This window comes from Crassostrea angulata, chromosome 5 (assembly GCF_025612915.1).
Source record: "Crassostrea angulata isolate pt1a10 chromosome 5, ASM2561291v2, whole genome shotgun sequence".
In the NCBI taxonomy this organism is placed as follows: Eukaryota; Metazoa; Mollusca; class Bivalvia; order Ostreida; family Ostreidae; genus Magallana; species Magallana angulata.
In genome coordinates, this window is record NC_069115.1 from 20,767,580 (window position 1) to 20,911,758 (window position 144,179).

At 32.7% G+C, this 144,179-nt stretch overlaps 4 protein-coding genes and 1 pseudogene across 4 annotated transcripts in view; all 5 read right to left on the reverse strand.

Annotated features, from left to right (window-relative positions):
• LOC128185055 (protein lin-41-like) overlaps nt 1-11,410 on the reverse strand; it is a 23,468-nt gene extending 12,058 nt beyond the window's left edge. Inside the window, exon 1 of the mRNA XM_052854727.1 lies at nt 11,341-11,410. The gene's annotated coding sequence lies outside the window, so the exon portion shown is untranslated. The remainder of the gene's footprint in view (nt 1-11,340) is intronic.
• Nucleotides 11,411-13,267: 1,857 nt separating this feature from the next.
• Nucleotides 13,268-14,952, reverse strand: LOC128185058 (uncharacterized). Its single transcript, XM_052854730.1, has one exon. It carries the CDS (start codon nt 14,336-14,338, stop codon nt 13,322-13,324), a length of 1,017 nt encoding a protein of 338 aa, XP_052710690.1. The 5' UTR covers nt 14,339-14,952; the 3' UTR covers nt 13,268-13,321.
• Nucleotides 14,953-20,437: 5,485 nt separating this feature from the next.
• On the reverse strand, nt 20,438-22,917 carry LOC128185920 (uncharacterized; annotated as a pseudogene).
• An 8,651-nt stretch (nt 22,918-31,568) lies between these two features.
• On the reverse strand, nt 31,569-67,928 carry LOC128185921 (uncharacterized). Its single transcript, XM_052855630.1, has 22 exons — nt 67,812-67,928; nt 50,717-50,964; nt 46,006-46,187; nt 44,091-44,197; nt 43,116-43,381; nt 42,580-42,741; nt 42,440-42,480; nt 42,183-42,280; nt 41,770-41,917; nt 40,858-40,905; nt 40,534-40,614; nt 38,684-38,947; nt 38,328-38,585; nt 37,660-37,917; nt 37,183-37,443; nt 36,036-36,293; nt 34,659-34,916; nt 33,999-34,253; nt 32,439-32,554; nt 32,213-32,280; nt 31,825-32,045; nt 31,569-31,689 (listed from the first exon to the last, which is right to left on the reverse strand). The coding sequence occupies exons 1-22, from the start codon at nt 67,926-67,928 to the stop codon at nt 31,589-31,591; spliced, it is 3,816 nt and encodes a 1,271-aa protein (XP_052711590.1). The 3' UTR covers nt 31,569-31,588.
• Nucleotides 67,929-73,644: 5,716 nt separating this feature from the next.
• On the reverse strand, nt 73,645-75,460 carry LOC128185919 (uncharacterized). The gene has a single exon (XM_052855628.1). The coding sequence runs from the start codon at nt 75,428-75,430 to the stop codon at nt 73,742-73,744; it is 1,689 nt and encodes a 562-aa protein (XP_052711588.1). The 5' UTR covers nt 75,431-75,460; the 3' UTR covers nt 73,645-73,741.
• Nucleotides 75,461-144,179: the final 68,719 nt, after the last annotated feature.

Sequence of the window (144,179 nt, forward strand, 5' to 3'; positions counted from 1 at the left end):
TTGTTTATACAGGGTCAATATGGGGTCAACTCAATAGTGCATGCAGTCTGACAAATGAAAAAAATAACTTTTGCAACTAAAATGACAGAAACTTTACAAATGCGATAGGATAGGTAACGATGATAAACTTATTTAAATATTAAAAGATGATGATACAGTATGCTGTCAAAGGCCTAGGGAGATCACATTTAAAAAGTGAAAGTAGAACTTATATATGTATGCTGGCATCTCATTATATTGTGCTACTGCTACTACATGTATTATGCTTACCTAAATTGGTCAACATCATAATGATAATCCAATTAAAACACAATAATGAATTCCTTTAGCTGATCTTAACAAATCCTTTCATGCATACGGAAAACACAGACATGTATGTATGGGTGTTGCTAAAACGCGGAACGGAAAACGGAACGGAATGGAAAATATCATTACGTTTATCGCTTAAAAAGGGTATAGACTGGCCAGAAACGATTTACTTTGTATCTTTTATTTATATCTAATGAATGATTATCAACATGTTGTTATCTTATTAATATTCATAATTATGAATATCTATCAATTATAGCATTGTATTCATTCGGCTTTAGTTGAGTACGAAACGGAAAAATCAAATGTATTCGAATTGTGAAACATTAACATGACTTTAAACGAGCAAATTAGCTATAACTTTTTACTTATTTTTCTTATATGGTATTGCTGGCATATCAGCGTAACGTACGCAGTTAGTGAAAGCGTTTTATGCGTGTTTTGAGTATTTTTATATTTCAAATACTAGTATGATGTACATGTATATACTTACATCAAAATTGAATTTTCGGTGTTCTAGACGATCTTTTATCATACAGACGATACAGTATCATTGAGATGGAAGAGAAAAACCCGTAGGACCGACGACATTAAAAATTAAAATACAGTAAACATTAAAATACCCGGTAATTTGTGAAACTAGTATTTTTAGCAATGCAATTTTGTTTACGTTTGCATTACTAAGCAGTTGTTTATTCCAGCAGCTATATACATATGATCCGAATAGAAAGCTCTAGAGGTTGCCTGGTTTGATTTTCCGATTATATATTGGGACTATAGTCTGTCGATCCCAAAATATTCATGCAGCACATTTGGACGATTTATAATGGAAACTGTCTTTTCTTCATTTGGAAGTCACTCAGAAGACCTTGCACAATTTTTCAACACTATCATCCGGGTCTGTTGAAATGCAAAACCCCGTAGACTTCTTTATTTTTAGCCGTGTATTTATACTAGCTGATAAGCTAGAGGGGACGTTTTAAAGAAAGAATAATGAGAATGTTAAATGCTTCTAAGAGAGAATCGCTTGAACCCTGAGGTATATATAAATTTACAGCAAAAAGTGAATCGAGGATATTTTGGGACAGAATATAGTGGTCAATGCATGTACTGTTAATTTTTAGGAAATAAATATTCTTGAATAAATAATCTAATATTGCTAATCTTTCAAAAAAAATTAAAAAGGTACATAAAGTATATCGTTTTAGCATGATTAACAAATCTATGAGGTAAATAACATTAGATAAGATTTTCCGTTTTCCCTTCCGTTCCGCTTTCCGTTCCGTTTTCCGTACCGCAATTTATCAACACCCATGTATGTATACACGTGAACCCATCTAATCGAAGAGCTGGGTAAAACTAGTACCCGCTAATGAGACATGCAGACCTGTGTTGTGTACGTAACTTCAGACAAAGATCATTCATTTGTAACATGCATGTATTTTTATGACCTATTCTTCAAATCCACTTGCACTATTTTATTAGGTAAATAACAGCTTTAAGGTGGTGCAGGACACCTGCATATTGTGATGTACATGTATAATTTCTATTGAGATAAACAATAAAGTATATCAAATATTGATTAAATATTTACCCCCCAAATAATGTTACCTAACATTGAAGCGCAATGGGTTAGAGCGTTTACATGTCTGTAAGAGCATTAGGGTCCAAGGTGTATTTTTGGTAATTTTACAATTGATATAAATGAATTTTCATGGGGGGGGGGGGGGGAGGTCCGGACCCCTCACTCCCACCCCTTCTCTAAATCTGTGCACACGATGATGTTCATGTAGGCACACAGAAGCAAATCTAAATCCGGCAACCGCCACGGGGAGGGGGCATATAATTTAATTTTTAATTTTGTTTGTAATAATTATATAGACCATTATACTTTCTATGACATAAAATGTTAAGATTATTGATTAACTGAAAATTCACTGCAAACAGTTCAACCCCAAATTGCACATGTCATGTCACGATGTGTATTATCATATGGGAAGGGATCTCATCCTTCAGTTATGAAAATTATGAATTTTAATTGTATTACCGGAGCTTGCATATAGCCTTCATTTTTAATTAAACTGGTACAAAACAGTGTTATTTAGGGGCAAACACATGGTGCGGGTATTACTGTCTAATGACAGCATCTAGTTAGTTATGTTTTCTAACATCGTGCAAAGTGGAATATTTTGTCGTCTTTAAATATTAGTGTATCTAAATCGAATAGGAATTTTACAATCTTAATATTAAAAACATATTTTATTGAAAACTTGCATAATAATAACATTTCAAAACAGTGATATGATTTTCTCTCATCGTCACGTGTCTGACTAAAGACTATCTACATATATATTCTTTAATTAACTTGTATAGACAAGTCATGAATGTACAAGTATGTACGTATTACTAGACATTACAAAAGTTTGAAGAAATTGGACTAGTTAACATATTGAGATACTCAATTTTTGTTTGACCATAAAATACAAAAAGCATCGTTTTTGAAGGGGGGGGGGGGGAGACTCATCCAAATCTTAAAAATCCTAATCCGTGTGTGTGTGTGTGGGGGGGGGGGGGCTGGGTTTGCGTAGTATATATATAATTTCCTTATTTTCATTTCAATTGTTTACATACTCAAAAAAAAGGGGGCAGGATAATTCAATTTTTTACATGTAAATTTAAGAAAATTACTAAAGTAGTTGTTGCGAGAAAAATGGAGGGGGGGGGGGCAGGCTTACTGATGCTACGTGTCACTATAACTATTGTTGCATTGCAAACACCTATCTACAGTTATACAACTACAAGCAATTTCGACACATTCTCCTTTAAATGCATGTGTATTTTGGCCGATTTAAATTTAAATTCTTTTTTTTTATTACTTTTCCTCTCTCATTCTTCCTCTTTTCTTTTCTTTTGCATTTTGAAAGGGAGGTGGGGGCGCAATCCCTTTCTGGATTCGCTTCTGCACAGATATGTAAAACTGATGTTAATTATTTGATGTTTGCTTCAACAGGAAACATATCTCTCTCACAAATCATTTCTGTCTTTGCGGCTTTAACAGGGGTTCTTATTAAAACATTACTTAAATAGTGTGTTGAGGGTCACTTCCCGATATTTCGAAACTGTACGTAGCTAAACTGAAAAAAAAACCAACCCGACGGAAATTGTATTATTTGCTTTATGATAGTTCATATCATTATTATAGTGGTTTTAATGTGTGTTGTTTTAAAGTGTAGAAATTGGAAATGATATTAATACAAGTAATAAGGAATCATTCTTTGAATATTATGAGATGATAATTTCGATGGGAGTGTGTCCGAAAAGTGTCAATCACTAATTGAATAACTTTGATAAGATAAATTGTGAGAAAATATTACAAAGCAGATGTTGAATTTGGTATGTAAGGTCCAAAATAACGTTATTAATGAAAAGGGAATTTTTCAGTGTGATAAATGTCTGATACACTTGTAGGGTAAATCCTTATTTATCCGCGGGTGCGATCATTGTGTACACTCATTTTCGAAATAACTCCAACTGAAGGGAATTGAAAATGCAATAATTTGGGGCTACATTTAAAAGGTTTTGAAAAAAATCTTGTTTGAAAAGTTTATAAAATTGCTGATCTAACAATATATTTCTTCAATTGATAAGGCTACTAAGGCTTGCTAAAGCTACAGTGAGAAATATGGAACAGTGTGTTCACCATGCATATTGCCTCTATAGAGGATAGCGAGCACATTGATCAAATCACACATTATCTAATTATTGTACATGTCATACATGATATTTCCTCTTTGAATTTTGTATTACATGTAATACATGTATATATAGTTTGACTGTACCCTGACAGGTGCTTGTGAAATTTAACAAATTTAACAACAGATTAACGATACGCTGGGATACCCTCTCCCACCACACCCCACCCTATGGTAAAGCATCTCTATTCTCAACATCGGCGCTGGTCGTTCATTTGTTTTACTCAAATACATGTTAAGGTTCCTCGACACACCAAAATTTTATTTTATGGATCGATAGAGAATCTTTTTTGAAACATGATTCCACAAAACAGAGATCAATATCGGCTTTCACTTATTTTATACGAATTTTTTTGTATTTTTTCAGTGAATAGGATAAACTGTTTTGCAGACAAACAGAATATATTAGAGCTTAAAACTTGTTGTCAATTAATGTGTAATATAATTATAAATAAATTCATGCCAAAGATCGTTTGGTCAAGTGTTTAATTTTTTAATTAAAAAAATATTTCTGAAAATCAAAATTGTAATTCTATATTATCTTTTTAATCAATGGATAAAATTTAAAAAATAACATATAGTCACATAAACTATTTACTAAACAATGATATTTTACAAAAAAATTGAAATGAAAATGCGAAATTTTGGAAAAATTGCTATAATTTATCAAATTTGAACCGATCCCGATTGAAAAAAAAACTGATCCCGATCAGAATTATTTTAAAATTGAAATTTTACAAATAAACTGCAGTTTTTTTCTAAGTAGTTGATATAAATTATAAAGTTAGTAAATGACGAAACTATTTTACAGCTAAACAACCTGAAATTTTTGCAAAATTCTGATTCATTCTAACTTTATGTGATTTCGTTCGGGATCAGTTTAATTACAATCGGGATCGGTTCGATTTTAAAATTTTCCATTTATACTTTAGAGCTATACACGCTACAAGTATTAGCTTTCCTAAAAGCTTGCCTGACTAAACAAAATTATTCAATGGAAGCATGCATGTATCAATTAGGCTTTTTTATCAGTAATGAATTTCTTTATTTTCGATTATTTTATTAATTCATTTTTTTAGGAATGTACACATATCATATAAGTGCATGTAAGCTTGAAAGCTGGAGATTAAATAGTCAATCATTTTAAAAAAAAAAATTGTATTTGTTATATTAAGATGCAAAATCAACTAAAAGGCGTTTTTAAAAATTTCCAACCATATAAAATATGAAAGGGTGTACAAACACGTTTTGTTTTTGAATGTGTGTGGGGCAGCTTCATCAAAATCATCTTGACAAGCAATTAAAAAAGGGTGAATTCTCAAATTCATGAAAAAAAACCCTAACTGTAACTTCAATTCCTTATTTGTAGTTTCATTTATTACATGCTTAGAGTCCTACAAAAGTGGAGGGGGATAATCCATGATATTTCAATTTATTATATAAATTTAAGAAAAGTGACTGCTGCAAAAAAAGTGGAGAGGGGGAAGCAGTTCCCCCGTCATCGAAACCCCCGATGCTACGTGCCTGTGATGTTTACAGAGCACGGTGTGCTCTGTGGTATTCGCATGATCCCAACGGACTCGTCCACTAATCGACGCGCTAAAACTATGAATGAAACATTATGGCGCGAAGTCCTGCTTTACCATTCACACAACGGCTGAGGTTTGAATGAACTCATCCATTGGCAGAGATCCATGGGGAGGGGGTCAGATGAATTTTTTTGACATTTGTTTTGTAACAGCTACATACATGTAAATAATCCTTTCGATCGGATGTTTTGGAAGAACTCTATCGAATTCACAAACACACTTGATTAGTAGTTCTTAAATGTAGTAATGTAATTTAAGTAAGACACGCGAGTTATGACCCCTTTTCAAGATAAATGAAATCGCCCAACTGAACGAAAATCGGGTCACAACCCGCTTTGGCGATTTAGTTGCTCCAGTAAACATTCCAGCTGTATAAATATATATTTGTTTTAATCCAAACTGATTACTCTTCTGTAATAATGATAATCCAGCACCAATTATTACTTACATTGTATCGTAATAGGCAATATGCGATGACCCCCTCCCCCCCTTTTTCACCGTTCAAATATGGAATGCTGTTCTATTTTTAAATCAGGATTACACAAGTGCACCCCTTTTACTTGAAAACTCTTGCTCGCTGTTGTTATTACATCCCATATAAGATTTTCATCAATTATTAATGTAAATGCTGACACCTTAAACATGCATCGGTTAATAATCTTTTTTGTGAAATATCATGATATTGTTTGATCCCATTGTCTGCACTGTTTCGGAGAATGCAACTTTTAAACCTTAGATATGCCTGACGTCATGACGTCAGGCAATAATTTGCGTCAATTTTGAATAAAGGGGAAAATGTATGTGTTTGATTACTAATAAAAGTTACCTTTATTCTGTTAATTATAATGCTCAATTCGATCACGTAACAAATATATCAAATAATAAACAATAAAAACTATTTATTTTCCTGCCAGGAAAGTAATGCCTCCTCGTGAATATCAATCTATCACGTGATATCGACAGCTAAATTTAGCCTATCATACCAAAACTGGTAAAGGGTCAACATCTTCATAATTGTGATAGTTTCACAAAGGAAAGGATATTTTCAGTAAAGCATGAATTTGTCCGATACACGAGTACAAACAAAAGAAAAAAATACAAGCCTGTGAGTAAATATCAATACTTCCTTTAAAAAGATGACGTAGACCTGTGTTTTTCCCCTATGTGCTATTTATAGATCCTATAAGTGTTAATGCAGAAGTAAGGGTATCGTGAATGACAAACGTATTTTACTCATTATACATGTATGTATTTCAAATTAACAAATGTTAAGCATATTAAAAATCAAGTTGGATATTTAATTAGGTAAACAATAACGACCACCAAGTTCTCCGCGGACATGCGCAATGAGGTCGGTTTCGCTCTTCCTTCATCAATATTCATGAAAAGGTATATTTTCCTGGCAGGAAAATAAACAATTAACAATCTATATCTTTGTAACGAGATGGAATTCACCATTGTAATTTACAGATTAAGGATAACTTTTATAAGTAGACAAACACATGCGTTTTCACTGTCATTCAAAATTGACGTAAATTATAGCGTGTATAGCTTTAATTTCACTATTTGGTTTCAATTTCTTGTTGAAATATGATTGTACAGCAATTGTTAAATGCGAATAACAGTTTATCTGCAGTTTTTATCCATAGATTTTAAAAATATCTACAATCCTTTTTTTTTCATTTTCATAAATATTTTTTTACAAAATATTTCAAAGTTTATCTGGCCGTTTTTGATATGTATTTATAGATAATTGTATTGTGCATTAATTGATAACAAATTTTTAGCTCTAACATATCTTGTTTGCAGCTAACACGATGTATCCGGTTTCTATAAAAAAAAATACAAAAAAATTCATATAAAATAATCAGAGGCCGATATAGGTGTCATTTTTGAATAATCATTTCTCAAAGAGAACTCTTCATCGATCCATCAAATAATGCATTGGTGTGTCGAGCCACCTTAATGTGATTATAGAATGGCGGACAATATTTATCTTATTTATCGGAAGAGAACTGTCTGTTGTTTTATATATTTTAAACATCATTGGTACTTGAAGATTACAAATTTGTTTTTATTTTATCTCAATTAAGCTTTGCTATTAATATTATTTCCTTATTTTTCATTTCAATTGGGGGGAGGGGGTAACTTAGTATACATATACATGCAATTTTCAATATCCCTCTATATATTTTTTCCGTATTTTCATTTCATTTCTTACACGCTACCAAAAATGTAAGGGCAGGGGCAGCAGTTTCGTGATACTTCCATTTTTTATTTGTAAATTTAAGATATATAATGTTTGCTGCGAGAAAAAGAAAAGTGGGGGGGGGGGGGGGGTTGGCCCCTCCCTGTTAAAAGTATTTACAGTCTCAGAAATGTTTATAAAGATTAATTTGACTGTTATTTTCATTGCAACTTCATTAATTTTCTCTAAAATCGTTTCGGACGATTCTGAAATTTTCTGCTACATTACAAGTACGAGGGTTGTTAGAAAAGTTCGTGGACAAAGTGATTTACGGCAAAATTTCTGTGTACTTTGTAAGATGACGTGTGTTTTATAAAACGACTACCAATTGAGAATAAGTATGCAAAAAATCATATGATTTTGAAGTTGTTTTCAAAAGATACTACAGCAATTTTTATTTAGAATTAGATTTACGGAGCACCATTTCATTTTTCCACGACATCAGATGACGTCAAACCAGTGAAAGTAAAAGTTAAACCTGTCACTCTCTTTCAAAGAAAACACCTTTTAGTTCACACACTTATCACGCCATTAACCCATTTATAAAATGCATGTTCACACCAATGTTTGTCAAATTTTTGTAAAATGTTTTTTGTGTCAGATCATGTCAAAGATCATTTAGGTCCGCAAATCTCTGTCTATGCTGTTTCGACTTTAGATAAGGAAATATAGCGAAATCCATAGGTGCAAGATCCGGTGTAACGATGAAAAGTGACCCCCGTAGAATATTGACCAAGGGTTTACGTACTTGGATTACATCGTAGAAATTATTGACTTAGGGTCATATTTGTCCGCGTGGGTTGTAAGAAAATGACCCCGTAAAATATTGACTAAATTTTATTACATATTCTATGTTTACTAGTTTTGGGTCCATTCCTTTTCCTTAGGATGGATACAGGGATGGTGGTATTGGGATGGGGGAATTACTATCACAATGAGAAATTAATTTTTAACCATTGGTCTGAAAAAGGGACATGATCATCTCATCAAATGCGTGAATTCAGAAAAGAACAATTAGTTCTTTTTAGAAAATATACAAATAGATAATTTTTTGAAGTTGGTAATTCTTATTGTGAAGTAATGTATTTTTTTCTTGTAAATATAAAAAATATTAATATAAAGTAACGAAAATCCAAATATACATGAATTAAAATCTGTTATAATAGAAAGGCTTTTGACCGAGAATATATGCTAATGAAAAATTGTAGATATAAGGAGTATGAAATCTATAGCAAAAATAAGGTTAAGTGCTGTAGTACAGTGTATATATGGATAATTTGTTTCTTTATTGTGTGTTTTTTTCTATTTTGTGTTGAACTGCAATGGTTTTTTTTTAAAATTTCTTTATCCGTTTTCAAGTATCCATGTAGAACAGGGTCCTATCACGTGAATATGGTTTATATATACATATGTAAACAATGCCCAGACCCCCACCCTCTCTCTCTCTCTCTCTCTCTCTCTCTCTCTCTCTCTCTCTCTCAAACTTTACTTTTACTAAACACGGACTGTACAGTATAAAATATTCAAATAGTCAAAAGTTTTCCAAATGATTGTATCAACTAATGTACCAGGTATGTCACGTATGTTCATGTATATGCTGTGAAAGTGGACATCTCAATTAAAGAAAGAGTAAAAAAAAACCCGAAATCATCATCAACATATTGCATACAAAAAGTCGGGAGGGGGGGCTTTACAGTATCTGATTAGTTTATTTTAGGCAAAATGCATCTGCCAGGTGAACAGCATTCGGTCTAATATATATCATTAGTGAATGACTTCAACATTGCATCCTCCAATAACATGATTCAGCGAAGCCATTAAGCATTACCTTTTGATTAAAGTAGAGTTTTATGCATGTGTATATTTAGGAAACAATTTAGGAACTTTAATTTAAGAGCATTGAACAACATAAAACGTTTTGTGATCTTTACTGTAGGTTGGAATAAACACAAATTGGTTCCTGCAATTAATTTTTCTCAAACAAGTATTTGATATCGGTATTGGCCGATATCGGCTGAGAGCAGTCTGAGTTTAATTACAATGTGCATTGAAAAAAACCCACCCATGCCATGTCAATACAATGGCAGTATTATTAACATTTTTAAATTACTTTGTAATTTAAAAGCAGACTTGATCAAAATCTATTAGCATCAATCACTCGTACATATGTACCTGTAGTCATAAATATGTTTCAATACAACTATCACTATACGACACTAAAAGCCATCTAGTGTGATGATTCATGTGTATTGCACTTAAATCAGTAAAATTCATAAAATGCCAACAATTTTTGTACAGGCTACATGTAACTTTGACGCCAGGCCAGAATTTGGGGCCAAGCCAAAAACATTTTTAAATTTACAAGTAAAAAAAATGAATTTATAGGATCCCCCCCCCGTCTTTGGAAGCAGTTAAAAAATTATGGAAAGAAATTCCTCCCCCTTCCATGCATTAGGATTTTGAAAACTGGCGAAAAATGTTTTCCTTTTTTTCTTCTTTTCGCTTGTCCTGATTTCGGATTAGGCTGTCCTACTTCCTTTTAAAAACGGTGCTACGTGCCTGTACTTAACAACATTATTGAGCATATAAAATGTATATTGGCGGCGATGCAGAGTTCAAAATTAAAGTTATCAAACATTTGTGTAACGTTAGCGCAATGGTGATAAATCTAAAATTCCGAATTTACACGCGGGTTGCTCTCTTCTGTGTACCTGTAAGTTGGTGTGACAGTGTTTTGTTTGGTTGTCAGACATTCAGTGTATCCAAATAGAACAGATACTAAAAAATCCGCGCTTTTTGTCGAAAGTTCACAAATAGGGTTTTTTCTTTTAAAAATATGAAATACGTAATCATTAAATTTAGGTTTGTCTGTTAAATCCTCTACTAAAATAATGGGGCCTATTTAGCAAAACGAGCGTAATGCAAAAAGGAAGCGCATGCGAGCACGTCATAATGCATATACCTTGGGGGGACCACAACCCTAAAAAGGCTTAGTGAAGGGGCAAGGCCAAAAGGCAAGCTGACAAGCTTCCACTATTTATATGTAGTTTATAAGTGAGGTCAAAACTCTATGGGGGTCAGTTTTAACGTGTGGGGGGGGGGGGTCGTAGATTTATAGGTCTTCAATGGTTTTCTACTGTAGAAAAAGGATCCTACTTGTCGTCATAGAATACTGCCCCTGGGTCAGTTTTTTCCGTATAAATTTGACCCCCTCCCTGGTCAATATTCTACGGGGGTAACTTTTCGTCGTTACACCGGACCCTAAATTTTAACATTAAAGGTTCGGCCGGATTATTGTACAGGGCGGACCTTAAGTTACACGACACCGACAGATATGTATAAGGGAATAATTTTAATTGTTCATATCACTGATATTTGTTAATTATCATTTCTTGAGCATCAGCCACTAGTACCTATAATTATTATCAAACAATATACAAACCTTCACAATCCAATATGGCTAGGCCCAGGCCCATTTGTTTATTTTTTGTTCCTGGTCTTGTTACCTGTGCGACCATATCACGTGATAAATACAGGTAAACACGGTATGTTAAACTGAATTCGATCAACCAGAACCAGAACAAACCCGAATATTTCGACAAAGAGAATGGTGCAATATGTATAAGATAAGAGATTATTAGCTCTAACAACAAAGCGATATTCACGTTATATTGAACCTTTATGCATATTGAGTGTAGTCTCTCACATGACATTGAGTCGGGCACGTAACATCGTGTTTGAAAGCGGGGGAAGGGGGGGGGGGGGACTCGTCCGAAAAAATCATAACAAGCACGTAAAATATAAAAGGAAATTTGCCAGTCATTAAACTCTTATTCCGTGGAAGGAGGGGGGAAAACTTAATTTTGTTACTTTCACTACAACTTTTTATATGTTTGTAAAACAATTAAAGATACTAATAGAGTTTGCAACAGTTTGCTGGTTTGCTCAATAGGGTCTACACTTTGGTCAGCCAGATGTCACATGAGGTCTAAATCATTATTGATACGAAATCATGTGTGGATTTGGAGGGGTTGGAAGCTCGGACCCACTTCCCCAGTTTAAAGTTATTCAATTTAAATTACCAAAAATTAGACCTCGTAACCCTCCTTGAAAAAATCATCAGTTCGATCCCAATGAAAAAAATTCCTGGCGCGAACCCCCTCCTTCCTTTCCCCCTACCTGCCCCTTGCCAAACTGGTGCTAACCATCCCCTTTCACATACAACCACTGTTGATCACTAAGATAGGACTCGGATCGAAGCGGTGAGAAGCGTGTGCATTATCCATTGCGTTACTTGGACACCCAATTAAAAATAATTTAAAAGACCTAGGACCTGGTGTTCCAAATAATAATATACATAATGAATTCTTTGCTGGACAGGCATCAAACTAGTATACATTGTACCTTAAAGGGAGTAAATAACCAGTATTGATTTTGAAATCACAAAATCAAAAGTCAAGGGTCATACTAACCTGTACATTAATTTAGTCAATGGACTAAGCCTTGTCCATTTAATATATCTATAGAATCCTTTTTGCTACACATCAAGCTTAAACCACTGACTGCTATTAAAGAGAATATGACCCTTATCAATTTTAAGAAAACAAGTTCAAAAGGTCAAGGGTCAAACTACTTCAATACTAAAATCAAGACTATTAGAGATGAAGCAAAGAAAACTGTATAAACATAAGTTTAAAGATCTCCGTCAAGCTGTTAAATGTGAAAAGTGTCATTATGAATTTAAATTTTCAACTTCAAACAGAGTCTACAATGATCTTTTATTAAGAGATTTGCATCCAAAGTACTCGATGTAAAATGTTAATGTGACATCTGTGTCAATTCTCAAATCAATGTCAAGAGGTTTTTAATAAATCTTAAATCTATATTTATATATTCTGAAACATTGATTCAAAGGCACTTGATAATGTAAACATTTCTTCCCAGAAAAAGGTAAAGTTCCTCTATCTATTGAAAATTATATCAATTAAATATACATGCACACTTAATTTCATTTCTGTATATATAGTTTGAGCATTATATATGGTATCCACTAAAGAAATGTTTGTAATGTCAAAAGCCTTTCTTATAATATAAAAGACCACATTACCGAGGTTCTGATAGTTTACATTTATTAAGTATCACATAACTACTTTATATAGTAATACATGTATAACACACAGATACTTAGTAATTATATATATAGTTTTTACATGAACAAAACACAGTCTTTGAATTGTTATAGTCACAACAGTTTGATCAAACATAACATGTAAAATAAACACAGTTTGGTAATATATGTATTTGATATATTCATAGATAGTTTGTTAATGTATTACAACATTTAAACACAATCAGTTTATTTACTAGTACATTGACATTTGATGTTCACTTTGTAGACAGTTAATATTATGATCACAGTTTGTTTACATGTAATACTGGATTTTCTTCACTTTACCTGTTAACTGTTCAACCACAAAGAGTTTGTTTCTGGTGTCCAAACATAAACCCCATGGATATTCTGAATGACAGTTGTCAATGTAGCGAAGGAACTGTCCGTCCTGATCCAGGATGTTGATACGGTGGTTGTTGCAATCTGCTATCAGGATACGTCTCTGGCTGTCTGTAGTGATGCCGACCGGATTAAATGATTTCTTGGTAGTAAAGGGAGTACCCGTGTACGTAAACCGGAGTTTCCCGGCCTGATTGACCACCTTTACTGCAAAAGCTTTACTGTCAGCTACACAGATATCTAGGTTCCTGTTTTCACTGATGTATTTAGAGTAATGTTTAAATGAATAGAGAGGTTGTCCTTTGTCACTGTGTTGAATTGTTTGTTTCTCTGTGGAGCCCGAGGAACGCACAACTTTTGCTTGTTTCTTATCATCAGTGATCATGACAACCAGGCGATCATCAGAGGAGGTACTACAGACATAGAGAGGTATCCACCCCCGTAGTCTGATGACTCTCTGTATCTGTGTATTCTTCACTATGTTCACAGTTCTATCATTGGGATCAATATAAACTAGTTCACCACTCTGTGTCACTGATATGTCCCCTGGTCTCTCCCCTGACTTGGTTTGGATTGACTTTACTAGTTTACCGTGGAGGTTATAGAGTTTCATCATTAAGCCCAAACCACTCGTCCATACTTCATCGTCACTCAGAAAGGACACACTGTATAATTCACTGGATTTTCCATACTCGGTTTCAATATCTGTGATGATCCATGGTATATCAATGAGCAGTCTGATCGGGGGAGAGGACTCAGCACCGGAAGAATCCATTGTGTAGCCATGCTTTTCGGTTTTGATAGACAGAGAACCAATCTGCTGATAAATCTGTTCTTTGTTAATTTTCTGAGGAGTGAATCTTGGTAAGGAAACTGTGAGTTCTGAATTCAGCATTCCTGGACTTGTAGGCAGAGACAAGGCTGACATCATTGGAGTTGAGTAATTTCTTCAGATCAGCAATTTCCTGAGTAATTTGAGAAATGGTGCGCTTTATTTCATTTCCCTGCTTATCAAGGACTAGCAGGTGTATGGATTCCATTTTATCCAAGTCAGATTTCAGTTTCTTGATGGCAATGTCTATTTCTCTGTGCAATTCTTCTTCATGTTTGTCAAGAGCTGTTGTTAATTTCTTGGAATTTTTATTCAGATCAGTTTTCTGAACTGGGATGTTAGATGCAATCTCTTGGTATTTAGGAAAAATTGAATTTTCTAATTCTTGTAGATCTTGTTTTAAGGCTTCCCTATTGATGTCTAGTATTTTTAAAATGCCAAGTTATTTGTGTCCTAGATGTTCATTAGAGGAAACACACTCCACACAAAAAGGAATGTTACATTGTTCACAATGAAGGTCACATAATTGTGTGGAATGTTTGGAACATTTCGGATTTAGTCCCCTCTTCTTAAATGACACTACTTTGTGTTCGTTGGATTAATCAGAAAGATGTTCCCCAACACAGGCTTTGCACAGATGTATGTGACAAATGTCAAAGTACATAGGGGGGCCCGGGGTCTCACAGAGATATGACACCGTAACACATTCTGGGCCCAAGTACGGGGGTCCATGGTCAGACACCTTGATGGGTTTTTTAAATGATTTTTGAAAGAATAAAAGAACAGTTACATGAATGTATTCTATTATTAGCAAACTTGTTTTTACTAATTCTATGTCAGTTTTGTATGTGTAGTCAAGTGTACTCACAAGGATGGGAGGTATGGAGGATCAAAATCCCCCCCCCCCCCCCCGCCCCCTACGATCTACTGACTGAGCTATAGGGTTAACCAGTTTCAAGTTGTGTCCCCTCCAAATCTCATGCAAAGGTCCTGGGGTGGGGAGGGGGGGGGTGATTTTTATTTTTCAAGTTGGGGAGGGGGTGTCCAAGCCCTACTTTTCGGTAATTTTACTTTTGAAATATATATTACGTTTATCTATGAGGGGTAGGTTTCGAGGACTCCTGACACCCTGTGGCCGTCAGGAATCGCTCCACACATTCTCCAAGTTTTATAGGATTTCTTTCTTGGTCTGTACCCCCCCTACCCCCGACACACACACGAAAGGCACTGGTTCACCCTGTTTGTTTGGTAACTGACGATAAATCATTGAAATAATGTGCACAGTGCCCAGTGTACAATTTTGATTATGTTGTTTTTATCATTTCTTAATAATCATGTTACTTATTCATTAACAAACTTCAAATCCATTATGGCGATTCGGGTATTTTTTCTTCTGGGTCTAGTTAGCTATATAATCGTCACGTAATTTCTTTATCTGTATGTCATTGGGTCACCCCTTCCTATTGTCTTTTGAACACATACTCATTTTAAATATCGACAATGGTTTAAAGGTATTTTACAAGACGTCAAGATTTGGAGTAATGTAAAAAGGTTAATACATTTATGTGATTATACAGATAAATGTGAGGCCGGAGGGGGATGTCAACCCAAAGCGGATACAGAAAATTTTCCAAGGTTGGAGTTAACGGGAGATTTTCTAACATGAATTCGTCATTGTCTTCAGCCACGGTCTAGATTCAATGTTTGTGGGAGAAGATATGTAGGCTTGCAGGATTTTTATGGGCGGTCTCCTAGAGACCCCAAGTGTAATCAGGAGGTTAATGGGGCGAAGCCTTCAGAAACTTTATAAGTGTTTGATATATTAAAGAGTAAAACGAAACCACAATATTGGTAATCCCGTGGTATATTACTGCTTAATAATTTTGCATTATTTTGAAGGAAAAATATCTAGAGAAAAATTGCAATAAATTACGACTTTCTGGTAAACAAATCTTGCTAACACAAAATGTTGCCAAGTTTGATACTTTATCTATTAGTAAATTGTAACAGCATAGGAAATTTACAACTTTTATTTAACTATTCAATATTATGGATTGCACACTATTAACAGTGATACGATGTTTAATCGTCATTACTGATATAGCAAAGTGTCTGGAATCTGGAACTACGAAAAAAACTATCTCTTATCTTTGATTTTTAAAAGTACAAACCATCTATGTACTTACTACGAGGCTTTACATAATTTTGAAGAAATGTTTTAAAAATTCCGTTTTTAAGCTTTTTTTAAAGAAGAGAATTCGAGATGTTATACAGGATTTTAATAGACAGTAGTTCTCTTTGGAAAAAAAGCTATAGTTCTCAAAAATAGAAAGATTGGGGACTAGTTTTAATATTTCGATACTACATGTATTTCGTTTCCAGCATAAAAAAAAACAATTTTTGCATAAAATATCTAAAACGAAAGTAGACTTGTTTAATACCGTCATCACTAGTTATGTAAATTCATGGCCGGTGATCATATCAATACAGTTGTTATTCCATTTAGATATTGCACATCAATAAACATTAAATTTTATGGATCAATAGCAGTCATTCATAAGAATCCCCGAGAATAAACATTCAGCATTTTAAATCATTATACTGATAAGTACATGCACAGACACTGCAGAAACACTGTCCTACATAAGACAAGTTTGGCCGATCTTAATTCACATTCAGTGTCTATTCCTCCTTTCTCTCTTCCCTTTCTTTTTTTTTACCAATTTCAAGGAGAGGTTGCAACCCTTGTAAACCCAACCTGTCCTCCTGGTTCTGCCACTGCATCTCTTCCCCTATTTTACCGTCCACCATCAAATCAAAAAGTAAAGAGAAAATCCTCAGATTTTCTAATAAACTTTAATTATATAATTCAAAAAGTTGTCAACCCCTTTTTACTTAAGAGGTATTATTGCAGATAAACGTGAGATTTAAAAAAATCAAATAGGGCTACATTATCGCATTTACTTCATAGGATGTACACGTGTTTCAAAAAACATTCAATTTAAATATACGAGGGGCAATCAAAAAATACGAAGACAATGTGGCTGTCTATCATATATTTTTTATGTAAGTCATACTAAACAGATTAATCTGTGCACCAATACTTATGTTATTGATATGCAAAGTTTTAGTCCATTCCATGAAACGGTATTTTTGTTACCCCTTTTTAAAAACAACATGTTTTGTCACCACGGCGCACGGTAATGTTCAAAACATGACGTCAAGATTAAACACGCACAGTTTATAGATATACCCCTTCTTTATATCACGCTTAGTCTCTTGTGCCTTTCTTCTTACAATTTAAAATGGCACTGAACCACTTAACATCTCATTTGCACACATTTGTTCGAGAATCATAAGTTAGTTCTTCAAAGTTTTTATTTTCTAACCGTGTATCTCTTAGTTTACAGTAAAGATAACCCTGAACGTCGTTTGACATTACTTATTTTATGACCAAATATTTACAGATATTCTACTCTCTTTCGGACTGATTATATTCAAAATACAATTACCACCACCCCCACAAAATTTATTACAGTTTAACGCAAACTTGCAAATAATTGTTGACTTAATTTTTGTACCATTGAGCATTTTCACAGCTTGTATCGGCTTTTTCCTAAGTTAAATCCATTCTGTTTGTACTTCTCGTTGCGCCGTGACGTCCGGTGACGTCGATATTTTTAGTCAATTCTAAAGAGGACTATCTGTCTTTAGTTACTAATATCTGTTAGACAAAACAACATATCCCGTCATTATTTGGTACATAGAATACCATGACTATACTTAATTTGAGGTTTCAATGTTATTTGGTTTTAAGCCCAATTTATAGAGATATTACTTTCAACATTAAATTGTTTATTGTTGACATAACACAAATTTTGACCGTGCGCCGTGACCTCATTTTTGCAGAATTAGATTCTAAATAATTCTTAGAAATAAAGTATTTTATTAACTTTTTTTCTTGCAAATTGTTTGAAACCATTGCTTAATTATGTCTACCAAGTTTAGTAATGATATGACGTTAAGTAACATAGCTATGACAAACGTCTTCGTATTTTTTGACTGACCCTCGTATATAACTGACGAATCTGTTTAAGTAAACTCATGATTTGATTTCAAAATCATTTATTTTTTCAGTCATTTTTTTTTAAATGTTATCTAGCTTTATTTTCCATTTTCATTATAAAGATACATTTCTAAAAATTGCATGGTTAACATGTATCGAGAATAGGCGTCCACGAACAAATCACCCGTCAATCAAAGACAAGTACTTTTGTAAGAGATATAATAAACCCTCATCGAAGGTGCATTTTTAAAATTCACAGCCGTTCCACTGGGTATTAACACAAAAATTGGTTTACTCTATGAAATGTTGAACATTTTTAAAAAGTTCAATCTTAGGTTTAATATATAAAACTAATGTTAACTGTGACATGAATCGTAATAGAGGATGCTACACAATTAAATGTTCCCATTCTCTCTTTATTTCCTCCTTAAGGATATTTCATAAGGCAAATAGGCTCTGAAGAAGAGGGGGTCCTTATCCCACCCCCACTGAAATTGAGATTACAGTGCAGGAACAAAAGTGTACAGTTTTTGATAGTGCTGTTTGTCAAGCTAGTAAACAAATTGAACAGTCACGTACATGAACATGAGGCTCTCCTTACAGTGAAGATACTGTCAGTATAATGAATTTAATAATAGATGAAAAAAGCTTAAATTCTGGACCATTTCAATACGTTATGGTAATAAACTTGCAGAAGAATAGACGTTGTATGTATTCTTTTTGCAATTTGATTTTCAAGTGAACATCTTGACCAAGATAAAACTTCAAGATTTTGTTTTGTTTGCTATTATTTTTTGCTGGTGGTAACACTCAATTAAATTTTACACTCAATTTTTACATACAAATAAAACAACTTTGTAAGTGCTGCCTTAATGGCAAAAGCGCCCTTCCTCTACGTACAAGTGTGAATCACAGGTGCTTGAGGAAAGGACAGACCTCCCCTCTCCATCCCCCAATCCTAACCCCCCTACTACATAAGCTAATGAATACTGAATACTGTATCATCTTCCCACCTATATAATGAACACTTGCAGCGCCAAGAACACATGCATTATTGCAAGCTGATTTACCCTACGGGTGGTTGAAGACAGGACCGACATCATGTCCCCTCATCCCCCATCCCAGAGTATCTTGACTTTGGTCATTTTTTCTTTAAAATATCCTTTTAAGACATATCTAAATCTGTTATCTGTATCTGAAATTTTCATAAGTTTTATTTACATATAACTCACATTTTACTTTACTACATGTATACTAGTCAGATCACTACCTACTTAAGAATAAGAAATGTTTGCAATGTCAAAAGCCTTTTTTATATTATAAGAAACCACATTTACAACGTACCGATAGTATAAATTTATTATCACATAACCACTTTATTTGCATAACAAATTTGTAAGTACTGCCTTAATGACAAAAGCGCCCTTCCTCTACGTACAAGTGTGTATCACAGGTGCTTGAGGAAAGGACAGACCACCCCTCTCCATCCCCCAATCCAAGGTATCTAGACCCCCCAAGGGGGGGGGGTCTAAAAACAAACGTTAAAACAATTTTATCCCATCTATATAGAGGGAATATATATTTTTTATAAAAATGTTTGTTTTAAGTAAATTTGTGCAATGAATGTATACATTCGATTATAGATATGTCTTTAAAGGATATTTTAAAGAAAAAATGACCAAAGTCAAGGTACCCTGGGGTGGGGGATGAGGGGACATGATGTCGATCCTGTCTTCAACCACCCGTAGAATAAATCAGCTTGCAATATGCATTTGTTCTTGGCGCTGCAAGTGTTCATTATATAGGTGGGAAGATGATACAGTATTCAGTATTCATTAGCTGATCTAGTGGGGGGGGGGGTGCACACCCCCTTCATTAATCTGAAATCTAAAATATTAATACATTCTGAAAAATAGATCCTAAGGCATTTGATAATGTAAACATTTCTTTCCAGAGGTAAAAGTACGTCAAGTTCTACATATCGAAAGTTTTATCAATTATATATACATATAACTCGCATTTTACTTTACTATATGTATACTAGTCAGATCACTATCTACTTAAGAATAAGAAATGTTTGTAATGTCAAAAGCCTTTCTTATATTATAAGAAACCACATTTACAACGTACCGATAGTATACATTTATTATCACATAACCACTTTATTTTCATGTAAAATATATAGATAGTAAGTAATTATAAAACATGAAACATACAGTCTCTGAATTGTTGCAGTCACCACAGTTTGATCAAACATAACACGAGGAACAGTTTGGTGATATATGTATTAGATATAACTATAGATAATTTGTTGATGTATTATAACATTTAAACACAATCGGTTTATTTACATTGATGTTCACTTTGTAGACATGTAACATCATCATCACATTTTGTTTATGCATAATACTGGATTTTCTTCACTTTGCCTGTTAACAGTTCAGTCACAAAGAGGTTGTCTCTGGTGTCCACACATAAACCAAATGGATTCTGTAAATGACAATTGTCAATTAAGCGGAGGAACTGTCCGTCCTGATCCAGGATGTGGATATTTTGGTTGTTACCGTCTGTTGTTAGATTCCGACCGTGGTTGTCTGTAGTGATGCCGATTGGACTAAATGGTTTCTTGGTAGTAGAGAAAGAACTGGTGTAGTTAAAACGAAGTTTCCCGGCCTGATCGACCACCACTACTGCACCGGCTGTATAGTCAGCAACACAGATATCTAGGTTCCTGTTCTCACTGATGTATTTTGGGTAATTACCAGATGAATAGAGAGGCTGTCCTTTATATTTGTATTGAATACTTTGTTTTTCTGTGGAGCCAGAATAACGCTTTCGCTTGTTTCATATCATCAGTGATCACGGCAACTAGGAGGTCACCAGAGGAAGTAAAACAGACATAGAGAGGTCTCCATTTTTTTTACTCTGATTACTGTCAGTATCTGTGTATTATTCTTCTTCACTATGTTCACAGTTCTATCATTGGGATCAGTATAAACCAGTTCACCACTCTGTGTCACTGCTAAGCCCATTGGTATGTTCCCGGACTTGGTTTGGATTGACTTAACTACTTTACAGTGGAGACTGTAGAGTATCATTATGGTGTCCCGACCACACGTCCACAATTCATCATCATTCATAAGGGACATGCTGTATAATTCATTAGATTCTCTATACTCTGTGTTTATATCGATCTGTGATGATCCGTGGTAGACCAATGAGTGGTCTGTCCAGGGGAGAGGACTCAACACCGGGAGAATCCATTGTGTAGCCATTTTCTTCTGTTTTGATAGATAATGCTGACAAATAACCAATCTGCTGATAAATCTGTTCTTTATTAATCTTCTGAGGAGTGAATCTTGGTAAGGAAACTGTGAGTTTTGGAGGCAATCTTCTGAATTCAGCATTCCTGGATTTATAAGCAGAGACAAGGTTGACATCACTGGAGTTGAGTAATTTCTTCACATCAGCAATGCACATTGTAATTTCAGAAATACTGTGCTTGATTTCATTTTCCTGCTTTTTAAATGCAACCAGGTGTTTGGACTCTATTTCATCCACGTCAAATTGTAGTTTTTGGATGCCAATATCTATTTCTCTCTTCAACTCCTCTCCATGTTTGTCTAGAGCTATTGTTAATTTCTTAGAGTTTTTATTTAGCTCAGCTTTCTGAACTGGGATGTTCGATGCAATCTCTTGGTATTTAGGAAAAATGGAATTTTCTAATTTTTGTAAATCTTTTTTTAAGGGTTCTCTCTTGGCATCTAGTATTTTTACTATGCCCACTTGCTTGTGGCCTAAATGATCACCAGAGGAGACACACTCCACACAAATAGAAATGTTACATTGTTCACAATGAAGGTCACATAATTGCGTGGAATGTTTTGAACATTTTGGACTAAGTCCCCTCTTTTTAAACGACACTACTTTGTGTTCTTTGGATTCATCAGAAAGGTGTTGTACAACACACGCTACACACATATGTATATGACAAATGTTAGAGTACATAGGGGGACCCGGGGTCTCAAAGAGATGACACCTTAACACATCCTGGGCCCAAGTACGGGGGTCCATGGTCAGACACCCTGATGAGATTTTTAGATGATTTCTGAAAGAATAAAATAACAGTTACATGCATGTATTGTTAGCAAACATGTTTTAACTAAATCTGCGTCATTTCTGTATGTGTAGTCAAAAATGTAGTCACAGGGATAGGAGATAGGCCCAAGGGCCCCCTTCTCCAACTTTTTAAGGATTGCTTGGTCGGTCCATCCCGCCCCTCTCCCCACCACCACCAACACACACCAATGGCACAGATCTACACTATGAGTTCGGTAACTGATGGTAAAACATTAAAATAATGTGCACGGTATCTAGTGTACATTTCTGATTATGTACTTCATAATATTTTCTTTATAATCATTTGGAGAGAGTTAACATATTAGGTTTTTCTGTTGCCCAATCCATTTGATTGCTTGATGAAATATATTTAAGATAAATTATAATCATTTTACTTATTAATAACCAAACTACAAACCTTCACACTCCAACATGGCGATTTTCTTCCGGGTCTGGTTACTTGTACAATCATCACGTGATTCCTTTATTTGTAGGTCAATGGGTCGCTTCCTTCCCGCAATTTTAAAAAAGTAATGTTTATGTAAAACAATTAACAAAATTGAGATCATTAATAACCATAAACATAAATATGGATTCCAATTCAAATCATTATTCAATTTCAAATATAAGTATATACGTACATGAAAACATTATTACGCACCCAATGATACATATGAGAAAACTTATATTATAACACATATTGTTTCGTATTCGAAAACATAATTACACAAACGGCGATAATTTTTAAAAGTGTTACACTTATCGGTTTATGTAAAGAAAGCTGAACCCTTGACTTACCCGGTGGACATATCATCTACATAATTATACTGTTCATCAGTACGTTCCTTGGTAAGGCGCTAATACACATTGACAGTCCCTATGTGTATTGGTGCAAAATTGTTTTGGAAAGACTCACAAAATGGATAATAACAAATGTCAAAGAAGCATTGTCGGAACTGCACAGTGTGCCGTAGAATATTCTTTGAATGAGTATTTAATGATTAAAATTGATTTTAAATTTTTTAAAGTCTACAATACATTTTACATTTGTATGTTTTATATGCAATAAATTGCAAAAAAATAGTTATATAATTTGGTATCTTTTCTTTTTTTCAGGTAGAACCTAACAACATCTTTCAATTTAATATCAAAATTTAAGCACTTGCTTGCCGCTTTCAAATTTGTTCTTCATTACCACATTAAAAAATAAGGTGTTTAGAATTTTCAATTTCGTTACAATGTTTGCATTTAGCAGTGATATTTTTTATTCCATTTGCTCATTAAAAGACTATTTCATAGCAGATTGTTCAGTAGTTTGTAATTAAACTCCGCTAAAACTTTGTCTTATGTATTTTTGATTATTTAATGCATATTGATTTCCATAGATTTTTGCTTTCCAACTTAAATTCTTTCTCTAATTTAATATGTGTACATGGTGCTTGAAATTTACGTTTGATCAATTTTGAATAAAAAGTCTTGGTGTTGTGTTGATTGGTGGTAATATTAGTACTTGTTTTGTTTGTACATGTGGAATTTTTTGGAAAAATTATATTTGAGTTCAAATTCGTTAAATATTTGTTTTATTATGTTGTATTCACATAGCCAGTTTGTTCTTTTTCAATGTATCTAAATATATCAGACGAACTTTTTATAGTTCCACTATCTTAAAAAAAATCCGTACATACAGAATTCCCCTTTTAATCCAATTTTCAAAGCAGATTGTCTTACCTTTAAAAATGAAAATAGGTTGTAATAGAAAGAATTCGGTAGAAATAGCAGTTATGTTGTTTTTGCTTTTATCCCTGCATAAAATGTAACATACAAAAGTTTGCTTGTAGAACACAGGAAAGTTATTATTTATGCCATATTCATTAGCAATCGTCTCATTTGTATTCATCAGATATTCGATATCAATTTTTGCAGACTTATAGAAACTGTTAAAAAATGCTTAATATTGTGTTATGTGCAGAGTAAACATATAATCCACATAGCCTTTATGGCCGTAAATTTAGATTCTATATCAACATGGCCTATTCCTCCCTCATGTACTTTACGTATGATCGCATTTCTTTTGATTCTATCCGTTTTATTTAACATGAAATTAAATATAGGCCTGTTAATATTTTTATGTAATCATTGTTGCATATCTTCAAAATGCTATATAGCTACATACGAGGGTTGTTCGGAAATTATTGAGACAACTCGAATATTTTCTTTCCTAATTGACGAATTTTGGTAAAAATTGGCATAGACACTGAAGCTACGCCAACAAATAATAAAACAAAGTGATATTAAAAGAATATCTAATATTTTGTTTACGACGATAGATAAACAAGTCGGTGGCCGGGGTACCCGGCGCAGCTATGAACTCGGAGATTTAATAACTTAAACATCTACTTTATAAGTGTCCGTAGAATTACAGTTAATGATAAAAGAAATCAAATTAAATATGTTCATTTTGCTACCCTTTACGACTAACTTTTGATTAAGTTTCACTGATGTTTGAGTTGAAATACGGATATGGTACACATATATTTACCAAACAATAGAAATCTGACAACGACTTTACATTGAATTTTGACGTCAAGGCGGCGCATTAAAAACCGTAAAACTGGTGGAAATCTCGGAAGAAGACCTTTTAAGGCCAAGCAATTGCTTAAAAAAACTATACGATGACAAGACAAGGTATAGAGCTTCAGTTCATCATATTTTTTTCACTGATTGTTTAACTAGAATTAGGCCAAAGGGATTAATTATCAAGTACTTTTAACACACTAACTGTTGTCAACAGTTCTAAAATATATAAAAAATAACTGCAGGAGACATTCGCAGTAATTAGACTTTCGGGAAAAATAACTCGATTTTCCCCCTGAAAATAATAAGAAAGACAGAAAATGTAAATAATGACATCTTGAAATGAAAACAAAAGATAACTAGAACTTTTTTTGTCTTCAACAAAAAGTAAGGGCTTTTCGACAGCCCCATTATCCCTTTTTAATTAAATGTTCAAAAAAAAAATATTTTCTAATTTATTTCCAAGTGTTTTAAACGCCTTTGTATCCCCAGTTGCTTAGATAGGAACTTACGAGTAGTGCAATGTGAACAGAAAGATAACTCCAGAATTTTACAGGTAGCTACACTTCGAATTTCCAGAGGAATATTTTCAAAAAATCATATTGAAGTAAGTATTCTTTTCTCGGACACAAAACTTGGTATGCCTATAGTACTTATGCTCTACATTCTAACAGCAAAGCGAGATAACTCTTACTAAAATAAAATTGAAATTTAAACAAGTAATGATCTTTTGCCTTCCAAACCCCTATAAGGAGTCAAAAAGTGGACCATCGGACCATAATTTTAAGATTGTACTCTTTATTGTAAACAATAAACTGAAAAGATTTTTAAAATCAAATGAGAAATAAAAAAGTTACAGCTAAAGGGTTGTTTTATATGCTGGCCCCTTCAGATCCCCAAATTTCTCGAATTATCTACCCAAAAACTTTTCCGGTCTGCGCAATGTGTGTATTATTATGCATCTGAAATATTGTAATGTTAACTAGAAAAGTTTTTGAGAAAACGAACGACGCGTGATTTTAGTTTAACACTGAAACTCCCATAGACAATTTTTCATAGGCTCATAAAACCGGAAGCACTCAATATTTTTTATTCAAACTTGGAATATATGTTAAATAGGTCTATTTAAACAATATTTAGGCGTCTTATAAAATATCTAAGGTTTCTAAAAAAAAATTTTGTTTTTCATCCCCCCTTTTCTCAAGTTTGAGCCCTAATATCTCGAAAAGGGTAAGAAATACAGAAATGCCAACACTAAAGATTTTGTACATCTAGACAAGATGAATCTAATTCTAAAACTTGAATGCTCTATCTAAAAAAATAATGGAGATTTTGAGCTTCAATAAATTTTTAGCATTTCCCTTTTCAAAACCGGAAGTGCCGGAACCGGATGTCCAAAACCTTACATACGCGTGTCATTTAAAAGTCCTAAAAGACTGTTGCATAATTTTTTCAATATGTCTTTCCGTTTTCAAAAAATCTCTGACGGAAATTCTGTCGAGAAAAAGAATAATAAGAAACATCAGAATAACAATAGGTCTTTTCGACCGAAAGTCGAAAAGCCCTAATAAATAAAGAATAATTCTTATTTCCGTTCGTTTGTAAGGTGTTTAAAACACAGGAGCAATAAGAAGCGTTAAAATGACGTTACGAAAAGTTTGCGGTTGCGCCGGGTCACTGGACGAAGGCACATTGGTCAGCTTACCGGGAATGATCTATTCATGCCATGGACAAGAAACTTTTCACATTGATAGTCTCTATCCTGATTTGCGTTTTGGTGAAATTTCAATCGTTAATCTTTTTTGCTAAAAGAATAAGAGGAAATGTCTCAATAATTTCCGAACAACCCTCGTATATAAGTTTAGAGATTGCTAATGTGTTTATAATTGTGCATCTTCCAAATACAGGTAATGTTAGTTTTCTATCTTTCCAAGATTCAATAAACGTTTCCATTTCATGCAAAAATGTCATCCAGTTTTTATTGTAACACTCGATTTTATCGTGACCAATGTGTAAACCTAAGCATTTAACTGATTGGTTCGTTACATGTATTCCTTTGACATTGTTGTATTGGATTTTAAGAGAGCCCAGAAGAACGCATTCTGTTTTAGATAAATTTATTTTCGACCCCGCGAGTTTACAAAAGATATCAATGGTCTTAATGGTTTGTTTTTAAGAGAATCTATATTAGTTTTTAACAGTATATCCGTTTTTTAACTCATTGTTTTGTTTTTATTTTATCGGATAAGATTTCAGCGACTTAAAGATATAATAATGCTGAAAAGGACAGTCTTGTTTATTACGGATATGCATTGAACATGTTTTTGAAATCCATCCATTATTTTTCAATAAAATAACATATTTTTCTAGAAAATTCTAATCCAGTAAAAAAAAACTGATTCCGAAATTAAACGTCTCTAACCGTTTGAATAAAAAGTTCTATTGCACAGAATCGAAAGCTTTTTCAAAATCCAAAAATAGAATAGCCCTTTTTGATTATTGTTTTGCAATATAAACGCAGTGATTTTATAATCCGTGTTTGTCAAGCTGATAGGTCTGTAATCTTTTAATATATATTTTTCACATTGTTTGTCGATAAGACATATAACCGCTAAGCGTTGAGAGATCGACATTACATTTCTTTCAACATATTAAACATAGGGAAGATAGTTGATCCCTAAAACATTGATAAAATTCTACTGGCTGTAACCCGTCAAGTCCGGAAGCTTCATTGTTTTCATACTTAAAACTGTATCTTTCATTCATCTAAGGTTGAAAATTTATCACAATTGTCTAAAGCTGTAGTAGAAAGAGTTTTAATAATACTAGATACAGATAATTTACAATATCTATGTCGCTTAGATTTTTTGCATCGTATAGATTCTCATAGAAATAACACATTTCACCTATTATCTCATTGTGTTTTGTTAAGTCTTCATGTTTTTCATTCTGTAGTTCGTAAATAACGTTTTGTTTATGATTTTTTTCTAGACCTAAAGATATTCTATGTTCTTTTCACATTAATTAATCCATTTCGCGCGCGATCTTTTTGGAGCACCCTTTGATTTTCTATCATAGAGGTAGTTTAGCTGAGTCTTTCAGGTTTTTTTTCTAATTATATCAACTTCATGGTAAGGTAAAAAAATGTATTCTCTGTATTCAATTTTTTTCTATATATAATAATGTCTTCTTAAATTACCATTTTTGTATCAATGCTTTATGCGTATTGAAAATATTTTTTTATGATTTCAGAAATTTTCTCTTCGTATTCTTTATTTTCTAGAAGAGAACATGTTCAAAAGATGATCAAGGATTAAACTACTTGCTACCTTCATATACGGCATGAATCACCAAACAAAATATTTTATTGTTAAAAAAAACCCATTCCCTTTTAGGTACAGTTCTGGAATAAGGGGGTTTACAGAGCCATCTGCAGACTGAGTTTTAAGACTGGTTAAGAAATACTTTTTGGTATATCCCTAATTCAGACTAAAAATACTCCGCCAAAGACCTTTACAAAATTTTGATTATTGTACCTCAATAACATTATAGTCTTTGGGAAGAAGTCCCAATGTATTTATGATACTGTAAAAAGTAAGATGCAAAAATAGAGGGTTACTTGTGTGCTATCAGTCATATGAATTTGGGTCATTTCACTTTCATTGTTATCTGGCAATACGTATTTTAATAGTTTATTGGATTAAAAATTGTTTAGTATCCCATCAATATACACTAAAAACCTAAAGGTGACTGGTACTCGTAAAAATAAAATCTAATTAAGGCGAATTTGAACTTTTGATCTGTAATTTATAATTACAATAATATAACTAATGAGCTATGGTAAATTTAATCAAATTAACCGTCATCAACAAATTCATTATTCGCACATTAAGGAATTTGATGATGTATAATGAAGGAATATAGAACATTTCGAATCATTTTCAATTAGTTAAATATGCATTTCTAGATAACAAAGAAAGTTAAATGAATCAAATTCACATTATGTACCTTAAACTTATTAAGGGAGTTATCTTTCCTTGATGAGAAGAAAGATAAATAAAGTTTTGTCAAAAAATCTGCGGTAAATGATTCATTTTATATTTAAAAAAAAAAAAGTCTTTTCATATGTTTACCAAGAGAATTGAATAAATTTCAAGCATTCAAGCATACACTGCCCATGAATTTCAACTTAAATTTCCATCTTGTTACTTTGTGTGATTAAACGTATAGGTCTTGATGTAGTGAGCTGCCTTAAGCAAGTAAATAACAAATTCTTTTGTTCTCAAAACTTCTATTGATAGAAAACTTGTTCTAGGGACTCTGTATCATATCAACTTAAATACAACACTCGTTAAATTTTGACATCCATTTTGATGTGACTTTTTGAGCTTTGCGCTCAAGGTTGAGGACTGCCGTAAAAAAAATATGTAGCCACCTTCTATAGACATGGTTGACGATCGGTCGAATCTGTGTATCACTTATTGGTTGGAGGGAGTTTCAACAAAAATGATTTTATAGTAATAACTTTTAATAATAAGTTTTGGGAATTTTGTTTATTATTAGGCGTCAAGTAAAGAAAATCAAAACAATCTGTTTAGTTTTTTTATAAACACATAATGGTACAGGTTTTAGCTTTCATATATTTTGTGCGCTCAGATTCCAGTCAAAGTCTTAATTATAAAGCCAGGCTCTTCTTCAGCTTTGATAAAAAAAAATATAGGTTTATGGATGATTCTTCTCAAAAATGTAGACATTAGATAAAAATAATAATTACAAACGTTAAGGCATTGCAAAAGATATTCAATATACATTGTAAATTGCTTTTTTTTTTTTATTGAAAATGAATTTGGGGTTTATATCCGATTTCTGTTCGTTGACTTCTTTCATTGTCATCCCTTCACTGTCAGTATTTGTAAGGATTGTACATCATTTGCGATAGGGATGTTACTGCAGCTAGAGGTGTTTCAAATCTAAAATAAAATAGAACGCCTTAAGATTCCAGAATCTTTATATTGTTCTTTTCACTTTAAACATGATAAGAAGAAAAGGTTAAATTCAGAGGTATCTAATCTGCTGAATTTTATTTTTCAAGTTCCTTTGTATAATTCTGAGTATCTAAGTTCGGGTTCAGTTTAATAAGTATTCGCTCATACTAAAGATACAGTTGTACTACAAGAGGAACACATGTAATAAACAAACTAAGAAACAATACATACTGCACATAAATCAACATGAATGACTTTATAGAAAAAAGAGTGAATCTGAAATATTTTCATATGACAATTTGTCGTGTAAAATATTTTCATGATCAATTGCAAAATTGCTGGTTATTTAGTGTATTTGATAGATCATAAAACCTTTTCTTGGTTGCATGTCGTCTTTTGTGCTGCTCTTCCTTCTCTCGGGAACGAAACAGACCGATGGTGGCTGTGACAAGTACGAGAACCACAAGTCCTGTTACTCCGAGCCCGATGCTTAATATCAAACCATTGTTATCTTGTATAAAAGAAAAAAACTTAAAGTCAGAGCATTCTTTCCTAATCTTAATAAAACAATATTTCTTTTGAAATGTCATTACAAATAGGGTCAGATATATGACTAAGGTCATGGGGAAAGATGGTATTTATATATAATTATTGATAATTTCCAGTGTGCTTGCCTGGATAACACTACGTATCGATTTTGTAATATATAACTTCAAATAATTAACACCAAATTAAGGCGCCAGCAGGGTTTGCTTACTTATATTAGAATACCTAATCTATCTAGTCGGGGCGTAATCAAATCCATCATAAAGCCCTTCAAGATTTATTGGATTTGATCGCGCCCCGATCAAAATTATCACCGCATTATACTCAAAGAATGATTCCTTATTCCTTAAATATTTTTTTTTAACTTAGGTTGTACGTTGATACTTTTCTGATTTCATGATTCTTTTAAACTTTCAGAATTTTTGGTGTAAAAAAATTGTTCATCGCTTTCATTTTCAGGTACTATTATTTTCTATTATATTTCTATACCGAAAGACAGAAGGACAGAAGGACTTATCAGACAGACACACAAGAGTAAAACTGTTTACCACCTTCTTCTTTGGAGCGGAGGTTTCAAATAAATCGAAAATTGTAAAGATAGACGAATTGACAGACGGACAGAGGCAGAATACAGACAGAATATGATAAATAACTAACTTAAAACTTTCCTTTGGTAATTGCATGGGAAAAGGTTTATATAAAATTTCCATTAAAATTTTCCTTATTATTTTCAATGTTTGAGGGGACCTTTCTTTTAAAAAATAGTGTAAAAAACTTCCGGTTGTTGTGCCAAGAAAGTGTTGAAGAAGAAGAAGAAGAAGAAGAAACATAGAAAAAGATGGAAAACGATAACGCTTCATACAAAACGGACAAATTTTGATTAGAAAAGCTCAAAGAACTGAACATCAACCTCAGGTTAGCTGAAAAAAAATGAACATACCTGGCAGTTTATTAGTTCTGCAAGAAAAAAAAGTTTGAATATTTACTGCTCTTGAAGTGATTGAATATTTTTTCAATATACATGTAATATGTGCACACACATACAAGTACATACTGTACTTACACACACATGGCTGTATATTCGTTGCAGTATTCTTTAAGGCTGCATGTGACATAAAATTGAGCAATTTCACAAGGTTTGGTTTGTCTACTGAACGTTACTAAATAAGATAAGAGCAATACAATGTAAATGATTATCATCACAACAACATACAGCAAATACAAACACAATTTTCACGACTAACAATAATCGCAACTATATGTACATATAACAAGCACAAAGTTAACAGTTTTACCGTTTGATGTTCTTTTGTCCGACAGGAGAATAACGTTGGAAAATGATGCTGTTGAGCCTCCAATGGTTATGGATGATTCCCCGGAAGATAGCTTGGATAATGACTTGGACAAAGAAGCTGAACCTGTGGATAGATCGTTCCCGACCAGTACCACGTCATAGTCAAATTCAACGTCACTTCCTGGTGAGACTGTACTTATTTCTGGACTGGAAGACTTTAATCTTAAAATCATTTTAATAATAAAAATAATGTGAAAAGAGCCCCAGTTTCCTGTGGCTTGTTTAATATCAAAGAATTATGGGGCTTATTGGTAAGTAATATATAATATTCAGTTATTTGAGTGTTATATCAAGTTTTTCACATTAACTATTTTAGCAAATATACTTACAAAACGTTTATTTTCCTGAAATGAATTTCTTTAAAATTGTCGATGTTCGAGTGATAAAATTTTTCTAACTGAAAAAGAGTAGACAATAATGCAGCGAGTAGAATTAAACTTTGAAATCAAAAAACCTAATTGAAATTGCCGACAGTGAATCATGGCTAAAACATCTAGGCAGAGTTAAAGAGTAAAACACTATAAATTATGTATTTCCTCGATTAAAACCACTTACTGCTAACCGACTCTCCGCTTCAAACTTGCTATATTCCGGAGATGTTTTGTTGAAAAAGTTCGTCGCTCTCACATTTGAAAGAGTCATTATCAGTTCAAATACCAATTCCAATACGGCTAAAATATTAAGTTTCATTGAATATCAAACGATGCTAGATTAATTTCTCATCATTTTTACTGTGAAAGTATAATTTTCTGTTTTGTTTTATAAAATTGTCATGTAATTCATGTCTCTTAAGTATACGAATACTATACAATGATTGCTGTTTATTAGGTCAATACGATGATTTTGTTACCCGAGAAGTACAATATTCACCGAGCCTTAAGTAGATATTAAAACCCCAACAACAATTGTTTAATTATATGATTCAGCAACGGATTTCTACATTTATATCAAATAAATTGCTATCAAGCGAAAAAAAAAAGTCATTTTTTAGATTGAACTTTGAAACCATAACCGAAACAAATATAGAGAAAAACCATATTCATTACAAAACAAGAATAATATGAACCAATCGCAGCATTTGAGATATTACTGATCTATTTTCAATCCAAAGTTTTCTAAAAATCATGTTATAGTGATCTTCTAGGTCACGTGCAGGCGAACATAATGTTTTTGCGATCGACTTCGGCTGATCACAGTTGTGTCCATATGAGGCATCCGGTAAATTTTACTATTTGCGCACGGATTGCGCCTTGCAATACTTTATTTACTATGCAATAACAACATTATTCAAATATTTAATTACACGTATATTTCTAAAACCTTTACTCTTATCCGTTTGCAATGAAAATAAAACATTTATACAATTACATACATAATGATTCAAATCACGTTTTCCTTCAAATATGCGTCAGAATATTTACCAGAAGTATAATTCGCCTACTAAAAGTAAAGCTTATTCATGCCTTGCTATTTCGGAAATTAACAAAACAGTGTTATATACAAGTATAGTTTATTACATGAAGCGTAATGCTTTCATATTTCATTAACGGAACTCTGGTTTTCTAAATTGTTGGATACCAGCCAACCAGACAGCTTGGAATTAATCAATCATAAAAAGCTGGATGTTGCATGTTAATGCTATCAACAAAATATGATATATCGATAATACATTTAGACAAGCAGCCCATAAGATTATCAATTCACTATTTTAGGAATCTATAGCTTTATCTGGCAGCCCGTAAGATTGCATTGACTAAAAATCGCAATGATATATACATAGTAATGTACGCTGTATTCATCAATCATGAAAAGAATTGACACCCCAAGATACAGTCAAAATTGAATCCGGTAAAAAATATGATTCATCAAAGTGTAAATTGTATAGCGATTTAAATGTACAGTTAAAAGTTCCATTTAGAGAGTATTTTTCCAAAGGAGATTTATTTAGTCTTAACTGACCGTGCATCCAGTCGTTTTGTTTTGCCATTTACTTAACCATCTGGGTATCTGCCATAGATTTATATCATACAACAAGGGTTGATCTCGTATCTAGGTACATGGTTTATTCATCTTCATAAAAAAAATTAATTATGAAGAAAAAACAAATTTGTTTACTGTTGTTCCAGTGATGTTCAGTTTGGGCTTTATTCCCGGACCCGTCCACCATTATGACTGTTAACGAGTACTCTCCATGACGCAACTCTGTTCCAACCCATTCGTTATTGCAAGGCACCTCTGTTTCTTTAATTGGAGAATGAACGGTACAAAGTGACGTCACTGCTTCATCCGTTGTCCATGACATCACAATGCTTCCATGAGTCAAAGATGGCGGCGCACCTTTCCAATAGAGCGACGGTGGAGTAACATCCTCTGTAAATAGAATTAATAGTTTTTTTGTTAGATTTGTATAAATGTTCAATCTGAAAACATGTGCTAAACGAATAAAAAAATAAATTAATTAAATAATTTTCAAGGAAATTAAATTTTGGCGGGTTGAAATTAAATTATATCATATTTTCTTAAACTAAAGATGGACATTTAAGAATAAAACACATTAGACGGTATAAATACCCAATCTGGTGGTATGTTTTTAATTGAATTGCTCTTTGTATGATAAAAAATCAATATATCTAAATGATGAACGATTTATCACTTCTTTAAATGTTTTCTATTCCTTTGCAAAAAAAAATATCTGATCTTTTCTAACTACCTGAATTATAAAATAATGTGTAATTAATACATCTAAAAAGAATCCTCAATTTGACCAATAATTACCATTGATCCATGTATGTCTGAAAGGACCTCCAATATTTCCAGAAGTATCCGTCACCAAGAGTTGAAAGGTGAAAGTCCCCGGGGGCAGGTTAACACCCACCCAGCCACCGTCGCAAGACACACTCCTCAGGAAGTTTGAGGGTCCCACAATTTCACAGCTGCCGTTCACAGGCTCGGAGACGTCCCACTCTATTGTTGCGTTACTGTATGTTCTAGTAGGAAGCTTGGAAAATGTAAAACTCGGTCTAATCGTATCCACTGAAATAGGATTTTTTTTCTCAGTATTTTAATTCAATACTTTAACATGCATGCTTAAAAAATATATATTCACTTAACAACATTTTAAGTTTTGTAAGACAAACATTTCTCACTGGCACACCCCTGCGAATGTGTTCGGAATGTTTTCTTTATCGTTGCTAAGTATGTAATAAATTCAGAGGTGCTCGAATGAAAGTTCACGAGACTTCACCGAGATTTGTTCAGTTCATGTGAAATTTCGAGCGGAAGTATAAGTGTTTGGATAATATTCTCAAAATACGTAAGTATTGGTCGATTTTCATATCATATCCGACTTTGATTTATGTTAAAACATCAACATCTTTTTAAGATGTATGTCTTATTTCACCAACTAGCGGTTTTTTTAATTGAACGATGATACTCGAAACAGAGTTATCGTTCGTGTTCAACCACGTGTAGTGTGGTTGATAATATAAACATTGGGTTGCTTAATAAAATCATAGCCATGTTTGATGCTTGTGGTGTGCAATACCATGTTTTTACAAAAATAATGGGTAAATGTTTTGCATAAAAACTTAGTATATCGAGCCATTTTCAAGGAACATTTGCATAAAATAGTACAGTCTGTTTCACTATTTTAGTGTTATTTCTAGGTCAGGCGCGGATCGAAAATTAATTCTTAAGGGGGGGGGGATGTCTACTACGCATGTTAATTGTCGCAACAGCAGAAAAAAACCTATTTTTGTATTGTCACATTTATTTCTAGGACACATTTTACCCACCAATTAATGAAGATAAAGTTTAACATCAATAAACCTCTGGAGTTTATTTTTGACTACAAGTACCTAGATTCTCTGTAATAGACTATAAACACGAGGCACGATTTTTACTGCGAAACTGAAAGGGTCAAATAAAACCACGTGATTTAAAATTTAAATGACAATAACATTCGCAGGGGTGTGGCAGGTAACATTCAACAACAAGTCAGTTTGATGTTATGGGTGAAAGGTAAATAGATACCAGATAGAAAGAAAGAAAGAAAGAAAGAAAGATAGATAGATAGATAAATAGATAGATAGATAGATCGATAGATAGATAGATACAATATGTAGATAGATGGCACATAGAACAATACATTACCATTTTGCCACTTATGAACATATGGCCCTGCAGAGTTGTTACCCAGATCAAGCAAGCGAATACTGAGTTCGTACCTCCCTCCCTGAAGACTGCTTTTAGACCACGAACCAGATTCGCACGAAAACACTGACGTCGTAAATGGCGTAGTAAGCGTGCAGTCGGTTGATGCTGGTTCATTTATAGACCACGTGATCACTGCGTCATTAATCGTTCTGACCTCTTTCTTTGTAAACGTAAGTACTGGGGGAGTCGTATCCTCTGAAATAAACGCAATAAAAGTTGTTCGAAATAGAACGAGTGTATTTTTTTTCAGTAGCGCTAGATGTATGTTAATAATGCTGTTATATCAAATTCAGTCCAAGATCACCATAAGTCGTGCTTAAACATTGTCATCAATGTACTACTATTTGGTGATCGAAGTAAGTGGATATATCTTTAAAATTACTGTGGAATCATTAGAATTCGTGGGGCGAATTTTCGTGTATTGCTTAATTTTAACAGTTTCGTGGGGACGTAATCTCGTGTATTCTCCTATATCTACAAAAGGAAATATGACTTTATAAGCCAAATTATTAATTCGTGGAGGATGTTGATTCGTGGATGAGAGGTGCCCACGAATTCCACGAAAATTGAGCCACCACGAAATCTAATGATTCAACAGTACTTTGTTTTAGTTAAAAGTGTACATGTACTAAGCCGTTCATTTACAAAAAGCCTGTGTTTGTTTAAAATGATGTTTATCTAACTTACATTTTTTTGTCTTTATATTTTCCACTTTTAGATTTTAAAAAAAATTCAGTTTTTATCCGAAAATTTATAGTTTAGATTAAGTCTACCTGTAATGAATTGCAAGACAATTGTAAATCATGTCCCAAGTGTATATAGGTAATATACCTTTCTTGTTTCTGGTAAATTTTTATACTATTATTGGGTAGTAAATCATTGACTGATTCACTGTTCAGTTAGCGTATGTATTATTTTTATACTAATATTTCAACTAACACATAAAGTTAAAGATCAATGAGACAAATACATTGAATTTTGTATCTTTTAAAACGAACCTGGTTTAGTCTCTTTAAGACGCTACAATGTGCAATGATTTTCTCGTATGATGAATGTTCAATAGAACTAAGAGAGAACTACTTACCGTTATACCAGGTATACTTGAATGTGGGAGCTGAATTTCCTGAGCTATCTCGCGCATCTACTTCAATCGTAACGTTTCCTTCCGGCAAAAAGGTTCCACTCCAACTTCTGTCACAGGGAACAGACTCAGATTTCAATGACGTTTTTATCCGACATATTGATGTTGCGTACTCATTGTAAGTCCACATTAGAGTGGCGTTATCGTAAGACTTGTCACACAATGGAGAAATTGTCACCTTCAACTCTGGAGGTTTTACATCGCCTTCACGGAAAAAGTAAACAAAACGACAAAAAATCACAGCCTGCCAAAAAAGACAAAACTCCTAACCCAAATCGAAACTTGAGAAAAACACCCCCCCCCCCCCCCAAAAAAAAAACAAACAAAAAAACAAAAAACAAATCAAACAAACAATAAATGAACAACAAAGTAAACAATAACAATACACAAAAGAAGTGAGAGTTAATACAATGTACTTACTGTTGTACCATTTATGCTGGAATGGACCTGCCATGTTTAAGGACAGGTCATAAACGGTGACGTTGAGGATAAACTCCCCTTCCGATAGATAGTCATCGCTCCAGGCTTTGTCGCAGACTACTGACCGATAAAAAGAGGATGGTCCCTCAACCTGACACAATCCATTTGTTTCTTCGTTGGTGTCCCAGGTAATGGTGACCTTGCTTTGAGAACGGTTAGGCTTCCTCTTGAATATTAGTATTGGGGGCGTAACGTCAACTTAGATAAAATAAACCATATTAAAGGCATATACAAAAAAGGAATTTATATAAAATGCACAATGCATGCAATTTATTTTGCAGTTGTATGATATGCACACTGAAATTTAATTATACTCTCACAGCACATAATGTGGCGTATTTTAAAAAAAATGTCCCCATTAAAATCACAGCTCTTTACTATGATATGATAAAATTTCGGTAACAATCTGCACATATTGATGCAGGATGTTGAAAATTGTTCCCATAGAAATCAAACCAAGATTTATGTCAATTATGGTATTTCTGTGTTTGGTGGTTGTTTTCAATTCAATACTGCATCATTCGTTACGAGAGAGAGAGAGAGAGAGAGAGAGAGAGAGAGAGAGAGAGAGAGAGAGAGAGAACGCGTTCAATCGACAAGATACTTGCTGTTTGTCCACTTGTGCTGAAATTCTCCAATGAAACCGACAGAGTCAACTAAAACAATACTGATTTGGTAAGAACCACGTGGTAAATCAATAGCTTCCCATTTGTCATTGCAAGTTTCATACACCAAGGTCCCATTTGGAAATGTTACAGTACAGTTGGATGATACAACTGGCTCACTGACAGTCCAAGTGATAGATACATTGCTTCTGGTAAGTGAATTGTTCCGAACAAATGTCAGACTTGGTGGCGTTACATCAGCTGTAAAATATCGTGCATTTTGTTAGTTTGCTTGATTACACATTATATGTATACTTAAAATACACTTTTAAAATAACCTACACGAAAAAAGTACGTACTAACAACCCAGTGATGTTCATAGGGCCCGGCTTTGTTCCCATGCAAGTCTTCTATTTCGATGCTAATGGAATAGTTTCCTGCGATCACAACGCCTAGGTTTAAGGAATCGTGACAGTTCACAATTGACGACGTTGTAGGGTTTGTCAGGTTACAGCGCTCAAAGGAGAGCGATTCGCTCACATTCCAGCTCATACAGAACGCCTCGTTATCGTTGACTTGTCTTGGGATTGATAGAAAGTCCAGAAAAGGTGGAGTGCGATCAACTATATGAAGGTAGGTTGATTGAAAAAAAAAGCATTTTATATAATAACATATTATGAGGACATGTGGCAGTTAAACTGATATTATCGTCATGATAACTTATGATATTAGAAAATAAAAGTTTCTTTTCTCTAACGATAATAACGTATTTTTTCTTCTAATAAGATATTATAAAAATATGATAACTTATGCTATTAGGAAATAAACGTTTCCTTTCTCTAACGATATCAACGTATTTTTTCTTCTTATAAGATATTATAAAAATATGTCACATATATATATAGATAAAAATTAACTTTTTATCAAAAAGTGTAACATAAATGAAATGTTGTTTATAAAGCTTTATGGAACGAACTCATTTGCCATTTGCTTTGTATTAGGAAATATTTTTCTATCAACTAAAAAAAAAATAAACCCTACGTTAATTCCAAACTTTGTGTCGCTTAGTGTTGAGAGAAACATAGATTAGGAATCAGTAGAAACATATTGCAAATCAATCGACACTGAATGTCTGTACCAAAACAATGTTACAAACCCGATTTCATATTGAATCTAAACATATCTGCGAATGTTTGTTAATGTCCATTAAAAAGTTCATTTCTACTTTGCGCTTCAAAAGGCTACGTTTTATCAGTACTTTGATGTACAAAGATGGATTTACTGTAAAATGCAGCAATATGCAACAAAACTGGACTTATTTAAAAAAAATGATGACTTTTTAACGTTTGCGAAATTTAAAGGTATTAGGAATCTCCCTATATAAATTTACTACATGTAATTAGCAAAAGGAATAATGTTGGCGGGTGTTTAAAATTGATTGGTAGCGGTCTCACTATCTTTGATCATGTGACCAGCCAACAACATATCATAAAAGTGTTTTTGTTTTGCATTGACTGCCTATTTTTAAATATTGTCGATCATTTAACACATCAGGCTTGGCAGACATATTGAATATATATCAAGCATTAAAGGGGTATGATGTTTTGCCTGCAAGGCCTTATGTGTTATAAAACCGACAATATCTAAGAATAAGCACTCGATACTAGCCTTTATACATGTACTTACCTTGATTTAAATTTATATGGTATGTTTATGGTATGCGTATGTGCATGTGTATCGTCGCTTTAAAGTCATTATATACAATCTTTTTGTGGATATGAATAAAAATTAAAACAATCATAAAACGTGTCATTTTGTTTGCTTCAGCGGCTTAAATATAGTGCAAGAAACATGGTTGAGAAAATTTTTTATCATCAACAAATAGATATGATATAATATTACTTTTCATTTGCACATATCAAATTAGTTATGAAAGTTTGTACGTTTTATTAAATCTTACAATAATAAAGCTGTTTAAAAAATGTGATGACATTTAGTGTTCAAATGCCGTGAGAAGGTTGGGTGTGTCGTTGAAAAATTGAACGTCACAGATTTCCATAGCAAACATAAGGGGAAATCTACACTGCACTTAAATATAACTTTTTTTTTCATTCGAACACCATTCTTCCCACTGAAAGTGAAATTCTAAATTGGTTAATTGCCTAACTAGTAGGTAGATACATACTTAAAGCGTTGATTTTTCACCTACCTACAGTGAAGTTCCAATACCATGGCTGATTAATGCCAGGCCAATCACTGACACAGCTCAGAGGCGGGGCGGCCACTGAACCTAAGCATTTTTTAAATATAATTATCATGATCAGTTTAATCATTACAAAAAAGCAATACAAATGTACATATGTTTATTCAATACAAAATTATTGTAAATATACTAAACAACCAAATATTTATTTATGCATGAAAAGAATTTGATATAAAATGTGAAATCTGCAATGAATGGCATTTACAAATAACCGGTATACATATATGCACGTATTTTGAAATATGACTGTACAATTTAGATAGGACTTACCTACGTCTATCAAAATGAAATACTGTCCATATTCTAATAAGTCGTGTCCTACCAAAAATAAAAAAATGTTTTAAAGATACATGTGGCAGCAAACATTACGGCATGAAAAAAAAAACCCATTTCATTTGCCTTTGCAAAGCAAGAAACGAATCACATAGGATTGTTTGAGTAAGAAAGAGAGTGTTAATACGATCATTCTTCTATATTGGCCCTGTGTATAGAAGAGCATCGCCAATGAATCTTTGAAATATACACTTTATTTAATACTAGACTCCCAGACTGACTGTAAAATAAAAGTCTTTGTAGGCATTATTTGGTGAGTTCTGGTATATGAAAAGCACAACTAGAACCATCGCGTCGTCAGTATAAACTCCTTGATAGCTAACCTGATTTTCAATTTTATCAACTACACACCTTTGTGTGATCCGGCATTATTATAAATTTTATTCTTCATTAAAATCCATTTATAATCAATTTTTAGTAGTAGAAACAGTGAGGTGGAATACTGTGGAATCATTATATTTCGTGGTGACTCAATTTTCGTGGATTTCGTGGGTACCTCTCATCTACGAGTTAACATCCTCCACGAATAATATATTAGGGTTATAAAATCATATTTCGTTTTGTAGGTATAAGAAAATACACGAAATTACGTCCCCACGAACCTATAAAATTTCAGCAATCCACGAAAATTGGCCCCCACGAAAATTAATGATTCCACAGTATACAGGAAAATCTTCAAAAATTAAGGTCATTGAACCGTTGAAGCGTGGGACTGTGTCCAAAAACAGCTCTGACCGGAAGTATTTGATAAAACATCACTCGTTGATAAAGCAAATATTTCACACAAGGTTATATACACTACAGGTATGAGATAAGCATGCACATTGAATACCTTCATCGGTTACATACCGGATATGTTTCCCCACGTGACAATAACCATGAGGTCATCTACAGTCGAAAACGTGGCTACATCCAGGTCGTTAAAATTCAGTCTTTTTACTTCAGTTCCGTTCGAGTGATATATGATTAAGTATTTATTTGTCGCTGGTCGAATAAACTAAAAATAAAATATCTTTTGAACATATTACAAATTATATATTTTGTTCTTTAGTGCATTCTATCCCAAGAAAAGAAAACTATATTGAGCATCAAGTTAATAAGGAAATTCTTACTTTAAAAGCTCAGAATACCGTATTTTTTTGCAATTTATTTGTTTTATCACGAAACACATTAACACATTCAGTAATTTTATCTTAACTTTGTAGCTACTGTCTTATTGGCTTAAAGAAATAGCTACACAAATTCAAATAACGTAGATTCACCTTTTTATCAAAGCACATTTTGAATGTTATATTGGGTCCACTGACGATATCTCCGAGTGGTGTCAAACAGTTTGGTTGAAGACTTATCGAAGGTGGTGCTGAATAATGAACGTTTTATCACAATAATAATAATAATCATTATTTATATTAATATGCTCAAATGATTTAAAGTATGAATCGATAAATGTTCATTTTTTACTCTAGGGGGAAAGTTCCTTGAAGTAACATTTGGATTTATGCGTATTGTTCATACTTACTTCCTGCCAACACATCAATGCAAATCATTTTTGAAGACAGTCTGAAATGAAAATAAAATTAGCAAAGAGGACGTTAAACTAAATCAGGGTATTTCGTCATTTTTAATCAGTTTCAAAATCTTTAAATAAATTTAACATACTTGTTGTTTATTTCTGCACTAAAACAAAGGAGATGATATCCGCCTTGATTCTGCATGGGTGACCACGTGACTGTTATTGACCACTCCCTACCGGTACTACCGTAAGAAGCTAAACCACTCTTCGTCATTCCAGTAGGACCCATTACAAATATTTTTGTTATTCTTCAAACAAATATCGATAATAGTATGATAATAGTTGTCATTCAAAATGATGATCATAATGTTAGTTAATAATTGAATTGATAATTATTATACTATGATGAAAAAGATAAAAATATTTATAAGTTTAATTTATGATCATTAATTTCACGAAGACAAGGTAAAGAAAATTGCCTTAGTTTGTAATATGCCTTTATATTACATAGATAAAGAAAAACGTATTTCCGGGGAATAAACAATTACTTAAATACAATCAGAGTTAAAAGCAAATCTACATTATAAATCTAAATAAAAATAGTTATGGATTAAATTAGTAGCCTTTCTTTTACACGATTAAAATATAAAGAGAAAGTTTGAAAAAAATGATAGTGTCTTACGTGTGGGATACACTTTTTGTTCTTGCTACCAGTATTTTGGTAAAGGTAGAACCTACGACATGACAGCTGGCTTCCGGTGGGGTGGGCTCTACAAATGTGGGCCCGTCATCACAACTCATTGAGTCCGAATACACAATGATCAGAAACTGTAGTGGTACAGAGCTTAAAACAGTAGAGAGGTCCGAGGCAGCGAAGTCCTCTATCTGTACGCTGACGCCATAGGTTCCTGTTCCCGAAGTTGCATTATAAGAAAAAATGCATGTATTCTACAATTCATAAAAAATGTTTTTTTTTACCTTTTATTCATTTATACAAACAAAAAATACAAAAAGTTCAAGCAATACAATCAGCGTTCAACATAATGTATAATTCCCTATTTTTTTTATATTAATGCTGCATATAAATGTACATGCTCTCATTGATAAGTACTTTTAAATTTTTTTTTTATTATAACAAGTTGTCAAAAACCAACATACTATGGTACATATACAAAAAAAAATGTATATAAAAAAAACATAAGAGTTGCATTAATATAAATAGGACAAAAGAAAACTTGTGTATAAAATTAGTAAAAATTTGTATGTATCTTTCTTTGAACGACGTTGAATGTTACGTAAATGTAATGTAATACCCTGGCTAACTACAGACAGTCTATCACATTGTCCCCGGGTATACCACATGTACACATAAGAAGGCCCTAAGTGTCTTGGGTATATAAAACACAACACAATATATTTATTAAGCTAAATTTTAAGTTTTGTTGGTTATTTCGACGATTTTTAAGTACATGTAATGTAATTCGTATCTGTTATAAAATACTTCTTAACGTTCTCGCTCAGACTTTGAGTGGTCTCATTTTCTTCTCAAATTTACATAACATCTTAAATTTGTAAATCAAAGTTGCAAAAGGCGGATAAAAAAGATCAAAGGGCAAGATTCTTCTAAGATTTTGTGACGTGTATAAATAACACAAACCGTTTCAATGGTACTGCCCGGTAGTCCGTTGCAAAGATATCCACATTCGTTGTAGTTGTTAGGTGTTGGAAATCGACAACGCACAATATCTCCGTCTGCGTCTATCACTATGAAAGAGAAGGCAAATCAACTATTTTATGCCATAACCGAAGAATACATTATACAAAGCTACTTATCATCCAGATATGAGCACGTTGAGCAATAATCCTGTACAGGTATAATACATTGTATTCCAAAATAAAATCAAAATTGTCGTATGAGAGACAATTACTTAAAGAGTTTATAATCACTTTCGTTATTGAAGTATATTACGTGTCATGTAAAATATGTAACATTAAAATATAAATTACAATGAGAAATAACCTCTATAATATTTTTCCACGATCATATTATTCTCAAAGTAACCTTTTCCATAATTAGAAACAATTAAAAAGATGCATAACATTGATTTTCTTCAATGAATCTGAATTAATATGCTTGAATTGAAAAAAATTGTCACAGAAATCTAAAAATTTTCATAGCAAAATATTTGAACTTAATTTAGATATCTGCTCTAAATAATTGTATATAATATTTTGCTTCTGTAGATTTTTTCAAGGAAATTCGACAGGATTTTAAAAGTCTTGCAAAAAACTCAGAAAGTGGTACCTATCTCAGGATCAATTCTTTTCTAAGTTAAATATTTCACCTGACATAAGGTACAGACAATATTATTGCACACGCACGCCCTGCTATATGTTTGAGGTTTATTAAGTGTTTTGGGATTTTCGATGAAGTAAAAAAAGTTGATAATTCACACAGGGTGACGCATATTAAGATAATTAAAAATGGTGGATAAACATACTGTATACATGTAATAGCATACTGCAAAAACATTTTTGTTACCGGCAATACTGCAATTAGTCATATATATGCTGGTACTGCAGTTAGTCATACCTATGCTGTGATGTCATCAGTTTTTGAGCTCAATATTTTTGTGTGTAGAGCCCATGAATTTATATGGTGAGTTGGCCTCATGTCTAAGATCACTTTGTACTGAATTTTCACTGGAGGAAACTACTTAATTGGTGAGTGTTATAAGGTGTATATTGTTAGAAAGTTTTCCAATGCATATGTACATTGTGCAGTATATGAATATTATAGTACATTTGATAATTTTCGTACTTTAATGTAGGTTTAAAGTTACTATTTATGTATATGCATGGACATTTCAAGGTCTATATTAATGACACATTGATAAAGCTATATGGAGGTAATAATGTGTAATTATATGGCATGTGTGCAACTTCACTGGATTATGTCAGGTTTATAATTGATATATTACGGGAGGTAACTCAATTTGCAACATGCATAATATCATTGTAGTTGTCTAGAGTTATGCCTCTTTGTTTACATTAGTCGGTCGCTAAACTTTGCTAGGGCATTTCAGATTGACTAAGTGCATATCTTATTATGATTAATTGAATTAGGTTATACTGATATATCTGATAGTCCTACATTTCATCATTAATAGCATATATTTGCTACGATGAATTAATGTGTGTGTTTTTGAATTAGTTTAATTACAATATTTTTCTCTCTCTATTTTTTGTAGTAAATCGTGTATTGATTCGTCTATCGTCTTACGTCTATCATCTTATGCCTTACATCTATCATCTAGAGTCTATCAACATATTGTCGTATTCCATATATTCATTGTTCAACAATCATATTTTGTCACCCTCCAAAATAAAGAAGCATTTACAAAAGTATCCAACAGTTTCCTTATTTCACTGGCCAGTACAATTTTAATTTTTATTTTTTTGTTAATTCCTTAACATGACGATAAAATAAGAAAAGGCAATGTATCGTTCTTGACAGCAAATATTACCTCCGTGAGTTTTATTATTGCAATAATTCAGAGCTCAATGCATACCTGGTATTCTAAAAGAATGCTGGCATCCAGCAAGAAGACGAACAATCGGTGTCATAGTAACAACAGGGGAGGAGTTGATGACCCCAGTGTCACCTCGGGGGCGAAGGTCAGCGGTCATGGTCATCCTCATGTCATCGAATGAAACGCCATTGTTTATCTCTTGCCAACAGCAACCTTCTAATCTAAACGAGTCAAATAAAACAAACTACATGTATTGATAGTGGGACATCCGGATTGGTAAATCTGATAGTTAAATATTGTAGCTTTTTTAAAATCAAAGTACTGATGAACTGACGGGAGTTGATTTTGTCGATGTTTATTTTAAAATCAATGTAATGTTATTTTGCATGACAAGTACATATAGTTTCTAATTTGAATTACGCACATTTTTATAATATGAATTTTTAGACTTTTTCGACAAGAATGTCGAGAAACCCCCAATATGAATCATGTTAAATAATATTTAAAGATAAAATTAAATCAATCAAACTATGTATCAGTAATAGAAATATTTCTCGTATGGATCCAAGCAATATTGAACTCTAGTCTCGTTCAACCAAACGCTCGGCTGAAACCGTAAATCTCCGACAAGGATTAACGGAGACAGCCGAGCGTCGAGTTAAACGAGACAATATTGAACTCTGGCGTAGGAATATATACGACTACAAAAATATTTAAATTGTTCGTACAATTTAAAATCTGACTATTTTCAAGGTATTTATAAATAAAATTCCTTGAAAAATAATGCTTAAGCATACATAACATGGAATTTATCAATTATTTTCAAGAACTAAGTCTTGTCAGCAATAATGATTTGTGAGGTCCAAACACTGTTTCACTTTCGGTTTGTCTGAGTAGTGCATAGGAGAGTTGATTAAAATCAACTCCCAAAAATATGCCTTGTGTCACAGAAACTGCTCAAATATATACATTACGGTCCAAAATCTAAAGTATCAGTCTATTACGTCACAGAAAGTAAAATCATAAGTGTTTTTGTACTAATCAAAAGATAAAACATCCCAGACTTTGTTGGTTTACATTTTTTTCCGAAAGGCCTAGACCACAAAATCATGTACAATGAGATAAATGCAGATTCCGTATATGACATTTCGAAAAAGTTATTTAGGCTACTCGCATTTCGTTAATCAAGAGTTTTACCAATCGAGTGTTGCAGATTGCACTAAATTAGTGGCAAAGCTACGAATAAAATATTTGTAAGCGGTGGGTTTAGAGGGTGAAAGCCCCCCCCCCATCCCCGCTGAACACATTTTGCTAATATTGTGGCAGTAATCTAGTACAATTCATCAGCCACGATATTGTACTTGTACTGACAGAAAAAGCTTTATTAGAAATACATTTTGTTCTGGAACTTTTCTCTACAAAAAATCAAATACGTTAGATGTAAATGAACAATAAACCAAAGACATTCCAAAAGAAACTAAACAAAAAGTTTTTATATGAGACAACCACGATTGATAAAACGGTGAAAGTGGAAGTTCTGAGAGGATTTATAAACAATTGCAGAATTTTTCAAGCCGAATCTTATACCTGATGTATTTGTCTAACAAGGAAAAAAAAGTATTATTTTTCGGTTACCATATGATGCAAATGTATTTATAGCCTGTTTTGCAGTTTATAAAACTATGGCAATTTACATTCATTTTTACCAGATCTAAGCAGCCATTGCTTTAGTAGGAAACCCAAACTATGCTCGAAAAAAAAAACACCCCAAAACCATGCAGTGTTGCTTTTTTCATTTTGACATGGATATATGTGCTGATCTGTTGATTGTAATAAAATGAATATTTGTTGATCTGTACTATTTGGATCTTAATTTTAATCTCAAGACTCAGTGAATATTTTGGAAAGTGTTAACTTTAATACTAATTATTTACAACATGTAAAGGAACAAGTTAAGGATGCTTTAAAAGATTTAACGACACAAAAGCAAAAGTTGTCGGGATTGTCATTAAAAAAAATAACAATGTTTGTTTTTTAATTTCAGATTAAGAAAAAAATGTTAGCAGGTGTAAACATTTTTCCAATGTATCTACGCCACTAAAAGCAATAAACCTTTACTACTACTTGGAGCAAGATCACAAATTATACCTCCCGTTAAGACAATATAATAACTCAATTACCGGTATATCTCTATTTCGAAAATAATGGATTCACCATTTTCCTATAGTGACCTTACACTTGCAAAAATGACCAAATCTGACGATACGAACTTATTTCCAGGTCTCAAGCAATCTTTGTGTCAAATATGATCCGTTTTAATCATTTTGTTAACAATAACCTTGAACTTGCACAACTGAACCTAAGTCAAGTTCATGGCACACCTCCAGGTCACAAGCAATCTTTTCGGAAGTAGGAACGTCCAAGTTTCTCCATAAGAAAGGTAAAGACCTATAGACCTGACAGAAATATGACATTCTTTCCAAAGACATTGAACTTGCTCGAATAACCTTGGGTCAAAATCAGACACTCTTTCAGGTTATAAATGATCTGTGAGTAAAGTTTCTCGGGCTCCATAAGAAACATTTATAATAGACCGAAAACATATTTTGCATTTTTTTCCAGTGACCTTTAACTTAGCTAAATGGTATTGGTTCAAAATTATGACACTCCACAGGTCATATTCAATTTTTGTGTGAAATAATAACTTAAATTCCAAATTTTTTCTATCAAAATTATATAGACTGAACAAGAATGTTTCACTTTTTCTTCTAGTGACCTTGAAATTGTCAAAATGACCTCTGACCAAAATCATGACACACCCTTAGGTCTTTGTGTTAAGTAGAAACTTCAAAAATGTCTCAATAAGAAATATATATACCGGGCACGATTGCATAGCTAGATGGACAAACCTGGTTCTATATACCCTTCCAGCTTTGTTTGCTTGGGTAACCAAAAAAATAACTTTCATCGTCTAAACTCCAATACACTTTTTATTCGTACACTATAAGAAGACCACAGACAACATCTGAAATATGTGCGACTTGTGGAAAGATTATTACTCAGATTTTCAAAAGACCCCAAAAACTTAACAGAATTCCAAGAGTCGGTTAAACAATCGACCAACTTGTATTCATCATAGATGATATTAAGCTTAAAACACCAAATATAAAAATTTCAATATTACCCTAGGAACTTCAGCGGCAGATTAATTCACTTTCAAAGGAAATACACAAAACCGGAGTATTTTTCCGAACAAGCATTTTTAATATTTAATAGTGGTAAAATTGTAAAAGAAATCTTCGCTTCCATACTTAATCGGTGTTTCCCAAATGCTTAAAGCTGGTGGAAAAAATACTACTTTTTAATGGTAAAAACGAAGATAAAAAAAAATTCTACGCACTACAGAGGTATACACTTACATCTGATCTGTACTGAATAAATTGTTTAAAAAGGTGATTTTGTCTTATATTGAAAACAACTTGTTGGATGAATAAATCTGTTTTTCAAAAACCTTTGTCCGGGAAAATTGCTCTGCACTTCTATATATCTTGTCTATATAAATAACTATACAGAAAACTATAGTCTTCATTTTCTATTAAGATAAGTTAAAGCAGACAAAACAGCTGTCCGTGATCAAGAATAAACGTTTCTAGGATGTATAAGAAAAAATACCTTAGTACCAAAGTGATTCGAAAAAAGCCAATTACATATATTTTTTTCCATCTTCTGATATTGTTTTCCACAAAACTATGCATTCAAAACAAGTAGTCAGGTATGAGTTTTTTAAATAAACATGCACTACAAATATGCATCTGATTCAAATACGGTTTATTGTTTAAAAAACGTCCAGGGTTGAGAGAACCATGTTTAGTTCTCTTATTGAAATCTCATCTATGTAAGTTGTGTCACAAATGGCAAATATTGCGATAGAATAATTTAAAAAAAATATCATACATGTACTATTTAGTTGTCATAATGTCTTGAGAGAAAGAAGCATTCTCTTAGAAGATACCTATTAGAAAACTTGTAAGAGATTTTCGATGAATACTTTAATTTTGAATTGAATGCCCCTGAAATTCACGATCAACTCATTTATTATCAAGTATCGAAAGTACCACTTTGGTCAAGTCGCTTATAAATAAAAAATCTAGATCCCATGATCATGTGTCTCTATCGCAGAAATGGTCGTCTTTTAACAATAGGACGGACATCTGGAATGGACACTTCTTTCCCCTTTCTGTGCAAACTGTGAGGTTTTTAACCCGTTTTTAAATCCCAGTGAATTGGGACATTTAATATCAAATATCCTTAAACTAGCCCAAATGTTTGAATTTTCCCCTGAAATTATTTTCGAACTTAAATCTCAACGATTGGTACTAATCAATAATGGATAGTTTGCATGGAAAATGGTGTAGAGCCCTGGAAAAAAGACTACTTTATAAAATTGTTCCTCCCAATATTTTTCTAAATAATCTGCTTCATTGTTATTTTTTTTTTAAAATATTGACAGATGTTTTTATATAATAATCAATAGCAGTCGTTATACAATCTTTGATTAGTCTAATAAATTCGCAAAAAGAACCAATATCAGCCTACTTCATACTGTGGGGAATTGAAGATAGTCAAGTAGTAGTCCGCTTTCCTAAGGGGACAACAGAAGTAAAATTAAGTCGATTTTTAACAATTATTCTCCATAGTTTTCTGAAACTTATGAAAATGTTCATCAAAATATGAACATGAACCGACTTACCTGAAAGTATACTCTACTCCGGGCGTCGGAACATCGAATAAAAATGATTCCTCTCCTAGTGACCAGTCTTCTTGTGCGTTGTATGCGATGCATTTGCCGTACAAGCTGCTGATGAATCCGTTGCAACTTACTCTACAGTAAAAGTTTGCCGACACTCTTATTGTTCCTTGTGATGCTATTGTTGTGTCGTCACAATAGGAGCCGGTGCTATATGACCGCCTCCACGCAATCTGGTGGGAAATCTCAATCTAAATCAATTAAAAGCAATTTGGATTTGCGTGAAAACTATCTTATAAGCGCATAGTTTTGTTATAAAAAGGCAATGGATGCCTTCTCGCCAGCTGTTTAATATACCGTTATTAAGATACTTCACTACACCCAGACTTTAACTTTTTAAGACACTACGTCACAAGATGCCGATTTAAATGTTTTGTTAAACTATTAATACCGTTCGATTGAGTGGTATATCGTCGTAGCTCATTGGCTAAAGTATTGGGCTTCTGAACCACAGATCATGAGTTCAAATCCGCCTGGAGCTTTTGTTCATGTTAACTGAATTACATTTTTGAAAAAAAATATTTTTTTATCCAAAATTGCACATTTTTTTCCTATTTGACTTAAATACTTCTTTTCCATCATGATATCTCTCATAATCAAGTAATTTTCTGCTGATTTGAGAAAATATTTCAAGGTGTATTGAGCCACCTTAACTTTTTTTGCAATTCTGGACAGCAAAAAAATATCATGTTTACAGATTTCAGAAAAAACACATTACAACAACACGATATCGGTAATCTAATGCCCACATGATACGCCCGCTCTGATGTGAATATACAAAATAGGCAAAGTCCAAATTTAACAGGAAGCTGACATCCGATTGGTACAAAAATAGATCCAACCATATGGTATGCCGAAACAAAGAGTGTTTAAAATTCAAACATCTGTGAACAATAGTTTCTGAGAAATCTTTGACGAAAATTTGTTTGAAAATTTAGGCTAAAAGAAAACAGATTCATCATTTAACAGGTAGTTGACGTCCGATGGTACAAAAATCCAATGATATGACATTTTACAATAATGAGTGTGTTCAAATTGCAAGCCTCTGCAATAAACAGTTGCTGAGAAATCTTTGACGAAAATATTTTTGAAAATTCAGGCTAAATTGTAAAAAAAAAACCCATCATTTGCTGACGTCCAATTGTTACAAAAATGATTTCCACAATATAGCATGTCTTAAAAAAGTGTTATATTATAAGTTTGTTTCTGCGACGAATAGTTTTTGAAAAAATGCTACAAATGTTTTTAACAGACAAAAACACACACACAAAAGTAAAACAGTAAATCCCCCACTCCTTCGGAGCGGGAATGTTAATCTTTTATGGAATGGTTTTCTCATAAAATGTACTATATTTACATTTGAGTTTCGGAATGCTTTTTTGTGGTTACACTTAAATGATTCATTTTAAAAATTGGGGAAAAAATCAAGGTCATTGAATTCAAAGTCGTCCAAAGATATTGCCTGTCGGGTGTGTTTGGCAAACATTTAGAATCAGATTCAGAACACACGTTTGTTTTAAAAAGGGCTTAGCAGACATGCATTAAGTTCTTAAACTTATCAAGATTAGATTCCAACTACAAAACAATACACGACTTTATTTGCGACTTTTATCAATCCGTTACCACTAAAAATCCCATTGACATCAAATTTACACCTTATTTACAGATTCAAATTCTTTCCTTTTTTCAAATCCTCTTGTAATATACAGCTACTGACAAAACCGAACCACTAACTCATTACTTTAAATCATTTTATCTGCGTATGAAAATACACATTCTCTGACCTGCCTTCTTTCTTACTCTTACAGGGTACATTCAGATTAACCTATTGATAAAACATGAAAAAATCTTTATTTGTTGCCTTATATAGAAATGTACACTTGGATAATATTGTAATCGATCTCAACCTAATTTAAAATAAGACTTGTAAAACCTCTTTTCTACGTTACGCTAGACAAGATCAAGCACCATCACATACGAAGATATCTCAGAGCGACTTTTCAACTATGAATAAACATAAATTAATATGTTCGCCAATCAGATTCAAGCTTAGATAAACAATTCTGAAAATAGTTTGGTATCTTTATCTCTTAATACTTTAATGTTCGGTTATTTTCCTGACAATATTGTATGCATATCATCCCTCCGATTTGCTAATTTTGTAGGAGACATGCAATTAATAACATTAACACTTACTTAGAATCGACGTATTCTTTGGGTACTAAACGGGGCACCGTGGGGGTTCAGGTTAATTGGTAATAAAGAAACACATCGACACCAGTGAGTTGATTGGCTATAGCTATTTAAAAGGTAACCTTAGATGAACCCGTACGAGATGTTATATGATAAATCGTGTATAGCGTACATGTATCGTAGAGCAGTCTGATTTTAAGGCGGAATAACACACCTGGAAAAAATCACTCAAATTTAGATGATATTTCTTTGAAAGATGTAATGATAAATAAACTCTACATATGTCAAATAAACGAAAAATATGCAGTTTGGGGATAAAAAAATGAGTATCTAAAATAATTATATTCCAGTAACAACAAAAGCCCCGCGAGATTCGAACTCGGGATGTACGGATCACAAGTCCGACACCTTATTCACTCGGCTATGGAGAAAGTTACATATTTCACTCCATAAAACCGTTTTAATAAAACGAAATGTCGTTTCGATCAGCGGTCAGCCATTTTGTGATGAAGTTTTATTCCACCTTAAGGATTACGTTTACTCAGGGTTCGAGATTTAAAAAAGATATTTTTACTAAGTTCAATATCTTAAGTCCAAAGTTGTTTTAAAAACACAAAGTAAAAACGTTATTGACAAATATCGATATTGTTATCCATGATTTGTTTATTTGAGGAAGCTATGCTCCGACAAAGGTAGATTAATATAAAAACAGAAGAAATTCGGACTAATTTTTTCAATTTCTTATTATCTCTTAAAAACTTCAGGTTGCAATGTAATTGCAAAAGTTAAGTTTCTATATGTTTGTTCATATCATTTTACACATTTTTTGGTTGTATTTAATTGTCTATAAATTTTTATCACTGGCTGGCACGCGATTGGAAAAATCTTTAAAATACATAAAATCGATTCAAGATAAAATATCTCGAAATTTTAATCATTTACCTCATATAATGTTAAAGTCAGCATAATACAGGCGATAAAAAAAGTTTTAGGCAATCAATGGTTTGGAGCTCCTATTAGTCAGTTTTTTGTAAAACTCGATCAAAAATGGGTACAATTTTGGAAATTGATATAGGAAATTCGGACTAAATTAAACTTAAAATATGAGCTTAAAACGATTCATTCAAATATAAAATTAGTAAAGCTATTCGTATTTTATCATTTCCCAACCTACAAATTGTTTTATTATTTCTAATAATTACAAAATAAAGAAAACCTTGAAAACGGTGGACAATTTTGACAAATTTCGACAATTTTTTTAAAAAAAATTCAGAGGTCACTAGCAGAAAAAGTAGGTTATTGACCTAGTTATTTGAAAGCGAAAAATAGAACCACATGAGTGGAGCTACAATATACAATAAGTAGTTTTTCGTTCTTATCAGTGTTTTTTTTTTGCCCCTGTGTAAACGTAATCCTTAAATAGATTTTAATCGATCTATATTTGAACTTTAGAAACATAATGAGCAAGGACTATACAGAATGACACCAGGTTCCGAGGTTTTTCAATACGGCTTTTTTGGTTTTGTTTTTTGTTTTTTTACATGTAAGTTTTGTCAAAAATAGCGATAGTTGATGTTCTCACCTTCTACTCACTCAAATGGAAAGTTGACATATGTGAAAAAAAAGGATAGAGGATAGACATCTCACACTGGTTCGTTTGATTTACTGTGGTTTCATCAATATTCGTTGAATACTAATTTTCGTGGATTTCGTTGTTAAGTTGATCAACGAAATTAAATGTTCATTAAAGTGCAATTTCTATTAACATTTTGTATTGATAAGGGTCACTGGCCACGAATTTTCGTATCCTCGAAACTATGATTTTCCCTATATCCACGAAAATGAATACCCTTGAATATTAATGAAACCACAGTATTTATCACATGTACATAATAGGAACACGAGCTGTGTAATTTAATGCAAAGCTTATATAATTTCCTGCATTAACCACATTAAAAAAAATTTGCTGTTTTAAATTCATATTAAAAAATTAAAGTTTAATTTTTGTATTATTTTTTTTTTTGCGTAATTCATCATTAGTAAACGAATGGCATCATCTATAAGTAAGTGTCATAATTACACATACTTAAAATAGAGAGTAAGTAGTTTACAATCTGATAGGTAGATATGAGTACCAAATAAAATGCAAACATTAAAGTTATGTTCCAATATAAGATAACTGTAGATGCATATTGATTTACAGCTATATCTGAAAAGTGTGATTATATGTAAACAGTGTCTCTTTTAAGGAAAAAGTCTTTTGGGGTTTTCGATTTGTTAAACGTAAATGTTATGAATTAAATGTTCATAAAATCAAGATACAAGGAAATTAAATTATTATATTTTTATTTCATTTTAACTATCATTTAATATTCATTAGTTTGATGAGATATCGGCGCTTCTGATTGGTCGAAAAATTTCTTTGATACCTGCATCGATAAAATTTTGAGTGCGTTTGCACTCAGCAGCCGGAACTACTTTTCTCTGTGTTTAAGTTCTGTGCTATTTATAGAACGGGTATTTGCAGAAAAACGTGTTAAACAATAAAATACGCATTCACAAACAAACAAATTAAAACATTAAACCTTACAACACATAATGATAACGCAAAATAAAAAAATTCCCATTTAATCTCGCGTATCGTCTGCTGACCATACAAGTTCGATCATAAACATGGCTGATCAACCACCGACCTTTGATCTTGGAAATATAACGGAACGAATTAAAGTGGGCTACAATGAGGACGATTTGGACGAAGATGTGTTGGCATTTTTGTTTTGCTCGATAATGAAATGGACATCCCAGATCAAGAATTCACACTGAATGAAGTAGCTGTATCTACAATCACCGATCAAGCTATTTCTGAACTGACCAAAGCTCTTGAAGAAGATCAAAGGCCACCGCTACCAGCCATTTCTGAGAAACCAAAACAAAGATTTAAACCATTAACAGTTGAGGAGCTGTGTGAAATTGAATCAAAAAAGCAATCTTCAACAACAAAAGCCAAAACAAAATGGGGAATGAAAATTTTGCAAGGTGGGTCTAAAACTTATAATATAAAAATTATGTATACAATAACAAAGGGAAAATTATCAGCCAATTGTTTATAACCCAAACTTCATAATGACTAAATGAAAAAAAAAAGCAATAATAAAAAAAAAACCTAAATGCAGGTGAAATAAATATATCAACATGTGTATAATTTGAACTTATGAAATAAAGTGAGAAAAAAGAGAATGTTTAACAGCAAAATTTGTCAACAAGCAAAGTAAACATGAAAATTAAACTTTTCAAAAATTGACTAAAAATCCACAAAACTTGAAACATAAAATAAAAATATAAATGTAATCAAAACACTAACATAGAAAAAAAAATTAAGATTAGAGCATTGAGAAATTTGGATTTCAACTAGATCTGCAGTCAATTTCAAATGAAGTGCTGAATAATCACTTAAGATGGTTTTAAACAGAAGTACAACCGAAACCTGATTTCAATGGCGAAAAGGAAAATAAAATGTCAAATGAATATCACAAAAACACATTAAAAGGTATCAGGTCTGCCATCAATCGTCATCTCAGTGATATAGGAAGGGACATGGATATAGTCCATGACAAAGCTTTTAAACAAGCCAACGGGGTTCTAGCAGGAAAACTCAAGCAAAACATGACCCTCGGACTTTCCAAACCTACTTAGCACAAGGCAGTAGTGTCCCCCGATGATCTTCACAAAATATCACAATACTTGTCATCCATCTCCTGCCCGGTTATTCTCCGCTATCGTGTCTGGTTCAAATTATCCCTTCCTTTCGTATCCAGGGGTTTAGAATTTCACCAACAGTTGACTCCCAAGTCCTTTCTCATCCTTAAAGATGACAAGGGAGTTGAATATGTGTCCCTCTCCCACGAAACTAAGCAAGAGAACTGGCAAGGAGGGCTAGAAAACCAGGAAGCACCTCAGACAGAAGAATATATGCAACTGGTGATTCGAATTGTCCTGTTCAAACACTTAAGGTTTTTCTCCAGCATATCGATCCTCAAGCAACGTTTCTCTTTAACCACTGCAGTAAAGCAGCCTTGTCCTCACCACAATACGCTGATATCTGGTACCTAGCTAAACCCTGCAATCAAAACCAGTTTTCAAAATTTATGCCAGATATCTCCAGGAATGCTGGTTGCTCCCGGAAATACACAGCACACTGTCTCCACAGCACAGCAATACAAGCTTTAAATGATGAAGGGTTTGAAATCCGCCATATCATGTACATGAGTGGCCATCAAAATAAAGCATCTGTCAGTTCCTACAACAGGGACTGTTTAACGGCGCAAAAGCAGCACCTGAGTCATGCGTTGGCTAAAGTCGCTAAAGCGTCCTCTTCGGTGGAGTCATCGTCCTCTTCGGCGGAGTCATCGTCCTGTATTGTTGCTTCCCCGTGCACTTCCAGGATTACTACCGCACTTCCAGGCACATGGCGAGCCTACCGTTTCACCTTCACTCTCACAGTCTGTGTTTAATACCATGCAGCATACTTCCAGTCAGGGTTTATCCTCGTATTTCATATCAAACTCAGCCTTCAACAACTGCACCTTCCATTTCGGGTCGAACCCATTTAATTCTGCCTCGTAGAGCGTTGTAGTGTGACACATACGGCAATTTTGAATTGAACTGTTACTTTCGTTTTGTGAATTCCTACGCACGGTTCAAATTTTCATCGTTAAATTAAATCTTTATGATGACAGATATTCTTTGTTTTTGTAGTTTTAAAGGCCAAATTAAATGATAAGAAATGAATTTGATAATTTTTCTATTGATCGACGTATTAAAGAAACAAGAGGCCCATTGGGCCACATCGCTCACCTTAGCAACAATGGGCGTTCAAAAGATATTGTGCCATATGATCCCTCGGTAGAATAACAAAAAATAACTAGAGCAAAGCTCGTTGCAAAGCAACGAGTGGGTCTTCCGGTGATGTCGAGAGTTAAGATAGAAGTTCCTATAAGAAGCAGAGTTCTAAAACCAACTACAAAAAAAAATAGAATTTTTTTTTTTTTAAATCGAATACTTCTTAGTATGACTTAACAATGTCTAATTGATTTCAAGAACGAATTAACAAAAACCTTTACAATTTCTAGAACGAGTAAATGAAAAAAGTTCCGAATGTCTTCAAGTACGAATTAACAATTTCCGAATTATTTTAGGTGCGAGTTAATTTAACTTTGAACATAACACTATTTTCTTAACCAATAACGTGGAATCCAAAATTCCGGAAAACTCAATTTTTAAATCCCAATATTTTTGTAATGCATCGTCCGATTTTAAAACGGATTTCAGTTTTAAATTAAGCTTAATAAAAGCGCCTTTGTGGCTTTATGATTTATATCAAATTATTGGTCAGAAAAGAGTTAGTATAAAAAGTCTTAATAACCCTCCTGGCCCCTAATTTGAAGGATCAGCCCCTTTTTCTTGATATCAAACAAAACGTCTCGCTAATATAAACATATTTTGTTCTACAAATGTTCACGAATGGTTAACTGTTATCGAGATATCTAAACAACTGTATTTTAGGGGCCGACCCTTCAACTCTTTACCGGGGCCAGTAACAACAAAAATTTTGGTATCATATTGTTCAGAACATTATTTTGAACAACTTTTGTTCTACATTTCTTTAAAAAATATTTCTCCTTTTTCAGATATTAATAATCAAAGTTTTGAATTCTGACCCCTTGAAACCCCTAATTACGTAATATATGACTTAAGTAGCTGTACAATGAACATTTTTGCTTCTAATATAATTAATAACAAATTATGTATTGTTCAGTAAAGAGTTTTTTGTAAGAAGATTTAAGACCCATCTTGACCCCTAATTGGAGGGACCAGCCCCTTTTTCTTCATATTAAATGAAAGGTCTTGCAAATATAAACATATTTTGTTCAACAAGTGTTCACGAAATGTTAACCGTTCTTAGGATATCTTTACAAAGGTGATTTAGGGGCCGGCCCTTTATCTCCTAAATGGGGTCATGAACAAAAAATTTTAAGGTGGCATATTGTACAAAACATTATTTTAAGCAACTTTTGTTCTACAATGCTTTTCAAAATATTTATCCTTTTTCATATATTAATGATCGAAATTTTGAATTTCTGGCCCCTTGAAACCCCTAATTACGTAACATATGACTTAAGGTGGAAGGCTACATCGTCAAAACATGTCTGACTTCCGTTCGAAACGCCATTGTGTTCCGGATTGATAACATTATGTCGTGGTACAAAATAGCTATACACCGTTTAATTGAACTCTTCTAACTAAGGAGGTGAGATAGGAATGAAATCACCAAAACGCTTAGAAAATATGTCAATTTTCTTCCTGTTTAAAGCTTTTAACTAACATTGATTATCAGCTGTTTTGTACGGAAAACGTGGAATCTAAATAATATACCATTTCCCTGCTCTGCTGCTATTGGCAATACATTTTTGTCATGTCATCTGCAACGGACGATCATACATATATGGCTGATTATCGATATAGGTAAGCAGATGTCAAATTTTCATTTAAACTATATATGTATGATGAATATAAAACGAAAGTACCGTAGTACGATCTCTTGAATTGATCCTAACTTCCCAAATTAAAAAAAACATTTGCAGTAAAAGACTTTCACTGAAACTTTGACATTAAACTAATGTATTTTGATTAAAATAGATACAGATAGGTAGCAATAGCAGTGGAAGCCCGGATTTGCAAGCCAAATGAGGGAAAGACAGAATTCTGAAAAGGAGCATGTTTTTCATTTCCACACATGCATGTGTATCACTATGGACATCTAATGTATGTATTAATATGCGTATGGCTGTTGTTTATAATTGCTATTGTATATAAAAAAGTAAAAGGCAATTTATAATATAATTAACTACTAATATTTTGTTCTGAAGAGTTAAATATATATAATGCATTCATCAATAATATAATTTTTCAGCTTCAAACATTATTATAAGCACTACTTATCTTATATCTACATATTTAGCATAGACTTGTTCCTTTTTTAATTTTTCTTCGTGATTTTTATTAATTAAAAAATTGATCCCAAGATATTTGAGACCATGTAAAATAAAGAAAGACAACTCTTAAACAGGATCTTTCATACCAAGATTTTTGCAATAATTAAGTATTTCCTTTAATTTTTCAATTTCATTCAATTTCTTTTCTTCATCCCATTCACCAACGAATATTGTTTATGTTTTCAGGTTTTTGTGGGATTTTGTCCAGCAGTTTGCCTTAAAAGAATTTTTTATATTTTAGTTTCATATTTATGTGGATTCCAATAAAAATCATACAAACTTCATTCATGATTTTTTTGTTTTTCATTTCTAAACTTAATAACATTTCACTTTCATAAGAATTTTAAAACAGATATGTTTAAAAATTTGATTAATAAGGGATTATCTGGAACCAGACTGATATTTTAAAAATTCTCTCGAAAATAGTGTATTGTATTTTGAGGTCTATTAGTGTTGAATACTGTGCCTAGTATTGGTAACAAATGCATGCAACAAAAATCTCCTACACTTATTTGGTGTAGAGATCCACCTTAAGTATGGTACTGTATAGATACACAGCCCAACAATGAACATTTTTGCTTCTTTAACTACTAACAAATTATTATTCAGTAAAGAGTTATTGTAAGAAGGCTTTACAGCCATCTTGGCCCCTAATTTGAGGGGCCAGTCCCTTTTTCCTGATATTAAACGAAAGCCCGTGTAATTTGAAACAACTTTTGCAATACATGTTTTAACAAAATATTTATACATCAAAAGATATCACAGAAAAAGTGCAAAAATTTCGTAAAAAAAATTGGTGCCAATTTTCAGGTTCAGGCGAGCTTTGGGGCCTTTAGCAATTTTCATCATAGGAAGCATGGGGGTACAGTGCTGCTATCGTGAAAGTTGACAAAACTATCCTATCCTATCCTATATCCTATATCCTGCATCCTATCCTGTAAATAAGCTCTATCCTATCCTATCCTATCCCATACTTTCAAAATATAGGAATGCAAGTTAAATGAAACGAAATTTAAAAATAAAATGATTTTATCAATTAATGTAGTACTCAAAATGAATAATTAAATCTTAAAACCGAATATTCATCGAGCGGGATAACTTTCTTACCTGTGCTACGGTAAAATTAAATCGTACGCGAGATGGACACAATAACGTAAACAAACAGGTAAGCGATTAGATTTTTGATTTAATTACATTTATGCATAAAAAACAGATAAATAACTTCGATGCACTTATTGAGGAACTGTTTAGTCACATATTTTTACCAAATTATTTTCTCATCACATATCACATATAACTGAGCGTAATTCTCATTATTCGAGCGATTCGTTCGGCGATAAATGTAAACACGATCTGAATATAAATAATTCCTTCAGGAAGTTGATATCGTTTATAGTTAAACCACTCGGAGTTATTTTTAAAGTATAAATTCTTAAGCATGTATAGCTAGCTAACATTTATTAATTCGATATGTTCAGGTTAATATCGGACAGAAATATGCGTCCCTGTTATTGGGCATCGAAGAAATTATATGAAACGTGAATCAATGTCTGATTCTTGTATACATGTTTATCTTTTAAAATGCCAAATTAGTCGTTTATAAATTCAAGCTTTTGTTAATTTGCAGACTTAAAATGAAGTAAATACAGAAATCTATTTCTGACGTTGTCAAATGTTGCAACGAATTCTCGCAGTAACTCCATACTTGCGTACGAATTGATAAAGATGTAGCGCCGAAATTTTAGCGCGCATTAATGTTTTTGCACCGCGTTCTTGATATAATAATTATTCTTAAATGGTTTAACTTGTAAAACGTATTTAATTGACATTGAAAATACATTATTTAGCCAATTTTCGTTTCGCAAAATAACTCTGAAATTTATACTCGAATCTGATTGGCTACAGGATGCAGGATAGGATAGGATAGGATAGGATAGAACTAAAATTTTATATTTCTATCATGTATCGTGCATCCTGCATCCTATCCTATCCTATCCTTGTCAACTTTCAGGATAGCAGCACTGTATATCTGCATACATTTATCTACAATCCCTGAAAATTTCAAGCTTCTATCTTGATTAGTTTCGGCGAAAATGCGTGGACAAAATGACCCTTAAAAATTTACAAAATCGTCAATATCTGAAACCGGAAGTGACGTCATCATTTAAAAATTTTATAATATGTAGCACCGATCATGCTTTATCCGTCCTAAAAATTTTGTGCAAATCACTTGGATAGTTTTTGAGAAATAACGCTCCAAAAAAGTCAGAAAAAGGGAAAAAAAGAATAACTAGAGCAAAGCTCGTTGCAAAGCAACGAGTGCGTCTTCCGTTAATGTCGGAGTTAAAGCTGGAAGTTCCTGTAAGAAGCAGAGCTCTTAAACCATTAACAAGAGTAACTAAAATAAAAAAATGAAAACAATCGAATTATTCCTGGTACGACTTAACAAAACCCGAATGATTCTAAGTACGAATTAACAAAAACCTTTTTGATTTCAAGAACGACTTAACAAAAAAAATCCGAATGTGTTCAAGTACGACTTAGCAATTATTTTTGGTACGAGTTAATTTTACTTTGAACATTACGCTTTTTTTTAAACCAAGGACGCAGAATCTAAATTTCCGGAAAAATCAATTTTTAAACCCCAATATCTCTGTAATGCATCGTCCGATTTTCAAACAAACTTCAGTATTAGGATCAGATTATTAAGCTCTACAAAATACGTATATTTCTTTTGTTTGATCAAAAAATTTAATTTTTCGAAAAATTTTAATCACTTCCGGTTTCGAGCGGAAGTGACAAAATATTTTTTGGGGTCAAAATGCCATAAGTAAATCCGCTGATTTACAATCGCAGAAAATTTCAAGTCTTTATAAACAACCATTTACGAGAAAAGTCCTGGACAAAATTACTTTTTGAAATTTTTTAAAATGACGTAACTAGAAAACGGGAGTGATGTAATGACTGAAACTTTAAAAGCTTCAAGGGACAAAAATTTAACATAATCCCTGAAAATTTCTTGCAAATCGGTTGAATAGTTTTTGAGATATGAAGCAAAAAAGAAGTCAGAAGGAAAAACAAGAAACGGAAGACCCTAAATATTGTCAAGTATTCGAATTTTACACTTATTTTTGCATACACGTAATTTTTGACATTGTACCTTCATGAAATACTATTTTTTACCAGAATAAGAAAATCCTACGCAAGATATAAAACTAAACATTTGGTAGGGGTACACTGTTAAGTTGTTAACTTCCAATTCCCTATATTTTCGTTCTGCCGCCCCCCATCCCCCCACTTTGTAAAGCGATCAAAATATATGAGAGCATATAGGTACATTTTTTTTTCATCAACTACTTACCAGTTATTGTATTTTTTAAAAAAATATAATAGTTATTGTATTTTATTTAAAAAATCCTACATGTATAGATGTGAAAAAGAAAATTGTACCTCAATGTGCTCAATTCCTCAAATTAAAAACATTCAAAAATTTAATTTGTCTTCTCCATTATAATTAAATGACTGTTATTTACTTCGCGTACAAACCAGAATAATTTTCCGCTGTGATATTTTCTTAGGAATAGCGATAATTACTTTATCCCCGCAACAGAAATGTGTCCGAACTATGGAAACTGTTTTAAAGATGTCGTTTTTATTTACTCGTGTCTGAAAAACTATCAAAATTAATGTAGATTTCACATTATTTATTGTATAAAGAGGAGCCCCCAGAGAGTAAGTATATACAGAATATCATTCTTTTATTTTGTTTGTACAAGTACATACTCTAATTCATATAGAATTTCTAATGTTCAACCAAAATTTCAGCGTCAATCGTAGAATTATAAGCAAGATACAGAGCTCACAGTTCCCCTAGATTTGAGTCATATTTTGTTCACGTGAGTTTATTACATTCAGCTTAAAAATTTTTAACTTGGTATTTCCTATTCAGCATTTGAAATGGAAAAAAAAGAATGGCCTAAGATTTTCAATTCTTTTATTCACTCAAGACCAGTTCACTTGTATTTGAGGTTCAAAATCAGTTTATACAAATGTACACAAACACAGTCAAGGATCACATGTACAGTAGGAGTAATAATGACGAAAAAAGGTTAAGTTTACAATACAATTAGTTGTTAATATTGGTTTCTGGAAGAACAGTCTTTGAAAATTTTCTTAATAAATATTGACAATTTTTTTTATTTTTTTAATCTTTAGTTTTTAAGAACTGTGTTCAACCATAAAAATGTGAGCAAATCTTTGTATTTTGCTTATAATTCGAAGCTTAACACTCAAATATGGTTAGTAAATAGAAATTGTAAACAATTAAACACAAGAAACATGCACTATAACAAATAAAGAACACAATTTATTTTTTCGAAATGAATCATATATATACATGTATATACCTACATATTTCCATCAGCGATATCAAAAACTCTATTTAAACTGAATAAACTCGAGAAAATGCCGAGCATCTCAACAAATCCTATTGCATTAATCTACCATTACGCAAAAGATAATGCCCAATTACCGATAGAATGAATTGTATTTCAGTACTTTTTTGATACATCAGATTTTGCTTAATTTGCGCAGGTAAACAGTTAGCTGTTCGATTTACCGAAGTCTCTGTTTGATTTGATACGTAAAAATCACGAAATACAGACGAGAGTTCTCAGGTTACAAAGCATAAATAATGAAAACGAAACGAAAATCAGAACAAGCTAACACCAACGTCATGTGTGAGAACTGTCAACGCATTGAAATATTTAGCCTCAATTTACTTCACAAAATCGGCACCAATATATTTTGCATGTTTCAAAAATTTCCTTTCATACGCGAACTGTTGCAGAACAAGAAAATTCATCATAGTCAGATCGACCCTTTTTCGTATAATGTCATGACTGCTTTAAACAAAGAACCTCGTTTTAGAAGTATGGAAATCAATATGAGTCTTGGTAAAATGGGTATGCAAACCCGGGCCGTGGCAAAATAAAAGCAATAGTCAATTCCAAATACGCATTATTTTGCAGCAATATTTACAGCGAATACAAATATTACTGGTCCATCAAATATCCTGAAATTTTAATGAGATTGGCAGATTAATAACTGCCAATCTTTTGTTTTGCCAGGCCAAGTCTTGCCTACCCATTTTACCGGATGCCGAACCCGAAGCTGAAACACGACTTTCCTTTATTATTATTTTCGTAATAACTCAGATTTGAAACAGAATTAGACCTTAATTTTTGCAATTTATATTTTCCTTCCCATAAGGATAATTAATGCTAAACTACGTTGAATTGGACTCAGTAGTTCTTGAGAAGAAGATTTTTAAAAATGCACCCCCATTTTTCTACAGTTTCGAGGTTTTCTCCGCTTTGAATACAGATCAGACTTTTATTTCTACAATTTATATTCGCCCTCCCATAAGGATGCTTTGTGCCAAATTTGGTTGAAATTGGATAAGCGGTTTTAGAGAAGAAGTTCAAAATGTAAAAAGTTTTCAGACGGACGGACGGACGGACGGACAGACAGACGGACGTACGGACAAAATGTGATCAGAATAGCCCACTTGAGCTAAAAATTGACCGGGAAACTTTTTCATCAATGCGCTACCCGCATTGATGAGGTTTTCCGGTCAATTTTTTCTTTGATACGTCGATCAATAGAAAAACTATTAAATTCATTTCTTAAGACATATAACTTGCTTGGCATAAAAATAGTAACCAAAGTTTAAAATATAACAAGGACTATATTTTTGGAGGAAAGTTGGCAAAGGAAACGTTAACGTTAACTTTTTACAATTCAGAATTGCTATAGACTCGAGAGTTTATTTAGCATTTTTAAAACAATAACATTGAAGTTGGATTTTTTTTTTCAATTGATGTGAACTAATGATAAGATACTTGGGTTTCATAATATGTTTTTTAAACATGATTTGCCTATCAAATTACATTTTTATTTGCTTTCTATGCTCTTATCTTATAAATATTTTTATGAGAAAAAATCATTAAAATCGGATTTTTTCTCTTATTCAATGGTCAATATATTAGTTTTTTAGTCAGTTTCTATCTTTAAATCAAGTCTTTAATATATTAAAAAATCAGAAATATTTTAATATTGAAAGCATAAAAAAAATTATCAAAATATCATCCAAATTTAAGAAAATGAGAGGAAATGCGGACTAAGCAATATCAATTAAAGTTAAAGAGTGAAAAAAGAGAAGTAATAAAAAGATCACAGGTGGAACAACAATTGATGTACAAACTCGATACGTGAAAAATTTAAATGAAAAAAAATCGTAAAATTAGGAGACCGTAATTTAGGAACCAGAGCGTAATGAACGCATGCAACAAGTTTGCAGTTTATTATTTAACAGCTTACAATTATCCATAAGTAACAAATTTTAAAGTTAATTTTCTCTTTTATGTTCCTCTGTGTTATGTTTTGATTAGGCAATTTTCTGTGGAGATCTAAAGAGTTCAGTCGTGGAGCTAACTAATTATGAATTTTTAAGAGAATAAAGGATATTTTAAAATTCAGATACGAACAAGTTCGAGAAAAAAATAGATATTATGAACAAATAAAGTGTGCTGATTCTGAGGCTAGTATTGTTTGGGCATGATATAATTTAACAACTTCAATTAAAAGTGAACATGGCCGATGCAGTAATTAGATGAAAAGAGCAGACATAAGGCTGAACTACAGTTTAAAATGAAATTTTCGTCGTAAGGAAAAATAAAGGAGAAAAATGTGGGAAAGATATATCCCTGATTTTAATGAAATAGCATTTTTCTTATTTGAGTTCAATTTTGTTAATCTGACAATTTATAATGTCTTATAAATACAACATTTATTGAAATTTTTAGGAACATTCCATATATTCAGAATTTATATGGGATCTAATATTTGGTGAAAATTTTTGACACGTTCTTCTTTTAAAAATGTTTTTTTAATACAAAATATATTAAAAGTGTAATATGTAATTGAAATCGTTGGCTAACGCCTTGGTTTTTATAAACGTTTTGGACCTCGAAAACTATCTTAATAAACTCACGAAAACCTGACTTTATCTCCTAATTGTGCACAAGTTGTTGGCGAGATAGCGAGAAATTAAAACATAATTACTTAGTACCAGCAATTTAAAATCCTTAACCCATGCCTAATGACAAGCCCTATATATTTTGAAAGTTATCGGTTAACTTTTCAGTTAAAAATTATTAAAAGATTTTGAAAGTTATCAGTTCACTTTTCAGTTAAAAATTATTAAAAGAAGTTCATGGACTACTCAGATTAATGATTTGATTTGAAAATGAAAGTTTAATACCTGAAGAACATTATCAGTTCAAATTGAACACAATAATTTAGAGGATAAAAATATAACTTACGAACGTTATGTAAAACTATTACAGGTGTTCTTAAAAAATCAGTATGCATAGTATTACATGTAAAATGTCCGCATATTTCACGATATACATGTAACCTTAGATTTTAATATTGATAAAAATCTAACGTAAGTTTTATGAAATTGGCTAGCTATCGCTGTTGGTCCTCAATTTAAAAAATATCTAATATATTTTTAGACTGAAGAATCATTAAATTAAGAATAACTTATGAATTTATGGGGACCACTTTTTCCACATATATAGATAAATAAACATCTTTCCGAGTTTTAAAACAGTATTAATTCATCAGTGTTACATTTTAATCCGTGAAATGACGTCCAAATCAATCTTTGAACAATCAACGATAATTTTATCAAATTTATTATTACCATAATGTTACAGTAGATATACCTGTGAAGAGTTAGATGTAGGCTTCCACGACAAAGAACCACCTCTAAAATGAGAACAGCTGGCCAAGGACAGCAGCAACAAAGTCAGCAGTGGCATAGGCAGTAGTACTCTCATCATCTTCATCATCTCTCCATTAAATCATTAATAGTTAAAGACGCTGTTGATGATAAAGCATGGAGGTTGTCACAGTTGCTACTGAGACAATGAGAAAGAACACAATGAGCGAAGAATACTTTGGTTATATAATACAAAGGAGTCAACCAATCCAATGCCTTGACTTACAATTAGTGCATTAATGCAATTAGTTTCCGTGGTTCATGTAACATCAATAACAGTTCTTTTGACTAATCGTGCATTAATGTCAAACGTTGAATTTTGTTTATATTGATTGGCTGTTAGTTTTCAAAGAAACAAATACTTTTTAGTATTTTTGCAATTACATGTAGTTTCCATGGTTCATGTAACATCACTAACATTTCTCTTGACTAATCGTGCATTAATGTCAAACAAATTGAATTTTGTTTATAATTGATTGGCTGTTAGATTTCAAAGACACAAATACTTTTTAGCATATCCTAAAACAGTAACACTTGTACTTACATGCATTTTGATCAATCCATGAAAAAGATGTTACAGAATACTAGTATCATGATAAGCTGTAGAGTAGCTTTGAACAACGTTAGATTTAAAATTGATTTTTGTTAATACTTATGAATTTTTTTAAGTGGTCAATGGTAGTGTACATATTTTATGGAACGAATGAGTCATAACTTAGTTCAGAGATATTTGTAAAATTTCGGAGGATGTAAGGTGTTACAAAAAAGATTAAATGTATCAAATATATAAAGCTCTACACAAATTATGTGTAAGCAAAGAGCTCATTAACTTAGAAAATGTTTGCACAATGGCAAGGAACTATTCATTGCAGATTCTTGAAAGTTTAACACATTCTTAGTGAAGGCATGTCATACAGTGAGATTAATTTTTGTACCAATTGGACGTCCAATTCCTGCTAAATGACGTTTTTTTTTAATTTTTAGTTTAAATTCTACCGAATAAATTTCTGAAGCGCCGACTTCATTTATGTGCTAAGCTGTGTATATTTCGTTTAAAACATTTAATACGCATTTAATTAAAGTGAATTCCGTTCAAAGAGGAAACTAAAAACTAAATAATTAAACACTCTTTGATTTTCCCACTTTATATAGATTTTTAACAGTGCATTTGTACTTTAAAAAGCTAATTAAACAAATGAAGAAAAACCAATGTAACAAATAAGTTATTCTTTGTCTCTGTGTGTAAATAAATCCTTAAGTGTATTTATAAATTGACAAGAGCATAATTGTACCAATTGAGAAATACCCCCCTTTGCAAATGAGAGGAAGGAGATGTTTGATTTCAACAGAATGTATAATAATACATAATTTTTTGGGGCTGTTTTGAAGGGTTCTTTAACTGTTCAAAGATTCTGAATTTATTGATCTACAGTCCCTATTAAATTAAAGCGGATTGTTATACAGTAAAAACACAAAATAGCTTTGAGAATGGGTCAGTTAATGATCAAACAAAAATACTAGATCTTTCATTATATTTTTAAAAATCACAATACATTTAGTATTTTGATTAAAAGAATTGATATGATCCTTAAATGGTAAATAATTGCATTATTTTAGTGCTTCAAAACTTTGAGTGAGAATAATTAGAGAGAACTATTTCTGTTAAGCACTGCAGATATTGCAGATATTTTTTAAATTCAAATTTAATGTCTGCATCATCACTGCCTTGCTGTTCGTGGACGGATCCTTTTGGTATCTTGGATAATGTTACTATAATATAACGAATACTTCGTATCTCTAAACTATTGTGTACCACATACCTGAAGGAATACACACATCAAAAATTCAAACATAAAATAAATATTTCTTTAAATCTTCAGACTGTATCCTGAGATAGAAATCGCAACTGTATTTATCATGTATGTTTGATGCTGATGATTTTACAGATTACAATCCCTATTATTATAAATGGATAATTATTTTTTTCTCTTTGCTGGCTCCTCTGTGATGTATTATTTGAGCAATTTTCATTGAGTTGTTATGGATTTAATAGACTTAATTATGGGACATAAATTGAATGTTGAACATTTAAACATGACTCATTTGATTTAAAAATAAATAAATAAATAAAAATAAGCTCGCGTAGCGATCTCCATAGACAACGTTTACGAACGGAGAAAATTCGAGTAGATATAAAAATAAACAAATATGGTGTAAAGATTTTAAAGGATGAAAATTTAATTTTAAAATAATTAAACAATACCATTTAAAATCGATCATGTGCGATAAGTACAATAGATAAAAGGAACAGATTGAAGGCTGAATAACAGTTTAAATGGATGTTAAAGCATAAAGCATAAAATGATATGGCAAATGTGGGAAATGATATCCACCCGATTTAAATGACGCTCTGTATATTACACACATCTTACATGGACTGATCATTGCTGGGATCTTGCTTAAATGACACCCGAAATATGCCAAGGTAATACAAAATTCAGAAAGTGATTAAAAGATAACAAATGTTTAAAAAGTTGAAGGGGCATGGTCACGATTTTGGTAAAAATAAATTCCGATTTTAATGTTAACGATGCTTCAAAAAGGCATTTTTAATAGGAAACCAAAATTTTATTGTCATTAGTTGAGTTATAAGCAAATTACAGAGCTTACAATCTTTGCTATGTAAACTAAGCCTTTGTTTACATTTTAAATGTTGAAGTGAAAATTCCAGTTTTAGACCGGAATTGAATATGTTAAATATAAGGAATTGTTTATTTATGCCTGAAATGAATAACAGGAAAGACAAATCAGCTTGAAAAATGATTTTTACTGGTATATTAAACCAATGTAAACAAAAACAGGACACGAGCCTTGTTTACATGAGAAACAATTTGTGAGCCCTGCATCTTGCTTAAATCCCTTTAAGAAATTTGAGAGAGAGAGAGAGAGAGAGAGAGAGAGAGAGAGAGAGAGAGAGAGAGAAAGAGAGAGAGTTCATAAATAATTATAAATAATAAAACCAGAAAGAACAAAATTTGATCAAAATCGTGACAATGCCCCTTTAAGTGGTAAGACAGATAGAAAACTGAAACCCCCCCGATATTTAAAATTATGAACTGTATTAAAAACCTTCGTACTTTTCTGAAATGGCAATTTTCCTTTGTAGCATTCTACAAAATGTTTTCTCTCTCTCTCTCTCTCTCTCTGCTTTCTTTAAAATATATACAATGTAAATCATAAATACAATATACATATTTGCTCTATCGATAAAATCAGACATGGTAAAAATCTTAATAATTTTGTTGTTGGACCTGAAGCTGTGACCCGTCTACGGAAATATATAGAACAATATTTCATTACATAAATCGTGACGTCATAGTTAAATATGACTTTAATTTGCCCTTCATAAGAGCAGCACCGCAGTAACTGTAAATGGGTCTATTGCTCAAAAGTAAACCATGGTAGTCATAATTACTTATAGAAAAAAACAATAATGATAAGATATGACAAATCCGGAAAAATAACGACAAAAATGTTTGATGCGGCGGTAAGTTTATTAATGCGGGGGTGCATGAGAAACGTCAATAATTATTTTTACCTATACATGTAAATACTAGCATGATACTGTTCCGATGTTTAAATAATGTACGGATTAAGAAACAATATTTATGTGGAAAAATATGCATATATCTCTTTTGCTTTCGAACTCTACCGCTATCTTAACTCAAACTAGTTAAATAAGCGTTCTTTAGAGGGAGTACATGGTATGTGCGACAACTCGCTCGCAATTTTGGGATTTTGTTAAAGTTCCGGTCATAACAATCGAAAGAGGGACGCCAATAACCAAGGGAGATTTAAATATTTCTGACTTTTGAATTGTATTTCGCTAAATCTTTCAACAAAGTAAAATACAACGTGTTCACAAATTTAAAATAATCGTTTTTAAAACTTCCAAAACCGAAGAGTAAATGCATTTGAAAAACCGATAAAAGCGATCAGAAAAAAACCGATATATAGAAAGTAATGATAAGACCTGTTTAAGCTGTATCTGTTTTCGAAAAAAAGCATACTTAATTTGTAACACTATCACAACTCCCATTTTTTTAAAGATAGCTTTATTTAATACTAAAGCCCTTTGATGAACCAAAAGTCGATTTTTCTAGCCTAGTGGTACCTAAGCTTTCACTGTAGGGTAAAAGACTAAATTAGTCTAAATTAGTCGACTTATCATTTACCTATAATAATATGATTTCATGTTTAAAAGCACCAATAGAGAAGCGACTCTCAGTGTATGCTTTAGATAATAATAACTTTATCATGTCAGCGATACTGAATCTGTCTTTAAACCCCGTTGGTGAAAAAATCGAAAAGATCAATTCATTCAAAAAATTAAATAAAAGCAATCTTGATACTAGTACATATGTAACTTTTGGTGGAAATTATTTCGTATATCCGGTCATGCAATCGTGACAGAGTAGGTCAAGCAAACGTTACAAAACTTGGAACTGCATGCCTCCTAATGTTGTGCACCACAATCAAAGATTTTTCAGTCCCTTCATCAAGATTTCAAGCAAGGAAGAGGGCAATCACCATGTAATATATATTAATTTTTGTCTCATGCATATGGAGTATGTTTTAGACACCAACATCATTTTTTAAAAATAGATATATTTCATGAGAGGTCCTTATATCGTGAATGGTACTCAGGAAACCTTTACCACCTGTTGGCATCTTGTTATGAATTTCTCAAGTTTAAAAGCATCATTTTGTTATAAAAAATTTAATTATAAAGCATTATTCTATCATGCTCCGATCTGTATAGATGCAAAAACAATCTCAAAAGTGCACTTTTGACGTAGAAAAAAATAGCTTCGCACTTTAAATTAAATTTTCGTGAAAGTAGCCATATTTAGCTCTTTCAGTTTTTCACTGACCACAGCTTAAAGTCTAATTCCACAAACTGCCAAATCATTGTGCCTTTAACTTTAGCCTTGTAAGGAACCTGACCTGCTTAAGCTAGAGGGGGCGATTCAAAAGAGATTTTTTGGGGGGATTTCCTCATACTAATGATTTGACATCGTAGGAACCCTAAGATGTTTATGTATATCAAATAATTTAAGAAAAAATGCTGTATAAATATCTTGAGACAAAGTATAACACCATCATATTTTGTGGAATTTTTTTTACAGTTTTCATTCAAAGTAGTCAAAGATCTCCTACTACACTGCTGTCTAGGATTATCGATACTGTATACAGGGTTATTTTTGCCCTTTTTACTGGCAAACGGTTTCGCCCCGTCTTTAATTCGCCAAGACATAGTTTTGAATAAAGAATATAGTTTGAGAAATAGGAATTCGCCAAGTCTTAAATTCGCCCACTGTCAACGAGGGCGAAAGAGGCGAAAATAAAACGGGAGCGAATATTTCCCTGTATTCAGTATCTACTTCTTGCAATATAACAGTTGCATGCAGATATAGGCCCTTGTTTTTTTGGTACCTGACATAATATGTTTATGGTAGTTTTGGACACCAAGCAATATAAATGTTAATAAAAGTACATTATAATTAAAATACTTTTATAGGTTTAGAATTTTAACGTTTTACTATATTTGATCTAAAATCTGTTTTAAATCATTTTTGAAAAGTAAAAGTTATAAAAACCATCAGCAAGCTTCGAACTAATTACTTACAGATTCGTAGTTAATGATCAAACCTTTTGCGCTACGCTATTAAGAAACAGTTCTGTGAAATAATAAAAAAAATATCCTTGATTTCATCGTTTATTTCGATACGTAATAATATGGTGGTGTCCCATACCATTAAACGCACACACTCTGTCAGTTTGTTGAAATGAGATATATGTACAAATGGATATCTACACGTAATATTGGATTTTTTTAATTTTGTTTGTTCTATACTCAGCCACAATGAGGTTGTCGTTTGGGTCCATGCATAGACACCATGGACAGATTAGATGACAGTTGTCAATATAGCGGAGGAATGATCCGCCCTGGTCCAGGATGTGGATACGGCGGTTCTCATAGTCTGCTGTTAGGATTCGACTCCGACTGTCTGAGGTAATGCCGACTGGATGAAATGGTCCCTTATCAGAAGAAGAGGGAATTCCAACGTATGTAAACTGGAGTTTACCAGCCTGATTGACCGCTACAACTGACTGAGCTGAATAGTCAGCCACACAGATATCGAGATTTTTGTTCTCACATATGTACTTGGGATACGTAGAGGCATCAGATGAATAGAGAGGTTGTCCTTTGTCATTGTACTGAATTGTTTGTCTCTCTATTGAGCCAGAGTAACGTACAACTTTTGATTTTTTGTGATCATCACTTACCATTACAACCAGGAGGTCACCAAAGAAGGTTATACAGACGTGACAAGGTTTCCATCCCCGTAATTTAACCACTGTCTGTATCTGTGCATTCTTCACTTTATTAACTGTTCTATCATTGAAATCAGTATAAACAAGTTCACCGCTCCTTGTTACTGCTATGTCTACTGGTATATTCCCTGACTTGGTTTTAAATGAATTCAACAGAAGCTCATTCAGATTATAAAGTCTAATGATGTTGTCTCCACCACAGGTCCACAAATTTTCAAAAGAAATACAGGAGATACTTGGTAATTTTGTAGTGTCTCCATAATTAGTGTTTATAGTCTGTATAATCCGTGGTTCGTCAACAAAGGGTTTTTCTGTGGGAAAGGACACAGCTCTGGAAGAACCTATAATGTAGACACGTTCTTCTGTTTTGATTGGTAGTTCTGACAGAGAACCAAAATGCCGAATAATTTGCTCTACATCAATCTTTTGAGGGGTGAATTTTGGTAAGGAATCTGGGAGTTTAGGGGGCAGTTTTCTGAATTTAGCAATTCTGGATTTGTAAGCAGCAATAAGGCTGGCATCATCGGAGTTCAGTAGTTTCTTCAGTTCAGTAATACTCTGTTTTATTTCAGAGATACTGCACTTGATTTCTTCTTCCTGTTTTTTTAACACAGCAAGTTGCGCGGTTGCCATTTTATCCATGTCTGATATCAATTTTCTTGTAGCAATGTTAATATTTCTGTGTAGATCCTCTCCATGTTTGCTGATAGCGGTTGTCAAATCATGAGAGTTTTTATTCAGATTAGCCTTTTGAACTAGAATGGTTGATGCAATCTCTTGATATTTAGGATAAATAGACTTCTCTAATTCTTGTAATTCTCTGTTTAAGGCTTCTTTTTTGTTATCTAGTGTTTTCATTATGTCCACTATTTCATGACCTTTGTGATCTTTAAAAGAAACACATAACGCACAAATTGGAATGCAACATTGTTCACAGTGAAGTTCACATTGTTTAGAGGAATGTTTTAGACATACTGGGTACTTAAACGTAGATCCCCGGCTTTTAAAAGGCACAACCTTGTGTTCACTTGTTTCATCTAGGAGGTGTTTCCCTACACATGCTTTACACAGATGAATATGGCAAATGTCACAATGCATAGGAGTGGCTGGGTTCTCACAGAGATGACATCTTAACACATCCTGAGCGCAAAGTCGCGGGTCCATTTTTAGACAACTTGATGGGGGTTTTAACACACTTCTGTAAACAAAAAACCCAACATAATGATAACTTATAAACCCACTTACTAGTATCCAAATTATTATTATTAATTATTCATTGCAGTTATCTCATTGAAAAGCATATATGTAACCCGTTAAATTTTGCAATAGTTAGAAATTTTATTTTTGTTTCTGAATTATTACTGAATACTTTCTTTTAATTTTAATTAAAGTTAAACTATTGAATTAAAAAATCTTTTTACTTATGATTTCAGAAATTAAAGTTTTGGATAATAAGCAAACAAACCTCCACGATGCAAAGTAGTTATTTTGGTATTTTCCTGGTTTTGATTTTATATATTTGCCTGTTAATGTCACGTGACTAAGTGATAGATATTAATATTTATGCATGAATATCAGATCAGAGTGCGCGATTTTCTGTCTCTTAAAACTAAATGCATAAATAATGTTTTTGAATATTGAAGTTAACAAAATAGGAAAAAAAAGCATAAATAATAATTTGTTTTAAACAATTCAAATATTTCCCACCGCTGCATGTATTTTTGAAGTGAATTCTCTCATTCCAAATTTTACTTATTATAAACATACTTAGCAACAGTCATGGTACTGCAATCCATTTATTATATTATATTATTTTCTTTTAATTCTTCTCAATTAACTTAATTTTTTATTATTTTATTATTCAATTTTGCACAGGATTTCAAACTTTGACATCACATATGCTTCGTGTACATCGGTTCTAATTCCTTTAAAGTAGTTTAAGTAACTATATATATATATATATATATATATATATATATATATATATATATATATATATATATATATATATATATATAAAGTTATAAGAATAATCTCAGCAACAAAAATAATTATCTTCATTTTTTTGTTACAGATATCTTCTAATAGTTTCTCGTTATTTATGAAATATCCTTTATCCTGAAGGTTATTTACCCATGGGTTACATTATGAAAATAGGCCAAACAAAATGCTTATATATAGTACCAAGAAACGATGACCGTGAGTGATGATTCATTACGTTCGAGCTGTGTATGCAATACAGTCTTTGTATAAGTTAACCAGTATTTAGTAAAGATATCACTGACAAGAGACGATTAAAGAACTGCATAAACCCCTTAGCAAACAAAAATGTATCTTTCTTGCTTATTATTCTGGCGGTATTCAAAATCTTTAATGGATTGCAACTTTGCAAAATCATACATTATTTATAAAAACAATATTAGAACCTGACTTGAAACATGGGCTGGTGTTCAACAATAACCCTTTAGTGAAAAGTTACTACTGGAAATTGCCTCTCATTTAATATCCAGGGATTGGGAAATGAGAAAAAAAACAATATGTAAAATGGGGGGAGGGAGGGGGTACGTAGAATTCCTATGACTCAACTTCTCAATATTTCAATGTTTTCAAGGTAATTCAGGAACAATGATGTTTGCTGCGAGAAAAAGTTTGTGTGTGTGTGTGTGTGGGGGGGGGGGGGGGGGGGAGGGGGGCTGAACCCTCTAAGATGCTATGTGCCTAATGGTTAGGTCTAACTTTGCAAAAAAGTGGGGAGGGCTAAGCCCCCCCCCCCCCTCCAGGTTCCGACGCCTATGTGTCTTACAATGTTTCATATGTTTCTACAGCATAACACAGTGTCAAGGGCAAACCATAAAGTATAATTTTGTCTAGGTATGAATTCCTTTCATACCAAAAAACTTCCTTTTTTGTACTCAAGGGGGTTTAAATAACGCATTCTTCTGAATTAGAGTCGTTATTTATTATATATTATACTGATAGACTGTAATGTCCAAAGTTGTAATTTGTAAAAAAAATATATATATTTACGTGAATCAAAATTCACTATCGAAAAAATCCTGTTCAGAACCAAGCATGAACACAATGGTACTTAATGAATTTAATGTCAAAGAAAATGTTTCTTAAACCTTTAAAAACATTACTGTACATAAAGCCTGAAGTGTATATTTTAATGCTATTCATAAATCTATATGTTTAAAAAAATAATGCTAAAGTAATTGACATGTAATTACATTTGTCAAAGTAATTGAGAGTAACTAATTACATTTGAAAATTCAATGTAATTGTAAATGCAAGAAAATGATAAAATTATCAATCCATTTGGAAATATTTAATTGCATTTTAAAGTAATTGACCCCAACCCCGTTATTATCATTTTCATCTTCAAATGTGAACGTTCTAGATTAAGAGTTAATAATATTCATAGCGTATTGATATGTACATGGTAAATAATTGTAACAAAACAAAGTTATTACACACAAAAAATTTTTAATATAATTTTTTGATCATTAATGAAATAAAACAAAACTAAAATTGATAACCTATTAGCATATTAAATATGCTTCCGAAAATATTTTCTATCTTATATGAATATCTGTCTCATATACATGTTACACGAAGACACAATGTTAGGTTTCTGAATGCGCTTGATTGGTGACTTGTAAAGTATTTGATATTAAAACACTAATGGTATTTCGATTCATCATACATTTATACTGTAAGAAGAATGGGTTTCTTTAACACGTTTCCAAGATTTCTTTTGATTAGTTACAAAAATAAAATTATCATGAGTCTCTTTTTGATGCCATTTAAAAATAAAATTTTAAAAGGTTGCATTTTTAGTGACCAAATCTAAGAAAAGTCGCCATTTTTGTCTGAAATTAAGATTGAGTGACAATACTGTCGCAATTCTTGTCTGTCACTGAGATTGAACTTTAATCACTCCAGTCAATACAACAGAGAAATACCTCGTTGGCATGTACGAGGAAGTTAAACTCAAGCACTTCACCATCCTCGTAGAACTAATTTTGACCAGCTGGTACTTTGGTTTTTGTAGACGATATTAGTTTTTAATTGAATACACTTGTAAATTATCGAGAAAAGTTCCCAAAAGTACAAGAACAAAACGATATACTTCCGTTTCTTTGTATTTTCCCCTGTTTTTAGTCTAAAGATAGGAATGAGAATATATAACTTGTTTATACTTTTATTTTTATTTTTTGCATGGTTAATTTTGATTGTGTTATTTAAGTGTATTTTAGAATTATCATATGTTTAAGAAAGTCGATGCGCCTCGAGCTTTAAATCAATTATATCATTCTACTAAATGTTGTCAGACATTGCAGTTGAAATTCATCAACAACACATTCTAAAGATACATGGTGACGCAAAAATCCATGATAAAGCAAATATTGAATTTTTACAGGATGTACACATCTTTTTATCATATAAAACGTTGAAACTCAAAAAATAACGATGTTAAATAAATGAAATTAAATAGAGAATGGCCTTTCATATACTGAAAGCTGATGTCTGCAAGCATGATATATTTATTAAGATGACTCTTTATGAATGCATAATTCTTACAAAAAACATGGAATCTTCAAATTCTTTTATCGGTGAATCAATCTTATTCTAACTAGTTTTAGGCAGCAACCCCAATCACATACGCTGAATTTAACGTCCAAAGCAACTCGGTTTGTTTATATACATGTACATTTTCCGGATGTGTTTTAATGACTTGTAAACTGACAGATGATGTCTCATAATGCGTAAAACCTTCCGTATGATGAAAATTAGTTTATTTCTTCTGATTTACGTTGTCATAATCAAGCAGTAAATAATGTATTTTGAATCATCGTGTCACTTAAAAGTAGAGAATAGCTGACAATGTGACAGCAGCCAGGGTTTTCTTTTGCGTGAACAGTATCCATAAGCCATTTGTCAAATCTGAATTGATGCATACTATCTATCCCCATGGGGTACTCCATATGCAATATGTATGCCAGAAAATAATTACATCAATATCAATATCCTAGATATATGCAAACCTCTGATATATGTGCAATTGATCTGCAAAAGAAGAACTTCCTATCTTGAAAATTGTAAAAGAAGTTATCCTTATAATAGAGGTACCCTATACGCAATATCTTGCCAAAAAAGACTATGTTAAACAGGTGATATTTTTAAAATAAAAAATCAGAAATCAAAACTCTAACTTTATGCACACCTCTTATATGTGTACAACTGATCTACGAAAGAACAACTTCCTATCTTGAAAACTGTAGAAGAATATTTTTATCCCAAAAGATTACTAAGTTCAACAGCTGGTATTTTTTCAAAAATTATTTGAAATCAAAATCCTAGCAACGTGCATCCCTCTTGTATATGTACAGATGATCTTCAAAAGAACAATTTCCTATCTTGAAAACTGTAGTAGGTGCTATCCGTACAATAAGGGTACCCTTTTGGCAGCTGTCCCATGACCCGCCAGCCATTTGAACCATTTGAAAAATAACCGGATTTTTCCTTTGGAAAACCCGGTTGAAATTAATGACTTAAGAAAAGACGTGTTAGAATTAAAATAAAATTATGTATTAATATGATAAGCTCCGAAACTGATCATTTGGGTACAAACCGTTTTGTTGCTTATGACTTTGAATTCTCTATAATACCGGATAGGTGTACAAAATTTAAGATTTAATTAATTTGCACTGTTAAATGTATACATTTGTAAACATGGTACATGTATACAAGCATGGAAGAATATAATGACATCTTTTAAAAATCCTTGGTCTAAATGCTCTATGGAGAAACTATCTTACGCCTCGTTGTTCCCTGTCCTTTATATTACATTCTTCTACATTCAGAACAACTCAAAATACTTGCGTTGTAAGGCAACAAAATATTACAAACTAGAAGAATCCAGAAAGTCGAATTTCCGTCCGTGCCTAAAAACAACATTTTTTCCTGAATATGTACTTAAATCAAGCTAACAATAGATCTTGCTACAAATATGTACTTGAATCAAGTGTCCAGTTTTAGATCAGTGTGATCAACGGTCGACTGATATGCTTTCAATTTGTCTAAAAATAAAACGCAAATTTCATTTAGGCGACCAATAAAAACCTGAGCACGGAAACGTCTGCCACTGTTCGACTTATTTTATTGAATCTTGATGAAAACACAGTAAACAAATACTTTATACGCTGAATCAACACATCATCACCTAAACAATACAGAGCATAATGCGTTTATCTTCAACTAACAAGAAACTGTTTATAAAAAAAATGTTTACAAATACTTAAAGCTATTGAAGATGCCAAAAATTAAAGGTCAGTTTTCATTCGGATAAAAAGGGTTTTCACCTACTTTATATTCCAGACCTACGTCTTAATCGACTGAAGTTCCGTATTAGATATTATTGTTATTTGGAACCCATTTTTCATAGGGTTACAAACGGGTGGTTGTGATAGCGGCGAGGAAACAAACATGACAAACGATACATGTACATGTTATAAGTCCAGATTAGATTTAACTCGCACATGCGATTTGGTCTTAAATTTGGGATAACATTTCTAAGAGGGGGTCAATTTCACCTAGCTTTACATGTAAGGCCTGTGACGGTCAGTAATTTAAGATATGTACTAAAACTGAAATCTGCTGATGAAATTTCAAAATCTTTTACTGTGTATCATAACACATCCTATATTTTGAGTCAGTGGCAATTGAATTTTTAACCGGGTTTTCCAACGGAAAAATTCGGTTATCAAAATGGTGAAAATGGCGGGCGGCTGCCAAAAGGGTACCCTCATTGTACGGATATCTCTCCTACAGTTTTCAAGGTAGGAAGTTGTTCTTTTGCAGATTAATTGTACGTATACCAGAGGTGTGCATATTCCTTGGATTTTGATTTCCGATAATTTATGAAAATAATACCAGCTTTTGAACTTAGTCATTTTTTGGCAAAATATATCATATAGGGTACCCGCATTGTACGGATAACTCCTCCTTCAGTTTTCAAGATAGGAAGTTGTTCTTTTGCATATTAATTGTACATATATCAGAGGTGTGCATATTGCTAGAATTTTGATTTCTGATTATTTATGGAAAAATAATACCAGCTTTTGAACTTAGTCATTTTTTAGCAAAATATTGCATATAGGGTACTACATTTCACTGGATATGGGTTGACATGGATTATGGATTCACATAAAAGAAAACCCGGTTTGCTGTCACATTGACAGCTTTTCACTTGTTTTGAATAGTTAAAAAATCACTCTAAATTTTACCACATGACTGAGATGTTCTTAGTTGAAAGAGTTTAACATTTAAAATTAATAAGGTTTGTGAAATATAAAATGCAGGTTAAAAGACAGTTTTGCTAAATAGAATAAAAATTATTTGGGTTCCGGGCGGCAATTCTTTAAAGTTTTTAAGTATAATAACTAACAGTTTTCTGAACTATTGCTTCAATAAATTTCTAAGATTTTTGGACGCAATTAAATTTCTACTTATTGCCATAGTTATTTTTAACCAATCTACCACTAAATAACAAATGTTGTGTTTCTTTGACAATTCTAAATGCATCTTATAGACGATGATCTTTCCCATTCCACTCGCTTACTTATATGTTAGGATATTTATGTAAAAATCCAGAGGTCATAAGCAAGAAAATTAGATCATCGACCTTGTGATTTTAAAGTGCACAAGCATTCCGAGAGCATTGAATAAGGAATACATGGCCTTTACCATCTTCCCAAGTCGAGGGTTTCTGATCCGCTTTGCTCTACATAAACCCTTGACTGAATAGGCAGAGTTTGACGGGGTTAGAAACCTCGCACGCTGGTTGGTGTCATACAAGTTTGCATGATCCAATAAGAAACGTTGTTGCAATAATGATGTTAATTGTGAATTGATCAATGTTGAACCGTTGTCAAATAAATTTGAGACGGACTAGTAAGTATTTGACTTACTGATATCGGTTTTAAGTTCGAGTGAATCCATATTTTCTACGAATTAGATTTTGTTCATGAGATCAGCCATATTGATATACTGTTTCTGTTTATAAAGCATTCTCTGATTGGCCAGAACAAGAGGTCACAAAGGTTTAAAAATGAGTACTCTCACTAGATGACGTAATTGTTAACCCGCATATGTGTTGTCTTTTCAGTTAAGGCTTTATGTAGAGCAGAGCGGATCAGAAACCCTTGACTTGGGAAGATGTCCTCTACCGACACCTTCCAATTTTTAAACATTTGTCCCTCATGAGCAAAACAGGTCCAAAGGAAATTTGGTAGATTGTTTTTAATAAATGTCTAATCTGTGTACAGTTAGTAATGGAAAAAAATATTTCTTCTGATTTAGGCTATTTGGTCCATTCGGGTAAATAGAGGCACAGCGCAGCACTAACCCTATCAAATATAAAAGATCACATTTAAACCAGTGGATAAAAAGTAACGGAGGCTTTACTTGATGAGTAACAATTGCTGCATGTTTCTGATCCAATGACACAACAGAATCTACACGAAAAGGTCCCGATTTCTCTTTTTATACCCCCCACAAACAAAGTTTGGGGGATATATAGGAATCACCTTGTCCGTCTGTCTGTGCAATCATGTCCGGTCCATATCTTTCTTATGGAGAAACATTGGAAGTTCTTACCTCACACAAGGATTCCTTATGACCTATGGGTGTGTCATGACCTTGACCCAAGGTCATTCGGGCAAGAGGGCAGAAAAAATGTAAAATTCGCTTAAAGGAAATGAAAAAATAACTTTATTGCGGTGTCCAAATAATACCTCTTGAATACAGTATCGATGAGAGAATTCGGTCAAAGTGCGATAACTTATTAACCTTGGTTAGTTGACTAGTTTACGATCAAAACAAACTGAACCCAGAACGATGCACCGTTCATGCCAGTTTGGTAAATTCAAGACCAACAATAACTTGAACCTGATTATTGAAGGGAATATGTCTCTAAATTTCCTACCGTTCCTAAAAAAAAGTACCTATCTCCGGCATTATATTTTTGTCTCAGAATCAGCGTCCACCCGTACTTATAATGAAGACCGGACTTAGATATGGATGCTGTTTCAAAATCTTTAACCAGGTCCTGACACTCCGAGCAGGTGTTTTGCTTTTCAGGGACACAGCTTAATCTCCGATGCCGGATGCTTATTATAAGAGTACAGTTTAAGGGCTCATATTACTTTCTTGCATCCCAGGGCGCCACCAGCCTCAGCAGTTCTTGTCCTGGATCTGTCAAGTGGAGGAGAATCGACAGATCAGACAGACGTAACTGCTTCGAAGTACAAAGCATCCAGTTCCAGCTCAGATGGCATTTAAATAGATGTTATAAATTAAGAAACTTTTTGCAACATTTGCAACCAGTGAGAATAAAGATGTTTATAGCAATGCAATACCTGAACAAGGTTTATATTTTAACTAGATTAATTCTAAAATTTTAGGATTGATTAAAGAAAACGTCTTATTGAACTTGTTTCTGTTTAAAAGAAATATTTATTATTGAAACAGACCATGTCTGGTAAATCCTATCAGCTCTACAAATCCTAAAAATAGTGTAATCCTTCTAATTTATTCACTTTGTTACAAAACCCAGCAACCCTCCGGAATAACGAATGTTTTTGTGTCCAAATAAAAGCTGATGTCACTATCGCAACTTCTCGGGCCTCTCCGTCAGATCTCGGTAAAACACCTCAGACATGACACAGCCAGTATATTCCAGACAGTAGAAACAATGATCATGATCAGAATTGGTGCCGCGTGTTTTTATTGGCAATGTTGCTGTCTTCCCCATTTAATTAGCCAGCAGGAAATTTTGAATTGTTTGCAAGTATCCTCTTCTCTTGAGCTCTTTCAGTCAAAGTTCCTTGGTTCTGCAGTGTGTGGAGTTGGCACCTATAACAAGAAATCTTTACCCCACCATGAACATTATGGCATGTCAAACGTTGCAATATTCGATCTTTTCTATTTGTTTTGTATAAACATTCATTTGTATTCTATAATTTTCTGTTTGTATTCTATTATTTTCTATTTGTAATGTATATTTTTATTCTATAATTTTAATTTGTATTCTATAATTTTCAATTTGTATTGTATAATTTTTCATTTGTGATGTATAATATTATATATTATAGAATACTAATAGAAAATTATACAATACCCAAAAATATTAATTCATTTATTTCTCCTACAATCATGCAGACGCAGTATCTCTGTGTAGTAGGTTTGAACTTCAATGGAATATTGTTTTAATTTTTGGTTTAATAATGTGTATTACAATAACAATTTGGCTTTATATAAAATTAAAATGTTTGAATTATGTTAACATTCAGAGCAATGGTAGTTGAACAAAGTTAACATGAGAAAAACAACACATACAAAATAAACAAGAGATCTTTGTGAAACACTTATGCCCCCTACCTTGGAAACATCCACGAAAAAATGAACGAAAACTGCAAATAATTAGTTTTAGTTTTATTAGTTAAATAATAATAGTTTTTCTTAGTCAAAGGGGCATAATGTCGAAAAGTGCTCGAACATAACCAAAATCGAAGTTGATCTAGATATCATTATAATAAATGTGTATACTAAAATTGATTGGCTGTTAAAACATGTAAACACTGCTACGTATAATACACGGAATAAATCTGCATAGAGAGATAAACGAGCAAGCAAATAGTAGGACCTTCTAGATCAGAAAATGAAAGGGACACATAGGAAACTGATTCTCAATAGTTTGCTACCCTAGAAATCCATGCTGAAACACATGATTGTGATATTTCTTCTCACAACGACGAACACAATTCTCTCTAAAATAAGACATTCGATAGCAATATAGCTAAGACACATAGGGAGACTATCCAAAATAGCATTGTTAGATCTCCACAATGTATTTCTCCAATGTCTAACGATACAAGTCATGCTAAAATTTGGAGAAATAGACACAATCCTAAAGCAAGCAAAGGACATGATATTTTACATGGTCCAGTCACTTTCCAAGCAGAGGGAGATTGGTCAGACAAGGAATATGATGAACACTCAAACCAAAACAGTTCTCAGCAACTAAAAACTTTGTGACTGTGCCCTGAACAAAATGGCCGAGGCTATGAGTAGCATGTTTAAAACTACTATACAAGAATCCAATCAGTAAGGAAAGTTTAACTACAAATTGTACTCAGAAAATTCAAAGGAGCGCATCTACAAGTAAGACAAAGAAAACAGTACCTAGAAGACCACCCTCAGTTACAATGGAGCCTGATGACTGAGAGTGAACACAAACAGTCAGTACATATTTCTAGAGCATCTGTACTTCTGTTAAAGTTCCAGCATTCAGACAGGGCACAGATGAGAAATGAAAGGCATATCGCAATAGATTTGAAGCTGTTGCACATCATAATAACTAGACAGAATAAGACATGCAACGTCAATTATTACCTGGATGCAGGGTTTATCCGGCGAATTTGTATTTGAAGAAGTCAAACTGGAAATTCTTACAAATTACAGACAACTCACAAAGAAGTTAGGGAACAGATTTGGAATAATTCACACAACAGAAAATCTCAGACAAAATTCAGGCGTAGGGATGTTGAACCAATTCAGAGTTGTAATGCAGAGCTGAAAGCATAATATACAGTAAGGCTTACCTCATAGAGACAACCTTACAAAATGACAGGATCTAGTCTCTATATTCCTGCTTTGATTGTCAAATGAAAAAGCAAGTGAACACGTAGACCTAGAGAAAAATAGGGACCCTCAGACCATTGAGGAAGGTAGAGAGTATACTAAGTATTATTGAGTATGAAGAAGCCATTAGGTATCCAAGGGCAGATGATGTACCCGGATACATTAACCGTAGAAGACCTACCAGACAGGTCAAAAACAAACGTCAAATAGACACTCCTAAAGACCTCGGTAACCTAGACCTAATGAGAGTCAAATTTGAACAAATTCGAAAGATAGAATGAAAACTGACTGCATATATAAAAGGAAAAAAAGCCATTAATTCAAGTTTTTAATTTCATATCTTCCATAATAGGGATTTGAATCTAGGGTGTGTGTATATAGTGTTATAGAGTAGGGGGTTCTTAATGCATGGTGTTACCGAAAAGGTTTTAAAACATTTACTGACATATAATAAAACTTGACCGCATATTTAGGAAAAAAACCCACAAAGCTGTCGTCTTAAATATTTCATGTCACCTTAATGTTAGGCAATGGTTACGGGGGGGGGGGGGTGGGTTACATATTTGTCATATTACTTCATTCTGTTCAGGAATTTCAATTAAAGAAAATGAGAAAATTCACTTATTTAAAAAAGAGAAAGAATGAAACTGTCTATCAAAGTTGAGATATTAGGAAAGCATTTAGAAAGACTTCAGGGGGAAGAGTTTTTACAATTTAATGGATATTTTTTTTTTTGCTTTTCATAAAATAGTTATCTTTCTTTGGCAATTGCTTTTTCATATTTAGTAATTTTTCATTGAGAAATAATAACTGGCTAACAAAAAACCCACTGATAAGCAGTACATGTAAAATGATTTTGGTATAGATGATAGATATTGATTGAAAGTTACTGAAGGTTGAATATTCAAAAGCTGGAAAAGGATAAGTGAGAAACACTTCATAGGTTTTTTGTTTGTTTGTGGGCATTTAGCCCACAGGGAAAGTTTTTGTCTGCTCCTTGGAATGGAAGGCTGTTTTAAATAAAACATGTATACTAGCTATTTTGTTTTAGTTTATCCATCAAGCACCTGTACTTGTGACGTAATGTTATAAAATATATAAGCTTTGTTGTAGTGAGGTACATTAAAATAATGTCAAGTATCTTCCACTATAAAGATCATTGAGAGCAATAGAAGCTTGCTATTTTTATTTATTTATTTGTTGTTTGAAAGCAAAAAAACCAAAAAAAATCTAGATAAAGTGCTTTATACACTTCCTGTCTATATAAACCAGGCCTTGTTGCCAACCAATATCGCTTTTTCTCATTATTTCGTCTATTCTTGTGTTTTATTGAAAGTACAAAAAAATGATACAAGTATCCGTACCTGTCGCAATATGAATTCGAAACCTAGGTTCTCATAATGTTGTCTGTAACCACTGAACTTCGTGTATAAAAACATTTAATATTCTGAATCGTGAGAACTTCCAGAAAATGCAATAAATGTAAGTATACATAAGGCATAGTGCTATTGAAAATCTGTTTATATAAATTGTGCTCATACTCAGATTTGAACAATAAAATTTGATGAAGAAAAAAAAAACAACAATAAATTGGATAAAATTATGTAATTTAAACTCACTATCGTTTTTTGGTTTAAAGTGAAAGAAGAAAATTACTGATATGTACTACTTGTTGGAATCGATCCAAAATCATAAACACTTACGCGTACCAACAAGGCCATGTATATTACACTTTCATAGAATGTGTTTTTAATATAATGTATGTGGCTATGTACATGTTCATGATTGAATTAGAAAATTCACTAATTGAAACGTTTGTCTAATTTTCAGTCCGAAAACCACGTTCAATATCTTTCAATGTAAACCTGTACTATGATAAATGTAGAACATATTTTTAATTTGAGTTCTTTAAAGGTTTAAAGTGGTTCAAATAGTCAAATATTTATCCAACTGTTTATTACATACCAACTATTTTCCTCTATATATCCATAACAAAACCTGAAGATTTCAATCATGTCGTGTAAGATAGTTAAGAATCTTTTAACATGGCAGTTGTGCGTTTCTTTGAATAGGTTTTACCTAAATATTGTAAGATGTTGAAAATGTGTGATGTTTGCAAAAGCACTATATTGATGACGAAATCGTATACTAAGTGCACTACTGTACCTCTTTTAAATCCCTCATCAACCTTTCAAAAGAGAAATACTTATATTTTGGGTCAATACTGAGACTTTAGGCCAAATATTAGCCTGAAGGAAGTTTGTGACGATGGGGCAAGATATTGATTATACACGGTTTACTCTCGAAGATGTTAGGAAACTAATGTTTAAACAGCTATTTTTTTTTTAAAAAGTTTTACCATTGATTTAAAAAACAAGTAATTTGTATGCTCCATGATCAAAATATTGATTTATATTTTGTTAATTAGTTTGCACATTCGCAGGGCTGTTTTTGTAATTTAAAGTTATTCACCATAACGAAGGATTACTATCAGTTAAATATCTATTTTCAGGAATGCGTGATGCAAAATGTTGTTCTATAGATAACATACAGCGATTTTTTTTTTAATTCAACTACATGTTTTTTAAAGTTCGTTGCTGAGGCAATCATCAAACATAAATGTCATATGTTTGTATGTATGAAGCACGCTGAAAAACTGTACTCAACGAATTAATCTTATTTTTTTTTTCAGAAGTGATGTTAACGAATATAAATATTTTTATATGAATGCTTTCTCTTGTGTAAAATAATATATAATAATATAAATAAATCCATACAATAGACAAAATTGCTAACGCACCATTTAAAGTAAAATAATATTTACATCCAAAAAATTTTTAAAGATGAATTTAATGTTTAAATAGTTGACCTTAATCATAAGTAAGACATTGAAATGCCAAAACGGATAAATGGATACAATGTTAACCGAAGCGTAACTGTTCTTTAGAAATGCTCAAATCGTGCTCACACTTTTTTGGAAATATAGATCTTTACTTTCTTTTTTGTGTTCTTATAATTGATGCATGTGTTACTAAAAACTCACAAAAAACCCGATAGGGTGGACCGCGTTTGACCACAGAGAAGCGTGGCAGGGCAGTTGGTGTTGTCTCTGCAAGGTGTTCGTTTAGAGAGGTTAGAATTCACCGTTATTTAATACAAAGTAATTTAACGATTACCCGGGAGATTGGCTAAAAAATGATGCAGTATGCTTATCTAATAAAAAAAATGTCTTTTTTAGGTAACCACAGTCACTGTGTGTAATAGGCACCACACGTCAATTGCAAGGTTGTACCGGAAATTTGTACAAACCGGAAGTGCGAAGGACCGAGCAAGAATTTCAAAGCGCCGCGTAATTACTAAGCGACAAAGACAGACATATCGAATTTATCCAAGCAAATGGAGGCCACACCCGATATTGATATGTGAATCACATAATGGGGGTACCAATGTTTCATAAACAGTACTTAAAGCAACTGGTCAATAAGTTTACAACAAATGATGTTTTATTTTCTGAATTATAATAAACTATTAAAATAATATACTATTTCATCTTTGCTAAGTTCAGATCTAAAACAGTACGTGGTGCGTTAGCAATTTTGTCTAGTGTTTGTAATTGAACAAGAGAATAAAATCGTTACCCGACATCCTATCCGCCGTGTCGATAGCATACAGTTTCGTTTACAAAATGCAGATTTTACAATCCACATGTTGTGATATGCATGGTGATGCGAAATAAACAGAAGGAACCTTTAAGAGTCTTCCACCCCATGACTTTTTTTAATGACATAACATGGCGATTTCAACTCATTGTAAAACTGTTAATATCACCAAATTTGGGTGTCTGTAGGTAAAACCTCGGTCTACTACATGTAAACGCAGTTAAAGAAAGAACCTTAAGTTGGTTTTAATGAAAAGCAGTACATTTTTGAAAGTTGACTTTGCCCCAAAATTGAACACTTTTCCGTCAATTTTTGGTAAAATGCATCCTTGAACATTATCTTCCTATTAAATAAACTGAAAGTTAAAAAAATCCCGAAATATGAAGGGCTTCACAGGATTTGATCATGAGACCAATTAAGTTCATAACCCGGTGCATTTTTCGACATTGTTATTTATTACTTACATTTACGTTTGAAAAAAAGCAAATCGTTCAGAATCGGTAAAATTACCGTGTTTTTATGGTCACAATAATCCAACCGCCGAACAATAACCGCGTGTGGTAATCATTGTGAAAAAGTTTCCACATAATTAAACGTTTTTGCTATAATTCTAGGGGTTCATATAAGAAAACATGTTTTGGAATGTAAATATAAGAAATATAAAACAACGGATATGTACTACAAACTTTTCCAAAAGATACATGTAAGAAGGCCCCAATTTTAAAGTTGATATATTGTATCGGTACCGCATGATACCCAAAATGACGCATTTCATAACAAAATATTGCCAATCGGAAAATGACATTTAATATTATTATGCATATTTCGATTCTTTGAAAGTATTTTACATTGAAGACATGAAGTCAAAATGCCCTGATCATTGAACTTTACGGGTTTATTTGACTGTTCTCGGTTCCGGGATATAGGCCAACCGGTGGTAAACAAATAATATAGTAATGGTAAAGGAGTCGTATAACTGGCAAACCGGATGTGTAATGAGGTAGACTAAACAAAAAATCTATAAAAGCCGAATAAAATTCATATGGTTCTAATGAGGTCATTTCCTGGAATCAGATTTTTTTTTAGCAACTTTGTGCGTACATGTTTGATTCATAATTACATGTCGTACATCTAACTGTCAATATTCTTAAACGCTTAAAATTTGACAATTGTTAGCATGCACTCAAAAATAATTACATACATATTAAGAATAAAATATAATTCATCTTAAAAGTGTAAATTTAAATGACAGCGATTGTCGATGGTCATACATGTAAAGCACATATTAGTTGCAACAACTGTACACAAGAAAGTAGGTAATTGGAGCCACGTATTATTTACAAATGATTGGAGAGACGTATTTAGTACAATCGTATCAAACGTATTAAGTACAAATAAATCTTCACCAAATCTGTCATCTGGCTGCGCACTCACGCCGGGTACTTTCCTACTTCTTTTATATACAAAACAAAGGCTGAATCGAGAGTGTTATTGATTGGTTACTTGAATAAAAATATTGATTAGGTTTTTTTTTTTTTTTTTTTTTTTGGAAGTGAAATTTCAATATACACAGTCAAACCGATCGATTCCGTTTCTCCAACAGTTCACGGAGCTTTAATGGCGGATATAACAACATCGCGATGAATTATACAATGATATATTGGTTTCTCTGTGTGATTGTAGTGTTCCAAAATCGTAAGTACATGGGTTTTCATTCATTAATTGATTATTCAAATAAAAAAGGGGAGATTTTCTTTTCATTAACAAGATAATGTTCAATCATATCTAACAATTTTTTCGAAACTTCTGTATCTGAGCTAATCGCCGCCTTTCTTTCTGTCCCTATTAATTTTGATTTTCAATAATATCCCACATTACGCTGCAAACGACGGTATTGTATAACTGTAAATGTTTATTAGATTTTCAAAAAGAATGATTCATTTTCAATAATTTGTTCAGATGCTCTAACGAACTTTTCGATACGTTGCAAAATCGATCTGGATACAGATTGATATTGATTCGGCTGCCAGGTATTCGCTTTTTTTGAAATGGTCTCCAGTCTAAACCAAGAATTAAAACGAGATTCTTCTTTAAAGGGGCATGGTCACGATTTTGGTTAAATGTTATTTTTTTCTATTTTTATTGTTTACAATCCTTTAGAAATACATTTCTAATGATCAACGTAAATTTGAGCATTATCCGTACAGTTAAAAGCAAGCAACAGAGTTCACAATTCTTTGTCGTGTAAACAAATCTTTTGTTTTCTCAAAACAAATCATGTTTTTGTTCACTTTGGTTTAACAAACCGGTTGAAGTTTTTTCCAAGCTGAAATTTATTTTTTCTAATTCATTTTACATGTAAGCATAGATCCTAGCGTTTATCTCTTTCATTTAGGTCTTAAACTGGTATTTTTTACTTCAGCTTTTAAGAGGTTAAAAAAAAACAACTTTTTTTTACATGGCAGAGAATTGTGGGCTTTGTATCTCGCTTATAACACGACGGTTAACAATAAAATGTTGGTTCACTGTTAGAAATTCCTTTAGTTACTCAGTATTGAAGCATTGTGCATGTAAATATAAAAAAAACCGCAAATAAATTTTGACCAAAATCGGGACCATGCCCCTTTAATATATATTTCTGTATAACAATGACAACGATATACATGTACAAGTTAATAGTAAGGTGACCATATATCCACATCGTACGGAGCAATTATTTCTTTCACGGCTTTCGATTTATAAACCCGCGCATATAGTTTCGAATATATAAATGCTACTTTCACAGATTCATGGTAAATATAAAACGAAGCCTATTAGATTTAGCTTAATATTATCCTATTACAATGATTAATTATCTACATTGAAGGTGGTATTACAACAAATGCCGCCAATTAGATACATGTAATATCAATTCCGGTAATAATCCTGATAGGGTGCAACACGATACCTTTTAAAAACTTTAAATATTAATTCAAGGACATGATTGCCATTGACCAAACATTGCATGTATACCTATAGTATCATTTAAGTTGGAAATGATACATTTGTATATTGAAATATGATGTCAGATGGGTTTTCAAACATCCCTAAAGACCACTGTATTGTTTGATCTAAATGATTAATATAAAGATATATTTACACCAACACGTAAATTATGCATGAAAAATTCTTTTTAAATAGAGCAAAGCGGTTGTCGTTTTTTTTTTTAACTTAGCCTCTTGAAAACAAGATCCGTTTAAAATTTAGGGAAACACTTTAATAAGTTTGTATTCTTGTAGAACTTGACCGTGGTTTTTTTTCTTTAAGAAGGAATATTAAACAGATAAAAAAGTCTTTGACAGCTTGTGTCTGAGCATATTGGTTGACAAACCAATATTATTGACACTTGTTAAGCAATGCTAAGAAATATATTCTTGTCAGTACTCCAACCCTTAACATGAATAAAAACCTATTTTCAAGTTGCTACAACTTAATTTTATTCCGGTTCTAACTCTCTAACAGTTTCTATTAGACATTGACCCGTCCGTGCACGGGTTAACATTGCATATGATATCGGACGTTTACGAAATAGATACATCGACACACCGTATTGCTGACATTTACATAAACAAGCTTTAAGCCTACAATAAAGCTGTTAATTTCACTACACTCTCCTTTGATAGAATAATCTAACTGTGTCTCGGGACAGGCCTTCACCACAGTTAAAATGCCTCCCATGTACCTATCAGGTAGCAAAAATTTGCAGAATCACTCCGAAACGATTTTGGAGAAAATTAATGAAGCTGCATTGAAAATAACAGTCAAAATATTCATAACAAACCATATTGAGGCTGTAAATTACCTTTCATGTAAAAATTTAATTCATATTAATGAAGAATTCAACACATTTTTACCAACGTTTTTTACTCGCTTCATTTACACACCATGTTGACATTCGGAACACTCGGGATTTTTCATATTAAATGCACTGAGTTAAAGTTATCTCCCGCATTTCCTTTGATAAACAAAACATATACTTCGCAAATTTTTAATAAAAATTTACACTTATTTGTATTATCGTTTCTGAGGTTACCCATGCAGATGAGTTCCTGATTTTTTTTATTGCATTTTCGTTGATTATTAATTAGCGAAGCTTGACTGAGAAAAAATAAAAACAAATTGGTAATCTTCAAGTATCATCATGTTTAAAATGTTATATTTACATTCTACTGTCTTTTTCCATTACATTCCGTGATGTTTAAATGCCTCTAAATGCAACACCTATTCACTGCGTATGAATTTACGAGTAATTTACATAAGTAGTTCTCAAACAGTGATTTCTATGTTATCGATTAAAAATGCATTTCATGAATGTTGTCAAAACACCATGTTTTATAATTATTCAACAAAAAAAAATGACTTTATTGTTAAAAGAAGCATTTCAAGAGTTATTTATCATGGATTATATTTTCATGCTCGTCGATCTCATCTCAACAGTCTATGGTGAAAACCAGTTTAAACCGGTTTTACAAAACAGCTGTTCTTGCTGTTACTTATTCACTCCCTCCGTGATCTGCACTTTATATCGATTTATTCAAGTAAACAATTGATTTCTTCCGTAAGGGAATGTAAATATAAGCATTGAATGATTTATTTTTGACGTCGTCGTGTCAATAACTGCCGTCAGGTGAGCAGACAAATTATCATAACGCGCTAACGCGCGTTATTCAATTTGTCTGCTCACCTGACGGCAGTTATTGACACGACGACGTCAAAAATAAATCATTCAATGCTATATTAAACAAAAGACAACACTCTTCCGATTTCTCGGTATTAAAGCCCATAAATTGGAGTCTTTTATTTTAATATAGTAGACTAAAGTATAGATACCATTTAACTCTTCTTGTAATGCTCGTTTTATCAATTAAATTGAGAAGATCGAATGCTATGAAACTATGAAGCAAAGTCGCCAAGGACCATAACTTCATGCATAAATTATCAGAAAATGCGTTCAAAAAAATGTTCACCAATAAATCAATAAAATCCTTTGATATCAAATTTGTACATCCCGAGACAGAAAATTAGCCTTGAAAACCGGGTGTACATGTTTAAACGGAATAAAGAGACGCGTCTAATATTTACACTTTAAACTTATCAAATCAATAATTTAGTTATAAATACTTGGTAGAATTCTTAAATTTCAATTGACTCATTGAAAGCCATTAAAAGCGAATACCAAGGTCTTAATACCATGTACAGTCAAATATGCCGCAAAATCGGGGTCGAATCATAAGGGGCGACGTAACGCGTAACTGCTTAAATAACTTCTTTAAGTTGGTTTTTCATACGTGTATCAATATTTCATTTGAAAAATACATTTCGTACATTCTATAAAAATTATCATCGGCGACACTTCTTTTTCGTAGATCTTTTATTTAAGGAATGAATTCAATATTTATTTGTTTTATACGATATAAAATGGTTGGGGCAGTTTACGCTTTATAAACCGCGAAGCGGTTTATAAAAAAGCGTAAACTGTTTCAAACCATTTTATATCGTATAAAATTCAATATTTATTTGTTTTATACGATATAAAATGGTTTGGGGCAGTTTACGCTTTATAAACCGCGAAGCGGTTTATAAAAAAGCGCAAACTGTTTCAAACCATTTTATATCGTATAAAACTAATAAATATTGAATTCATTGCTTATAATTTAATTTTTTTTAATCTTCATTGTAGATAAAAACGGTCATTTGACCTCTAAAATGACGCAAATTTGTACAAAATTCAAACGTAACGTCAGGCGTATTGATACGTTTTTGACGTTTGTCTTACTATGACGTAGGCAACATTCTTTATACGATATAAAATAATTTTTTAGCCAATCAGAAAGCGCGTTACAACCAGAATTAAATTATATTGACCTAAAAATTGCTCATATATTTTGACACGCATAGAATAGACTAGAAACCAAAAGCCTTAAACTTGGAAGTAAACAATAAGTCATCATCTGTTTTAAAGGCGGGGTACTGTTATTAATCGCTTCGAATTTAAGAGCGTTTAAAGTATCAAAGGAAAAAGCGGCGGATCCAATTATTTTCGCAAAAAGGAGGGGAAAGGCCAGCTTCTTTGTAAGGGGACTGAAACATATTTTGGTTAATTTTACAATGCGATATATCCCTGCACATCACCACATATCCCATTATTTGTAAATTCTACAGATTATGAACGAGGGTATGCTTTTAATACTTGTTCACAACATAACTTGGAATTAAAACGAGCAGAACTCGTATAAAAAAAATTACATCAAAACTACCCGAAACGAAAGTAAGCATATCTTCGTATGTAAACATTTGTCATTACCAACAACAAACTTTATATACTAGATTCAAAAGTGCTAAAAATACACATTATATAATAAAATCGGAATGTCCCTACATTGCATCTCTTGAATACATCCTTTTCATTACCATATTCAATCTGTAATAAGTTCAAAACAGCTCCGAAATTCCCATAAAGATAATGAATTTGGAATTTCCTAATTGTATGCGCTATTTATTTTTTCTGTCAGATAAATATGTTCACTGGTCAGATCTTGATGTCGACGTGTCAGATAATTATGTTAACTTGTCAGATCTTTGTGTCAACTTGTCATATATTATGAAGACAAATAAATGGCAATTAGTGGCACTAACACGCTTTGACAACAAAATATTGAGTTTCTAGTCAATATGATAATTTTCTGACCAGTCAACATAAATATCTGACAAGTTGACATAATCATCTGACACGTCGGCATAATCATCTGACAAGTGGTGGCAGATATATGCCACCGTACCAAATACCCACATATTGTTTTTAATTATGCACAGCACATTGTGCATACATATACATGTATATAAAAAAGAGTACTGGCTGGCCCAATGACGGATGGGTCATATCATCCCTCAATGTGCTCCTTGCAACTTTATCCATGTACAAAAATATACTGGAATGTAGCTCTGCTTACATATGCGAGTGTTCTAAATAACACTAAATCGCATTAAAAGCGCATAAATATATCGATATACAACACCAGTTATTTTGTAGAGGAAGTATCGATATACAAGAACCAGTTATTTTGTAGAGGAAGTCGACGTTTGGGCATCCAAAAGCTGTGACTGTTCCTGCAATGCTGGCGGGGTCAGCTTAGAAAACCTTGACCCGGTGACCCAGGAAAAGGTGGACAACATTACAAAGGAACTGAAGGTGGATACCCGGAATACCAGCTCCCACACACGGACCCTCATATCGGCGTCGGATCCCAGACCCTCAGCCCAGGCCGCCGGATGCGTCGGGATCGTAATTCTTACAGTTGTTTTCGGATCATTGGTCTTGCTTGATCTCACCCGAATTTGCTTTAAACCGAATGAAAAATTTTCGGACTAACATCGGATGGGATGGCAATAAGATATGTTTAGTCACTGAAACCCTCATGTTACAAGCGAATACACTGCGTTTACTGTCTGTGTGTAATGATAGTTGTACCTGTACATTCATTGTACATTTTCATGTTTAAGTCATTTGGTTAAGAAATGAATTTAGCTACAATACAGGCGAAATCTTGAAAGGTATAATAAAAATACTATTTTCGTAGATACCCAAATTGTTGTTTTTAAATCACCGGGAATGATATGAGAAAGCGTTCGTCAATTATAATGCTTTTTCAGAAAGGAATTTACGACCTGAATTATTAATTATTTTTACCTTAACACAAACGATGCCAGGATTTGAAGAGAGAAAAAATGCCGGAATAATGAGCTACATTAAACAGCTTATTAAAATCAATCTTGGTTAACGTTTGATCCTTTCAACAAGAGATGAACGAAAGGCAGCTGCAGTATTGCTAAGAGAGAGTCAAAACAATGCAATAAAAATACAGCGGGCTAAGGAACAATAAACAAAAGTGTTTTATATGCTTTGGAATACAGAGCTCGATTTACTGTAAATGAAAATGCTTAATGTGCGTGTACATAATTATTGCGTTTTTAGTTTTTTCCAAACATGGTATAACACCACCTTACTATGGTGTCCAACTAGTTAGGTAGCTAATAATTTTAATGCGTTTAGAAACGGAACTTGGGAGGTTGTTTTTGAGTGTTGCTAAAGCATGGAACGGAACGGGAAAAATGATATCGAGTTACTAAACTTAGGAAGATGTAGAAAAAATTATTCAATGTCAATATAATTTTTTCAACATGTTTATCTTTTTTAAAATCAATATGAAATGATTTCCCCCCACAGAGGTTTGATGATTTTCATGGAATTAAATGTGCATGTCTCTATACTTGAAGCACAAATTTAACATAATTTTCCCTCGACATCCCTAGAAAAAAAAGTAAATTTAAAGACATTGTTAAAACATACTAAAGCACGATATTGTTTTAAAATGATCGAAGATCTATAATTTTTACAATGATTGTCAATATTTCGGGGAAAGAAAACAAGATTGTATAAGAAAACTAGACTCCGATACAATGATGTTCAAAATAGTTGAACATAAGGTAAACATAACATTCGATGCATAAATACTGCATTAGAATGGTTGTTGTTGTGTGTCAAATGATTTTGATTATTCTTATTAATTAAAGTGGATCACGACAATGCAGTCTTAAACTTTTTGTCAATGATAACTCAACTTTTTCCCTAGCATTCGGAATTAATGTGATAGCACGTGAAAATTCCAAATGGAATTTTTCTTTGAAAATTTCATATATCAACCTTTGTTGAGAAACTACTTCGTCACAGAAACTACCGAGAAAAGTGTACTTAATCCGATGGTTTTTTTTTTAAAGATTGGTTCTTTTGTTTAGAAACTATCTGTCAGTTTTCCATAAAGTGCTTTTACATGTAAAGGTTGTTCGCTACTCAAACTTTAAGGTTATTTGGTTAACCGTTGCTTGTTTTCCCCTCGCGCAACTTGTTGCAAAGGGGATATAGGGTAGAACGGGGTAATTTCGACCACCGGTCATTTTCGACCAAATTAGTAAAACTCAACACAAGGATTCAGGGAAGTGTTAAGAGACATATGATGTATAAGAGAAAATCAGTCCCCAAATTTGTTTTCTTATTAAATTATTTTATCATAATAATGTTTTCTTGTTTGAAATCCCCGTTTTCAAAAGGCCTGCTTTCACGTCGGCAAATACAAGAGAGGCAACTCTAACCACTTTGTTGACATTTTAACTTATGTCAAAATTCCAAAGTACACATAGAATCGAAACTGTTTTAATTTCTATTTGGATTACATTAAGTTACAGGTTTCGACTATTTTTTATTCGATTGCCCTTAATCCCCGCAGAAGTTTGGTCGAAATTGCCCCGTGTGGTATTTAATGACGCGGGTCAATTTCGACCACTCGTTGCCACTTAGGGAGGTTTCACAATGCATCGGAAACCCTTGGATTTTTCTCTTTTATCATGCGTCAATAATGGTCCGAATGTAAATAAAACTTGTATTAAAAGTTAATTTTTTGAATGAAAATTAGGGAATCTGCTTAAAACGTATAATATACAATATATTAAATGCAGTATCAGTGTTGGTACTGTTATCGTGCCAGCACCTACAGGAACTTTGGTTTTAATTAAATTGCTGTATCAAGAAAACTCGGATTTCGTGTTGTTGGAGGAGAAATTGATTATATCACAAGGAATACGCACCTAACATGTTAAAGCAATATGAGCAGTTTTTTTTTTAGAATTTTATTATGCTGCTAAAAGCTGCTAGTATGATAAGTCTGCATATAACTTAAACTTTTATGATAAATAAGGTTTGAAAAAAAAACATTTTTGATAGAGGAAAGATTTTCTCTTCCAAGGAATTTTTTGTACAGGACGATAATATACATGCATCAATTATGCTCCATGTAAGGCTTATTAACGGCCTTTTCACAGAAAAATATGGCTAATCATTAGATGTAATCATCGCTGCTGAGCACGTGTGTGTGTATGTGTCCATTGTCAGCTCATTAGCAAAATTCCAAGAAAACCCTCTAATAAATATTCATCAAACTTAGTGCACTTCTTTTGCATGGTAAAAGGACCAACCCTATTGATTTCCAAGTTACATGTAATTGATACAATATGTTTTAAATTATCAGAAAAAAGCTAAGTTAAAACATGAATTTATGTACAACTTGACAATAGACATTTTGATATTTTGGGATTTTAATCTAGTAAAGGTAAAAAAAACCCAATGTTTTGTAGTATCAGTGTTAGAAGATTGCCCATAGATAAAAGGTGAAGCGGGCAAGAATTCAAAGTCATCCGACTGACATCGAAACAAGCAGTCGACTTTCGGACAAATTTTCCCGTATTACTTACAATAGAACCAGTCCAAAACTCAGAGCAGACTTTGGCAGATATCGCACATTTATCACGCGAAGATTGTTTCATATTAATAATAGCTGCATATCTACTACTATGGACTGACATACCAAATAGAATTGTCAATCAGAGCAGACAACAGATCGCTAGATTTTCAGCTTCATTTTAAATATAAACGGATCGTTTATGTATGCTTATATAAAAACGAATGTCACTTAATGAATCTATATTTATTTAGTTAACTTTAAAGCATATGGGCATGTACTGAGTTTCTGTTAGGAATAGGAAAACTGTGCAACTACGTACATGTAACCCCCCCCCCCCCCCCCCCCACACACACACATTTATACACCACAAAGCTTGGGGATTGGGATAAAATATTATATTATGAATTCAAAGTGGTTTTTTTAGAAATGTTTGTGTCATATTTATTTTGATCTGATTAATTTTGATCTGAAAATGTACATGTATTTTCCTAAATAATGAATTTCCCCCTACAACAAGTTATGTCGCGAGGGGATGCTCCGCTTTGCGGTGTCCTTGTTCAGTCATCGTTTGTTCGATTGTTATCTGTTTCACCACGTATAACACAACATGCGGGGTGTATGCTATGTTGTACACGGGGTGTAGGCTTCCGAAGCGAGAAAACGGTGTCGAAGGTCCGATATTTGTCCAATTATTTAATTAAAGGACTTCTTTTGCCAAAAAGAGTATGCTTACGGAAGAAAGTATGAAGTAAGGAATATATAGACACGTTTTATTCCATTGTACATGTTCTAGTTTTCTCAAATACCTCAACACATTTCCGACAGTCAGAGTGAGTTTGACCCTGACGTTCGTTAATGATCAAATATCTGGACAAATGTTCCGTTTATCATCACTGTTTTGTTACTAACAATTACATACCATCAGTGTTTGATTATTCATAAATTTTCTGTGAATAAAATCAATCGAATACAGAAATATTTGCGAAAAAGTGATGTTGTGCACGGGGTGTATACAACGTGTTGTACAAGGGGTGTATACAATCGGTATTTCTTGCAGAGTCTAGTGCATAATATCAATGGAAAATGTTTAATGCTTATTTATTTTGATAATGTAGCTCTTTATATTGTCTTGGATTCTAGATTATCATGTATAGAGCTTGGTTAGCACAGCACACGGTAGGTACAGACTTTTTAACAGTGTATATTGATAAATCTTTTGATCAAATGTTTTAAATTAGTCCAAAACTGCTTTGTAGATGGAGATAGAAATTGATCATTCAGAGGAAGTTCATGATGAAGAAGAATCCTTAATATGCGAATTTTGCTCAAAGTCATTTAAACACAGGTCGTCCTTGTATAGACACCTGGAAGCTCACAAAAATTAACTGTTTAAGGAAGGAGTCTTCTCGTTATCAAACATTTCTTATCATAAGAAATTCATGAAATTTTTACACAGTCAAACGGATCATATTACCAAATGATTCTATCAATTTAATCAAATTTGACCTTTTTGTTTTTGCATAAAGGTAAGGTCAAGGTCACTACCTTTTTCCTCAACGTAAAGGATGATAAAAATAAGTGTAGCTCTTTGTAGTTCTGTAGACATTTATTTAAGATTTGAAGATTCTATTCTTCTATGAAATGATAGAATATCAGAAGGTCTATCAGCTTATACTACTAAATTGGAATAAATATTTATACTAAAATTGATATTGCGTAGCCCGCATTTCCTCTAATTTTGTTACATTTTGAAAAAATGTTGATTATTTTTTTAATGATTCAAATTATAAAATATTTCTGATTTTTATGTAAAATGACGACTTTATATAAAGATATGAATTGACAGAATAGCTAATATATTGACCATTTAATACGAGAGAAAATCTGATTTTAGTGATTTTTTCACAAAAATTAATGTATAGAATGGCCGCTTTGTAAAGCTTATAAAAATGTAATTTGATAGGCAAATCGTATTTTAAAAACATATTCTGAAACCCAAGTATCATATCATTAGTTCACATTAGTAAAAAAAAATCCAACATTAATGTGATTGTTTTTTAAATGCTAAAACAGACTCATTAATCTGCAGCAATTCCGAATTGCGAAACATGTGATATTTTCTTACGCCAATATTACGCCAAAAATATAGTCCTTGTTAGATTCTAAACATTGATTACCTTTTCTATGCCAAGTTGTATGATAGTAAAAATGTAAGAAAAATATACCATTTTAATTTCCTTTTATCTTGATTTAATGCACAATTAATCAAATTTACGTTTGACAAGTCGAAAACCAGAAAAGATACCTTCCTTAAATACAATCAATGTCCAAAAACATTTGCCACGCGACATTACTTGAATCTTCATATTAGCAATGTCCATACAGAGCCAAGAAACCTCCTCTGTCCCCATTGTGGTCGAGCATACCACACTTCATGTGCATTGTCAAACCATATAAGGTTTAAGCGTAAGGGTGGGGGTAATGAATGTAGCATATGTGAACTTAAATTCAAAGACAATTACGGTTTAAAACGACATTTGTCATCTCATGAAGAAAAGGCACAGCACTGCTCCATTTGCAATAAAAACTTTAAAAAAAAATTAAAAGAACATTCGAAACATTGCACAAAGGAGAAATCAGAACAGAGGTATTCTTGCCATCATTGCGACAAAAAATATGCATTGAGAAGATGGCTGAAAGTGCACATAAAAAAACCCCATGAAACCACTCCTGCATATCCTTGCTGTGGTGGGAAATTGTTTAAATACAGGTCCTCTCTCAACAGACATAAGAAGGCGTGTTCAAGGTCTGGTATTTGAGTATTTTGACTAGATTAATCCTCATATCAGAACCTGTTTTTTTGTTGTGTTCTACAACAGAATAAGAACTCGAAATTATTAAATGGGAATTTGACAATTTTGTTAAGCAGTTAGTTTAATAATTTCGTTTACAGATATTTTCTAATATACTTGTCAAGACTCTAGAATGTCGTTAACTCGTTATAAAAACCGATTGTATACACCCCTTGTACAACACGTTGTATACACCCCGTGTACAACATCACTTTTTCGCAAATATTTCTGTATTCGATTGATTTTATTCACAGAAAATTTATGAATAATCAAACACTGATGGTATGTAATTGTTAGTAACAAAACAGTGATGATAAACGGAACATTTGTCCAGATATTTGATCATTAACGTACGTCAGGGTCAAACTCACCCTGACAGTCGCAATTGTGTTGAGGTGTTTGAGAAAACTAGAACATGTACAATGGAATAAAACGTGTCTATGCATTCCGTAATTCATGCTTTCTTCCGTAAGCATACTCTTTTTGGCAAAATAAGTCTTTTAATTGAATAACTGGACAAATATCGTACCTTCGACACAGTTTTCTCGCTTCGGAAGCCTACACCCCGTGAACAACATAACATACACCCCGCATGTTGTGTTATACGTGGTGTGTTTTATACGATTCAAAACACGCCTCACTAAATCGTGACTTATACTTTTTAAGACACTGCCTCACAACTCTATTCTTTAAATGATTTGTTAAACTGTTTGTAAAGAACAAATATTGATAAAGTACCCGCAAAGTAAATATTATTTTCTTTACAAAATACAATATGTAAACGATATGATAGGATGAATGCACGATATGATTACCGCACGAGATAGTTCAGCATACATGCACGATACGATAAACTTGCATGATAAATGTTGAAATTGTTAAACGATCATCATTATGTTGTTCCGGTCTAATAATGCCATTATTGATCGATTTCTGTCCACTATATTATCGGGACCTCTCTTTATTTTATGAGTTTAGCATTTGTGAGTTTACTTTCGTTTCACGATAAACTGAAAACTCTTGCCACTTTTTAATCGAATTGGAAATACAAATATTTTAATGGCTAGAAATAAGTACTTGGCCGAGGACTACTACTACTTAACAAATTAGTTGTCTGACCAATGAAAATACTCGCCCCGGGCATCGGGCAATGTTATTTGTCTAGCCCTGGAGTGTATATGACCAGAGGTATTATTAATTAGTCTTCTTTTTCTTAGCAAGCGGCACCTGAAATATGGATCTTGATTTTTTCTTAAAAATCTGAAAATGGGGAGGGGGATTGGTGGTAACATTCACATGAGCTCGGTTGTTGGTTAGTGAAATTTCTATTTATTTGTTCCTAAAAGAAAAAAAAATTAATTAAAACTGGTAATTTTAGGTGTGTTTCTGTATATAACAATAAATCAATACACTGAAAACTCCAGTTTCAATCAGGTAAAAAATAGTGTATTCAATGTACATAAAAAAAAAAGTAAAGGGAAGACACTCAGCATCTTGGATTCAAAGGGGTCCTTGATCCAAGCTATGTTTTAAACAATTTCTCCAGCAATATCGACAAGATTAAGGTTGGAAAATGATCGAATGACTTTTCCCCATTGTCTGACTATATCAGTATGCCGCAGTATAAACACATCGTTCCAAAATGTACTAGATATTTGCCAAACTTATCGAAAGCTATGGAAGTTGATGCAAACTCTCCATGTATTCACTGAGGAGATCCGAAAGCATACGAAATACCAAGAGAAATCTTTTTGTGGTTTTTTTTTTTGCTCTCCCTAGACTATCAGGTTTCAGTGATTACATGGAGAATTTACCTCACTCAAAAGTAAACTTCTGTTGCTTTCGATAAGTTTGGCGAGTATCTAGTACATTTTGGAACGATGGGAGTTATTATTTGGCATACAGATGTTGGCAAACAATAGAGATAAGTCATTGGATCATTTTCCAACCTACATGTATATCTTGTCAAAAATTGTTGAAGAAATTGAAGAACGTGTTTAAAACAAAGCCTCCTATAAATCCAAAATGACAAGTGTCGTCTCTTTACTTTTTTTAAATGTACATTGAAAACATTTTTCAACCACAATCAATTTGATTGAAATGGGGGGTTTCGGTGAATTTATTTATTGCAAAACACTGAAATACACCTTTAATTACCAATTTAATCAATTTTTTTCATCGGGAACAATTAATTAGGAACTTCACTATTCAGCAAACAAGCCCCTTGTTGTAACACTATCCTGGCTGTGCCAGTGAAAGAATCAAGTTGAGTCCTCCGACTCAATAGAAATCGTCAATCACTAGTAGAGCAACTAAATATTGTACTATGTCCAATTCATATTAGTATATATATATAAGCCTAATTATATCTACTTTGGTTGCATAATACATTTATAATCTATACAAAGTATTAAATTTGATGTTTCCATGGGAATGATATACCTGTTATCAAATCTTGAACGTCTTCTAACATATCCCTTTCTTTAAGCCATGTAATAACACCATCAGCGCCCACGTCTTCGAAACTTCTCATCCTCTCACGAGCCTCAGCCATTTTGATAACCCTGTTTGGCGCAAATCGGATTTGGCGCTAAACGGAAGTGTGTTGCGGAGGAGAAAAGCCAAAGTTAATCGTATTTAGTTTTGTCGCGCAGTTAACACGAACGTAAATAAAAGTTTCTAACCATCTCAGAAATTCCAAAATATAACACAATAAATCTTCATTGTAGAGTTTAATCATATTTTTCTCTTTTTACAATCTGAAGAATGCACAACTACATTTATGTCTATGGTACAACTTAATAAATCATGTTAAGTATATGATAGTTCCTTATCATAACAAATATCAGTAAAGGAATTACTTAGTAAATCATGTTAAGTATATTATAGTTCCTTATCATAACAAGTATCAGTAAAGGAATTACTTAATAGTAAATCATTGTTTTGTTTTTATTAAAAGATTGTCCCTTTTTTCATAACAATAATCAGTAAAAAGGAATTACTTAGTAAAACATTTCTACACATTAAGTAAATGTAAGTAAAATATTTTTATTTAGTAATTGACAGGAAGTTCAGTAATTGTTTTAAATTTGTAAGTAAATGTTAAGTAATTACCTATTAAAATGATTTTAAGTAAAAAATGATTACTAAAGCCTCTTTCACAATTGGCGCACAACCACTTTACACCACTTTGCGATCGAAATTTTTGAGCTTCGCACGAGCTCTCGCATACGTTGCACGAGCCCTCGCTTACGTTGCACGAGCTCTCGCATTCGTTGCATACGTTTTACAGGTCGTATCAAGTCTCCTCTGAATAGTGGACATGCACACTATTCAGACGCGACTGAACGCGATCTATATCATCGCAGTGCAACGCACGAACATTAGTACGAACGATAAATTGATGGTGTTTATACGTCTGTTTTGCGACCGTGAGACTTGCTCAACGTGTCTAATGTAATCTTGCAACGTTTTACTATCATTGCACGACTTATCAGCCTCAACATGCAATACTTTGCTACTAGTATATATACACTATATAAGTATCTCTGTTTCAGAACAAAATTTACAATATACATTTATTACATGATGGTGAGGGAAATACATGTATGAAGATTTATTCCCTCACGAAAAATCATATTTCCCGAGGGCTTTGCTCGAGAGAAATTTGTTTTTTCTGGGGAATAAATATTCATATTCCCTGAACATTGATGCAATAAACGTTTTATTATACCAAGCAACATATGATTACACAAAATACGTTGATTTCTAATAATGATTGACTTTTCAACAGTCGCAACATTAACGTCGTGATTGTTTGATTTCCCATGTAACTGTCTCACTTTTCTTTCATAAATCATAGATAGTTAAGTTGGTTCTAAGATATAAAGAGAATCATAATGATTAAATATTTTTGATTTAATCATATTTGTCTACATAGTATGCTCATATCGGCTTTTTCATTCCTATGACATCGCCCTGTCACGTGACTTTCTAGACCAATCAGATATAATAGAATAATCATATTGAGGTATAATGATAAATGATGCTGCATATCTGTATCTTCTTGGGCGGCATCTTTCTCGCTTTCAACTATGTCTACTGAATATGGGCGGTGTATATACCCCCTCTGACTCGTACGATCATTCGTACCATGGAACGCATAATCGCACGTTTAATCACAATGGCGCACGTTCAATCGTCCGATCACCTAGTCTCTCGCGCGTTCCTATCGTATTATCTTTCAACGGTTGCTTTCATTGTACACGAGTCGCATACACACGCAAGATATATCGGAAGATTCAATGCGTTTACATCGCACAACGCTCGCTTAGATCGTGCGAAATTCGTACGAATACTTTTTGCATATGCGATTGTTTGGGCAACAATTAACGATTCATATCTAATTTTTTCGGTCGCACGAATATTTGGTCGCTTCTGCTCGTGCGCCGATTGTGAAAGGGGCTTTAGTAAAACTTTTTTAGAGTGGTCGGTATACGACAACGTTCATATAAAAACAAGGGCACATTTCTGTTTTAAAATACCCCTCACCTCACCTCGTCAACTCTTAAGCTCTTTAGTTCAAAACAGGCAACTTTCGCAGAGGGGAAACTGCGGTGTTAATAAATTACAAAAATTAAAGAGTAGATTTACTTTTACAAAGAGTTCACTTTAAACCCCCTTTACTTGATAATGACCAATACCATATTATTATTGATGATTATTTGTATAAAGAAAGTTGAATGGTGTGCTTGTTAGAAAGCTCTGTAAATTTCAATCGTATGCAAAGAACGACAACTCAAGGATAACGACAAATAAAGTTCTGATTCTCCCCACGGTGGTCAATAAGTTATGTTAATAAATAACTAAAAACTTCCGTATTAATGATTTATTTTTATTATACAGTATTTGTTTTCCAGGTATAATTCCGACGGACATTGAGTAATTAATTTGTATAAAAACAATGGCACCGCTATGCAGAGCATCCCCTCGCGACATGGATGGGGGATGCATTAATTAAGAATATACATGTATAGAAATGTAAATGAGTAGACCACATTCTACTAACCCTCCATTTCTACGAAAACTACTTTTTCTTCACCTGTACCAGATCTAAATCCAAAAATATATCAAGTTGTTGATTTAAAATGCTTACTTTCACAGAAGTGAAGCGGAAGTAGTTATTGTCAAGTCGTACACAATATTTCTGTTTAAAATTGTGTTATTTTAACAATTTATTAAAAAGTACTTAACTAATTGACTTGAAAATTAAAAGGGTTTGTCCTTTAACCATAACAAACAAGTGTACGAAGTTTGATAAATATCCGTGCAAGGGTTTTCTTTTAAACTTGCTTCCAAGCTAAAGACACACGCGCACAGCAGCAATGCTACTTGTATATCCCCTTCCCAACAAGTTGCATGAGGGGATAATAAGTACAACGGAGCATCGTTAAGATGCGACTATCTCTTGAAAACGGCTTTGCATTAACATTTACATGTTGAAATGTTCTAAATGGTTTTCAAAGAGAATTATTTTATAATAGAGAATAAAAGAAACGTTCATTAATACGAGTGTCGGATGTGACATTTCAGCGAGAGCGAGGGGACAAGATTCACAGTCTCGGTAGCCGCTTTGCCGAATCGATATCCTAGATCGTTCATCTCTGCTTTGTGATAAAGGGTGAAGGGTGCATTGTTAGCTGTCTCTCCGTCTCTCCCACCGTTATAAGCAGTGATTTTGTCAAAAGCGTAGTTGCTGCTACACAAAATCTTAAGATGATCTGACATATTAACGCTAGCTGCATTAATTATCTTAAGGTGGCAGTGGCTATGCAGACTCCGAAATTTAATCGTTTGATTCCGATGATGACAATAGTTGCAGTTACGATGATTTAAAATTGATTTGACAAAAGACAATAGGAATAAGACTTTTTATTGTCTTTACTGTGACTATCTTTATACTTTATATTGGCTCTGGAATACACATGCCTTGAATCACGAATGAGATCTTTTGATAATATAAACATGCTCTAGAAAATGCGTGCATATAAGTTTGTCATATTGCATTGAATGCCTTTTTAGATAATATGTAAATCCCTCTTCAAGCCATGAGTCGTGGAAATAATTACGCGAAAATTTTGTTTTCGCATTGATGGATTAAAATCGAATTTTAATAGTCTAAAATGGGCAACCTTCCTCGATATCCTCGTACTTTTCAGACATACTTGCGAAACTGCATTAATTTTAATGATCGCCTTTTTATGTCTGTGGACTTTATACATCAATATGCATTTTTCTATCATGAGTTGTCGTTCCTGCTACAGTCCCGCGTTTACCTTTGTCGTCGCCGGGGACGAGTAGAAAGAGGGGTAGACCGTTAAGTTCGACAGATTTGGCAATGAAAGAAAAAAGAGACGGACTGACATGGATAGGAACAAAGGGGAGATTGTCATCGGAGATCATGCAGATTGATGGCATAGGAAATAAAGCCAAATTAAACTTATGTTTCCATCATGAAGTTGTAGGGGTTTTGGTAGGCAGGTTCGTGCTTCATGTCTTTACTTTATAAGTTATAAACCACAAGTGGATTTTCGTTCAGAGGAATTTTTGAGTAAAGAATAAATAAACACTTTCGGTACATGCATTCCTCAGTGAGAGGGGGTATTTACTCCATTGTGTTTTCAATGCTAGGTTTTACCTCGCTCATGCGCAGTGGCGTTACAAATGGCGGATCACATTAATATTCATCAGAAGTGTAGCAAAGTTTAGAGACAAATAACTAAAGACAGAACGTGGTTTATGGGCCTAAAGCTTGTGAAACGTGTAATTATAAGAGGCATGATGCATATTTTTACTCAAACGCATGGCAAAAATTTTACTCAAAATACGCCACATGTGCTTTTAAAGGAAAATGTTCGGTCTCAGGCCAAGTAAAATAGGTTTATATGAATGATAATAGGTTCAAGGAAAGGGAAATATTGCCGAATATTACCCTCCGGATAGTAACCTTACCAAATATTTCCCTTATCCAAGCTGAATACATGTACATATTGTTACAAATAACTTAAACAGTGGACGTCAAAGTGAGAATGCTGGAGAAAATTAAACAGAGAAGAAAAAAGAGACCATACCGGTCGCAACTATTTTTAAGGAAGAACGAAGCCTTCTCCGATCAGAGGATTTCTAAGCATCCGAGCCATATCATCACAACATCACATCAATCCCAACCTTGTATGCCTACTAGTCAACCTTTTACCGTCAACGTGGGAAGAAAATTCCGAAACTCCCAAAAGCCTCACAGGAAATCGTCTTTGAAGGATAATGGACCTGTACCAACAATAAAAACAACTTCCTAATGGCAGACGATGGTACAGACTTAAGACTGGTTGACAGCAACAACAACCAGCAACATTGTCTTCATGGTTTAGACCTTCTATTCGTGACCTGGTCAGTTCTGCAGACGGCACTCCAACCACGGAGAAATCATAGTCGGACATAAACCTAGTTACCTTGGACTGTACATGCATCTTTTCAGGGATATAAAAAGTGTGTATCGTTTTATAACATTTAAAAAAAATTGGTGGGCAAGGAAATTCAACAATATATCGTTTTTAAAACACTCAAAACCTTACTATATCGTATGTTACTTACATGTAACACCCAAAACACGACTCGATGCATAAAACCAACATGTTTTTTTTTTAATTCGAAAGACACGATATACCTTGTGGTGACCTGAACACGAATATTGATGTTCATTAAATGGCACATTGATAATTTAGTAATTTATCTGCATGAAAAATATAACAACTCGAAGCCATACAGTTACCGCCAAAACGTGGTAACGATTTCTTCAGAGTGCGAGTTCTTTCGTGTACGACTTTATGCACTCGCCATTTGAGGTAAGTTGCGATGTTCAGGAAACGCGAAAACAAAAGAGAAAGTAGATATAAAACAACTCACGTGACACAACAGCGATGAGGCTATGCTTGGAGCTTTTAAAATAAACTACACTGTACAGTTAATATGAAATAAAAGAGGGTTAATTCTTTGAAAGGAAACTGCCAATCAATGTATCTGCATTATCTATAACAAATTGTGCTGCATTAGTTCACGTGCTTATCGAACAAGTGTGTCGTTCATACTTAATGTATAACACGTGCATCATATTGTAGACCCAGGTCGTACTATATCTAACATAGTAAATGAGCCATTAGCATAAACTGAGAAATTATCACAGCATTATTGGCTATGGTGGTAATTACATAACACCATCGTGAAAATGCTCCTGTATACTGAGGACTTCGTTTTCAGGCTGATTGTACTTTTACCAACCATATACTAACTGTATTTAAGGAATAAGGAATCATTCTTTGAGTATTATGAGGTGATAATTTTGGTCGGGGCGTGATCAAATCCAATAAAGCCCTAAGAGCTATATGATAGATTTGATCACGCCCCGACCGAAATTATCACCTCATAATATTCAAAGAGTGATTCCTTATTACTTAAATTTATATAATTTTAAACCATCGAACGATTAAATATTTAAATATAATTAAGCAAACCCTGCTGGCGCCTCAATTTGGCATTATGAGTTATATAGTACAAAATCGATACGTAGTGTTATCACAGGCAAAGACACTGAAGAATGTAAATATATTAAGATACAGAAAAGGCTGTAACAGGTTGAGTTTATTTACTTAAGTTTTTGAAACTTATCACAGGTTGAATTTACTTAGATAATTGAACACAACACTGGTTGAATTTACCTAGATTATTAAAATTTATCATAGATAGTCTCCTATATATTATTTTAAAGTATCCTGACAAGAGTTGAGGTAATTGTACACAATATGAAAAGGTTCAGGTATTATAAATTACTGGTCTTAAAATTCTTCCTCGCAAACTTTTGTTATTGACATTTGTATCCTAAGATAATTCAGTCTCCAGAAAATTTGGTTCCACCGTCTGAAATATTGTGCCAAACAACTCATTCCCACTCCCCCTTTATTTTTTGACCTATGTATGCGCCCTTATGTTCATGTTATCGTTAAATCATGTGGGCATTTTGTTATAAAAATACAAACAAGATAAAGGTTTCAAGTTTATTATGAACCAAGACCCATCCTGTAAACAGACGGGAGCTTGAACGCTTTAACAAAGTTTAATGGTTCGGCGTTCGAATATGTACGCAATGATCTCGTGCACAGTGTAAGCTACGCAAAAGAATTGTTTTCGGGGTTTTTTTTTCTGATTCATAAAGACAATTTCAGATAACCATTCTCCGATTTTACTTTCAATTGGATAAAATTGATGTCGTGCCAATATTTTGAACGCAAGGAAGCGTTTTCAAATGGCGTGAGGCCTGATGTACATATAGCTAGATATATAGTATCTGGGTTAAATAACTTCTGTATTGCACATTTATCCATAATCTTTGAAAAAATAATCAACTTGTAGGATGAAAATCACGAACATATAATGTTGTGACGGCATGAAAACAACTTATCCAGGGAATACGAGAATAATGTTTATATGTTAGTCAAATTATTGTGTTGTCAAGTTTGAATACCAATTACACATATAATGTGCTCAAGTGTTGTTTTTATCTATAGTATTTCTCATCAATACCACACGTCTAGTAATTTGTAGTTCAAAAGTTTAAGCGTGGGGATTTACAAAGCCTATAACCGGGTTTCTAAATAGAGTATGATATTAAAAGAAAGATGTTCAATATTCATTTTGGTTTGTGATCGCAACCTGTTTTAAAATGTTTGACCATATCATAAATACACAATGTTAGAAAGCTTTGATGAATTATGTAACAAACGCCTTTAGCGGAGAGCCTGGAACTTCGCATTTATTTAATGAATAAGGAATCTTTCTTTGAGTATCATGACGGCTGGGAATAATCAAATTCAATAAAGCCCGATGGCCACTTTTGATAAGTTTGATCACGTCCGACCGTATTTGATCACCTAATAAAATTCAAATAATGATTCCTAATTACTTACATTTATATAAATTTCAGCAATGTTACGATTAAAAATAGTCATCGATGAAATGTATTGAAGTGTACGTTACAAAATCGATTCTACATGTAAGTGTTACATGTATCAGAGAAAAACACTGGAAAATGTTGACATGCATATGCGTTTTTCAAATTGCCTTCGAAATGGCAAGTTCAAAGATTTACATGCGATGTCTATATCGTACATTTGAATTTTATGTAAGTTAAAGGAAACGGTATTAATCTCCCGAACTTGCTATGCAATCAGTCGACGCAGGTGTACAGAATGAAAATTATTGCATTTTTGCTGATTAATGAGAGAAAAAAATCCTTTGAGAGTTGAAATGATACATGGCTGGGTTTTTGTTTTTCATTAATAAGATTTTAGATGTTTTCGAGTAATCGGATATCTCAGTCGCCGGCACTGTTATTTCATTTTTAACAACAAACACTAAATCAGCTATGATCAAATAGCGGCCACACGTTAAAGAAGCGTGATGCACGTATTAAAGCATTTTATATCTTTCTATGATCAATTATTTTAAGTAGTTTCACTGATTTCAAAAGCGAAAGAAAACAACGCAATTTTTTAAATTTCAGCACAACAGTGCCATTGGAATATCTGGTCACTCTTGCACACACTAGTCATTTAGACCGTCTCGCATGAAAATTGATCACGGATGTCTAAAAAAAACCTAAGAACGACGGACCTAATTGTCCTTGTGCAGATATATTGCGCACCTAATAGTGATTGTTACGATCATCGAATTCTCAATATTACGTCACAATCACTAATACGAATAATCGATTATGACGCAAAAACGTCATCAATACACACTTTAAAATATTGCATGTAGTGGGCGACATCGCTTTATATAAAATAAATGGTTACTGTCTTGAAATATAAGCTATATTTGGTCAAGGGTAGGAAAACATGACAGAGAGCGTGGCTTCCGAGTCCTCTTCATGCTTTCGACCCGAGCCCAAATATGGCTACTATTTCAAAACAGTTATCGTGTACATTTGTTTATTCCTGAAACATAGTGTCAAATTGCACCTCAAACGAGCTTCATTCGACAAATTTCGCTCCATGTCTGCAGTTGAAACCATGACGCTATGGCGTAAAAGAACGTCACAATGCATTGGAACGTCGGTTGAATGCATGCACGAGGCTATATTGGGGCGCGCATTGACCAAATATATCTTTGGCTTATTGGGTTACCTTTATTCGGTCAATGCGAAAGGTAGCTACAGGATAAAATTATTTAACATGCTGAAATACGCTTTTCAACATTATTTAACAGGCACATATTTTGTTAGGGAATGTCAACGTTTTGTAGTGAGTTTAATATTAGCTCCCGATATTTATAACCTTCTATATAGATTATTTAGCAGATTTTGAGCCAGATAACAAGTCATTTACCAATCCAATCCGCATCAATACTCGTATCAATAAAATATAGCAAAACCGTCTCTGTGCTTAAGATTTGAAGTATTTTATCTTTCAAAAATGTGCAACAAAATCTAATTATAGTTCTTTGCTTTTATAAATCAACTTTGACATGATGCACGAAGAGTTTGCGCGGTACTTTTCATTAAAAATTGAAGAAAAAAACGCCACCTCGGACTTTGACATGTGCCCTCATAAAAACAAATTCGCTGACATGTAAATCTTTCAAATGATATTTTCTAAAAATTATCAATAATTAATAAAGACAATTTTGTTATGGTCTCTACCAACAATCTAATTCGATTTTTATGTTGTTATTTTTTTAATTGATTTTGATATATCTTTGGTTGTCACAATCAATAGATTTATTCATGCTTACAATTTTCCTGTAGGGTTCCTCTGATTTTTATTCTATGTTCATAGCCTTTTTGGTGCATCAGATTTTGTCAATTAAGGTGTTGGTCAATATTGGACTATACTCGGACTGTTCTGTTTGTTTACTTTGATGCTATAAATACCCATGTTTTTGGTCAGTGAGCCGGGGTCCATTTGCACGCACTGCAGTAGTAGCACGATGTATAGCTAAGCGTATTTTTTACGGTAACCATCTCCATTAGGGGTAAGTTCGTTTTTCCTTATACTTTATTCTTGTTTGGAATATTTAGGACTTTAGGTAATTGTTCTTAGACGTGTTCGATAGTATTTTCGTGTTAACGTTTTACATACTTGTTTATTTACCGTAGAGTTATGGTGCGTTTGTGTGACAGGCGTGGTTTGCTAGTTTATTTGTGAGTTTATATTTCGTAGTCTTATATGGCGTTATTGGTCATACATTGACTGTTTTGTGATGTTAAGGGGTCTTATACACTTAACTATATTGCATGTTAAGAGGTCTTATTCGCTTAACTGTGACAGTGTTTGATACGTTAAGGGGTCTGATACACTTAACGGTTTTGTAGAGCGAGTATTGCTCGGTGTGATTGTGTGGCGTGCAGTTACGGTAATTAGGTAAATACGTATATTGTGACAGTGTAACGTTTAATTGAAAATATTGTTATTTATATATAATTAAAAGGTTCCAGCAAGGCTCCAGCAATGTCCCAGTGATGATTCGGCCATAGTCTCCAGTGTTCCGGTATTGAACATCTTACCACCCGTGTAACCTCCTTCGAGTATTCACTTACTACGCTGGAAGCCGTCATCTTAGGACGTGGTACCGAAGGAGGACACATTGGAGGAACACTGGAGGGACACTGCTGTCCAATATACCACCATAGGACATTGACGAATCAGATATTAGAAACATTTTTTTTTTGTTAACTATTTTTTTTGTGTGTGTGAATGTGTATATTTGTAAATTTATTGATTTTATATTTATAGATAAAGATTGTAAATACTTATTGTTGTTCTCATTGCTTGACTGGTTAGACACACGACGGCTGTCGTGACATTGGTAAGTCTTACTTTTATAAAATTTTCAGAAACATGCTATTGTAGATGTGAATGGGGTTCGCCGTCTTATATGAACTGTTTGGCCTTTCATTAATAAACAATATGGATTCAGAATATCTACATCTACAAAAAATGTGTACTTTTGTATGAAATAGTTACAGTGTAAACGTGACTGTTTTCTCATAATTTAAAAAAAAGTAACACATTTTGTCTACAAGATGGGTCCGAAACGTCAATTTGAGTTAAACAAGAAAAAGACCCATTACTTCAGGAGTCGCCTTTACCTGACCTGTATAAGAAGCTGCGATATTCCCTAATCGATCATGTATACGTTCATTATGATGAAGTCGTGACAGGGTGCCAATAAAAATAATTAAAAAAATCCTAATTTAAAAATGCTTTGACATGCATTAACACCGTGCCGGGTAATCATGCCATTGCCAAGCTGGAATTTCTGCACCCGTCTAAGGTGCGTATATCTGAAAATTCAAATATGCCATGTTAGACCATTGCTTAAAGAGGTAACAACCAGCTTTGTTATCATTGCATATATTTACCTTTCAAAAATAGTTCCTAAAGAAAAACAATTTTTCCCATCGGAAAAATATATTCCTATAGGAAATTTTAAATTTCCTATTGGAATACAAGAACTTCCTATAATTATTCATTTCCGATAGGATATGATAAAAACTGATAGGAAATCATGTATACAATATGGTTCTAGACCATTGTCTATAGAGTATGTACTGTAACCTTTGTTTTTAGTATGGCTCACATGTCAAGTGAGATAATTACCTATAAAAATTACTGTCCCATTGAAAAAAAAATCTAATAGGAGAAATAATTTTAGGTTTTTCTCTTTCTTATAGGAATCATATTTCCTGCAGAAATTTGATTCAGACAGGTAGTTTACCTATAGGAATTTAAGATTTCTCATCGAATTTTACAATCCTATGGGTTATTTTTTCAAATCCAATCGGAATTCATATTCTTTTAGAAAGTTTTTTTTTATTCCGGTACGAGATGACAAATATCCAAGAGGAAAACTGTTTTTCCTATGAAGAAAAAAAATATTTTCTTGAAGGAATTTATTTTTCAAATGTTAAAAGGTAAGATACATCAATTTTCAATAATAGTTGAAAACTCTTCAAGCAATGATCTATCAAATTGCATGTTTACGTTTTTAGATTTATGCAGCGGGTGCAAAATGCCACCACGGCACTTGCACATTTAACCGGCACAGTATTCATTATAGACGCAACACTGAACACTATATGCTTTCGCAGCTCACTACATTAAGATTAAGTATACTTTTTATAACACTACGTCTTAACATGGGTATTTTAAAGTCTTGTTAAATTGTTTGTATCAATCGATTTGATTGAATATTATCATAGCTTTGTATCGGGATTGTGAACCGCAGATCATGAGTTCAAATCCACCTGGTCCTTTTTCACATACATGTATTACAAAACCATTTTTTTTTTGAAATGATAATGTTCAAACCAAAATTGCAAAACATGTACTCATCATGCTTTTGTTAACAATCGAGTCATTATTAGCTAAATTGCAAACTTTTCAAAGGTGTTTTGAGCAATCTAGAAAATGATACCTGTTCAATCACATCCTCTGTGTTGCCTTTGCATGCCGATTTTGTGTGTCTTAGCCTTAAGGTCATGATCTAGTAAATGAAAGGTGCCTACAGGTTTATGAAATTCAAGATATAAATTCTTTTAATGATGCTTCATAGGAATATTTTTGTTCCATATGGTGTACCGGGACTTAATGTTTGGTTAACACAATGAAAAATCATTTTTAAACAGCCATTTTTTATGAAATATGAAGGATAAAAATAGCAAATCTCGGAGTTTTATCCATTTTTGACTAATAAAATATATCTAGAATGCCTACAGTACTAGTCTCTCAAAAAAAAAAAAAACGGCATTAAAAAAGCTCTTGACATCCTCTTTAAAATGATGTCAAATTGAATATAGGTACCGGGATTACTTTTCCCGTGATTGAATATAAAATGTCAAAATATTGCTGTTGTTTTTTTTTCTACATAATTCCTTTAAAGCCGTAAAATACGGGGAAAGATTCATCAAATCAATTATAATGTCATAATGGTTCTAGCATCAAAAAAGACAGTCTTGAATCATTTACTAGATCTTGACCTTATGTTAAATTTAAAAGGATATTCAAAACACACACACACACAGTCACACACACACGTGTATATATATATATATATATATATATATATATATATATATATATATATATATATATATATATATATATATATATATATATAAACAAGACTTGTGAAGTATTGAGTTGCGTAAGTGTAAATGCAATTTAGTAATATTGCCTTAGACACCCGATAGTAATGAAACAAGGCTCCGTAATATGGTCCTAAAGATGTGTCAAAACATTATAGATCTTGTTGAAGGTGATATCGCGTGGATCATCTGAGTGGGACTGCAAATGGACGTTATAATTTGTAAGCGTATCTTGGTTAATTACTAAGGACTTGAATACGTAATAGACACGGTAATGATATTGACTTCGATTCCAAATCGGCCTTCTTTCAAAATTGGTTTGTTGCTGCCGTTACCAAATATCGCCATTGATTTTACAGATGGCCTCATACTGTTATTAAATATTGTTCATCGTTTCTATATGAAGCAACCACACCATATTTTATTCCTACAATTTTAGAAAATAGTAGTGATTCTAAAAATATTTAATCTAATGGGTTTTTTTGTATCAAGCTCGACTCTGTGTCCCTCGCTTTCATCCGCTTAAATTGAAATGTTATTTTTAATCAGCGGGCTACATAATAGAAAGCACCCTCGCAAGACTATATGTATATTCATTAAGTAATTACTACGACTGACGCAAAGTGTTTTGCATTTAAAGCGACTTCCAACCAATTGATCTCGATGGACCATTGCTATTGATTATTTTTCTACCACGTGATTTATCATTTTTATATGTTATCTGAAGCAAAGAGAATAATTTTGTTGCCTAGAGACCAGTCCTGTCAGAGATTGAGAGAGAGAAAGAGAAAGAGCTTTTTGTAAAATGAAACTTTTACTTCTGTCGTGTTTTCTAGGCTTATTTGTGTGTCTTAGCCATGCTGGACCCAGTTATCAAGGTATGTAAAAATTTCTTTCTGCAAAAAACAATGGCTAATAGAAAAAAGTGACCGCAGGAAGATAACAGAAGTAAAATTAATAGTTATTCTCATCGAAAATCTCAAACATTTTCGTAAGTGTTATTAATGTTACGTTTTGAAAAAGCAGATATATCATTATAAACAACTAGTTTCATTTTCGAGATTTATTCTATTGAACGTGCTAGCAAATCATACTAATACGTGCTCAGCAGTATTTCTTCTTATATTCTTAAAACAAAAAATATACCAAAACTGGCGTAGAAATAGTTTTATTTTTTCCTTCCTATCGATTTAACTGGCATCAGCTTACTCACGCAAGATTTTTCTCTTTTATTTGTTTATTTTGTAACACCTAATTAGGAGAAATTGACTTGAAGCACACGGTGAATCAATCCATCACCGAAACTCATAAAGTCAGCCATTTCCGGGAATCAAATTTGCTTCCTGTGGAGAATATGGATATTTCGCTTCTAGATTTTATTATATTTTCATCGGCCAATCCTTGGGAAAAAAACAAACCTCCGTAGATCTATTACGAAAGTTAAAAGCATAATGTACCATTGGGCAACCACATGGGACTACCTACTGTTAACAGTTTGGATTAGGTGACTTCTAAATAATGCATTCTTGATAATAGATAAGCAAACCCATAAGCTAACTCATATATAAATGTTCGAAAAGGCACGATTTTCATGGGGAAAAAAGAAATACCCATTAATATCAGACTCGTTGGTTCTGCCTTTTCGTAGTTGCATGATTTGTGATGAGTTTATAGGATCTAAGCTGAGACTGCTAATCACCACTGTATTGGGGGTGACATAACTCTGTCAACATAAAAGTAGCAGTTGTAATATAAATGTATATGGGTGATTACATATTTTCAAATAATAATGATAGTTTTAATTTCACTGTCTTTGCGATTTATCATTTTTTTTTTCTTGAAATTAAAACCATCCTAAATACAATCTTTAGTTTCCAAAAACGGTTCAATTTTTATACCATTTTTTTTCGGCGTGAAATTAAAACCATCGCAGCTGGTTGGTATGTTTTGAGAAATCGTATTATAACACTATGGAGGCTCGCCTGTCAATATATTTACTATCAGATCTGCCTAAACTTTGACATATGATATTTTAGGCTATAAACTACTATTTGGCAAAGAAAGAGAAAAAAATCCAAAAATCTAAAATCTCAGTACTTTTACTATATATTTAAACAATGTACTTCATCGTTAGGAGGAAAACACAGCCTAAAAGTGTAAATGAGTAACTGTATTTAATTTGAAATCCGACATCTCTTTCATTCACTTCTCTTCGGTTTTAATTCACGAGATCCATATTTTCTCGTACTCCTTTCATATTTTTTACATTTATATGATATTTAGTATTAATCAAATACTCCATTATATATTTCAAGACGTTATTGTAGAAAAAGTTTGGAGTAAGTGATAATTTATAAAATGGGTATGATTTCTGGTAGTCATTTCTGGTAGTCATTTCATGTATATCTTTTCCAGTGATAAGAATATGTTTAGAGATTTCTATGCAATGCTATGAGATCCGTATGCTTTGCTATGAGAAATGTAAAAAAAAAAGACTTACTGATATAGTATAATTTTAACAAACATACCTCTTTATACAGAAGTATTCCAAAATTTTGGAAGATTTAATAGAAAAAAAACCCCATACTACTTATACATAATTAATACCTTTATTCTTTGAAAAAAAATACAAATATTATAAATGTTAAAACAAATGTTCATTTTGCGAGACGGACGCTTTCTTGCAAATATTTGTTTGTAAGTTTGAATCTTTTTCAAAAACCGTTATTAGAATGCCTAGGATTATTAAATAAAAAAAGGGAAATGTTAGAAAATAATCTGTATCATAGTAAATTTGATTTTTATGAAAAGACAAAAAAATCAACCAAGTTGAAATTATGTAGAATGCTTTACAATTATATGCTATGAAGAATGAAAGTCAAATGATATTGTCAATGAAATTTGTATGCTATGGTAAGATATTCTAATGTTGTTAAAGTAGTTTGAATTGCTATGCCAGGTGTGCGCTCTAAAAGATATGCTTTGGTCGACTGTACGAAGTTTTATTACAAATATAACATATTTTGCATGTTTGAATCACCCATTCAAGCATTTAGGTGTTTGTCATAATTTGTACTTGAAAAACGCAATTTCACAGAATCCCCCCCCCCCATAATACACGTTATTTGAAAGCGGACGTTTAGAGAAGAAATATCAAGCGTGCTTGAATCGATACGGGACTAACGTTTAATCAAGTGCACATCGTGCAATGATACTATTAGTTATTTTTTTCATTAGATTTTCCAGACAATAAAACACAGAACCCTCAAATGACAGCAATACATTGTATGAAATGCACAGAAATTATGAGAATACATTTAAATGATAAGTCATTGTGAAATCAAAACGTTTTCTTCTAATCAACCCCAAAAACATATTTCCTCTATTGTGTTATGGAAACGTCGGCAATTCACATTACTCACTCACTTCCGCTTGCAAAATGAGCGCTCGATAGCGGCATTTAGCTCGCTTCTCTATTATGCTTAAGTTTACCCAATGGTTTTTGCCGGGATTATTCGCATTTAGCCGTGGGAAATATCGCCTGTGTTTGTTTTAAATCTCGGAAACCGGAGATAATGTGAATTAGTATAAATCACGTGACAAAAGAAATGCTTTTTCCTGAAATTAACTTCTGCTATATTTCTATCGATTTTATTTTTGAGAGTATAGTCATATTGTGATCATTCTTGGTTTAACCAATCGAACGTGTTTTGATATAAGTTCATTTTCCTATAAAATTATTCGTTTCTTGAGACTTAAAATATATTATAGAACGCTAGGCTTTCATTGTAAAACTCGATATATACATGTATCTGATTTGAATCGCAATGGAGCTCAGGAGTCTTTTTTTGATCCTTGACGAATAATATCCCCCTTCGACGACTGTCATTTAAAAGCACCTGAAAATCCCCCACCAAGCATGTTCTAGTATTGTCAGACCAAATGGTCGCATATCCGCCAGTCGCAAAGTTAACAAGATCAATAACCAAATCTAATTGCAATTGCCTTTATATTACTTAACAATTGATTAAGCGTGGCTCAATTGCGTCAGTCATTTTTATTTCCGATTCTACTCCAGAGTCATCCGTTTTCCAAACGCTTTTATAATGCTGATACGCCATTCCATTATGATAACATTAGTTTGTGCAATTTATTTAAGGCGGCTCTTTTCACGACTGTATACCTTGAAATAGTTTCTCAACTCAGCAGAAAAAAAATAAAATACTTGACTAAAAAATAGCATGATACAAAGAAATATATATATATATAATGTAGGTCAAATAGGCGAAAAAAAAAACTTTGGGGCAAAATAAGCTATGGGGGTCAATAATTCAAACATACCGATCGATGCAGACAATTTCACAAAAAAATGAATCGTCACTTGGTGAGTGAGTCTAGAATATGCCTTGATCTGAAAAGCTATCTATAAACGATCCTTTTACTAATCATAATTTGCAAAAATAATCACCTAGGAAATTCTAAAAAAAATTGTAAAATCTGTTTAAGTTTAGATACACCTCGTTATTTTTTTTTTTCATTATGTCAAAGTCTAATTTACTGGGTTTTTTTCTGATAATGAACTTATCATAAAAATGATTTGGCATTAGTCTTAGGGATTTTTTGCTATAAAGATGCCAATTTTTATTTTTATTTCTTTCTTAACAGTGTTATATATTTCCAAGCAATCTTAGAAGTTTCTTAACTGAAAGGCATACCTTTATTATAGTTTCTGTCATTTGATTGTGTTCCTAATATAAGAGCTCGTTCTCAAGACTCATTCAAGGCTCCCTGTCATATTAAGGAAAACCTTGAGGCGCCAGTGTTCCTTGCTGAGAGTAAGATCAAATCAAAGTACTTAAGTACTGACGGGAGTTGATTTTATCGATTATCATTTATTCAAAATCAACGATATGTGATTTTGCATGGCAAGTAGTATCAGTAATCGAAATATTTCTAAGAATTTGTATGGATCCAGGCAAGATATAACTTTTGTCTTGTTCAACCAAACGCTCGGCTGTCTCCGTTTATCTCCGACAAGCAAGATAGGCTCTGTTTTGTCGGATATTAACGGAGACAGCCAAGTATCTGGTTGGACGAGACTACATTGAATTCTAGCGTAGGAATACATACGACTTTAAAAAATATCTAAATTGTTTGTACAATTTAAAATCTTATTATTTTCATGGTATTAATAAATAAGTTTTCTCGAAAAACAATGCTTCAGAATACATAGCATCGAATTTATCGATTATTTTCAAGAACTAAGCGTTGTCAGCGGTATTGATTTGTGCTTAGGTCTAAACACTGTTTCACTTTCGCTTTGCCCGATTAAGTGCATAGGACAGTTGATTAAAATCAACTCCCAAAAATCATACTAGCTGAGGAGCGACACATAGTTGATGATAGTAGTTGAGGTGCGGCGAAGAGATACACACCTTTCGCCCGCGAAATGGGTAATAAAATAATCACCAGAAGAAAGAAAGCAAAAACATCAAACAATTTATCAAAATCAAATTTTTTTATTGTAAAAGGGTGTATTAACAAGCCTTTGTGAATTAGCGCAAGAAATAAAGTTAAAAGACTTTTTCAAGATGGTGTGATGTTTAATGTTGGTAGTTAAAACGTAGAATGCTTTTATTACTGTAGTTTACCGCCGTTTCTGGAGTTAGAAATTACAATGGGGGTTTAATGTGGCGCGGTCCTTATCCCAATTTGTGATTAACAATGAGAATGGTAGAATTTATTTGGGCTCCGGAAATGTCGAACGATACGCATCTGATCTTTTGTTTCTGTGCCTGGAAACATTACAAGCAGTGGATCGGAAATTTAATTGTGTGTCTGACGTTTGTCACCGAGATTTTTACGCTTTTTGTATTTCCTTTATCATCAACATTTAAATTTCTTTCTTGTTGAATAAACATGATACACGGTTGTTCACTGAAAAACACATAATACATATATGTAAACCTGTACACATTCCCTTTCACAAAATATATTCAAAATGACTACCACCCCAATCTAATTGTTTATTTTTATTACAACATTGTATGTTTACGTTTGAATTACATACTTTCCATCATTTTTAATTGATGGAAAGGAATACTGTAAAATGATACTTTTATTAACATAAATGGATTTTAAAGAAATCGCTTCCTTATTAAAAGGTTATGAAATAAAAACAAAGTAATAAATGGTACAAATCTAATGGTATTCAATTCGATTGTACAATTATAAAAATATCTATTTTCAAAGTATTTTCCGTTGAAGGAGAATAAAATACATTTAAGGGACATTTCTAAATATTTAAAATACCTTAAATATTCTGTGATTAAAGAGAATAAAGTATTTTATATTTTACACATATAATTGTGTTTAACCTACAGTACTTGTACAAGAATTTATTCATATTCATTCAAGTATTTTCCTTCGAAGAAGACAAAATGCTGTTATTTTGCAATATTACCAATATAATTATCAAAATTTACACATCTGGTTCTAATCAATTAGCTAATTCAAATGACCAAATTTGGAGAGATGTAAACGGTCAGGTATACTCTATATTTTTCCATGTAATACTTAACATTATTATGCACCCTTCGAAGAAGGGAATGCATATTGCTTTAATGCTGTCGGTCGGTCGGTCCACCAACAGTTTTCGTTCATTTTTTTTCGCAGAGGATGAACATATTGAAATGAAATTTGGTATACAGGTTTATCATGATGATATCTAGGTCAGGTTCGTGTTGGGTACGATCGAGCAATTTTCGACAGAGTTAAGGCCCTTGTAAGTAGAAAAATCCAGTTATTTGCAGTTTCCGCTCGTTGTCTTCGCAGAGGATGATATGGAGATGAAATTTGGTGTACAGGTTTATCATGTTAATTTCTAGGTCAAGTTCGATATCGGGTACGATCGAGCAATTTCCGTCAGAGTTATGGCCCTTGGACGTAGAAAAATTCCAGTTATTTACAGTTTCCGTTTATTTTCTTCGCAGAGGATGAACATATTGAAAGAAGTTTTAGTATACAGGTTTATCATGATAATATCTAGGTCAAGGTAAATATTGGGTACGATCGAGCAATTTTCGACAGAGTTATGGCTCTTGGACATAGAGAAATTCCAGTTATATGCAGTTTCCGCTCATTTTCGTCGCAGAGGCTGCACATATTGATATGAATTTTGGTATACAAGTGTATCTAAATAATATCTAGGTCAAGTTTGATTATGAGTATGATAGAGCAGTTTTCGACAGAGTTATACTTCTTCGACTTAGAAAAATTCCAGTTATTTGCAGTTTACGTTCATTTTCTTTGTGGATGTTTCCAAGGGAGGAGGTCAGAAGTGTTTCACAAACATCTCTTGTTCTATTTGGGTTGAATTACCATTTACTTATATGATCACATTTTTACATATATATTGAATATGTTATTGAGGTATTGAGTAAGATTCACATGGTGGTAAATCATCATACATTTCGTAGTCCGATCTTTTAATTGCACATTCCTGCGTTCTGTCTATATACGATTTTGAAATGTACAAATAAAATGTTTTTTTTAACCATTTGGTTCAGTATGTTTTTTAAACAGTGATGCTAATAAAAAAAACCTGAGAACTCTCATGATTCAGTTTGTTTTTTATCAGTGCAGTTTCTGTTTTTAGATAAGAATGGGCTTTATTGGGTCTTAATACACTTAGTTAATTAAATTTTAAAAATATAAAATCATTAATTAAAGTTGTATAAAAAGTGCATTTTTTAATGTAGACATGCATGGTTTGTTAAGTTGTGTTTTTTTTTCTTTTATACATTATCTCAAATAAATGCCGTATATATGACGGAAACTTAACCTTTTTTTGATTTTCAAGGGAAAAAATTGTTTGTCCGGGCCTTGATTTTGCGTCTTTTAATTTTATGCCTACTAAAGATAACAAAATTGTAAAATAAGCCATAAATGAAAATGAAAGAAGGTTTCTGTTATCCTGAGAACAGAAGCATACATAGCAAAAAAATATTCCTGTTGAGGCACCAGTTTTAAGTCCGATTGTCATTGCTTAAATCCATTCCACTATATATACGTTTTAAATGCGGGTTTTCTTGAGAAGGAGATTTATAAACATTTGCCCAACATGATCTATGCTAAACTTTGACCCCCAGCATACAGTATGTCAGAGCGTCACGGGTTTAATAATCTAGAATCTGAACTATTTGAAGGTGATTGTATGGTGATTTCACAAATTGAAGCATTGTAGTTCTTGAGAATAAGATTTTAAACAATACACCAATGTAATTATATTGTAACTTTTAACACCTCTTGAGGCCTCAGTATTATTTTGGTGATCGATATTATAACAAATAAATTCCTCACTATTTATTCAAAATTTGGTGTAAATATTGGCATTTCTGGTGCAGCGGTTCTTGAGAAAAAAAATTAAGATATGCGCCCCTTTTTATTTGCGGAATTATCTTCTATTTAACAAGGGTTTTAGATTTTCCTTTCCATAAGTATGCTTTGTACCAAGTTTGGTTAAATTTGGCCGAGTGATTCTAGAGAAGAAGTCAAAAATGTGAAAAGTTTACATACATACGTGTGGACGACGGACAACAGGTGATCAGAAAAATTAACTTGAACTTTGGTTTGGTTCAGGTGTGGACGACGGACAACAGGTGATCAGAAAAATTAACTTGAACTTTGGTTTGGTTCAGGTGAGCTAATAACAACTCAAAGCGTATCCTAGTTTCATATGTACACACAGACCCCCCCCCCCCCCCAACTCGCATCATATATTCATGGTTAAAATAAAGCCTTGATAAAAACCCATTTAAGTAAATAACACGGTACTTTTCTTGTTGTCCTGATTTAATGAAAAGTCTTTTTCTACGTTTCGTGCTCTATCTCATCAGTAAATAAGTTTCTCAACTCTGTTCGGCACTCTCACATCAGTTATTTAAACAAATTATAACAAAATAAAGATTTATATACATATCGCGATTATTTGTTTTTGATAGCGTTTTCGTAAAAAAAATGCCATAAAGATTAATTACCGTTTTCGAGCAGGAATACTTAAGTTTGAAAATTTCGACATTTTAACGACATTAATTTCATTAAATGAGACAGTAACCTTGTTAGGGACGGGCAGTAAATTGTTAAGATCTGTTTCGTGATCAAAATCACTACAGATATTATCGTCAGAACCGCGCTGCAATTTGGCATAATATCGTTTGCGATTAACACAATTATCGTATCGATTGTTCAGTAATACAGTGCTCTGCTTTTGTCATCGTTTATTTATCCATCTGATTTGGAGATAACCGGATCTGATTGCGTAGAAAATGCTTTCTGATTGGCTGTACCATTCAAAATATGATCTGCCCGTGACGTGTTTTGTTCCGCATTTGTGGTCGTTTAAGGCCCTTTTTTAGACTTCCTTTTTAGGAGCTCTGGATGTAGCCAGTTTGCAAAATCATTATTATTTTTTCAGAAATGACCTACACGTACTTATTTAGTACACTAAATAACGACCTTCAAGACTGAGCACTTACATTGCTCACTTTTCATCATTTTCATGCTGACCGGTTACGTTTATATGGTCATAATATTGAGTAAAACACAAAATCAGTTAACAGTGCTATAGATATAAAAATACCCCATGAAAATGCATGTATATAAATAATAACAATGAACAAAAGAGATTAATAACTGTGCATTAATAACTTCTTATTTTTATGAATGTCAAGTTATTTTAAAACGAACTGAATGACCGAAATTTAGAACTTTAATAACATCATTGGCGTGCAGTCCTACATGTATTGCGGGTCAATAGAACAATAGAACTTGAACTCCTAAAACTTAATCTTTTTATCTTACGCACATAATCCATTTTTATGGGACGTCTGGAAACGTAAAACTTGTATGAATTCATTTGTATTGAAAAAAAATCTGTAAAAAAGGTGTTCAACGTGTTGAATATTCAAAACAGCTAAGTTATATCCCAATTGATGTATACATGTATTTGTAGAATTTTAATTGCACGTAAATGTCATTTTTCAAAGATACATCATTCGCATTTTCGTACATGTAGTAAATGCATTCTAATTTGAAAAGGATTACATTTGTTGTATACTGTTGTAAATTAGCTCTGATGGTTTTACAAAAAGAAAAAGAAAAAATATATTTCTGGATTAACCATTTTCTGTATCTTTAACCAGTTAGCAATGTTGTGGATTAAGATACAACAATTTCCTCAAAATATTCCTGTGAACAAATATGTAGTATTATATGGAAAAAAACTTTAACAAATTCTTGCCAAAGTAATTTACTTTTTCTTACAATTTTTTTGAAAACCTAGAAATCTGCCTAATAATTTTTCATAAGTAACCAAATTGCAAACCTTTTATAAAAATCAAACTATCGGCGAAAGTCAGCAATATTTTAGTTACAAAAAAACCACAATAAATTTCAATCCATTTTAATGCTTGTATGATACTCTATCAAAGGGCTTGACGGGCTTAATAATATAGTATTTAATTTGACCTGCATTGCACCTTAATATATTCATACTGACCGTTAACAGTCATCACAGTCTTTGTGATGTAAGAATGAGCATCGATTTTTTGCCAATCCTGTAACTGGAAATGACAACTAATTAAAATCCATTCGAATTCGTATCCTGCAAGTTGAATAGGACAAATGAATAAGACAGCTGTCCAAATTCATTTCAATATCAATGAAAATAGCTTACTCTTGAACTTTCATTTTCACCTTTTCAATCCGAGAGGCCACTGACAAAAATCAATTTGTTTGACCGATTTCAAAGCAAATGTTCGTTCAAACTATATTAAAATTTCCAATTTTAGAATTGACCCACTCGCCTACATAGTCAATGCTAACTTGGCATTTTTGCTTTTGGCATATTGAATGACCTTATTAAAATAAGCAAATGAATGGATGATAAAAAGGGTTGAAAGAAAACAATATCTAGATAATCAATTTAAAGACATTTGTTTAAGGTAACTCTATGTATTATATAATTGATTAATCGTGAAAAAAATCATCGCAAAATAAAAATCTTATAAACTTGTATTTTTGCAGCAGTGAAAATGAAAAAATGACATTAACAAACCGTGAACCATCCTTAAGAAATTACATTTTTTGGCAGACATAGTTTGCTTTTTTATCAATTTTTTATTATTTGCTTGTTTTGTGCGGTTCTTTTAAATTCTCTTTTAAACGAGACAAAAGAGCTGATTAGTAAACGGATGGAAAAAAACTCAACTAAAAACCCTTCAAACAGAGTTTGTAATATCGTTAATGATTTGACCATTTTGGCACACCATCATTCATTTCCCTTAATACCGTATTGAATAACTTAGTGCAATGGATTTATCATACCGAGTAATCGGTCTTCCTTTGTTATTCTTTTGTAATTTCGCCGCCGATATATCCATATTAACCTTTGGCTTCAACCACTTGGTGACAATTACTTGCAATACAAATATTCGTCACAGGGATTATTCTATAGGTTCATTAGATAATCTATCATGAATCATTGTTTACTCTTATTACACGGTCAATATTCCTGTTCTGTCGTTGGCTGCGCCTTTTACATCATCATTGCAAATCGTTTTGTTAGGAGTTCCTGGTGTGGTTCAGTGCACGTGCTCTTTATAAGAATCAAATTAAATTGTGTATATACATACGACGCCGTCAGGGTACCGAGTATCTGAATCACATGTGTTTTAAAAACAAAACAAATATAGTTATCTACGTTATACATGTATACATTAGGTAATAAACTTTAAGATTGTTGTTTTATAGTTATAAGTATTTTATTTCGTTAGCTTATACTAAAGCAATCATGTAAATTCCACACATAAACATGTGTTTGCAAATGGTTAACTAGTGTTGATGTAATTCAAGATAGAGAAATCCGTTAAGTTATTACAAAATACTTTACATCCGGTCATAACGTACTGTATGAAGTTCTCACAGTTTTAATAATAAAAATAATGTTACCGCACTCCTGAATGGAACTAAATAGGTTTTTTAGGATAATATGAATCGTATAAAAGTCTAAGTTCTTTTATGCACGAGGTTTCTATACAAAAACCAACAAATAAAAATTGTTCTTAATCTCAATGACGAAATTTTAAGCATTCATTGATCAAATTGAGTGGGTTTTTTTTAATAATTATATTGACTCTACTTAAAATTGTTTGTATTTCTTTTAGTTTGTTTGCAAAACTTAAAATTCAAAAACGAAAAATGCACTTTTAAAACCGAAAAAAAGGCATCTCCAAAAGATGCTGTATACAAATTTTAACGTTTTACAGTGTAGCAATTATAAAAATTTATGTTAAAATAAAACAAATTAAAATACATTATCGTTTTTATTTAACATCGACGAAAAACTGAAAAGATTGTATTTTATAATCTTTAGTTATGATAAACATTCTATAAAAAAAAAAAATCAATCTGATATTAATTCGCTTGCCTCCTAATTTTCAATTAGGTATACATTTAAATCCTTAAGCTTATATCGTCAGTTTTAACGATAATTATTGCTCTGCATTTGCATTGATTTAAGAATTAAAATACTTTAAGAATAAGATATGTTTTAATTTTACATCAAGTATATATGCCCAGATCTAGAAATGAAAACACAGTTTTCACTTTCTGATCTCTTTTGCAGAATGGCTTGTTCAATTATATTGTTAACTAAAAGACAGTCTATACATTGTATGATTGTTATAACACTTAATAAACTTTTTTGCTCTAAAACTTTGGAACATCTGCAATCTGTGATGAATAACTGAAACTTTTCCATCAAGTTAGTATCGATTCTGGATCCAAAGTAACGACTATCGAAAGCCGTTATAAAATAAAACGTTACCGAAGCCAGTGGAGTGTAATGACATTTTGGGAGAAAACTCCATTTGATATCGATTCCATTCTCTTTTTAACAAACTCTTCGAGACTGGCGTGTTGAATGCGATTCATATCATGTGACAAATCTGATCTTCACATTGTTTGACAATACCGCATAAATGCCTTTCTCGCTCTTCAGTGGCATTGCTTTTCATCTATCATTACTTCATCATAAAACCAAATTTCTGTAGTGTAATGGACGCTGGGTAATAAAAATGTTTATGTATTGGTGTCTCAACTGCGAAGGAAGACATATAAGCGCCTTATAATGATGTTCATATACATTTACCCATAAAGACAAAAGATGAGGCTGCGACTAGATTCACAGATGACAGCTCTGCCAATTAGTAATTAAACGCAACTACATTTACAACTCAAAGGAGCTTTATATTTAATCGGATTTCATGTTGAACATTAATACACGTTTTTGATAGACATAATTTAAAATATCTTCAAATATTGTTTTAGTAGATTATTTCTTTTCTTTCCAACATAGACTAAGTCTGTTATTCGTGAAAATGAAGTTGCTTTTTTAAGAAACCTATTTCTATCGACAATGCTATAATTACTTATTTCAAACACTTGGTTTGGAATGAAACTTATGTTTTATAAGTTAGCAAAACAATCTGCAACACATTTTTTTTTCTTTGAAAAGCAATTGTTAACTCCATGGATTGTTGAAGCAATATATAAAATTTGATTTCCCAAACCGATATGTCGCGAAAGCCAGTAGCTTTAATATTATTCGTGGACATTGATTTCCGTCGATTCGATAAAATACACATTTTAGAGGACATAAAAAAATTCGTAAACAATGGTTCTAAAGATGACTTGACATGTTCATTGGCTTTCGCGTATTGTAACTCGATAGGCAATTTGCATTTCCAAGATCGAAATTAAAACTTCATGTTATTCAACGAAAATGTTTGTTGGATTTATATTGATAAAACCTTGGTGATCAATCGTCTCTTGACAATGAGATTGTGTTCGGATTTCAAGTCTATAACAGCACCAATCCCTTCAGGTGTAATAATTCTATAGAAAAAAAAAAGTTAAATGAACATAGCGCGTGAGGATAACATATTACATGTATTAGATAATCAAATTTGTGTTAAGTCATGAAATGGATTTAAAATAATTTTGTAATAATTTTAAATGATTCCCCAGTCTTTTCCACTCAATTCAATATATACAAATTCGTTTATCCGCTTACTCAGTTGCACAATAGCGCCAGACGATTTAATGTTGTAAGGATCTTTAGATAACTAGAATGCAATTGCTGTGATGCAAGATTCATGCTGCAAGGTTTTACAAGGGACTAAAGGAATATACAAGGACAAAGTCGAACGTTGTTTGAAATGTAATCGTATCCATTTTCGACAAAGAGGATATCGCGAATACGATCTTTATAGGCAGAACCAATATCAAAAATGTTATTCAACAAGTACGATGCAGTCACCATGGCAGAGAAAAAGAATCTTTTGTATAGACCTAGTGACATTATAGTCCCCATGCGCGGATCTAGAGGGGGGGTCGGGGGGGTCCCGACCCCCCCTGGAAAATGAAAATTTATTAAATTTACATAGTAAAATTATCGCGAAAATATGCCTCGGACCCCCCCTGGCAGACACAATTATCCTTCGGACCCCCCCTGTAAAAATTTTCTGGATCCGCGCATGGTCCCAGTCCATTAGAGTGTCGTAAGACACCACGCTCATTATACTTGAACGAAAAGTTAAAATTTTGACTGGGTATCAGGGCAACATATTCATAAGTATTATTCATAGAATGAAACTCTGTCATACAGTCAACTGAAAGATGACTGAAATGTAACTTAATGGCAAAGCTATGCCACTCAGTCACCTTACCAGACGATTACATGACCTTTCAGTTCGCTGAATGACAGAGCTTCTTCCCACTGTGTACCTGAGAAAAATTCGGGTGAAGGACCAACAGTTCACTTGTACGCCGAAGATAGAAGTTCAAGAGAACGATTACGGTGATGTTATACATATACCCTTCATTGATCTCGTACTTAGGACATTTATTAATTCTTCTTCCAACACCTAATTAAGCATTGTCATCTAAATTAAGTAATATACTTCTTTATGTCTTCGCAAACAAAGTCTAGGGAAGGGGTATATAGGAATCAACTTGTTTGTATGTCCGTCAAAATGTGAAATCGTGTCCGGTCTATATATTTCTTACAGAGAAACATTGGAAGTTTCTACTTCACACAAAGATTGCGTACATGTCAGAATGACATGAGAATGTGTCATGATTTTGACCAAAGATCATTTAGGTAAATTCAAGGTTACTGAATGGAAAAATGCAGTGTCGGGTCTATATCTCTCTAATGGAGAAACATCAAAAGTTTCTATTTCACAAAAAGATTGCTAATGATTTGAGGGTGTGTCATAATTTTGATCCAAGTTTTTTATGGAAAGTCCAAGGTCACTGTAAGAAAAAAAACTATTAATAGTTTGTGTTTGGTCCATATCTTTCTTATGAAAAAAAACGTATTAAATTAACAATAAGTTTCATTTAAATGTCATTATTATAATTATATCGGATACGGGTGCTCCAAAAGCCATGTCATAATGATTTATTTCGAGAAAAAATGGATGTTATATGCATTAAATTGTGTTTTATGTGTTTAGTAATAATTGGAATAATTGTACAATATCAAGGTTTTGAGTGTTTTTAAATGTAATGTGTTACAGTTATGAACACCATGTTTTATATAAAAATGTAGAATTTATATATATAAAATTTTTCAATTAACACCGGGCCCTTTTCACGATAATTTGTGCTGCTTTTTATAAACATTATTTTAGGCTTTGTTTCCTGTATGCAATATTTCAGAAATATTTTTCTTTCAATTTGCATTGATATGTAATTTTATAATTATCCAAAACCAATGATTTGATTATTATTTATGAAAAAAATAAAACTGTCGAGTTACTTGAAATACTACAGTAAATATATGTAATAATCTTTATAAAATGATACCAGCTTACCTCGTTTAATTTGCAAATATGATTTTATTAATGATTTAATTTATGTGCAGTATGGACAAATTACGCATTAATAAAAACACTTAGTAACAGTAAAAATGTGTAAGATTCAACATTGCTATGAATTAAATATAACTTTTAGATATTTAAATGAATTCGCTTATTATGTGATACCCATTATATTGGTATATATGAAATAAAACTTCTTGCCAATTTAATATTGCTTGATAACGTCGAAAATATACTAAAAGTTTTCTATCTGAGTTCAATTTTTCTAAAAGAACCCGTACCCTATTACATGGCTACGGGTTTTCTTTAATACGACCTCTGTTACGCTGGTGAAAACAGTTCCTCCATCCAATGGCAACTTCTCGGGCCTTTCCGGCAGACCTTGTATGTATTGCAGGTATCACTACAGTATTAAAGTTTACTATATATCCCTACCATAAATGCGCATCTTTAGATACAAGTTAAAAATTCAAAACAAACTTCTGCGAAAATCTTTTTGATATTTTTTAAAACAACACTTCTTCTCCAATTTAGTATCAAAAACACAAGCAAGGCACGAGAGGTTTTTTTACGTCGAAGTTACACGTGTGCTTGAAAAGCACAAGACCACAAGCCAAGAACTTATCACCCCTCTTCCCATAAAAAGCAACACACATCACAAAAAATGACCTAGCTCGCATTGTTTTCAAAACGTGAATAGTCAGACATCTTACACATTATTTTTTTCATCCATAAAAAGGTAGCCCCTGTTGCAGGCGGAAACGGCCCAAATTCGAAGGAGAATTCGGGAATGGTTTTGCCTCATCTAGGTTTATACGTGAACCTAGTACGGTGAAATACTGTTGTGACATCTGCATAGGCGTCCATGACAACATCCTTTTAATAAAACTTGTTAAAAACACGATACTTTTTACGTCTGATGAGATGTGAGCTAGACTTCATCAAATTCAATGATATACCCTAAAATATACCTCAGAAGAGACCGTTTAGCTGATGCTTAAATGAAAAGAAGCGACTCCATTTTGATATTCTAACATCAGGTAATGTGAATACATTAGGGGTCTTTGCATGGTGTATTGTAAAAAAAAGGCTGGAAATATTGTTCAAATACCAAATCTTATATTTTGAAGAATAGGTAGCATTCCCTGCAAGGCAGATCTGTCTTTATTTTCTTCACAAGAAGCACGCACTCTGCAGCTCTGCTAAACAGTTGCGAAATCTGTTTAAAACTAACAAGCAATATCATTATAAAATTACTACAAATGATATCGATTTCCAGAAATTGCTAAAATTTTAAAATCAAGCATTTTTTCAACATGGCTTAAGGCAGATTGTTATACTGTAAATTGTAAATTTTGACTTTACAGTCAAATTGATAACCATTTATGCTTACATTTATTGCGAAATGCTTTTGTTATGATTTTTTAAAAAGTCTGTCATCAGTATTTTGTTTTCATGTAACACGACAACATGCATTAATCATTAAAAAGAATTATGCATTCTATAACTGAGACAGATCCAAATTCTACATCATTTCTGAATTCTGAGTAAGTGCATTTTTCTCAATAACGAGCAATATGATTCTTTACATGTATTTTCATATCAATCGATATATTTTTAACACTTTCTTCCCGACTTAGCGCTTTTCAGTACTTTGATTAATCCTGTAAAGGCCATACAATGTAAAGGAAAAAGATAGGAAGCTAGAGTGTGACACAAAGATTGTCTGTGCCATCAAAATATGTACTGACCATGAGCTCTGGTCATTTTTGCAAGATCAAGGTCATTTAAAAAAAATGTGCATCCATTACATGTCAATGAGAAATACTTGAGTTAATATTTTCTAAGCGAAGAGTTTCATTTGTGAACTTGCCTAATGTACCTCTAGTTCAATATTTTATGGAATTCTGAAGTTGATGAGGTAAGAAGGCAAATTGTCAAACAAGACTATGTGAAAGGATGTACCGTTGATTAAAAGTTTGTGCACTCTTTAAGTATCATATTTATAGTATAATAGATTGTAGGTTTAATCAATAAAATTTCTGATTCATTCAGAATAAATAATTTTTACTATAATTTGTTTATTTTAATGTTTCAACTGCAAATACTTTAAATGCTCAGAGCTATTGAAAATTTGAAAATGCCTTTAATGTTCATTCTTTAAAAGGTCTCTTTTTATAGTATTGTTATCATTAAAACATCATTGGTCGAATCTTTATTACGAAAAATGAAAGCAGATTATTGTATTATTATACTTACATTATACAACACTGGTTACGTTTTTAGTTTTCTATTTTATAACAGTATAACAAATCGTTTACTTGAGGTGTTAAAGACTTGGTATAAAAGAGAAAGCGAGGCAGTAGACGCGAAAGATATAAAATTAGAAAAAAACTACAACTGAATCAATTAAAACATGAAACTATTCCGCATAACACTTTTTACTTTTATTTGTACATGTAATATAATATTGAATAATATAGAAATTATATTAAAACAAATATAATGAATACAGGAAAATATTCGCCCCCGTTTTATTTTTGCCCCTTTCACCCTTGTTGTCATCGGGCGAATTTAAGACTGGGCGAATTCCAATGTCTCAATTTTTTTTTTATCAAAACACAACTGTGTCTGGGCGAATTCAATACGGGGCGATATTTTTGGCAATTGTAGAAGGACGAAAATTACATGAGCGAAAAAAACCCTGTATACAGTAGCCACTGACTAACTTGAACTGCATGGCATCTCCGTAATGTAACAATAAAGCTCACATCGAACGTAACAAAAATGCACGACAGTGATGCATTGATATCCATATTGACATAACCAGCAACACGCCAGACCGCCAACTCTTAAACCAGTTATAAATAAACATTCCGAAAGCTCTGTTTGCTTGGAATAATTGGCGTTATGTTTGAACTCATGAACTCATTACTGCCACATTCACACAACTGGTTACAGTACATTTGATATAGAGATCACCACAAAGTCCATTTTACTTAGCCCCGAACTAATCTTCTTAAGATATAAATTGATTAGGTTCAATGTATCTGGCTTGTCGGTATACCTATTTTGATAATGATTATTTTTCTTCCAAAATACAGAGTATTGCTCATTTAATTTGGTTATCCTATCGACGGTATTGGTTATTAGATACTTGGTTGTATCTATATCAGGGAACGATCAACACCATTTGGTTTGACACAGGACTAAGCAAAGTATTGAGCTCGATATGTTTATTACATGCAAACTGTTTCAGTTGTTAATTCGATATTTGTACTTATGAAAATTCCATAGTGGTTACCCTAGGGTTTCGAATAGATTGATTCTAAAAGTAATAAACAATATGATTTTCAGCAATCATATACAAAAAAAAACAAACAACAAATAGCCTAGATTTTTGTAAAGAAGGAATTAAGATAAGGATATTGTAACTTGTACATTTATATAAGTGTGCGTAGTTGTGAAAAAATACTGTCAAAACAGTCGTAGCGTTGTTGGAGGTTTATTTCTTTTTTTTAAATTTTACATAAACGAACAACTCTTTTCCGGAAATCTGAAGTGTTTTCACTTCGATCCTAAATGAGCAAAATACCACTGTTTTCTTATATTGAAATATTCAAATCGCATAGAAAATCAAACGTTTCAGAATGAAATGCGTTGTAAATGCGATTGAGGGTTGACATCTCATATGATAGATAATTTAAAAAAAACTAATAAAAAATTTACAGTTGCTACAATATATTGCATACGGAACAAACACTTAAAAGCCAGAAAGATTGTAATTTTTTAGTCAGCTACAACAAAAAGAATTAAGGCTCCATATAATCAATTGCAGTTTAGATTTTGATCCATGTCCAATCGTCTAAAAATCAAACTAGTTTCCTTTTCATTTCAGTTTTATTAAAAATAAAAAATAATGTTCACAATGTAAAGCGGACAAAAATTGTAAAACAAATTAAGCCCATTTATGTATTTAGAGTTATTCCTTGCGCTTTTGCACGTTATCATCTAGTAGAAACATCTTTGGGTTCTAATTAATCGGTAAAAAAAAATTAGTTGTCATTCTACAAAAATGAATATCGTGAGATCGATTTTTCAAGATATTACCTCGACAAACTTCCTGTGGCTTTATAGTTCTTAAAAAACGAAGCGATATATTCAGTGTGTGATGTTTTAGATGTTCCGTTTCAAGGAGCAAGATGACATATAACATGAAATTTTAAACAGTTTTGCAAATTGGTGGTTTATATATATAACACTGTGCCGGATAATTATGCCAGTGCCAAGGTGGCATTTTAGCACCCGCTTAAGATGCAGTGTCTGAAAAATCCATGTATACCAAATGATAGACCATTGTCTAGAGAGTATAAAACAACTTCTGTTTTTGGTGTATTTCATCTGACAGGTAAGATATTTACCTTTAAAAATTAATATCCCATCGGAAAATGATAATTCCCATAGGAGAATTGATTCTCCTACAGGTAATATTGACAATCCTATAGGATTTTTAATTGTCCTATAGGAATTATATTTCCTATAGGAGAATGATATTTCCTGTAGGAATTTGATTCAGACATGTAGTTCTCCTATAGGATATTAAGTTTTCCTATCGGATTTTAACAAATCCTATTGGAATTGAAATTCCTATAGGGATTGAAATTCCTATAGGGATTGAAATTCCTATAGGAAGTTCTTGTATTCCAATATTTCAAATTACCTATAGGAATATTGTTTTTCCTATAGAAAAAATTATTTTCCTATAGGAATTTATTTTTTAAAGGTAAATATCTCACCAGACAGGTGTTTGTTAACTCTTTAAACAATGGTTTATCATATGGCATATTTGAATTTTTCGACATATGCAACTTAAGCGGGTGCAAAAATTTCACATTGGCACTGGCATAATCATCCGTCACAGTGTTTTATATATATATATATATATATATATATATATATATATATATATATATATATATATATATATATATATATATATATATATATATATACACAAACCGGCTCAATTTAAATGTCCACATTCTTTGATATATGTTTACACCATGTAAAAATCAGTATGTTATGCGGCAATCTTATCTCTACATTATTTGTTACAGATGGAGACGATGCGTATGTAGATGATATCATGCAAGAATTTAAAACAGCTAAAAGGTTTGTAAAAAGTTTTTAGGTCAACAAAAAAAAAAAACGAAACCCAACAACATAGCCATCAATTCATACAAAGTGTACATGAGTATATGTATCGGTTCGATACAGGATGTCCTAGAATATCTGATACCATTTACTGTTTAAATAACCTTTAAGGTCAGACGACATGTTCCTCAATTTTAGATAACTTTTTCCAGGAATTAGTTAATGGTTTACTACTACTTTGAAAAGCTTTCTTGCAAAACATTAGGGTACCTTACCAGGCATTTCTGCAAAATACTAGAGTATGCGATATCCTATACAATCTTCTTCAAAATACACTTGAATTGCTGATATGAAAATAAAAACCTCTACAGGACAGCGAAATTCACTATATTAGAACAATATCTCCGCCGGGGCGGGGCTTTGAACTCACGACCTCCAGAACCTATACGCTTTTGGCAGTGAGCGGCCACGGTTCTCACCACTCGACCATCTAGACATATAACCAAATCCAAGTAAATTTTGATCATTTTTAAAGTTATTATAAAATTAATATTTTTTATTGGAACTCTTCATTACGAGGAGATACAAAAAAGATTTTTGAGGAACGTGTCGTCTGACCTTAATTAGATTTATTTAACGAATAATCAAAGGCATTTTCATAATTGTATATGATGTAAATTTTCACCCGACAACTCTCACAAACAGTCATAAGTTTTTGACAACTTGAGAATTGTTTTTAACAACTCAACAAAAAGAAAGTGCGTCAGAATGACGTCAATTACATCAATGACAACGTCAATTGGATGAGTAAAATTCCTAACAACGACCACTGCATGTTTGTTTGGATGTATTACCCCTAGATAATCCTACAATCGAACAACTATATATGAGATCTGTTTGAATAGAAAGTTTTCAAAAGAAAAATGCTTGTTCTCTCGTCTGATTCAACTTGAATTAAATTCATTTCAACCAAATAAATATGATGCAATTTTGTAACATCATAATTCAATGAAAGGCACGTTTTTATCATACACTTTTTGTTGGGAAAAATTAAACTATAATTTTACATTTTATCTGATCATGAGTCACAATTTACAAGATTTGACCATATATTACTTATTAGGTTAGTTACTGACTCACTACGGAAATATATTGGGTTGATCAATCTCATAGATGGCGAGGCGAATTCCGTAGTGGGTCAGTAACTAACCTAATAAGTGTTTTGTTTTCCCGAGGACTATCAAGCGACATATTTATTCACAAATAGCGATGATCTACGCAAAGCCATGTACAAGATGCCTAACATCTCGTCCAATTTAACTCATTTAAACTCTTCAAGATTTTCAATCTCACCTTTCAAATATTCTTTAAAAATCTTTGCTTCACCCATGTTTACTTACAATATTTTGTTGCTATTCAATTTTATGTTTTCTCCCTTTCCTTTGCAGAAATTTGAGCAAATTTCGACGCTGCCATTTTGTTCTGCCCCAGACAAAACAATGTGACGTCAATATTCTAAGGGCAACAAGTCTAATTTTAAAGAATTTCAAAGGGCAACTACTCCAAATACTTTAAGAACTTAAGGCATGCGGTTTATGTATTATATACAATGAAATGTCGAAATGAGTAAGCGAAGCGTCTACCAATGACGGCCATATTGCCTAATATTATTTCTCACAGAACAAATATAGAGATATATGAGGCAATCACGTGCTATGTTTAAACCAATGAAAATGTGACATTTCAGTCCAAGGGAAAACAATAATTAAAAATATGAATTTCAAATGGTATCAGATATTCTAGGACACCCTGTGCTATACGGAATTTCAAAGTAACGATATCATATAGGAAGATGTCTTCTACTACAATTGTACCAAATGAATACTTCTTGTTTCATTGTGCATATGCATGGTCCACGTAACTCTCATCTATACATTAATTACTATTAATGCTTCTTTTCGGACTTATGGACAGTTTTATTTCAAATGATAGTGTGTTCATCATATATTTAGTGTAAACGTGGAACTTATTTGCAAACATGACAAACGTTTCGCCAAATTAGCTTTCTCCCTTATTCTGCAAAAATGATTCGACGTAAGCTTTTGTTTTATAGAAATATAACCACGCCAATAATATCATTAACTGAAGAACTGATGTTTACATGCAGCTAGCCCATTAGCAGGAGTTCAGTTAATGGTTCATAAGACGTCTCCCTCTCTTAAACAAACCTCAAGAACCTGCTGTGGCTGTCATATATTTATCAAATGGTTCCGAGAGCGGATTATCTGTATTTATCCTGTTGCGCTATACTTTTTCTTTGTATGACATGCTGAACCCCCCCCCCCCCCCCCCCCCCCCCCCCCGAACACAAACACAATTCTATTTTTTTGTTTTGTTTTTATCATCTACAACGCATTTGAATTCATTTCTATTCATAAAATGAAATTTTAAAGTCGGTCGTAGACTTGCATGTAAAAGCAAGATACAGTTTTTTGTCGTGTAAACAAGGCTCGTGCCCTGTTTTTGTTTACAAAGGTTAAATATACCTGTAAAAAGATCTCTTTCAAGTTGATACGTCTATCTACTAATTCGTATTTAGCATTAATAAACATTTTTATTAACGTTTAACACATTTATTTTAGGTCTAAAACTGGAATTTTCATTCCAACATTCAAACTGTAAACAAAAGCGTTGTCAACATAGCAAAGAATTGTAAGCCCCATAACTCTCTTACAACTCAACGACTGACGATCAGTTTTGGGATGCGTATTATAAAATGCCTTACTGTAGCATTGTTAACATTAAAATCGGAAAAATAATTTTTGACCAAAATCGTGACCATGTCTCTTAAAAAAGCAACACAGTGTCACAGTAAATAAACTGAATGTCTAAACTACTCAAAAATGCCGACAATAGGATATCGGGAACGCAATCGCTTCATGACAAAAACGGTCAAGTTGCTATAAAAAGCTGATACCATTCACATGCCATGAGTATCAACTCTACATCGAGTATAACTGCGGAATTAAACTTTAACCATCGATCTAACAAAATAAAGCAATAGTCTATACACCAGGTCCTCTCTCTTTTCGGAATGACATTTCTAAAAAGAGAAGTACTTGCTTGTTAAAACCATATAATAATTGCCTTCCACACAGGTTACAAATTTTACAGTTATGGTTAAGCAATCGTTGAACATTTTGTAAACAAAAGAAAAAAAAATACCAAATGAGATTTAAATTGCATACAAAGTAGTATTTTACCTTTAAATCATATGAATCTTACGATATATTGTGTTTATCTGGTAGGGTAATTGAGATTCATTGTGCCTTTTTTAAAAAGACATTGTAGATTTTTAAATGATGATATTCATACATACTTTGTTTCATTTTGCAGGCAAATTGTGAATCCCTCTGCATGTATGTCATGGGGCCTTCCTTGCATTCCAGAGAGTCAATATCGGTTTGCACGGTGTTGTGCGGGATACGTGTGCGCCTGCAATATCTGGAAAACAGCATGTAAATGTCGATCACGGCTGGGTTAAAAGATTGTGCTTGTAATTGTGTTAAAATAAACTAAATAAATTTAGAATCTTATGTTTATAATTTCAGAATAAAATATCAATGCATTATAATTTTTTTCATGCGGTTTATAATAATTATGCCTTTTTGTTAATTCCGTTTAATCATAAGACGATATATAAATGTCTTAAAATTGTATATTTCTGATAGTCTGATGATTTCTTCGTGAACAAATTTCAGGAAAGTTTGTACGGATTTGAGTACATTAAAATCATTTCAATGCTTTAGTATCTTTTATTTCATAAAATCTTTTAGCATTCTAATTGATATACAAAACATGAATTCCTTGCCTTTATTGAAAAATTAACAGTTTTGTGATTGACACTGGCCGACTTGTGTAAGTGAAATTAAAATCAAACCAGTTTTAATCACAATTTGTAATATGATGGGCGCAAATTAAAGCAATCCCAATATTATTATAATATTTGATTACATATAACTTTAACGAAAATATAATACATAATATGTACACAATTCACAATTTTTACAATGATTTCTATACTTACGTCGACTCGATATATATATCCCAGTGAACTTGAAAAAAAGTACCTCAGAGTCTGCGTCATCTGTTTCATATTTGAATATTTTACTGGAAATGGACATTGATGGTAACCTAACAAAACTTTCTGATAAACGTGATGACTTCATTTTTCTATAGCCAACCTTCCTTCCTTATGTAGCAATATACCTTCATCACCGGCATATGGTGTTTTTGTCTTTCAGTTAATTCGATACACAAGGGCATTCTCTTCATATGAATAGTTTTAAGGCGAGACAAGCTACTGACGAACAAGTTGACAAAACGGGACTATCAACATTCTCTTTTGAAGCCATCTTTTCGTAAGTTCTATGGTCGATACAACAACCTTGTCAGCAAATACAATCTTCTACTCGATCGCATGCTGACTGACGTTTTTCATACCAATTGTTAGACAATTATGATAATTAATCACCTGATTGTCTCAGGACTTTTCCAGGTTTTTAACCGGGTTTTCCAACGGAAAAATCAGGTTATTAAATTGATGAAAATCGCGGGTTGGTGGCCGGGCAGCTGCCAAAAGGGTACCCTCATTGTACGGATAACTCCTCCTACAGTTTTTAACATAGGAAGTTGTTGTTTTGCAGATCAATTGTACATATATCAGAGGTGTGCATATTGCTAGGAGTTTGTTTTCCGATAATTTATGCAAAAAATACCAGTTTTTGAGCTTAGTCATTTTTTGGCAAAATATTGCTTAAAGGGTACCCTCATGGTAAGGATAACTCCTCTTACAGTTTTCAACGTAGGAAGGTGTTCTTTTGCAGATCAATTGTACACATATTAGAGGTGTGCATATTGCTAGGATTTAAATTTCCGATACTTTATGAAAAAATACCAGCTTTTGAACTGACAAAATATTGCATACAGGGTACCCTCATTGTACGGATAACTTCTCCTACAGTTTTCAAGACAAGAAGTTGTTCTATTGCAGATCACCTGTACGTAT

Coding starts and splice junctions, on each gene's coding strand:
- LOC128185058 (XM_052854730.1), bottom strand. CDS start 14,338: ATGATGTCAGCCTTGTCTCTGCCTACAAGTCCAGGAATGCTGAATTCA.
- LOC128185921 (XM_052855630.1), bottom strand. CDS start 67,928: ATGATGAGAGTACTACTGCCTATGCCACTGCTGACTTTGTTGCTGCTG. Junction 38,948..40,533: donor GTATTGGAACTTCACTGTAG/GTAGGTGAAAAA, acceptor ACCTTCATATAG/TTGATCGCACTCCACCTTTT. Junction 36,294..37,182: donor CAAGTATACCTGGTATAACG/GTAAGTAGTTCT, acceptor CGTTTATTTCAG/AGGATACGACTCCCCCAGTA.
- LOC128185919 (XM_052855628.1), bottom strand. CDS start 75,430: ATGGACCCGCGACTTTGCGCTCAGGATGTGTTAAGATGTCATCTCTGT.